The sequence below is a fragment of the Micromys minutus genome (assembly GCF_963924665.1).
Source record: "Micromys minutus genome assembly, chromosome: 4".
NCBI classification, from domain to species: Eukaryota; Metazoa; Chordata; class Mammalia; order Rodentia; family Muridae; genus Micromys; species Micromys minutus.
In genome coordinates this window covers 29679326-29806978 of record NC_137973.1, presented here as the reverse complement: position 1 = coordinate 29806978, position 127653 = coordinate 29679326, and the positions used below count along the sequence as shown (strand labels likewise).

General features: G+C 44.2%; 3 protein-coding genes across 9 annotated transcripts; 2 read left to right on the top strand and 1 right to left on the bottom strand.

The window, feature by feature from the left end:
- Positions 1-22532: 22532 nt before the first annotated feature.
- On the top strand, positions 22533-90478 carry SNX27 (sorting nexin 27; the record flags this gene model as incomplete). Its single annotated transcript, XM_080915115.1, has 12 exons — positions 22533-22837; positions 39436-39667; positions 59807-59999; positions 62228-62292; positions 65268-65372; positions 68416-68494; positions 69456-69619; positions 77390-77479; positions 84398-84547; positions 85206-85334; positions 85924-85983; positions 86088-90478. 12 exons carry the CDS (start codon positions 22533-22535, stop codon positions 86094-86096), a joined length of 1581 nt encoding a protein of 526 aa, XP_080771241.1. The 3' UTR covers positions 86097-90478.
- Positions 90479-99171: 8693 nt separating this feature from the next.
- On the bottom strand, positions 99172-109080 carry CELF3 (CUGBP Elav-like family member 3; the record flags this gene model as incomplete). 7 transcript variants are annotated; one of them, XM_080916273.1, is made up of 12 exons in its annotated part: positions 99172-99299; positions 100002-100145; positions 100338-100469; positions 100697-100846; positions 101226-101375; positions 101631-101772; positions 101859-102002; positions 102883-102962; positions 103060-103188; positions 103577-103625; positions 108115-108197; positions 108936-109080. In XM_080916273.1, 12 exons carry the CDS (start codon positions 109078-109080, stop codon positions 99172-99174), a joined length of 1476 nt encoding a protein of 491 aa, XP_080772399.1. The 7 variants fall into 7 exon arrangements, with proteins under 7 accessions (XP_080772399.1, XP_080772400.1, XP_080772401.1 ...); XM_080916274.1 differs by having other exon boundaries at positions 100697-100762; XM_080916275.1 differs by having other exon boundaries at positions 100338-100466; positions 100697-100762.
- Positions 109081-114618: 5538 nt separating this feature from the next.
- RIIAD1 (regulatory subunit of type II PKA R-subunit domain containing 1) lies at positions 114619-122345 on the top strand (the record flags this gene model as incomplete). The annotated part of the gene is made up of 5 exons (XM_080915993.1): positions 114619-114681; positions 115018-115101; positions 115640-115716; positions 121267-121313; positions 122275-122345. The coding sequence occupies 5 exons, from the start codon at positions 114619-114621 to the stop codon at positions 122343-122345; spliced, it is 342 nt and encodes a 113-aa protein (XP_080772119.1).
- Between the last annotated feature and the right edge of the window lie 5308 nt (positions 122346-127653).

Genomic DNA, 127653 nt, shown 5'->3' with positions numbered 1-127653 from the left:
ACTGAGTGATCTTTCAGATGTCCTAACTTCAATTCTCAATAACCACATGGTGGCTCACAACCATCTGAAATGAGATCTGATGCCCTCTTCTAATGTGTCTGAAGACAGCTACAGTGTCCTCCAGAATTCTGTTGGGTTAGTGGGGCCAATCTGTGAGCAGGTGGATGATAATGAAACACCAAGACAATAGAAAGGATTCAATGCTAGAACTGGGCCTGGAGAAGAGCCTAGGAAGAAAGCGTGCAGTGGAAATCCGTAAGCATATTTGGAGGACAGGAAGAACAGCTGAAGGCTTTTTGGGGGAAAGTGGTGGAAAAGACCAGTAAGGCTGGCCTTCTCAAGGACTCCTAATCTTTATTTCTTTGTTCGTATATTTATTTTTGAGACAGGGTATCAATACTCAGACCTGGCTGGCCTTGAACTCAAAGATCCACCTTCTTCTGTCTCCATAATGCTGGGATTAAAGGCATGGGCCACCACTGTGGCTTACATAATACTCTTTATCAACTAAAAGGTTTTGTTTGTTCATTTGCTTCTTTGTTTGTTTGTTGTTGTTGTTGTTGTTATTTTTGATGTTGATTTTGAGATAGTCTTACTACAGCCTGGAACTTACTCTGTAGACCAGGCTGACCTCCAACTCACAGAGATCTGCCTGCCTCTGCCTCCCTGGGGCAGAGATTAGAAATCACCACCCTGATTACAAAAAAGAATTTAATGAACTGGGGCTGGAGAAATGGCTCAGAGGTTAAGAGCACTGTCTGCTCTTCCAGAGGTCCTAAGTTCAAATCCCAGCAACCACATGGTGACTCACAACCATCTGTAATGAGATCTGATGCCCTCTTCTGGCCTGCAGGCATACATGAAAATGGAAGACTGTAAAAAAAAAGGATTTAATGAACTGATAAGTCAAAGGGGAGGGACAATTCAGCTGAAAGAGACAGTACCAGCAAATGTGCCAATGGGACTATGCAGAGGTCATGGGGACAGAAGTCTGGCTGAAAGAGAAAAGCAAGCAATCACCTAGAAAATGGGGAAACAAAGACAAGGTAATGAGGAACCAAGACACACCCACTTCACCAGCCTGGCAACATCTTGGAATGTTTAACTTCAGCCTCTTTAGAAACGGTCCTTTTCCTCGGCCGGGCTGTAATAAGTGTCCGTAAGATTCTGTGCCCTTCTTTACAGTTCCCCCATGCAGTACACTCTTCCCAAGAGTACTGTAAATATTGCAGTGCAGCACATCCTCCTGTACCCAGTTCCTTATTGAACATGTCATCTTCCATTGTATTCTACATGTACTGAAAGAAGTAGAAAGAAACTGAGTCTTCGGTGAGCCCCTCAGCTGCTGTTACAGAGTTTGTGACCCCTGGGGAAAGACCATAGGTTTGATCCTGTTGTAATTAAAAGATTTATTGATTAGCTGGACGAACAGTCTCTGAGCCAAATTTGAGATTGCCATCCAGGAGGGGTATAGGGAAGGACCTTTAAGTGGGAATCTGTTCTCTCAACTCAAAACAATCTTTGGGTACCTGTTCAAGCAAGTTACAGGCACAAAGTTAGCTAGCCGTATCAGATTGTAACAAGTAGTCGTGGCTGTACATTTTTAGCTGGGGGTCATTGAACCAGAGTTACAGGAAACTTATGTTCCAGAGACTGGAGTCGGAGACCAACAGCTGGTGTGTACTGAAGATGGATACCTAGCATAAAATAGAGGTTCTTTAGCTATAACACTCCCTGATGAAGGTTCACCTGAGCCTCAAGTATCTCTGTCCGAACCAGTAAGACATCTTTTATTTACCAGACCAATTGTAGTGACATTTTTCTCTGAATTGCCTCCTACCTTGTCCCACCTAACACAAGATCCCCAAGGGCAAGACCATATTTGTCTTGCAGCTCTTCCAAAGTCCTCAAAAGCATGGTGCTCCATATAGAGGGGAGGGGCTTAATATGTGCAGGAAAAAGAAGGCTATGACCTCTTTTGAACCATCCTAATCATTGACTTAGTAGGACCTTAGTATTTCTATCAGCTTGTTTGTGTTTACTGATTAAATGTTGTCACTGCCCTTTTAGCCTCACTACTTGAAAATAATTTAAAATTTCAGCTTATAGTTTTGGGTTAAAATGTTTTCCTTTGTGCTCTTGATAAAAATCTTAAAACATTTTATGTGTATGTATGTTTTGTCTGCATACATGTTTGTGCACCATGTATGTGCCTAGTAGTACCCACAGAGACCAGAAAAGGTGTTACAGGACTGGAGCTACAGACAGTTGTGAGCTGCCATGTAGGTGCTGGGGACTGGACTCTGGTCTTCTGGAGGACAAACCAGTGTTCTTAACTCTGAGCCATCTCTCCTGCTCCCCTTAGTGATCTTTAATATAAACATTCTAATTTAATGTTACCTTTAAGTTTTGACATGTGGTTGTATTTCCTTGCTTTTCTACAGTTAATTTATAATGCTTAATAAACTTACCTAGAGTTTGTTTAGGTGTATGGTTAAAGCTAAATCCGGTGTGTACATAATACATCTAAAACAGTAATTGTGGGTACTGTACACATAAGAATTGTATACAGTCATGGGACTTCATGCAATATTTCAACACATACATACAGTGAACACTGATCAAGCTAATTGGAATATTTCCCCCCTCAAACTTTAACCAACTGTTCAAATGCTGTTTCTCCCATTAAGCTGCAGTGTTTATATAAAGTTGGATCTATTTATGTCTAGCTAGTGTGTGTTAAACTGCTGTGCACGCTGCACAAAGTCGGCTTGTCAAGCTTATCTCTCTGCCTGATAAGCTGCCACAGGGTTTTGTGTGCCTTCTTTTGCACTCCGTTGGTGGTCAAACCCTGGGTTCCATACACTTGAGGCAAAGGCTCTACAAAATGAGGTGTGTGTGTCCCAGTGTCTTTAAGGTTTGCTGGGGTTTTTTTCCCCTTCCAGGTGAAATTTTCAATAATTATATCCAACTCTAAAATAATCATTGAATTCATTGTATATTATATATTAACTCATTATAATTACACAAACCAAATAAATAATAGATTAAACAAATAAATATTCAATAGCTCTGTAATTTTAATTTTCCCATCCAGAGAAACATTTTTTTGGTTTTGTTTTAAATTGTGTGTGTGTGTGTGTGTGTGTGTGGTTTGAGGATGCAATTTAAATTATCACTGTATGTCAGATTACAGGTATAAATTAAAAGTCACATAACGAATGAACAATTTCTTCATGCAAAGTATTAAAATTAATTTCGTACAGTTAAACTTATACTGATGCTAAGTCAAAAGCTGTTCAACAATGAGAAACTGGGGCAATATAAATGCAAATGAAGATATTTTAGAGTTCTCTCACCGCCAGAACCCACCAATCTTAGCTCACACTTACTCCCTACTGTCAATCAAAATTCAAAAGAATTTTTGTTGTTGAGATAGGATCTTACCATGTAGCCCCGACTAATCTGGAATTCTCTATGTAGACCAGGCTAGCCTCAAACTTACAGACCCACCTCTGTATACTGAATGCTGGAATTTAGGTGTGTGGTACCATGCCAGGTTTTGATCAATGTTCTTTTTCTTTTCTTCCTTCCATTCCTCCCTCCCTTCCTCCCTCTCCCTCTCTCTTTCTTTCTTGTTGTTTGATTGTTCTGAGGCAGGGTCTCTCTATGTAACCCTAGTTCTCCTGGAAGTCACTTTATAGACCAGGCTCATCTCTAATTCACAGAGCTCCACCTGCCTCTGCCTCCCCAGTGCTGGGATTAAAGGCACGTGCCAGCATGCCTGGCTCGAGTTTTTTTCTTTAAGGTCTTCCCAGAATCCTCAAACCTGTGCTGTGTCACTCTGGAACCTAGTTAATGTAAAATGCCTTAATCATCCTGTTGTCGAATACAGTAACACTATTTTGCATTATAATCCAGACTTTCCATGTTTCTTTGTCTCAGTAGACTGCAGGCTAAGGATACTCTGCACAGTGCCAAGCCACAAGGTGATTTGGAAGAGACCAGTATTTTTCTGTGCCAAAGGCATCATTTGTTGTTTTTGTTTTTTTCCTCAAAGATTTCTTTATTTTTTGATAGGCATGCGGTTTTCACCTTCTTGTCTGCACGTGCATCACAGCCATACTTGGTGACTGTAGCAGTCAGAAGAGGGTGTCAAATCCCCTAGACCTGGAGTGACAGATGGCTGTTAGTCTTAGTTAGGGCTTCATTGCTGTGAAGAGACACTATGAACTAAGCAACTCATAAAGGTACACATTATTGGAGCTTGCTTGCAGTTTCAGAAGTTCAGTCCCTTATCATCATGGCGGCCTGGGGCAAACATACATGGTACTGGAGAAGGAGCTGAGAGTTCTATGTCTTGATCCAAAGGCAGCCAGGAGATTGGCTTCTTCAGGCTGCCAGGAGGAGGCTCTCTTCCACACTGGATGCAGCTTGAACACTAGGTGACCTCAAAGCCCAACCCCGCAGTGACACACTTCCTTTAACAAGGCCACACCTCTTATGAGCCACTCCCTATGGGCCAAGCATTTAAACACATGCATCTATGGAGGGTCAAACTTATTTAAACCAACACAGTTGTCAACTGTCGTGTGTGCTAGAGACCAAAGCTGGGTCTTCTGCAAGAGCAGTGAGTGCTCCTAACAGCCGAGCCATCCCTCCATAGCTGTGCCACTTCTTCTGTCTTCAGTGCCCTTCCTCCAGCTCCTCTGTCTTTTGGTTCCCAGTACTGTAGATGTGCACTGCCACACGTTTTTTCCTTCTTCTTAAGACAGGAGCTCATACAGCAGCTGCCCAGTTCTTGAACTGGCTATGGAGAATATAGCTTCCATGACACCTTCTCATCTCTCAACTTTGAGATCCATGCGCTGCTACATCCAGCTTTGGTTTCTTTTTTAAAGAATTACTGGGGCTGGAGGGATGGATCAGTGGTTGGAGCACTGGCTGCTCTTCAAGAGGTCCTGAGTTCAATTCCCAGCACACACATGACAGTTTACAACTGTCTTCAGTTCTAGTCCCAGGTGATCTGATGCCCTTTTCTGGTTTCTAAGGGTACCAGGCATACAAATGATACACACGCACCTCAAAATGGCACATGCAAAGTGCCCACACATACAAAAAAATTTAAATTACAAAGAAGTTTGTCTACTATAGCTGGTCTTTGCTACTTTATGGGTTCTGCTTTTTCCCCACTCTTTATCCCCCCACCCCCATTCCGCACTAACTCCCAGTTTTACCCCTAACACTAGATTAGGAGAGAAACAAGGATAGGGAGGAGGGAGGAGTTAGGGGAATCTTTGAATCTAGTTTCTTTCCTTTTGTTTCTTCTTTGACCACAGCTACTAACAAACTGTAACCGACCTCCCTATGTAACCAATAACCAACAACCACCACCATCCCTACAGTGGGGCTCTAGGATTTAATATACTATGTGAAAAGTTCCCAGAATTCCAAACATCACACAATTGAAGAAATTATCTGTAACTGGCAAAACCATGCCTCTGCTAGAGCACTAGGCAGTCACAGTCAGCTGCTGCGAACTGTCTGAAGCAGTCCCGTATCCCCACACCTGGGATTAACAGGAAAGGACACTCTTAGAATATTTCTGTAGTTTTTAAGGAAACCAAAATCCCAGAATTCTCAAAGCTCATCACTTCACCTACTATCTTAGTTGGGGGAACAATCCGTGCTAGTTGGAAAAGTTATTTAAACCCTCTAAGCTTCACGTGGTGATCATGTCTACTTAGTAAAAACATTTAATGAGGGTCTATAGTAAGCCAGGCACCATCATTTCCCATTTGACAAATGAGGAAGTCATCTTGTGTCATAGGTAGACAGTATTGTTTTGTGGGTTGTCCTGGTGCTGTTTGTATTCTGACGTTAATTCTGCTTCCTCAAGAGGGGCTGCCTTGACTAGGAGTGGATCACGTGCTCAGGTGATTTCATGTGAACCTTCTCCACATTTTAACTGGTCAAATAAATGCTACAGCCTGTGATTGGGCAGTGGAAGGGAAAGGTGGGGCTGGAGGTTTTAGAGGGTTAGGGAAGAGAGGGAAGGAGGGAGGAAAGATATTGAGGAAGAGGAGATGGTAGGAAGATGGAGCAGAACCAGATAGACTGCAGAAATAGCAAGGGATCTATCTCATAGCTGGGGAATAGAGTATTGCAGTGGTAAACCTGCTCAGTCTATAAATATTGTACATGAGTTGTGTGGTTTTTGCACCAGCTTATTGGGGTTGGAGATTTTCTGTAACAAATTGGTGCCCATGGTGGGGCTTGAATCCATAACTCTGAGACAAGAGTCTCATGCTTTAAGGAGAATAGACTCTAGAGGAGATGATAGAAAAAAAAAAATTGCAGAAGTTCATAGATGAGTCGGAGCAACAGAGATAAACTTAAGACTTGGCAACATGGCCTAGAGGAAACACTACAACTAAAGATTCAGGATTCTGTAGGTCATGATAAGCAACAGAAATAATAAAGGTTGGAGACAGGAGCTGGTAAAATGCTAGAAAAAGGGATGTAGAATTTCATAGATCAGACTGAAGAGCAAAGAGGTATAATTTGGAATCAGAGTCTAGAGGGTTAATTTACCAAAAGCTAATAAATCAAAATAAGGTAAATGCTACAATATTAGAATCATGACATAAAGAAAGTTTTAAAATGTGGAGGCAGAACCTTGTGCAGAGAATACAGGACCTCAAGGAACAGGAGGAGCAACAAAAGGAGAGAGATGAAGTGTGGACACACAGCTTAAGGGAGAAATTTAAAACATCAGTTGAGGAAAATACTCTGGTAGAGACAGAAGATACAATTAGAGAAAGCCAACCAAAGGTTATTACAAAGCAAACTTTAGTTTCTCTAGCTAGTATATACATCAAAGACTTCCTGATGATCATCCACAGAGTTATCAGGAACTCGAATGGTAAGCCGTGGGTGTGAGAAAATTTAAGTAAAGTTAAGCAAAGTATCCTTAATTTTGGGATGCAGTCACCATTTGTAAAATAAATCCTGACTTCTGGGGCTATTAAAAAATAGAATAACTCCCCAGGACTGGAAGAATATGGCAAAGCAATAGATACTAGAACCTTTGCCACGTTTACAGTGGTTCTCATGGTGGAGAGAAGAGGCGAAGGAGATAGCACAGCATAACAGAGCCAGGGGTATATGCTGCAAATAATAAACTCCACAGAAGGGAGAAGCTGGGGAGACTGGATGGGAAAAGATGCTTTAGGGAAGATTTGAAAGTCTTGCCAGGACAGTTTCTCTGGGTCTTTGAACATGTTACACTCATGGGATTTCTGGAACTGCTTTGCCTGGTATGATAAATAGAGGGCTGGGATTGGCTCATACAGTAAGTAGACAGAGATATGAAATAATAATTTAGGCCTTGATGTCATGAAGGCCGGGGCAGGAGACAGAAGGAATACTGTCTCATTGGTTAATATTTGCTCGGATTGCTTTGTTTTGTTTTATTTATCAAAACGAGTGTGGTTTTGAGTCTGATAGTTATATTAACATTCCTCTAAGAGAGAGGACAAGCTAAATGTTTAATGGTTTCTGTTTTTAAATGAAGTTTGGACCGAGGACTTGGTTTTTGTTTGTTTGTTTGTTTTGGTTTGGTTTGGTTTGGTTTTGGAAGAAAGTCTCTGCATTTGTGAGGACAGGAAAGGAGAATAGGCTCTGGACCCCTTCCAGAGCGCTATGGATCAAATATGGCAAGGGGAACCCTCTGAAAAGCTAGAAAAATTTCAAGAGAATCAAACAGGACAGGTAAAGATTTCTCGTGCCATCCTTCAGGTGACATGAATAAAGACTTATTACAATTGGTTATTTGTAGGATGATGTCATTATGTAGCAAGGCAGGTCTAGCCTATCATTGGATGAGAGAGAAGTGTAGGCAGGGAAAAGTCTAGGAAGGAGAGAGGCGGAGGAGGAGCAAGAGAATCAAGATGGAGCCAGAGAGGGAGGATCTAGATTCAGGTGGTCTAAATGGCGATAGGTAGATATGAATGTTTTTAAGAGATTCTATAGGTCAATTTATCTTATCTAGGTGGGTGGTTTATATCTTTGTCAACTGGCTGTAAGTTTATTGTGTGGATGTACTGTGGATTGAGAATTTAACATATAAATCTGATTGATAAATTATTGATTATTGAGTCATGATTTTACTGGGCTGTGGGGAATGTGAGCAAAGTTCCCCGGCGGGCAGAAAGACAGCCGAGAGAGGGCGACTCTCGGACCTCATGGCAGAGAAGCAGCCAAGGCACACAAATCCCGATCAGTGGCCTGTGGCCCTGTGGAGTGAGAACTCGGGAACTGGTAGCCACATATTTTTTAAAAAATTTTACTGCAACAGTTATTAATAAAATTAACTCATAAAAAATTATAGCTGTCTTTCACCTGCTCAAACATGTAGAATTTTATCCTTAACTGATTTCTATATAATCCATACAAATATCTTAATGGTTCTAAAGTTTTGCTTGTGAGATTCATATGTTATAGAACGTACAGCTTTGGTGAGATTCATCCTCAGAGATGCTGAACTGACCTGCTTGGTCCCCTATCTTTGGTTGCTGCCCAAAACAGCTTTGGGGATTGCCACAATTCTAGGCCATCTTGCCTCAACCAGCCGTTCAGACAGATCCGGTCAGAACCTCAGTCAGGTTCTGAACCTTCCAAGCAGAGGATTGGGATGCTGAGAGTGAGTGGGGGGGGGGCACTGTTTCCCACCAGATCCCCTTGACCCTCTGGGCTCACCTTCCTCACCTCAGTTCACATAGTTCTTTGTGTGTTTGTGAGTGTACTGAGGACACACCCCAGACCTCACATGTTCTGGGCAGAGCTTTACTACCAAGCTCCATCCCCAGTGAGTCCACATCAAAATTGTCTTCTCTGAGGTTTCACTTACTTCCGTTTTACATGTGTTAGTGTTTTGTTTTCATGTATGTCTGTGCACCACATATGTGCAGTGCCCTCAGAGGCCAGAAGAACTGGAGTTGCAGATGTTGTGAGCCACCAGGTAGGTGCTGGGAATGGAGCCTGGGTCCCTTGGAAGAATAGCTAGTTCTCTTAACAGCTGAGCTGTTTATCTCTTCAGCCACTTGTATGTTTTCTTTTTAAAGATTATTTGTGTGTGTGTGTGTGTGCACGCGTGCGCGCTTGCGCACATGCACACTCACATAAGAATGCAGAAGCCTGCAGAGGCTAGAAGCAGGCACTGACTCTCCTTAGGGCTGGAGTTACAAATGGCTACAGAGCCCTGCATGGGTAGTGAGAACCTAACTCCAGTCATCTGCAAGAACAGGAAGCACTCTTAACTACAGAACCATCCTTCCATCCCCCCCAAGCTCCCCCAACACCCCCCCTCCTTAAATGCTGTAATGCCTTTCTGAGTTTAAAAAGGTGACTGTTTTCCCTCCCCTGTCCTCTAATGAGTGTGGTATCTTACTACTACCCTAACATCAGTGAGCCCTTACTTGAAAGTTTCAACCTCTCTGAGCTTCAGTTTCTCTCCTATTTAAAAAAAAAAAAAAAAAAAAAAAAAACAGTTAAAAATAAAAATGATGGTGGGGAGAGGGTTAAAGACCTTTTCAACTATAAGAGCAATTCCAGGTTGCAAGCACTAGAGGGCAGGCCATTATGAGCTTCACAGAACAAGTTGGAAACCTCACCTGGGTCTCAGAAGTTTTTATGATACAAATACCAAATTCCTTCCCTTCCTTCCCCTTCCTTTTCTTCCCCTTCCCCCTCCCTTTCTCCTTCTCTTTCCCTGTCTCCCTCTTTCTTTCTTTCTTTCTTTCTTTCTTTCTTTCTTTCTTTCTTTCTTTCTCTTCCTTCCTTCCTTCCTTCCTTCCTTCCTTCCTTCCTTCCTTCCTTCCTTCTCTTCCCTTCCCTTCCCTTCCCTTCCCTCCCTTCCTTTCTTCCTTTCTTAAGCAAAGGGCAACAGCTGAATTAGAGTGAGATGAGAGATTGTTTTGCAAATTAGGTCCAGCACCAGAAGAATAAAGGCCAGGCATAAAAAGAAATTGGATTTGGGGAAAGTAAATATTTATTTAGAAGCCTGAACAAGTCTCCCTGCTCTAGTTTTTGCTGCTTGCTCACCAGAGGCAGACCTCTGGGAGCATTTTAAAGGCTGGTAAACATTTTGGTGAAATGAAAGCTCATTTCGAGATCCGGTTTATAGCTAGACAGGATGGGGCATGTCTGTAATCTTAGCGCTTGGGAGGCAGTAGAAACAGAGACAGAGAATGTGGACATCCCCAACAATGTAGCATATTTGAAGCCAACCTGGGTTATAGGATACCCTGTCTCAAAACAACAACAAAAATCTCATCTATAAAGCTTGGTATTTAACCAAGAGACTCTTAGAGTCACCGGAGCAATACCAGTTCCTTTGCTCATGTTAAATAACTTCTTATCATGAAACAATTGGGCCTGGAGGTTTCCAGAAAGCTCTGTCGAGACACCCTTTTTAAAGAGGGTGATGTAACTGGAATTGTCATGTGTTCCTTGGATGACAATCACCAGCCTGAGCACAGCAAGGGGAAATGTCAGCGTGGGTGGTAAGGAGGGCTGGTTGCTGGTGGCTTACCCTCCAGGCATGTGGTACAGTGATCTGAACCCCAGCTCCCTCTTTTCTCTAACAGCTGGTCCTTTAAGTTCCAATCATCGACTGTTACCTTTCGTATAATTAAAAGCTGCTTGAAGACTGAAGCTGAGTGCAAGGGCACATACATATTTGTAAAGCCAGCACACGAAGGGGTTAGTAGGCCAGAGGGATTGCTCAGTGGCTTGAGATCGTATGCTGTTCTTACAGAACCTAAGTTCAAATCCCAGCATCTGCATGGGTGACTCACGGTTGCCCATGTGAGTACTTACTGTCGCTTTAGGTAATATAACGCCTTTCAGTGGCCTTAATGGACATCCACAAACACAGGCACACAGACATAAACACACACAGAATCACACACAAAACCCACCCATAAAAATACAACTTTAAAAAATTTAGTTCAAGGTTGGGCTCAGTGAGTAGATCACTTATGCCTGCCCTCCACATCTGCATGACCCCTCCACATCTGCATGACCCCTCCACATCTGCATGACCCCTCCACATCTGCATGACCCCTCCCAAACAAAGGAAGAGATAATAAACAGCTGCTCAGAAAGCATTCAAACCTGAGATCAGTGACCCAAACTCACCTAAGAGTAGAGAGAATCAACTCCACAAAGTTGTCTACACTGTAGAGACCCACAGAATGGACTTAAGGGTCTGACAGCTGCATAGAAAGATAATGTAGCTCACGCAGCGACAACAGGGCCGAGAGGTTTTTTGTTTTGTTTTGTTTTCCCCCTCCTACTCCCAGGCCATGGAGATGTGGTACCTGGATCGAGCCTTAGTCACTCAGCCTGATTTCTGGACTTCTGTTTTCTGAGGTGCAACAACACCTTTCTTTACTTTCCCCTGATTTTTGCTGTTCTCTTCTTTCAATTTCTACTCAGAGACTGGAGAGATGGTGGAATCTGTTGCCAAGGCTAGTGACCTGGATTTTGGTCCCGGAAAACCATGTGACAGGCAAAAACTGACTCTTAAAAGTTGTTCTTAGGCTGGAGAGATGGCTCAGTGGTTAAGAGCACTGATTGCTCTTCCATAGGTCCTGAGTTCAAATCCCAGCAACTATGTGGTAGCTCACAGCCATCTGTAATGAGATCTGATGCCCTCTTCTGGTGTGTCTGAAGACAGGTACAGTGTACTTATACATAATAAATAAATCTGTAAAAAAAAAAAAAAAAAAGTTGTTCCCTAACACTCCTACCATAATCAAGACAGACAGACAGAACAGACAGAACCCTGGGCCTGCAAAGCAGCTAGCAGGTAAAGGCAGCTGCTGCCAAGGCAGGAAACTTGAGTTCAATTCCTGGGACGCATATGATAGAGAGAAACCAACCCAAACATTTCCTTCTGACCTCCAAAGATGCACTGAGAACACCCACTCCCAAATAAATAAATAATATCAAAAAACAAACAGCCTTACTCATTGATGCTACATGCCTGTGATCCCAGCATTGAGAAGTTAACACATTTGGATCAGGATTTTATTGTTAACCTTGGCTACATTTGTTGGAGGGTAGCTCAGGCTAGTGAAATTGTAGGCTTAGATTCTTCAAAACCTACTTTAATTAGGGTTCTTAAATGCTTCAACTGCCCTTCTGGCCCTCTGACCAAAGGTGGGGAAGAAAAATGGTTACTAGGACAAGGGGGTTGTGGACCTGCTAGAGGTATTTCTTTGTTTTCATTATCAGGAGACAAGCAGTTCAGTCCAATAGCAAGCCACCCTGCTCCACCAGACCGGCATGAATCAGCGGAAGTGACAAGAGTCAGCCGGAATACCACGAGAAGTTCTTTTGTGCGTTTCTCTCTAGGTAGTGAAGACCAGTAAAGACCACCGAAGACTAGAAACATCCTTTCACAAACAGCTTCCAGAAAAACATCATGTGACACACTGAGTTTCCAAAGAAATCAGAAATTTCCACTTCATGAAACCCTGTCTAGCAAAACAAAACAAAACAAGGCCTGTGGCTACAGTTCAGTTGATAAGAGTCCATCTTGCCTAGAGCACAAAGCCTTGGGTTTAATTCCTAACACTACATAAAAACAAGCTATAGGACACATTTGAGGCTATGGTATATGTTTCAAAAACAAAGGAAACCCCCACAGCTGATACCTGTTGGTGAATCATTTTCCCCACCTCAGAGGGTGCCAGACACTGTTAGTCATCCCTACAGTGCTCCCCCAGAACCTGGTATGTGCTATTGGTACCTGTTTGTCCTCTTGTCTGCTTCTAACCCAAACTGAGACGTCCTGAAGGGGAGGGGTTATTTATCTCCCTGTTCCAGTATTGGCCCAGTGCCCAGCTGCTTGTGTACTGGACCCACACTGTGGGAGTGGATCGGACCCTGCTGTCACTAGCAGGATGTTCTATGAGGTGGCTGCCCAGGATCACCGAAGAAAAGATAATGGCTCCTGGAGGGAGCCCTGGGGTTGCCTGGCACCAGAAGCTGAACATTTAGAACTGATGGGGCTGGGCAGGGTGGCGGGCACCTGTAATCTCAGCCGTTTGGGAGGCACAGCACTCATGCCTTCCAAGCCAGCCTAGGCTACATAATGAGAACGTGTGTCACAAACCAAAGCCAAGTGTTGGATTAGTGGTGACATGGTGAGTTCCAGGCTAGCCAGGACTTATGTATGGTCTTAGACAACTGAGCCAAACAAAGACAAAGCTTGGCAGAAGCTGACTGGAACCTATTTTAATTTCAGAAGAAGACTGCATGCAGAGATGAGCTTTAGGGCTTGGGTTTGAGGGGCTGGGAAGACCCTAGTCAATGATACTTTCTAGAAAAATTGTCTGGGATTACTAGATTGAAATAAATGGACCATCTCTAACTGCAGGTACATACACTGGAGCCGGGCCTTTTGCTCAGCTCTGGGTATGGGCACAGGCTGGTTCTCAATAGTGTCCTCCTGCCTCCAGAGTGGGTATCGGGGTCAGATTTTCCCTGATATTCTTAGTATGGCTCCCACAGCTTTGCATCATGTGTGAACGTTGGAGGGACTGTAAACATTGCTACATATAAGTTGTCAGTAAATAGACTTTCCAAGAGCTGTCAACACCCACCCAGGCTGGGCCCGTGCTCCTTTGTGGCTCAGAGACTTCCTTTCTGCCTCCCTGTCCCAATGGCTCTTGGCATATATGAGGTAAGCCAGCTGTGTTGAAGGGGGCAGGAGACAAAGGAATAAATCAACAGGTAGCACCCACCTGTGATCCCAACAACTGAGAGACTTAGGTAGGAGGACAACTTAAGCCATGGAATTGGAAGCCATTAATAAAACAACCTGAGGGTTGGAGAGATGGGCCAATGGCTGTTTTTCCAGAGATCCTGGGTTCAATTCCTGGCAATCGTGTTAGGCAACTTAAATCACTTGTAACTATAGCTCCAGGGACATCTAATGCCTCTGGCCTCTGTTGGCATGTGTGGTCATCCACACATTCACATAGAGACCCCCACATGTACACATGAGTAAAAATAAAATAAATCCATAATGATAATAAACCATATGTCTCAGTTTGTTTTCTCCTGCTATGACAAAAACAGTATGACACAGGCAGCTCAGAAAAGAACTTGTTTATGTAAGATGATGTCTTTATACAGGAAGGCAGGTACCAGATAAGATGAGGCCCGTCATTGGACAGGAACTGGGATTCGTGGGCCTGGCGTTGTAACAACCTGCCAAGGGCCTGGCGTTGTAACAACCATGGCAGCAGGCACGGTGCTAGAGCAGTGTGTGAGAGCTACATCCTGACACGTGGGATGTGGGGCTGCTCCAGACTGTCCAGCTTACCAGCTTTGCCTCACACTCTAGCGGGGGCTGTGGTTTTTGCCAGCTGCAGACAGTTTCTGCGATTGTGTGACGTTTTGGAATTCTGGGGACTTTTCAGAGGGTAGATAAATGCCAAGGCCCCCCGAGAGGTGGTGGGCTGTTGGTGGAATGTTGGTTGTGTGTGTTGCTGGTTGTATTAGTTGCTGTTGGTCTCAGGTTTGTTCAGTAGTCATGTGCAAGAAGAAACAAGAAGATAATGAGATATGCTTACAGTGAAGATCAAAGCCCCTCTAAGGAACTCAATGCTCCTAGTCAGCAGGAAGTAGTCTAATGATATTCTCATCCCCTTTCTGACCCCTGACTTCAAAGATTCAAGGATCTCTTTCCTCTCCTCTCTATCCTTGTTTCTCTCTTATCTAGTGTTAGGGATATGAAGCGTGAAGAGGGTGAAAGAAAGAAGAACCCAGAAAAAAGCTAAGACGGGCTACACAATACCCCCTAATCTTTCCCAAGCAGTTCCACCAACTGAGGACCAAGTATTAAACATACTTTCTGGGGGAATTTTCTTATTTGAACCACTACATCCTATCTGTCATGATTTGAATATGCTTGGCCCAGGGAGTGGCACTATTTTGAGGTGTGGAGTAGGCATGTCACTTGTTGGGGTAGGTGTGTCACTGTGGGCACGGACTTTTAAGAATCTCATCCTAGCTGCCTGGAAGTCAGACCTCAACTAGAAGCCTTCAGATGAAGATGTAGAACTCTCGGCACCTCCTGCACCATGCCTGTCTGGATGCTGCCATGCTCTTGTCTTGATGATGCTGGACTGAACCTCTGAAGCTGGAAGTCAGCCCCAGTTAAATGTTGTCCTTTTAAGAGTTGCCTTGGTCCTGGTGTCTGCTCACAGCAGTAAGACCCTAAGACATTAGAACTCAAGAGCCAGAAGCAGGAGGTTCAACATGGGTTTGGAATCAACCTGGTTTGCACAGTGACTTCTAGATTAGCCAGTCTACACAGAGAAACTATGCCAGTAAATACATTAATAAATTGATTAATTAAAAATCCCAATGAAGCCTAACAGAGGATCCAAGGAAAGAGGGGAGGATGTGGTTGTAGCATTAGTCTCATAGAGTTGGGCAGCTGCCCCTCTCCCACCCATCTCTAGAGTTCTTTCACCTTTCCCAATCCAAAAGTACCACTTTAAATTTCTTCTTGTTCCTCTCTCCCTCAAGTGCTCATGACTGCCCTCCCACTTCCCACACTGCATACAAAAATAACCACATAATACTATAACTTGTATTGTCTTTCAGAATAACTGGCTAATTTCATTCAGCATCATCTTCAAGGTTTACCCTGCTATGGCATGCGTTTCATTTTTTTTTTCTTGTCTCATGTTTATTTGTAAAAACAGCATAGGACACTAGTCATCTGCAATAGTGTGTAGGTGGGTGTGTCACAGCCGTCTGTCTGTCTTCACACTGGCAGGAGCCTTCTCTATGGATCCTTCACAGGGGCCTGGGCACCTTTGGGAGCCTGAGCTGGAGCTGAAGCCTGGGTCTTAGCTGGACTGTGGCCTCTGCCTTGGTTTGAACCTTGGGCTTTGGTTGGCAGAGCCTACAACCTTTGACCATGTAGCTTTGAATCCTCTTCCCAAGCTTGGAGTGAGCAATGAAAGACTGACCGCTGAGATTGTGTCTGGAGCCCTTTGGCATCTTGGGCTTGATGGCCTCAGGCTTCACAAGGACCTTGATGGCCTCTGTGCATGTGCCTTTACAGTGTTGGCCTGCATCTTCTTCAGGCCTTTCTTGTTGTACTTCTTGGCAAAGCACATGTTCCTCAGGAACTTTTGGTCAACTCCCTTAAGAGATTCATATCTTTGTGACCTGGGTTCCTTGATGCCATTTGTGGGACTTGTGTGTGATGTGATTTTTGTACTTGGCCATGTCTGCACGGTAAAGACCAGAAGAGAAAGAGCTCTTTTTTTTTTTTTTTAATTGAACTATTTTTCATAAGAGTGCCCTGCATCTGGGCAGCAGTGGTGCATGTGCAGTCTTAGATTTTTCAAAACCTACTTTAGTAAGGGTTCTTAAATGTTTCAACCTTCTAGCTCACCACCAACCAGAGGTAGTAGAAAGGAAAGGTTAATAGGGCAAAGAAGGCTGTGGACCTGTGGAGACATTGTTCCTTGTGGGCGAGTCCAATCTTCATTGTCAGGATATCAGCAGTGAGGTTCACACGAATCTTCAGTTGCCACTCAATCCACTCGCCAACACCGTTCGTGAATAAACAATGACTGTGTGATCCAGAAGAAACCATGAGGTTCTGCCAATCGGCCTGAGTTCACAGAAGCAGCAAGAAGCCTCTAGAACACCACCAGAAGGTCTTTGGTACATTTCTCTCCATGAAGTCACAACAAATGATGATCAGTAGAGAAGGCAAAGTGAACCAATGCTACAGTGTCATCAGTGAAGGCCTGTGTCATCAGCGAAGGCCTGTGTCATCAGCAAAGGTCAGCAAACAGTGGCAAGGAGAACAATGTCATCATATCACTCACTTTCTGTTGGGTTAGACTTATAGCCTTTCCAAACATCACATGACCTTTTCCCAGGCAGCTTCCAGAAACACATGTGTCTGTTCCCTGCAAAACATCCTCCCACAAGGCAGTGTTCAGAAAAACATCACATGACACAACTGAGTCCCCAGAGAAACCAGAAGTCTCCACTTTGTGGATGACTTTAATCCCAGCACTCAGGAGGCAGAGGCAGGCAGATCTCTGGGTTTCAGGTCAGCCTGGTCTGCAGAGCAAGTTCTAGGACAGCGGACAGCCAGGGCTACACAGAAACCCTGTCTCAAAAAAAAAAAAAAAAAAAAAAAAAAAAAGGAAGAAAGAAAATTAAAGTGCCCTTCAAATTCCTTTTTTTTTTTTTTTTTTAAGTATCTACCTGGAGATGAAGTGGCATTGTGTGAAAGACTCTCAAAACCCACCCTTCTGGCTCATCTTGCTCCCACCTTTCGTATTTGCAGAACTCCAATTTGAGTGTGGCATTCAGTGGAAGCTATATATTCAGAGACAGCCCGACTCTTAGCTCCAGAAGACAGTCTTTGACTAGTTTAAACTAGCCATGGTGGTGGTGTTCGTTGTTGTCGATGGTTGGTTTAGCATATTGGCCTGTGAGGCAGGAGAGGACACTGGGAAGGTGCCTGCTTCCCTTTGTGTGTGAGTGCTTTGCCTACACGTATGTCGGTACACCACTTGCATGTCTGGTGTCATTGCAAGTCAGAAGAAGGTATGTGATGCGGTGGAACTGGAGTTATGGATGGCTGTGAGGTACTGTGTGGATGCTGGAACTCACACTCGAACCCGGGTCATCTGCAAGAACAAGTGCTCTTAACCACAGGTGGTCAGTTTGCCAGTTTCCAGAAGTTTGAATTCAGCTTGGAAAGGTAAAGCCCAGCTGAACTGTGCTGACTATAAATGCAGTAAGGAGTTATTTGCTTTTTAAGATTTATTTATTATATCTAATTACACTGTAGGTATCTTCAGACACATCAGAAGAGGGCATCAGATCACATTACAGATGGTTGTGAGCCACCATGTGGGTACTGGGATTTGAACTTGGTACTCTCTGGAAGAGCAGTCACTGCTCTTAACCTCTGAGCCATTCCTCCAGCCCCTGCAGTAAGGGGTTATATTGGTTTTTCTTTTGCTGCTACAGACCCAGCAGCTTAAAACAGCTGTTCCTCACATTGGAGGGCTTGGTGTCAAGAGTCTGTCTAGGCCCAGCTTGTTTGGATCCTCTACTTAGATATCACGCTACAATTGAAGTACTGCCGGACTGTTTCTTTGTGGAGTGTGGGTCCTCTTCCATGTGTCATATGGTTGTTGGCAGAATTCCATGAGGATATAAGATGGTGGGACCAATTTTCTTCCTGTCCCCACGAGCCACTCAGGTCCTTGTGGCTGGCCTCCTAGAGGCCTAGCAGGACCAGTCTTGCTAAGAAGCAGCATTACTTGACACAGCAGAATCATGGGTGTGACACAGCTGTCAACTTTGGCATATTTTATTGTCCAGAAGCAAGTCACAGGTTCTACTTACCTTCAGGGGAGGGGGTTACACAAGAGCATGACTCATTAAGGGGTCATCCAGAACTGTATTCGCCTCAGGGATTTAGAAAAGGGAAACGTCAGAGAGAGGGGGTGGGGGAAGAGACAAGTCTTCAGGGACTCTGGGGAGAGACTTCAGCTAGGGCTTGGACAAGGAGACTTCGGAGTAGCAGAAAGGTAAAACATCTACGACCAGAAGGCTGTGTGAGCAGACATGCACAGGTGGGTTTTCCACCTAAGTGCCCCTGCTGGAAAAGAGTGATAGAACCCACTGCCCCTGCCGTGGAAGAACTTATTCAGTCCAGAAGGTGGACAGAAAAGAGTAGCCTGGCTGTGGTCAGAACACTCGAGTTCAAGGTTCAGTTCTGGGGTTAATTAGCAGGTCTGCTGTTATCTGAGCCCTTGTGAGGGTAAACTGGGCTCCGCCCAAGTCTGATGCTGAATGGCTTCACTGACTTCTAAGACTCCGAGGTGTCCGACTCCCCAACTCTGAATCCTCTTAGTCTTCCACCAGTCTCTTTGTTCTTCCACATAGTGGCTAGAGGGAGCGTCTCTTGAGTCTGTTTGCAGCACTCAGCGTAGCTTAGAGTCAGGTATTGTCTACCTTACTCTGTCGTTTGTCACCGCCCAAAGGCTCCCAAACCTAGGCAGTGGCCCAGACTCCAGTGTCCAATCATGACTTGACAAATCATCTTGGGCCTCTCACAGGCTCCTCAAGTCCACTAGGCTCCAAGTGAACTGTCTTTCCTCTTCCTTCCGGTGCCTGGGGGACTGTGTACCATCCCTTCCTCCCAGGCTCCAGGTCTCTCCTCTTCCACACCGCCTCCTCTATCCCCTCTGCAACTGCCCTAGTTTGAGTCCTATCAATTCTCCCCAGTCACTGCAGCTGCTTCCTAATTATCTATCTCAACTCAATCTCCACACATCCGGCAGCAGGAACTTTTCTGAAGTGCAAGTTTGATAATGCGGTTAATCTGTTCAAGAAGCATCCAAAGACCCCTAACTTCTCACGGACGACAGACATTCTAATTCGAGGGCACAAACAATATCCAGTAACTGTTGTAACTCTCCTGTCCTCTGGCCCTGTCCCCTCTGCTGCAGTCCCACTAAGCAGCACTGTCCCACACTACACTAATACTCTTCCGGACCTCCCCATCCCTCACCATCATTCTTTGTTGTGAACTTGTCTCATGTAAAACCACTTCTCCCTATGAACTCACCTCCAGATGCTCGAAGGAGTCTGTCCTCTCTCTCATTGTGAGTTAACTGTTAGAAGAATTGTTTTGTCTTTTGCTATCTTGACTGCTAGATTATAAGCTTTTAAGACATTTCATGTAGCCCAGGCTGGCCCTGAACTCAGTATGTAGCTCAGTGAGGCTAGCCTTGAACTCCTGTATCTAGTTCTCCAGTGTTAGGATTATATGTATGTACCACTGACTGGGCTTGACTACTTTCTCTCTCTCTCTCCCTCTCTCTCTCTCTCTCTCTCTCTCTCTCTCTCTCTCTCACCCACACACTCACACATACTCGAATACACATAAAAACACAAGCATACCCATGCACACATATACACATGAACGTATTTGTTTTGTTTTGAGGCAAAGTTTCTCTACCTAGCCCTGGCTATCCTGGAACTCTCTCTGTAGACCAGGCTGGCCTCAAACTTACAGAGATCTGCTTGCCTCTGCCGCCCAAGTGCTGAGATTAAAAACATGTGCCACCACCTCCTGGCTAACCATATTTTTAGATTACATTTATTTCTGTGTATGTCTCAGTCAGGGGACATCTTGTGAAGCTAGTTTCCTTGGTGTCCCAGTGAGAGAACTCAGGTTGCTGGCCTGGTTGTAGGTGCCTTTACAATGTATTGTATTTAAATGAGTAAGTACATTATAATTTATGTATATGAGCGCTCAATCTGCATGTATGCCTGCATGATACAAGAGGGCATCGGATCTCATTACAGATGGTTGTGAGCCACCATGTGGTTGTTGGGACTTGAACTCAGGACACCTGGAAGTGTTCTTAACCTCTGAGCTATTTCTTCAGCTCTCCCCCCTTCGGTATATTTTTAATATATAAATAAAGACAAGTAGGGTTTTTGAGACAGAATGTTAGCATGTAGCTCCTGGCTGGCTTGCTTCAGCTCACAGAGATGGGCTGACCTCTGTCTCCTGAGTGCTGGGATTAAAGATGTGGGCTTGGCATAAACAACAAGTTCTCTTAGCAGCAAGTTCTTTCCATCCAGTACTCAATTCAAAATAAATGATTCATGTCCAAAACAGATTCCATCATTCTGTTGAAACAAAATGGATTCCACCTTTATTACTTCAGTATTTGAAAACAAAGCAAGAGTCTTCATCAGCTTTGTTATAAAACAAGGCCACTTTTATTCATTTTGTTTATAACTCAAACCTTTTTTTTTAACCTTCATATGTATGCTCTAACTGTAGTGACTTTGTCTCCATTTAGTATGTTTCAAAATCTCTAAATTCCCCTGTTGCTTCTTCTGTTCCCTGTCACCGTAAGAACTCTGTGTGGCCTGTAAATCCTTTCAGGGGCTTGTTTGTTCTTTTTATAAATCATTAGCTTTTCTCGGGTTTATGATTTTTTTTTTAATGTGTGTAACTTCTCCATGTCTCTTTATTCATCTACAAAAGAGGGACTGTGGTAGTGCTGTACAGAGTTAATGAGCTATAGATGTAAATATTTGATACACAGTAGTGTTGAGAAAGTTGGTTCTTGCTTCTGCTCAGACTCCTGGCTGCTTATCTCTGGGTTATTTCTCAGGGTTGTGGGGTTGTGTTAACGTGGCTTTGGGAGATGAAGTAATGTCTCCCTTCAGGACAAAGAACAAGTTTACTGTATTCCTTTCTGAGCATGGCAGCCTTTCCAAGTTGTGCATCTTAGGCTCTGATCCCGTAGGGGAACAACATTCGCCAGAGCGCCTTATCTGCACGAGGCTTGGTGAGAAAGAACGGATGGTACCAAGCTGATCCTGGTTCCTTCGCCTTTGCTTCGTGGAATCTTGTGCATTCAACAACATCTACTAAACAGGAATGGATTAACTAGTGACCTTATCAGTAGGGGGAAATCATACACCAGACTGGAGCAGTGTGCATTATTTCTGTCCTTACTTGCTGTCATCGGGAACCCAGCACCATCAAGGTTTATATCCTGGTAGGTAGCCAAAAACGTCAATTGCATGTTTTCAAAGAATTCTCTTGTGCTATTTGGAGACATGAAATAAATGAGATAAAAGCAACTCCAAAAACTCTTGCTAAATTGAAATTATTGACTACTTTAATATCCGGTTCTAAATCATGGAGGTTGTTGTTTTCCTCTATACATTTTTTTTTTTAACGTCTGTATATAGCTGTGAAGTTGCAATTCATGGAAAAAAAAGTTGTGCAAAAATAGCTGAGCTTTAAATCCTGTTACATAATTGCGGCTTGACTTTGGCCACGCCAAAGTTCCATTTCCTAATACTTGAAATAAGGAACCGAATTTAAGATCTGGTTGTATCACTTGGTTGCTGGGACAAAAACGAATGACCAATTAAAAACTGCAATGAAATCATCAACTAGTGGTTGGGCGTAATCCTAGCAGTCGGGAGGCAGAGACAGGTGGATCTCTGAGTTTTGAGGCCAGTCTGCTTTACAGAGCTAGTTCAGCACAGCAAGGGCTACAAAGGGAGACCCTGTCTCGAAAAACAAACAAACAAAACGAATAAAAAAAAGATGCTCACCATCCAACCAAAGAAACTCAATCAGAGACCAAAGTCAAATAAACCACAACTCCCAGAAGTCGTTGAACCCGGATGCGTCATGCAACCCTGGCAGAACTACATCTCCCAGGAGGCCCTGCAGCGCCCAACCGTCCGCTTCTCCCGCCTTAGCCCCCCTTTCCCCCCTGCCGCGCCGTAGCCGACTTGCTCCCGTGGTCGGCAGAGCGGGCGCGCGCCGGGGTCGCGCGGCTGCTGAAGGGGGCGGGCTCGCGCAGGAGGAGTGGAGGCGTAGGGGGGCGGGGGACCACTCGCTTTCTCGCAAGATGGCGGACGAGGACGGGGAAGGGATTCACCCCTCAGCCCCGCACCGGAATGGAGGCGGCGGCGGGGTGTCTGGGCTCCACTGCGCCGGGAACGGTGGCGGGGGAGGCGCCGGCCCGCGGGTCGTGCGCATTGTCAAGTCCGAATCCGGCTACGGCTTCAACGTGCGGGGCCAAGTGAGCGAGGGCGGGCAACTGCGGAGCATCAACGGGGAGCTGTACGCGCCGCTGCAGCATGTGAGCGCCGTGCTGCCCGGGGGGGCGGCCGACCGGGCCGGGGTGCGCAAGGGGGACCGCATCCTGGAGGTGTGAGTATCACGGCCGCCACGCCCCGTCCTCCTACCCTTCGCCTGTCCTGGCCCCACACCCTGTCACCCAGGCCGCACCTCTCCTAGCTCGCTAGTCTACCGCGACCCTCGCCCCCTGTGGGCCTTCGCGGCCCGGCTTGAAGCCTCCTGCTTTCCTGGCGTCTCCAGTTTTTGCTCTTGCCCCACCATCCCAGTGCTCTCCCCGCTGTGCCCATGCCTTTGGCTGCTCTCAACCCGTTTGCCTTCTATAGCATGCCGCTTTCTGTCCCTTACTGGGGGAGTTTCCTTTTCGACCTAGCCACTACCTCCCCAACTTTTCATCTTTAGCATCATAGTTTTCTGGTCTCTGCCCCCTCAGACCTTGTGGACTGTCCCTTCTGCCCTCTAGACCCAGGAGGACCTGTGGCCAGCTTATTTTCCTCTGGAGGCATCATTTCTTCCCACCTTAACCCTCCACCCCCCTTTCCTTACTCCCGTTATGATAAGGCACACCGACATTTTTGCATCCACCGCTTGGCCTTTTCTCCCTTCTTTGTAGTCAAACCATCTCGAGTATACATTATTATCGCATGCGTTTTTGGGGGGAGGGGTTGCAACCTGATTTTCAAACTGAATTCTCCATGACTACATTGCTCTGAGTACACCCTTTTCTGGCTTCCCGACGTCCACGTGCACTACTCCTCAGACCTTGAGTTCAGTTTAATAGTGCTCTCGTAGCTCCTACTTCCCCCAGACTGCAATCGCCTTAGGTCTTTGCCCTGTTCGTTTTCCTCACGCTCTGTGCTGTTGCAATCCTACACTTAATCTTATTTGTTCCCTACGTAGCTTTCCTTTCTCTCTTTAAGGCCCTTTCTGCTGTTGCAACCCACCTTTTGCTGCAGTCTTCCTTCGTTGAACTTGTTCAGGCTCACTTGTCACCACCATGTCCCTTAAAGCTCCAGGGATGTTATCTTGTCCTGTTTCAGCGCAGACCTCCACTGCTAAGCAGTGGTTGTGATTTTGTACTTTGTGGTTGTTGATTGACTTGTTGGTGCTATGTTCTCATTGTCTCCATTCTCCTTCAGCCCTGGATTTCTCTTCTTACTGCATCTGTACTGTATCCCCAACCCCCCACCCCCACTACACACAGGCTCTCTTCTTCCATGATGGGATTTACCCACGTATGTCTTCTTTTTAAACCTTTCATTTTAATTGTAAGTTGCACAGCTGCCTGGTTTTCATTTTAAAACAGATTCATGTAAGGCCTGCAATGTTAGTATCTTGAAAGTCTGTCCTTGTAGAGGAGCCATCCCCCTCCTTCTCTCTTTTTTCCCCCCATTTTTGTGCCCATTACTCTTACTCTGTGGAATCCTTCAATCTATTTCCTCATCTTTTCCACTTCAAGAAAGGGTAGCTCACTAATGCATGTGTTTGGAGAGCTTGTACACGTCTTCTGTCTGACCTTTCTGGGAAGAGATGCTTGTGGGGTTTTGTTTTGTTTAATTACTCTATTACAGACTACTTTCTAATATTTTTTGGTAGTATATCTATAGTCTTTGTGGGAGCATAAGACACTGAATACAATAATGATGTTGATACCTTCTAACTGGGGACCTAGGTATTTATTTTTTAGAAAACTGCAAAGTTGTGGCTGATGGTTTCTTCTGATAGAAACTTTTAGAATTGTCATTTTGCTTTCCCTTTGGAAATTAACTTAGAGTCAACTCTTTATTTTTAGTTTTTAAAACATATAAAAGTTGTAGGTGTATTAAAGTTCTAGTTCATTTGCTGTATAGGATCCAGAACAATGAATCTACAGCTAATGTTGTCTACCAGGAGTGTTTGAGCTTTACTCTTACAATAGTCTGTGCAGAAATCCCAGCTGTCAACTAGTAGTTGTATAGAAGAGCTGTGACCATGGGAATTGCTATGAGAGCCTAGGAGCCTAGGAAGTAGAAGCTAATGTTTTTGGTACTGTCCTTGGTGGTGAGATACATTTTTGTCATTTTTGGTGGCAGGGGAAAAGAAATACTACCTAGACAATTTTTTTTCTGGAAGGTTGGTGATGATAAAAAAATATTCATGGTATTGGTTTTATACCCTTTGAGCTTTTTGTATTCTGATTCAAACTTCTTTCTCGAGATTGAAAACTCTTTGAAATTATGGCACTATTGTAGAAGTAATAGAAGTAACTAACAATTCTAAGCTAGTTTATAACTTCTGAGACTTTTGTATGCCTCTGCCCCCAACTCCCTTATATCCTTAGACTTTTAAAGTAAGAGGAGAGAAGAAATCACCTATGAACTTTAGGGATTTATTTATATATTTGAGGCAGAGTCTCATGTAGCCCAGGCTGGCCTCAAGCTCTGTATGTAGTTTAGGAAGACTTTGAGCTTCTGTTTGTCCTGCTCTCACCTGCTGAGTGCTAGGATTACAGGTCTGTGCCACTTTGTTGGGTTTATGTTGTGCTGAGGACGAACCCAGGGGTTTTGGGCTTCATGCATGGTAGGCAAGCATTTTACCGACTCAACTAGAATTCCCAGCTTGAACTTTTCAATTTGTTTTACCCACGTTCTTAATTAATCTCTCAGTTGTACCAGGAAAGCTTTTCATGTTGCTGAAAGGTGATGGGGTCTGAGCTAGGGATAGGCTGATTATTACTGTGTAGTTTTAGGCAGGTGTCTGGGCCTTGATAATTGAGGGTTGAGATTTCTCCCATTTCTTCCAATTTTAAACTCTTTTCCCTATGTGCAGACAGCTTTTACTCCAGTTGTCATGTTGCTGTTGTTTGGACAATTGGTAGAGGTATGAAAGAACAGTAACAGATTTAAGTGGATTTAGACTTGAACCTTAGCAAGAGGAGCCATTTCTTAGTGCTGCTCCTCTGCTTACCAAGGCTCACTGAATCCTGGGATCATTGTTAAACTCAACTGGAGCCGGTATTGGCTCACTTTCTCCTTTTTCCTTTCAAGGCTGGCTAGAGTCACGTTGCAGGGCTTGGTACCACAGTATGAAGAAGCCCTCTGGGCTCTAAATTTACTACAGATGGAAAGTTTTCTTTACTAACACTGTTAGTCTCCACCTTGTAATTTTTCCCAGTGTAATGTGTACTGCACACCCTCCCTTTGATGTGCATATACCTTGAGGCCAGAGTGTGAAAGATGCTTTCAACAAATAGAACCAAAATAAATATATCTTTGCACTGATTATGTGGTATGTGAAATAACTGACTTCAGGTTAATCTCTGTAAGTTAACGTATACTTTAACTGAGGACATTTAATTTTGGGAGAGTTGCCTTTGGGAGAGTTGCTGTGTAGAACCATCTACATTTTTTGAGACTGTGTTTGTGGGCATTTTTGGACTTGATCCTGGGAGCACGCACAGGACACACTTTGAGGAGTTAGTTCACTAAGTTAGGGCAGATTATCCTGTCTCTACCTTCTCCTCTCTTCCCATAGGGGTGGCTGGGATTAAAGATGGTTTCCCCAGTGCATCCAGCTTTTAGGTGGGTTCCAGGAGTCAAACTCAGGTGGTCAGGCTTGCACAAGGAAGCACTTTTACCTGCCAAACGTGCTCTGGAGAGTGTGAATTTCAAGCACAAATCCTTAAGGCTTGGCTTGTAAGTATTCAAAATCATGATGTATTTATGCTAGTCAGACAGTATATACTTCCCTTCTTAGTAGCTATCTGATAATATAGCTATCAGCTTTTCCTTGTTAACGTTAAAGCATAAGACACATTCTGTTGTACAATTTGTAAGTCTTTTTACAGTTGAGTGAGCCATGAGACATTGAGTATCTTCTTAAGAACCTTTATAAGAGAATTGATTAATTCCCCTACCTCTTTGGCTCAGATTTTCTAGGTAGACTTGGATAATAATGCTAGAAATGATTGTTGAGCAAAGGGAATGCTTATGGCAAAATTCTCACACTTGGCATGCATGAGACTCACTTGGGGCCCTAGCCTGAAACACAGATTTGCAGGTACACTTTTTAATGGCTGTGATTTAGTGAGTCTTGCATAGGATTAGAAGTCTTTGTCACTCTTTTGCCAGGTATAGGGGATGTAAGTCACATGCTATAGGACATTTCCAGAACAACATTATAGTTATGAAATATTCTAGATTGTTCTCAGCTCATTGTGTTTTATCATTATGGTTACAATGGGACCCACTAGCTAGGACTTTGCTAACACACAGTGACTTATTAAGCTTCTGAATTCCAAACTAAGGGGAAAACAGTTCCTCACCAAGTAGTCCAGTTGTACCTACTTAAGTGGATATTGCTGTTGTTATGCCACAAAGGTGAACGTAAGAGACAAATGATAGTAATCACTGTGTTGTCTGTTTGCAGTGCAGTATGTATTCATTTTACAGCCTTCAGGACAGCCTTCTGGATGAAAGGTTTAAGGCTCGGGAAGGGACTGTTAACTATTGTGTTTATTGAGTCCCTAGCCAAATATGTGGTGGGACCGTGGTTTTCTTCAGTGAATACTTGAATACAGTGGATAGGAGTAAAATCATCCCTGTGTTCTAAGAAGAGTGCTGTCCTGAGTGACAGCCAGAATTCAATCGAGGTCTTAGGAGTCTTTCCCATTGAAAAAATTTATTTTGGTTATTGATTGTTAACAGTTAACTTCCTTAATATGTATTTATTCTTTGGAAGTTTCACACCTGTGCCTTGATCCATTTGGGCATGAATGTAGGACATTCACTGGGGCAGGGAGAACCTCCCAGTGGCCATACCTTTAAAGAAGAGTAACTTCTTTTTCCCCATCAGTAGCCATTAACTACCAATAGCTCCACAGCCTAGGGTGGGGTTTCTGGATTATTTAAAACCAAGTTGCATTCCTGTAAGTGGATAGCAGCTGTTCTATTTGTGACATGTGACTTGCATTTTCTAATTTATTCTTCATCTCATGTTGATGTGGATCATAGACTGGGGTCTAAAGCAAACTTTCTTTGCTCCTGTGTTAATGCTGGTTTTTCTCTATTGCCAGTAAAGGGAAAACATGACAGTCATTCTTGTTACTTAAAAATACTTTTAGTCTCAGGGTACAACAAATAATAGTAGACTTGAAAACCACGTTACCTTCCTTCAGAAATCATTTTTATGGGTTGCTGTGACTAAAGTAAAGGCATGATACTCCTGGCACTCAGGAGGCTGAGGCATGCTAATTTCTGTGAGTTCAAGGCCAGATTGGTCTCCATAGTAAATTACAGGCTAGCCAGGGCTACAAGTGAAACCCTGTCCCAAAGAAACCATCCATCCATCCAGCCAGCCAGCCATCCATTTTTCTATCCATCCATCCATCCATCCATCCATCCATCCATCCATCCATCCATCCATCCATCCACCCACCCACCCACCCACCCACCCATCCATCCATCCACCCACCCACCCACCCACCCATCCATCCATCCATCCATCCATCCATCCATCCACCCATCCATCCATCCATCCATCCAGCCTACCCACTCACCCTTTTCAAAAACCTTCAGAAAGTTTGTATTTCTAGCACTCAGAGGGCTGAGGTAAGTGGATCTTGAGTTTTAGACCAGCTTGTGCTACATGGAGAGATCCTATCTCAAAAACAAATAACCAAAAAATAACCTCACTTCCTAAAATAAAATAAAACAAAACAGAAAACCGAAGTTGTAATACTTTTTATATTACAGCTCAGTGTACACACAAACCAGCATCGAGTGCCACCCAGAAAACCACCAAAACCATTCACTGTTTGTCTCTGTTTTTTACTTTTAAAAATTTATTAGTAGTGTGTATGTATTAATGCACGCTTACATGCATGCATATACATGTACATGTATGCTGCAATGTGTGTGGAGGGCAGAATGTAACTTCGTGGAGTCCATACTCTTTCTTTGTGTGAGTTTTGGGTTCAGAGCTCAGGGCTGGCTTTCCAGACATGGGCATTTTGCAGTGAGCTATCATCTTGCCAGCCCACTGGTCACTGAATGCTTGTTGGGCCATGTCCACACTCTGGAAATACTGATTTTTTCATCCTGACGATGCTAGACCTTATGGGTGCTAGGCACGTAATCTGTCACCCATGAGCTTATCTGAAATCCTAAAAATTTAGCTATCACCCTATCTCCCTCACCCACTGTTATTTGTATGGACTAGTTTCATTCACTCTTTGGCACAAACTATGTCAAGTATCACTAGGCTTGTGAGTCAGTATGCCTGGCTGTAAGCCTTTGAGAAGCTTGCTCTGAGTTGGGAGGTACTAGTTTACTCTGTCAAAAAAGCAAAATGAAGTAATGGAGGTTGTCTTAGTTAGGGTTGCTGAGAAGAAACACCATTCTTTTTTTTTTTCCAAAGATTTATTTATTCATTATATATATATAAGTACACTGTAGCTGTCTTCAGACACACCAGAAGAGAGCATCAGATCTCATTACAGATGATTGTGAGCACCATGTGGTTGCTGGGATTTGAACTCAGGACCTCTGGAAGAGCAGTCAGCACTCTTAACTGCTGAGCCATCTCTCCAGCCCCTAGAGACACCATTCTTAAAAGGGAACATTTAATTGAGGCTGGCTTACAGGTTCTGGGGTTCAGTTCGTTATCATGGCGGGAGCATGGCAGCATCCAGGCAGGCATGATGCAGGAGGAGCTGAGAGCTCATCTAATTCCAAAGGCAAACAGGAGAAGACTGGATCTCTCAGGCAGCTAGGAGGAAGGTCTCAAAGCCCACCCCAACAGTGACTTCCTCCAATAAGGCCACTTGTACTCTAACAAGGTCATACTCCTAACGTTGCCACTCCCTGGGCCAAGCATATTCAAACCACCATAAAGGTGAATGAGAAACAGTTGGGAATTTAAAGAGTGGATTTGCTTAAGAAGATTAGCAGTTCACAGAAAGCTTATATAATTTTAAAAATGTATATTGTGAACATGTGACTGTGCATGCGTGTGCCCATGTGAGTGTAGGTCAGAGGACAGTTTTCAGGAGTAAGTTCTCTCCATCCTCCATGGTTTCCGGGGTTGAATTTGGGATTTTAGGCTTTTAGGGATTTAAGGCAACTATTTCCCAGAGTTCCCTCTGGCTCCTACATAAAGCACTCATGAGACTGAAGGACAGGTATTTTAACAGTAGAGAAAGAGGAGGGTTTCATAGGCTGAGGGCCTGACCAAAGGGAGGAAGATGCAGGAAGTTTAGGGTGACAAGGGCCTTTAACTTGCTGTTGGTGCCATAGAAACTGGAAAGGATGGGTAAAATGAGATACAAAAGGCATTGAAAGCAATGCCAACAAGTTTGGATTTCCCCTCCCCAAGACAGGGTTTTTCTGTGTAGCCCTAGTAGTCCTAGGACTCACTCTGTAGACTTAGGGATCTGCCTGCCTCTGCTGGGGTTAAAGGCAGGTGCCACCACCTGGCTAACAAGTCCAGGTTTTGTTCTTATGTGCTAGGGATATAGTTGTGTATAATTTTGTACCCATACAAATTTTGGTTTTATTTTGTTGAATATAATTCCAAGGTTGAAGTGGAAAAATTGTTATTAGAATGAAAGACCATATTTTCTCTTTTGACTGTCTTCTACTGTATAAAGAAAGGAGCTAAGAGCAAGGAAGCTCTGACACCCAGGATTAGGAGCAGCTGATGAGAAGCAGTCTTTTATTTGTTCCCGAACTTTGCCCATAGTTGTAGCCAGCTTCTGGAACATGTTTCCTGTCACTGTCTTGTAAATGATTGTGCTGTGCTTATAATGTTGTGCCGTGTTTATAGTGTTCTGGCCTTACTGCTCTAGGGCCGAACTGATGTCTTGTTCTAGATACTTTGTGACTTTGGTTGGAAAGTGCCAACTTGAATTTAAATCTTTTCTGTCCAGGGTGTGGGAAACATGGCTTAGGGGTTAAGAGCAGAAGCTTCTTTCCCACAGGACCAGAGTTCAGTTCTCAGTACCCATAAGACAGCTCACAGCCTACCTGTAACTCCAGCTCCAGTGATCTAATACCCACTTCTGGCCACCTGTGTTGCCTCTCACATGTGAGTACAGAGACACACACATTTACATTTACATAAAAACAATCTTAAATCTTTTGTTTTGGTGTTATAGCTTGTTGGGAGTTGATGACTAAAGTGTATACCTGAAGTCTGTCTTTAGCTTGAAAAAGTGAATTTTCGCAGTGTCAGGAGTGTGAGGAGTGCTACAGTTTTGTGAGATGCTGTTAGTTTAGATGTTAGATAGTATGTGTGTGTCATGTTGTACTTACTGCACCTGTTGGCTAAATAGGCTCTCATCATTGGAGATGTACCCATTCTTGAGTATTTGAGTTGCTGAATGAGGTACCATGTTTGTTTTTATGTTTTTCCTCCAATGAACTTCTATTGTGAAAATGTTCTGTTTGTTTGTGCCCAAGCTGGTCTCTTTACACACACACACACACACACACACACACACACACACACACACACACACATTTGCATCCATCTCTCTTGGAACTCTCTCTATAGACCAAGCTGGCCTTGAACTCAAAGGGATCCACCTGCCTCTGCCACTGGCTTGTTGGGATTAGAGGTGTGCACCAACACACTGGGCTGGTTTTGAACTCTTGATTCTTTTACTTGTATCCCAAATGCATTACTACATCTGGCTTGATTTTATTAGGTTGCTGATGCTGACATCAAAAGGTTGACCTTCCTCGATGTTCTCTCATTTCCACCTACTGAGTTGTGGGATTCAGACATGTGCCATCATGCCCAGTGGAGAAACATCTTTTAAAAAAAATGTTTTTGCTTAAGCTACCTGAAACTTTTGTTTTGTGTTGGGGTTAAACCCAGGGTCTAAGCATGCTAAAATACTCAAATTCTATTGAGCTATGCCTCTAACTTTATCCAAAATGTGATATATTTGTGTGTCAGACCTCACATTAAGACCAGACCAAACAAAACAAAACAAACCAACCAAACAAACAAATAAAAAAAAACTGTGTATGCTATGAATTCAATACCCAAGTGATTTGCTTACTAACCTTTGTAGGAGCTGCCTGCTTGTGTTGGTACTCTCAGCTGCTTTCAGGGTGGTTATTAAAGAACTGTCCAGTGAAAATAATAAAGAAGTTGGTCTTTAATACAGCAGAAGTTTTATTTTTTTAAATTGAATATTCTCTGTATTTACATTTCAGATGTTATCCCCTTCTTCCAATTACCGTCCTCCTCCCCCTCCTATTGCCTTGAAGGTGCTCCCTCTCCCAACCACCCTCTCCCCCCTCAGTGCCTTGGCATTCCCCTGCAATGGGACAATGAGCGTTCTCTGGATCAAAGGCCTCTTCTTCCATTGATGCCAGAGAATGCTATCCTCTGCTGCATACAGATGTTTTTTTAAAACTCTGTGTCTGTTTAGATTTAGTTATATACTGTTTTTTAGAATTGAGAGGCAGACTGAGTATTTGGAGACTGTGGAAGATGTGATAATCTCGAAAAGTTTGGAAACCCACTTTCAATTCTTTTGTTAACTTACTTATCTTTAAAATGTGCAAGGTGTTTGTCTACAGAATATACTCTGAGGGTTATGCTATATTTATATTAAAAGATGCTATTTAATTACAAGAGCAATAATCCCTTAGGAGCTGGAGAGATGGTTCAGTGGTTAAGAACATTTGGTGCTCTTGCAGAAGATGCAGGTTCCGTTCCTAGCACCCTCATTGCAGGGACTCACAACCATCTGTAACTCAAGCTCCAGGGGATTGAGCCATTCCTCATGGACACACACACACACACACACACACACACACACACACACACACACGTGCACATACATGCCCATAAAGAGATCTTCCTGGCACTCAGGAGGTAAAAGCAGGTGGATTTTTATGACTTTGAGGCCAGCCTGGTCTACAGAACAAGTTTTAGGACATCCAGGACTACAGAGAGAGACCCTGTCTTAAAACAGTAAAAGAGCCACAAGGCTTCATAACTGCTGAAAGACATGGACAGTCCCTGGAATTTTGTACTGTAACAGGAGTGAGACGAACAAGACGGTATTATTGTTGATGCCAAAGGTCATGCTGGCTTCATAAGCACTTTCCAAACTTTTTTCTAGCTTGATTATATTTTTATAGCCTGAACAATATCTTAAAGTATCATACTTACTTTCCTGAATGACAAATATGATTCATTTTCCAGATATATATCCTGTATCTGTAAACTGATTGCCTTGTAATTACAGACTTAGGAACTTTTCATTCCTTCCTAAGCAATAACCCCTTGTTTGTTCTGTCTGGAGGTGTTAGGTTGGAGAACAGGTGAGCTTTCTGTACTTCCCTTGCCTCAGGCAGTTGCTTTGGTAGAACATGCAGCCACAGGTAAAGTCTCAGTGCAGCAAGTTATTCTCACCCTCCTCCCCCCAACTTTAGAGCATCAGGTGCTAACCCACACACACAGCTTTGCCAGGACCAGTTTTTACTGTTACACAAACACTTTTAGTGTCAGTTTTCTGAAGGGAAATACTTTGTTTTATATCTAGAGAGAGGGCCTACTTCTAGTCTTGGAACTCACTGTATAGACCAAACTGGCCTTGAACTCATAGAAATATGGCGCATGCCCTCTGGAGTCCTGGAATTAAAGGCATGTGCCATCATGCTTGGCTGGAAATGCTTTAAAAGTATTGGTAAAGACGGAGAGATGGTTCAGTGGTTAAGAGCACTGGCTGCTCTTGCTGAGGACCCTGCACCCACCACATGGCGGCTTAAAAATGTCTAACTCCAGTTTTAGGGGATTGCACACTCTCTTCTGGCCTCTATGACACCAAGTGTGCAAATGGTGCATATACATGTAGGCAAAGTACTCATACAATTAACTTAAAATTAAAAAATACAAATATTGATAAGGGCTGAAGAGATCATCAGTGATTAAGAGCATTTGTTTTGCAATCAGAGAACTAGGGTTTAGATCTTAAGCAAAGTGTCCAATAAAAGTTGTAACTCTTAGCTTCTAGGACCTTGTGGGGAAACACACACACACACACACACACACACACACACACACACACACACACACACACACACACAGAGTTTCATTCTGCAGTGCTTGCTGATCTGGAACTCACTGTGCCGTTATGTTTTAATGTATAAAGTTGGAAAGCATCTTACTGCTCACAGTTGCATGAGTTTATTGGCTGTGTTTAAAAGACTGCTTCTGAGGATTAATTGCCATTAGTCACTCGTGCATGTCACAAGGGGTCACAGAGTATTGTGCTCGTGGTGTAGAAATGGCTCCTTTCCCTGGTTTATACAGAAGTTTGCTTTGTATGTTTTTTTGTCCAAACCTTGTTTCATTATGTTCAGCTTCCTTCAGAAGCCGGGTATAAATCCTGACCAGAACTTCTCTCCTGCTTCTGGAAGTGTTTATATTAGCTTTGTAATTTCCTCAGCTGGCTAACTTTAGTTGTACTATTTGAAGCCACTTCCATTAGCTAGCTAAAAGTGTCTCCATTGGAGCTAAACATTGAACTCAGAGTAAAAATGAGGCTTTCTTCAAAATTATCAAGTGCATCTTTACAATGCTGAAAACATCCAGGTAATTTGAATATCACTTAGATTCCAAAATAAACAAAATTCTGGTCTTCTTTATGGGTTTTATTATAAAGCATTTTCTTATGAAAAATTTCAAACACGAAGTTTAAAAGATTGTAAAGTACCTGTAGGCTTAGCATTTTTTAAAAAATGATTGTATTTATTTATAATTATATTAAAATGTGTATGTCTGTACATGTGTATGTAGATGATGTTTATTTACATGTACACCCATACATGAGGAGCTAGAGTTCCAGCAGTTGTGAGCCGATGGGCAGGGTGCTGGCAACTGAACCCGGGTCCTCTGCAAGAGCAGTGCGTGCTCTGAACCGCTGAGCTGTTACTTCTTTCCAGCCTCTGGACTCACCCTCCTGATTCCGTAATTAACATTCAGTTTTATTTTTTTAGTCACTTAAAAAAAAAGATTTATTTATTTCATATATATTTGTACACTGTCACTGTCTTCAGACACACCAGAAGAGGGCATCAGATCCCATTACAGATGGTTGTGAGCCACCATGTGGTTGCTGGGATTTGAACTCAGGACCTTTGGAAGAACAGTCAGTGCTCTTAACCACTGAGCCATCTCTCCAGGCCCCTAGTCATGTTTTTGTTGAATTTTTTTTTTTTTTTTTTTTGATAGTTCATTAAAGATACTGACTTCTTTGTAGAAAAGGATAGGTTGGTATTTCTTAGCCCACTGCACTTCTTTTGTGTTGTTGGTCAGACTTGTGTGGTTCTCTGATGCTTGCTTATTTTGTGATCATTTATTTTCAGATGAATTTCTGATAGATTGTATTACAAAGACAGAAGGAAGCAGAATTGTTGGAAGAAGAGGTTTTATTGTCATGGAGAACACAATTGGACCAGCCCATTTGCTGTGTGGATATCATTGTCTTAGTAGCTTTATCAGTGGCTCCCTGTTCTGGGGCTATGGCTCATTTTGGTTCTCATGGCTACTTCATTAGCTGTGTGTGTGGTGGCTTTCCATATGGGTTGGGGAACTGAGGTCTAGTGAGACTGAAGGAGTTACCTAATCTTATCTAAAGTGGCATCATTGGTATTCAGACCCCATACAGGTCTGACTCCCTAGAGCATCGTGCTCTGAGACGTGTCTGCACTGCTGAAACTTCCCTTTTTTTTTTTTTTTTTTAATGGAAGTTACAATTTGCATTTGTTTATATCTCAGGTTTGTACAAGTTTGGGACCATACTTAATCTGATTTAATAGTATTCTTCTGTAAAACAGTGTATTATACCAAACACTTTAATGATTGATACATTAAAAAAATCATTATTTCTGTGTGTGTGTGTGTGTGTGAGAGAGAGAGAGAGAGAGAGAGAGAGAGAGAGAGAGAGAGAGAGAGAGAGAGAGAGAGAGAGAGAGAGAAAGAGAGAGGGGGGGGGGGGTTGCCAGTGGTCCCAGAGACCAGACGTGTCATATGCCTCTGGAGCTGGAGTTACAGTTGTGAGCCACGTAGTGTAGGTGTTGGGAATTGAACTTGAGTCTTCTCCAAGAACAGTCAGTATATACATGCACATAACAGCTGAGCTGTCTCTAGCCTATGACTAACACTTTCATGACTGAGAAGTCCTTGAAATTCCTGAGGAGGGAGGATCCTATTTCAAATCAGATGGCCTGGAGTTTTTTAGTGACTTCATTCTTTAGAGCATGAAAGAAGTTCTTTCTTTGTATTAAGCTGAGGCATATATAGCATTCCTTCTGCAGTTATCTAGATCAATATTAGCAAATGTGTTTAGGATATGACACAGAACACTAGAAGTTCTTTCCTGTTTTTTGTGTCTCTTCTGTAATGGAGTTGAATCTAGGGCTCTTGCAAACTGAGTAAGTATTCTGCCACTGAGCCTAGTCCCCACCCCTTGTCTGTGTTTATTTTTTAATGAAGTTTTTGGGATATTAGCTAGTTGGAAATACATTCTTGATAACAAAGACAGGGAACTGAAGCTGCTCTTTTTTCTTTCTGGCTGTTTAAAACCCTCAAATTTCTGGGGAGTCTTTCTGGGATTTATTTTTGACACAGTCTCAATCTCTTGCTCTGGCTGGCCTGGAATTCCCTATATAAAGCAGGCTGGCCTTGAACTCTGCCTGCCCCTGCTTCTAGAGTGCTGGGATCAAAAGTCCAAGGCACTGTAGCTAGCTGGCTTCAGGGAGAATTTTATGAATGACTCAAGGAGCAGTTCATTTCTGCTCACAACTTGAAGTTGTGTTTTGAAATCATCAGTTTTTAATCTTTTTGGAGATCACATATTATTTTTTGAAACCAATGAAAGGTGTGTATTCCCTTCCCGGAAACCAGATATATGCACATAAATACACTTTCACCTGCACATTTTGTAGGGCTACTAATTTCCAAGACTATAATGTAAGCAAAGTACTCAAGACTGGGTGGCGTATGCTGTATGCCCACACTAGGGAACCACAGCAGCAGCAGAACTGAAGTCAGGGCGTGGCAGCAAAGTCAGATCCTGTCTGGGAAAGTGTTCATTCCTCCCTGGGGGCCCCCAGCCATCGAGTGTTATTTTTCCTGTAACAAATCTATGTTTGCTCTACTAAAAAACAAACAATGCTTTAAAGGGGGAAATGGTGCTCTGTAGAGAGACTGTCTCAAAAAAAAAAAAAAAAAAAAAAGGCAAAACAAAGGAAAATAGTAAGATTAGAGGATAAAGTCACAGAACAATCTTGTTAGTGTCTAAGGTATTGTGTTTTTGAGTCTTTGAGATGTCTTATGTCTCCTATTTTATTAAAAATTAAAATGAATATTTGTTAGTAAGCTAAGGTTCTTGGGAATGGATGAATTCTGTGATGATTTCTAACCTTTTCAATTGAGTTGTCTCAGAAGTATTAAGACGGAAGAGCTAGGTGAACTCCTTTGCCAACCCATAAGTTCAGGTGTCAGTTTTTGTTTACCCTAGTGTCTTGATGCACAGCATCGTGCCAGTCCCCAGATCTAAACTGAACCCCAGGCACCCCACTACTGAGCTCTGCACCCTTCTCAGTCTCCTCTCCTTTCTCCTCTCTTCTTTCTTGTTTGTCTTTTTAGAAGCGGAGTATCATAGCTTGAGTTGACTTGGAAGTACCTGGGCCTCCAGGGATTACATTTAAAAAGTTGGAATTTCAGATTCAGTTTTCTTTTCAGATTGCGTAAATTGGAATTTCTATCACAAAGAGACCCCCCCCCCCCTTTTTTTTGTATAGAACTGACTGTTTTGGTTAAATCACTACTTTTAAGAGTTTGCTTATAATTAGAATTTTAAGTTGAGAAATGTCAGGAGTTTTGAGGATCACAGATTTTTTCTTTTTCTAAGTTTTTTGAGACAGACAACATCTTGCCTTATAGTGCATACTGGTAACCCTCCTTTCTGCTTCAGCGTCCTGAGTGCTAAGCTTACAGACATGCCATACCCAGCTGAATTTGCTGGTTAGATTGCTAAACTAGAAATAAGGGAGGAAGCTAGCTGAGGTCTCTCCTTTCTGCTCTGTTTATACAAATGGATGTTTTAGATACCAGGCTCTGAGGAGGCCAGTCTATGGCTTCTTAGTAAACTTAGTATTAGCATTCTTTTCAGGAACAGAAAACCCTAATGGTGTGGAACAGAACTAAAAAAAAATTAATTTTAACAGGGAGATAAATTTTAAATATTAAAGTGAGTAGAGGCCAGGTGTATTTTTCCTGTGTCTCTTGTAGGAGCCATCGCTGGGGACCTTCAGGCAGCCGCTCAGTGGTTTTACTGAGGCAGCTTACTAGGTCAGCATTCTGGGAAAGCTGTTGAGTTTGTTGAGTGCCTGTGGAACTCAGCATCTTTCTAGACAGTTACTATTCTTCCATATATTGTACTGTTCCTTGTTTCAGGCTGTGTGCAAGGGCAATGAATAGGTTAATTTATGTATAGTTGTATTTCCTGTTTGGTCGGATTATATAGTTTTAAGTGAAATGTATGGAGCATAAATGTTTAGATTATCCAGATATCCAAATTATCCTAAGAGATTAATTATCTAGGCTGACTGGGAGAACAAAGGAAGTTGGGTCAGATAATAGAATTTTTTAAATAATTTAAAATTTTACTTTATATAACATAGGTGTTCTGCTCGCATATATGTCTGTGTGAGGGTTTCAGATCCCCCTGAAACTGGAGTTACAGACAATTGTGAGCTGCCATGTAGATGCTGGGAACTGAACCCAGGTCCTTTGGAAGAGTGGCTAGTGCTCTTAACTGCTGAGCCATCTCTTTAGCCCCTGAAAATAATGGAATTTTAGAGAGGTAATCTTGCCCCTTTGGAAGCCTAGAGATAGAGGAAACTAGTTTATATGTGGATTAATATCTTTTAACTATCAAGATAATAAATTGGTATAAAGGAAGGTTAATTTGAAGATGGGGGGAAATGTATATATAATTTAAGTAGCTTGGGGCCACACTCACTTACTTAAATCTCTACAAAGGAGAGTTTTTTAAAAGAAAATTTCTGGTGTTGGAGATATGACTCAGTGGTTCAAAATGTATCATACTGTTGCAGAGGACCCAAGTTTGGTTTTCTAGCACCCATATCGGATGGCTCACAGTGGCCTGTACCTCTGGGCCTTGGGCCTCTGCAAGCAACCTGCACGCACATACCCATACATATATATATATATAATTAGAATAGTAAAAATAATCTTAGAAAGGAAATTCCCTTGAAGTGTAGGTGAACAGACTAGTAAAAGTAGAGAATCATTTAAGCCACATTGATTGTATTGTACGTACGTCTGATTAAAATGAGGAGAGCAGACTGTTTAGATAGCTAAAGAAGCTTTTTTTTCTTCCCAGCATCACTGTCTTTCCCACATGCTTTCCTGAATCGAGCAGTGTGTAGCATTCTGGACTAGAGGAAGGGTAGGTCTCTCCCTGTTTGCATCTCCTCTCCCTGCTTAAGTTCACTGAAGACAAACAGCTTTTCTGGAACCAGATGAATCTTTTGATTTTATGGTTCATACTATGGCACTGGAGTGGGGACAGGAGGGTGGACTTACAAAGTGTTTGAACCCGTCTGGTTTATGGGATTGTTTTTTTCCCTTTTTCCCCATAGGAACGGCGTGAATGTTGAGGGGGCGACACACAAGCAGGTGGTGGACCTGATCCGAGCAGGCGAGAAGGAATTGATCTTGACAGTGTTGTCTGTACCTCCTCATGAGGCTGATAACCTAGATCCCAGTGACGACTCCTTGGGACAATCATTTTATGATTACACAGAAAAGCAAGCAGTGCCCATATCGGTCCCCACATACAAACATGTGGAGCAGAATGGTGAGAAGTTTGTGGTGAGTGTCAGCCTAACTTGATCCTCAAACATTTAGTTAGCTTGTATTTCCCTCAGTCTCGTTATGGTATATTTCAGGAGGTCAAATAAGACTATAGCTTAGGCCGTTTTGTCTGTCAGGAAGTTAGGTTCACTCAGAGATCTTGACACTGACTGATTTATTGTAGGGTGTATCCTAAGTAATGAAGAGTCCTGTTTCTGCTTAAGTACAATTTCACTTGATTTTCCGACAGTTTCAACTTTGTATTTGTGAATTTTTTTATTATATGTCTTTTCTAGCTGTAGTCTGATTTACTGTTGGCTCTGGAGCTATTGAGTGACGTAATTAATTTTAAACGGTATCTTTCAAAATATTTGGATAATGCAGAAGTTTGTCATTGAGGCCTGTGCATTCCTGTGCTCACTCCTCTTCTCACCTTGTTCCTTTCCAGTTGTCCCTGCACGATCAACCCTTGAGCTTCCCCAAGGCTCCACATGTCCGTTTTGTAGACAGTAGAACAAATCTTGAATTTTAGGTAACATGTGACGGCCTGTTTCCATGCTGCTTGTCTTCTAAACTTAGTTGCCGCTGTTTATTTTTTTTCTCTTGGCTGCACTCACTGTGTATTTATTTGCCTTTAATTGTTTCAGAAACATTGACATAATACGCATAAATTCTTTAATTCTTTTTAGAAATGTAGTGGGTTCTGATAGATATTAGCAAATAGACTATGGGGTGTTTAGAGCTGACCTGTAGGGTTGGGGGCCTAGCTCAGTGGGTAGAGTGTTTAACTAACATACACAAGGTTCTGGGTTTAACACTCTATAAAGTAAAAAAAACTGACCTGGTGTTTAGAGTTATCGTCTGTAAAAGTAGGATTTGTCTCATGGGTAGGAATGAGCTACCAAATGCTTGTGGAATTCTTCCTGGGGGCAGAGGAATGCTGCACAAAACAAGTTAGCTGGGGATAATTGCACATAGGCTTTGTGTCAGCATGGTCTCTGTTCTTAGAGCTATACACAAACTTTAGAGATGAGAGTTGTTTGCTTATGGAACTTTTTGAGAATTAGCCCTAGGACTTTGGAAACTTCTGTAGCCTTGAGACAAGGAATGAAACTACTAATTGTTCTTTTGTAAAGGGTCAGTTTTATTAGGCAAAATTTTTGTATGTTAACTTTCATCTGGCTAGATGTCCAGTTTTGTGGTGTTCATAGTATTTTACCACATAAGGGCAGAATACTTTCTTCACCCTCAAGTTCCCCTGTTCTGCTTTATAGTTATTTTCCTTTGTTAACTAACCACTGGTCTGCTTTCTGTCTTTATATTTTCTTTTCTTTTTTTGAATGCCAAACACATGGAGATAAATAATATGTACTTGTATTAGTTATTGCAACAAAATACCCGACAGAAATGAGCTGAGGAAGGGAAGGTTTATCTGGCTCCTGGTTCAAGAGCACAGTGCTGTTAGGGAAGGCATAGAGGCTGGGGTGTTTCTAGTTGCAGGGGTTGGGAGCCATAGGCAGGTGGTCACATCACACCCACACCCAGGAAGCAGAGAGATGAATGCTGGTACCTAACTTGCTTTCTGCTTTTAACTTTTCATTTGGCCTATAGATGGTGTTGCCCACATTCAGGGTAGTCCTGTCCCCCTCAGTTAATCTTGTTTGGAAATGAAAGGTTACCTTCTGTATCCAGTCAAGTTAACAATAAAGAACTACACCAATGTGTATGTGTGAGTACACATACGTGCTTGTGCATGCAGAGACCTGAGGTCATCGTCAAGTGTCTTTCCTCAGTTGCTTTCCAACTTTACTGTTATCAGCTCTTTACATTTATTTATTTGTATGTTGGGGTTGGGGTGTGGATGTTTGTGTGCATGGGCGTGTGTAGGTCAGGGAACAACATGTGGGAGTTGGTTGTCTCCTACCATGTAGGTTCCAGGGATTGAACCCAGGTCATCGGGCTTTGTGGCAAGCAGTCTTACCAGCTGATCCATCTTGCTGACCCTCTTCTGTATTTCAAGAAAGTGCAGCACCACCAAGATAGCTCATTGGATAAGCGTGCCTGCTGCACATCTATGAAAACCGGGTTTAGACACCCCTGGAACAGGTAGATGGGTGGAGACAGGATCATGCTGGAACTTGCTGGCTATCAAACTGTCTGAGAAATAAAGAGCCCTTGCCTCCAAGTAACCAGGCAGAAGTGATGGAGGAGGACACTCAGTGTCGTCTGTTGTCTGTACACCACACTACACAGGTGTGCGCGAGCACACTCATGCAAATCTGTGCCAGACGACACTTGGATATGTAACTCAGAGGGAGATACTATGCTTAGCATACATGAAGCTCTGGTTCAGGCCCTAACACCACATAAACCAGGTGTAGAGAACATGCCTGTAATCTTAGCACTCAGGAGCTAGAGACAGGAGGATCAGTAGTTCAAGGTCATTCTTAGCTACATAGTTAAGTTTGAGGCCAGTCTGGGCTATAAGAGACCCTGTTTGAAAAATTCAAAAGAAAAGAAAATAAACTGACAAACTGCTTTTTAAAGGTGTCTTTGTTATATTTTCTCATCTGCAATAAAGAATTCTAGCTTTTTATAACTTCAATAGTTGGTATTTTAATTGTACTCTACCCCACTCCCCATAGGGACTTGCCATGTATCCCTGGGTGGCATTTAACTCATGGTTTTTCTGCCTCAGACCAGAGATGTCAGATCTTCTTAGAGCAATTGGTTGTGAGCTTTTAGGTGGAACCAAACTTGGGTTCTCTTAACCACAGAGCCATCCCTACTAGGGACTATTCTGGTTTTTATTTTGTTAAGATTTATTTGTGTGTGTGTGTGTGTGTGTGTCATCTGTTTGTAGGTGCCTGCAGAGGTGAGAAGAGGTTGTTGGATCCCTGGGGCGGCAGTTAAGGGGAGGTCGTGAACTGCCAGGCATGGTCCTTTGCAAGAGCAGGAAGTGCCCTTAACCACGAAGCCATCCTCCAGTCTTCATGTGGGCATTCTTGTGGGTATAGTGGTATCCCACTAAACTTTTAATTTAATGAGTTGATTTTCTTAGTTTAATTGCCATTCATCTGTTCTCGTCGGTGTGGGGATCATTAATTTTCTGTCCATTTAAAATTTTGGTTGTTTTATTATTTTATTATAAGAATTTTTTTTTGTGTGTGTTTCTCTTAGAGAAATGTTTTGTAAGTATTTCTCATGGTCTGTGGCTTGCCCTTTTATTTTTTAAACTGTTTTAAAGAATGGAAGTTAGAAACTTTGGTGAAGTCCACTCTATCAAATTTTCATTATTGGGTATGCATTTTATGTTTTAGAAAAGCTGCCTAACTCCAGAATGTCAGCCTTTCTACCTTCAACTCTCTTCATCAGGGTCTTATCATATAGCTTAGTCTGGCCTTGAACTTATGATCCTTCTGCCTTAGACTTCTGAAAGCTGAGACTACAGTTATGTTCCACCATACCTGACTTTATTATTCCATTTTTTATAAATGTTTTATATTTACTTTAAATAACATTACTATTTTTTGTAATGGATTTACACAATAATGCATAAATCATTACTATAATCATTCATATAAATTGTATCATTTGCTGTTGTTTAGAGCATTTACAGATTGTACCACAGCAATCAGTTCTACAGGGTCTTCATTACTTTGATACAATATATAGCCTATGGCATCATCCCCCCAAACTTTTCATCTTCTTCCAGTTCTAGATTATATTAGTGTACTTTCTGTCCTATAAGTTGATATATACTGAATATGTCATATAAGTATGTCATACATGATTTTTTAGTGGTACTTGCTTCTTTCATTTAATATGTCTTCAAAGCTTACCTGTGTTATATTAATGAACCTGTATTTTATTTTAACTTCTATCAGTTTTCCATTGCATGGGGGATTTATTAGTCAAGGTTTTCTGAATGAATAGAACTGATAGAAATGTGTGTGTGTGTGTGTGTGTGTGTGTGTGTATAATTGTCTGTCTGTCTGCCTTTAAGGTTTTATTGCTGTGTTACAAAGGAGAACATTAACTGAGGCTGACTTAGAGTTTCAGAGGTTTAGTCTATTATCATCATGGTGGGACACATGGCAGAGTATAGGCAGACATGTTGCTGGAAGAGTCAGTTCTCTACCAAGTGAGTTACAAGCATTGACTGGGGTTGTTAGCCTTGTCAGTACCCACTGACTGGCATCTTCTTGCCTTAGAATTTTCTTTAATTTTGTGTATTTGTATAGTTACTAAAGTTTTTGTTGATTGGATTTAAAAATATTTATATTTTTTCAAGCTAATAAACAATGCAGTGTATCTTGATCATAATGCACTCCAAATCTACTTCCCCACTTACCAAAAGCACCCCAACATTTCTACTTCCCCTTCAGATCATTTATTTATTTATTTACTTGTTTGTTGGTTGGTTACCCTCTGAGTTGGTGCTTCTTGTTGGAATGTTGACTGACCTTGTGCAGGCAGCCATAAATGTGGAGAGTTGCTGAGTGCAGCAGCCATGTTATGTCCCCTCTCCTTCCTCTGGCTCTTACATTCTTTTCATCCCATTAACACAGTGTTTCTTGAGCCTTGAGTGGAGGAGAAATTGATACATGTTTCATTTAGGGATAGTTACTTATCCATAGCTCTTTAACCAGTCATCAGTCTGCATTAACTGTTGCTCATTTCCATAGTAGCTTCTCTGACCAGGACTAAAGGACTCATTGATCCTGTACATAAACAGAATTAGTTAGAAAACCATTTGACAATGTGTCCATTTAGCAAGAACACAATCATAGGTTTCCTTCTAGAATTTATGATCTTCTATAGTCCTGGGCTTTTGACCAGATTGATGTACCAGGCATGGATTTAACATATGGAGTGAGCCTCAAACCCACTTCAAAAGCAGTTGCTACTTATTCTGTTTGCTGCAAGCGCACAGTGGGCACATCTTGCTTGGTATGTCAGTATTGTAGAACGCACGGTTCCTTGTTGGTTAGTACCATTGATGAATTTTCTTCCCCAGCAGCCTGCAGAGGACCTCTGGCACTTTGAAAACTAGCCAGTAGGGAGGATGTTTTCAGTCAGTTCCAGCTTGATTTCTCTGTTTTCCACAACCAAAGTGTGTATATGTCTGCAGCAATAGAGTTTGATCACTTCCTTTTTTTTTTTTTTTAAGATTTATTTATTTTATGTATGAGTACACTGTCTTCAGACATATCAGAAGAGGGCATTGAATTCCATTACAGATGGTTGTGAGCCACCATGTGGTGGTTGGGATTTGAACTCAGGTCCTCTGGAAGAGCAGTAGTGTTCTTAACCACTGAACCATCTCTTCAGCCCTGATCATCTAGTTTGATAGGTAAGCGAGAGCAATGCAACAGCCGCTGTTTTAAGGACTTTTGGGGCTTCCCTGACCAGTAATTTAACATTTCATGCCTCATACTGATATTTAATAACTCATGTCTTTAAATTATACTTTTAGCTGGGCAGTGGTGGCATGTGCCTTTAATCCCAGCACTTGGGAAGCAGAGGCAGGTGGATCTTGGAGCTAAAGACCAGCCTGGTCTACAGCCTGAGTTCCAGGACAACCAAGGCTACACAAAGAAACCCTGTCTTAATAAAAAATAGCAAAAAGCCCAAAAGCCAAGAAACTAAAACTACCCCCCCCACCGTTATACTTACAATGTACTGTTTTTTTGTACTGGTTTCTGATTTCTTGTGTGTGTGTGTGTGTGTGTGTGTGTGTGTGTATGTGTGTGTATGTGTGTATGAGAGAGAGAGAGAGAGAGAGAGAGAGAGAGAGAGAGAGAGAGAGTGTGTGTGTATGAGAGAGAGAGGGAAGGAGAGAGACAGACAGACAGACAGACTAGAAGAGATGATACAGGTTATGATTATAACCTTTGATTTTGTTGAAACTTGGTTTATACCCTAACATACAGACAGTTCCGTAGGATTCTATTTGATGATGAAGTAAATGTGTATTCTGTAACTCTTAAAGTGTTGTATAAATTTTTGGGGGGTGCTTTTAGTCTTTGGAATAGATTAGCCTTGACTTTTTGTTGTTGGTATTTTGGAGGGATCTGGATGATTGATTACTCAGTGATGAAGGTGTCGTGTCAAGTTTCTAACTATTTATTGTTCTAGAGTCTCTCTCTTTAGTTATAATAGTATTGATCTATATAATTGTATGCTTTGGGGCGTACATATATTTGCAATTCTTGTTTCTTTTTGTTGAATTTGTCCCTTTTTCACTATGTATTGATAACTTTTATTTCATTATATTTTTTGTTGTTTTTTTTTTTTACTTAAAACCTATTTTAGCTACTATTGCTTGCTCTTAGTTTTTGTTTGTCTGATTTTACATTTTTCATTCATTACTTTTGGTCTTTTTCTTTACTTTGTAAAGTAAGTTTCTTACAGGTAGCTTAGTATTGGTCCTTAATCTAGTCAGTCTATATCTTTTAAGGGGGAATTTAATCTGGTCACTTTCAAGATTATCAATAAGTAAAAACATGTTCTTGTCATATGATATTTTTTCTAGTAATTTTGTATATTTTTCATTTATTTTTGTGGTTTGATTTTTTGTATTAATAAGGTTCAATTATTTTCTCTTCCTCTTTTGTATATGTATTCCACTAGAGCTTTGTATCTTCATGATAATCATTACCGTTTGATTTTTTTTTTTTTAAATCTGGTAGAGGACTCTAACGTAATGATGGATTGCTTCAGTTTTTTACTTCTCTCAAAAAGATTTCGTTTTTTCTTCTTTTTCTTTTTTCTTTTTGATAGACAGCTTTATTGAGTGTATTAATTAGTGTGGCAGTTTTTTCTTTCAGGACTTTAAATGTACTATTCCTTTCTCCTCTGGCTTATAAAGTTTCAATTGAGACTCTGATGTTAGTATAATGATTTTCTCATACATGATTTAACTTTTATTTTAAAGATGTATATGGGGTTGGAAATTTCCCATCATTGTCTTATAGTGTCTGTCATGGCAGGGAAGGCACGGTGGCAGGAGCACAAACCTGACATTACCTCAGCAGTTTAGAAGCAGAGCTGTGTTGTGTGCCTGCATATGTTTTGAAGACAGAGTTTCTCTGTGGCCCTGACTGTCCTGGAACTTGATCTGTAAACCACGTTGGCCTCAAACTCAGAGGATCCTCCTGCTTCTGCTCCCTGAGTGCTGGGATTAAAGGTGTGCGCCACCATTGCCCAGCCTGTGTCTTTCCTTTATTGAGGTAGGGCTTTATGTAGCTCAGGCTGGTCTCACACTATGTGGCTGAGAATAATGATGAATTCCCTGCCCTCCTCCATCTCCAAAGTGTTGGGGTTAATAGGCAAGCTTTAACACACCTGGCTCGTTTCTAGGATTTCCCTTTTTGTATTATTCTTTTGCTATTTGGTCATAAGATGCCTCGGAGAAAATCTTATATTGCTTAAATCTGATAACCTGAATTACCTTCTCCAAGATCTTAAAAAATTTCATCAGCTCTTCACTGAGTATGTTTCTCCTCCTGTCTTTCTCTTTCCTTTCTCCCTTCCTTCTTTCTTCCTATCTTTTTTTCTTTTTAAATTTTATGTGCATGAGTGTTTAGCTTATATGGATGTATGTATACAACATGAATGTCTGGTGCCCAAAGAGGCTAGAAGAAGGTGTCAGATCCCCTAAAGTCCAGTCTCTCTCACCACAGGATTAGGAATCATATTTACCAGGCTCATGTGGCCAGTGCTTTTTACCCACAGAACCATCTTGTCAGCTCAGTCTGTATCAGTTTTACAGGGTGGTTTTCATTAAGAAAATGGAAAGATTTCCTGCCGTGTATCCTGCACGGTTGCTTGAATAGGGTTCACTGGTATTGGTTAAGGGTGAGTTCTTTAATGTAGTGTCTGTGTAGCTTTTACTGGTATAATCAACTTTGGTGATGTCTGAATATTTTAGTGTTGCATAAATTGTATGGTTATAGTATCAGCCAGAATACAGCTCTTTTGGGCAGGTTGGTTCTGTGGGTTGTATGGAGGTGGCTTTACCATGGAGGGCCTGTAGAATATAGGTGAGGTGGAGCTGGTACAGAGCAGAGTGTATTATCATCACATTTTAAGGACAGTGTTGGTGTAGGGCCATGCTGATGAGTTTAGGTAGTATGCATATCCGCAGCGTGGCATGTAGCAAAGCAGAAAATACATCAGAATCTAGTGCTCATGGGAGCCAGATGGAACCAGTGGGCCTAGAGGGCTGCATGGGTAACTTCGCTTGGCTTCTATGACTAACGTGCATGTCTGCTTCCTGGTGTAGAGGGGAAATGGGTGGTCAGGGCTTAATGCAAGGTGAATGAAACAGTGTAGAGATTCACAGGTCTGGATCCATCAAGCCTAGGGGAAGGTACTTTGCTGCTTTATAAGGCTCAGGTGTAGAGGTCTTAGGATGACCGTAGGAGCTTGGGAGGGGTGGATGAGTACAATGTAGTTACAGTCTAATGAACAGTGAAAATAATAATTGGGCTGCTCCCCAAACAGCCCAGGGCCTGTGCTGGTTGCAATCTATTTAACAGCAAATCTTTCAGGTATCCATGGGCCTCTTGTTTATGTTTTTCTTGCCATATAGAGACCCTCTTGGTTCAGGGTTGATCTTGAGAGAGAAGATAAGGACTATAGATCCCTTCATTATTTTAGTTTATTTTTATTCATTTCATTTATGTATTATTTTTGGAGATATGGTCTCACTGTTTAGCCTCAGGTGACCTGGATATTGGTATGTAGACCAGGCTTATTGTTGGGATTAAAGGCATGTGCCACCCTATTCCTATTCCTTTAAACACACATACGCACACACATTTATATATAAGCATGCCCTGGCCTGTTTAAATATATAAACATATAGTTTTTATTTGTGTGTATATGAGTACCTACAGAGGCCAGGAGAGGGCGTTGAATCCTTTGAACCTGTAGTTACAGGCAGTTGTGAGCTACCTGGAATGAGTCCTGGGAACCAAACTGAGGTCCTACAAGAGCAGCAAGTGTTTTTAATCATCTCTCCATCCCCTAGCCACCTTCCTTATAAGAGCACTGTGTGTCTCTGTGCTGCCCATTGTCTCTGTCACATACCACTTCACTCAAGTCAGCTTAGCTTGTCCAGCTGCTTCCTGGGCAGGGCGGGAGGTAGTAGCTGTGCATCAGACTCTCTGCTGAAACGCCTGCTTTTTCTTTGATTTGCACTTTGTTGTGGAAAGAAATATCTTAGGCCCCACTTATCAACCGTCTTGCTCACAGCACCAAGGTTCTTTTATCTATTTTTAAAAGCAGATAGCCAGTTGTTTTAGCAACTTATTTGGAAGAGAATATGCTTTCCCCATTTAAGTATCTCAGTATTATTGTTGAGAACCTGCTGATAAACAAGTAATTCTTTTTTTCTGGACTTGTTTCTGTCTGTTGACTGTTTATATCTGGACATTTCAATTCTTAATTCATTTTGGGGTTGTCTTCAACTGAGTGGCTTTCCTTTGAGAATGACTGTTCCTAACTCTTTATATTAATTTTTACGTGTATCCTGGATATTGTGACTGTCTCACTGTGTAGACTGGGTTCTATAGTCTTCTAAAGAATAGTGATGGCTTTGTAATCATCGTCAATCTCAGTTCACTTCTTAGCATTGGTTTTGAGTGTGTGTGTATGTATGCCTTTATGCATGTATGTATGTGTGTTACATGTGTATCATGTATATATATATTTCATGTCTGGATGAGTTCATGGAAACATGTGGTATGTGTATGTATGTATAGTATGCATGTACATTTGCATGCCTGTGGGTTGGTGGGTGTGTTTGCATATGTTGAAGTTGAGAATTAATGTCTTCCTGGATCATGCTCTGTCTTATATACTGAGACTACTAGAACCCAGAACTCTCCAATTTAGCTTGTCTAGCTAGCTGACTTGCCTTAGGGCCTCTCCTTCCACCATTGAGGGGCTAGCATTACAGGTTGGGATCTGAACTCTGGTCCTCATGTTTGCACAGCAGGTACTTTATCTACCAAGCCCCTTCTGCTGTGTTTTGAGATGGTTTCATGTAGCCCAAACTGGCCTCAAGCTTATTTCAAAGCCAGTACAACTCCTGATTCTCTTGTCTATGTTTCTCAAGTGCTGGGATTACAAGTGTGTACCACCATGCCTGGTGGAATAAATCTTAGTTTGGTTAACCATATACATGTCACAAAATATCTTTCTCAACCTTGTGTCTGACAGAGCTTGACTTACCTACTTTGCCCCTGAGTCTTCCCCAGCACCAGCTGTACTTTCTGTGTCTGTACACAACATTCAAATAGAGATGAGTCTAAATTGTTTGTTCATAGAATAGATCCTCATCTCTGGCTCTTCCTCTAAGTATCTTTATTACTTATTCCTATGCCAGCCTCAGTTGCTTGTGATTCTTTTCCTGTTTAAGCCAAGGAGATGTTAGATTTTCTTTTGGAGGTTTTTTGTTGTTAAGAGATCAGGGGGAATCTCAATATATAGTTTTGTGCTAGCCCCAAACTCTTGGCTCAAGTGATCCTCCTGCCTCAGCCTCTCTAACAGTTGGGAGTGTAGGCTCATGCCATCTTTCTAGCTTCTTCACAGTTGTAATTGCTCAAGTTGTGCTTCTTGGTTACTGATATCCATTGCAGTGAAAAGTCCCCTAAAAGTAGTTAGTTAACCCTGTGTCTTAGGCTTTCTGTTGCTATAATAAAACACCATGACCAAACGTAACTTGATGAGGCAAGGGTTTATTTCAGTTTACAACTCTTAGGCCACAATCCATCACTGAAGAAGTCAGGGCAAGGACTTGAAAGCAGGTACATGGAGGAATGCTCCTGATGGCTTCTCAGCCTGCTTTCTTACTCAGCTCAGAGCTACCTGCTCAGGGATGACACCATCTTTGGTGAGCTAGGTTTTCCACAAAAATCATAATCACGGAAATGCCCTAAGGCCAATTTTACAGAGACATTTTCTTTTTAAGTTCCCTTTTCCCAGACATGTGTCTAAGTTTGAGTCAGTTTTACAATAAACTAGCCAGGATAGTTGACCCTATGCTAATTTGGTATGTAAACATATCATTTACTAAGGCTATAACCTTTCTCTACTCCTTCTACTCTTCTTCTTCCTCCTCTTCTTTGTTGTTTATTTGAGACAGGGTTTATAGCCATAACTGTCTTGGAATTTGATCTGTAGACCAGGCTGGCTTTGAACTCAACAGAGATCTGCCTGTCTCTGCCACCTGAGTGCTGGGATTCAAGGCATGTAGTTCTCTTCTAAATCACAGCTAATTGTTCAGTCCTAGCTGGCCAGTATTAATCATTCTAGCAAAGTAACATTTTGCTTTGTAGCTTGTCGCTACTGTCTCCAACCAGCAGAAAAAGCGTTCTTCTCAAAGTGGTTTATTCAAGAACCTTACAGCATGCAAGTGAAAATCTGTCTCCTTTCTGTTTCTCTTGCTGCTTCTTTTTCTCTCCTCCCTGCCCCCAAGCTCAGTCCCTTTTATCTTCTCTCAACTCCACCTCCTCAGTCCATGCTGCGTGGCTGCAGTTCATAGGTCTGGGTCATCTGGCCTGATCTAGAGTCATGGTGGGAGTGGCTAATATGGGGGGGGGCAGGAGGAAGTCAGGTGCTAGTCACAAGACTAGGCCGGAGTCCCATGCGCCATCTTTGGACTGCCGCCACACCTGCTCTCCACATCTCCCCCTTCTTTATAATTTTGGCAGAGAGAATGTCTGTCCTAGGTTGCCCCCTGTGGCAGTGCCCCTTACCCGTGCTGCCACACCTGCTCTCCACAGTAGTTCTGGTTTCTTGCCAATCACAGACAATTCTTCAGCTATAGCTGACGAGAACCACAGGTTCTTAAAGCTCTATAATGGACTTCTTCTAAAGAGTCACAAGCCTGTCCTTCAGTGTCTGCATCGAGAGCATTGCTCATTAAACTCTGAACACTCAGTGGCATTTCTGTCCCAAAGTTCCAAAGTCCTTCCACAACCTCCCCCCAATGGTCAAATTTGTCACAATAATACCCCATGACCTGGTACCAATTTCTGTCTTACTTAGTGTTTCTATTGCTGTGATAAACATCATAACCAAAAGTACCTTGTCCAGGAAGGGGTTTATTTTATCTTAAACCTTGTAGTCTATCACCCAGGGAAATCAGGTCAGGAACTTAAGGCAGGAATCTGGAGGCAGGAACTGAAGCACAGGTCCTGGACTACTTTGCCCAGGGCTGGCGGCACCCACATCAGTCATTAATCAAGAAAATGCCCAGGCTAGAGAGATGGCTCAGTGAATCCAGAGGACCTGGATTTTACTCACATAGCAGATCACAACTGTTTGTAACTCCAATTGCAGAGGATCTTACACCCTTAGACATGCAGACAAAACACCAATACACATAAAATAAAAATAAATAATTTTTAAAATGAAAAGAATCCCCACAGGGTTTTCTATAACCATTCTATCAGGGCCATTTTCTTGTAAGTAGAGCCCCTTATTCAAAGGTCTCTAGCTGTGTCATGTTGACAGTAAACAAGTGGGGTACCCTGTGCACTCTGCCTGATGCTTTGGCTCTCCTCTACATTTTAAGAGCTTTGTAGAACACTGTTTAAAATACTCAGGTTTGTTTGTGTGTGTTTTGTTCAGAGCTTTTATCAGTAGGAACATTGGTTTACAATGAGTTTATGTAATAATACCTGAAGAAGAATCTTGAGTTTTATACATTTTTCTTTATGTATAAAAAGCTATTATTGATGGACTGACTTCTTGAACATTATGAAATCTTTATCCCTGGTAGTCCCCTTTGTTCTAAAAATGCTTCTCTGTCTACTTCAACTTTATTTTGATTATTTTTACTATACTCTTTCTTTTGTGCTGTCTATATAATTAAAATAGTGTGTCAGGGGTTTCCTTCTTTTACTTTCTTTTCCTTCCTCTCCTCCCCTCCCTCCCTCCCTCCCTCCCTCTCTCCCTCCCTCCCCCCTCCCTTTTTTAGAAAAGTCTCACTATGTAACTCTGGCTGTCCTAGAACATACAATGTAGACCAAGCTGGACTCACAGAGATCTGTCTGCCTCCCTGTGTGCTGGGATTAAAGGTGTGTGCTAACATTCCAGGTTTTAAAGTATACAGATACTTTTTTTTACAATAGCTTCTAACCGGTTTCTTCATGTAGCCTGGTAGTGTTAGTCTTTATTTGAAGTATTAAATTACTGACAGTGTAATCACTGCTTTCAGTGGGTACCCCGCCTGCCATCATCTTACTTATTCTTTAGGTCTCATTTAACTTCATTCTTTTTTTTACACTTCTGCCTCCTTTTGGCTTAATAGAATAATTATCTCTACTATTGTTTTATTAGGTGTGATTTATTGTTTTATTTGTTCTGAATATACATCCTAATTTATAAACATCTACTTTCAAATATCTTATTTTTATGAGTGTCATACCTCCATTCTTTATATTAGTGTTATTATTAGTAACAATTAGTAATAATTAGTGTTATTATTCATTTAGTTTTATATTGTAATTCTGTGACATTGTTAACTTTGCTTTATATGATACCTTTTGGGGAGGTTGGCTGGGGTCAAACTCAGAGCCTGTGCAAGGGAGGTTATCACTAAGTTACCTCTAGCCCTGGCTACCCTGGTTCTAAGATTCGGTGTGTGCACTGAGCCAGCCTCCAATTTTTTAAAAAATATTTATTTATTATTAATATGTGTGTGTGTGTGTGTGTGTGTGTGTGTGTGTGTGTGTGTGTGCGCGCGCGCGCGCGCGTGTGTCTGCGTGTATGGGAGGGGGTGTGCTTACACTGCTGTGTGCTTGTGGAGGCCAGAAGACAACTTTTGGGAGCTGTTTCTCACCTTCTACTGTGGACTATGAGAATGAAACTCAGGCTGGCAGGCTGACTCAGCAAGTGCTTCTTCTGCTGAGTCGTTTCATGGGCCCAAAGCCAATTACTTTTTTGTTGTTGTTTATTTTTCTAGACAGGGTCTCTTTATTTAGCTCTGGTTGTCCTGGTACTCACTATGTAGAACAGGCTTGCCTCAAACTCACAGAGATCCGCTGGCTTCTGCCTCACAAGTGCACTCCTGGGTCTTCTCAGTAACTTTCTAAAAAGACTGAAAATAGTGAGCAAAAATAAAATAAAAGGTCAATTTAACCTCATACTATTTTTGGTGTAGTTCGTTACTTTGTGTAAATATAGTTTTCATCTGGAATTACATTCCCTCTGCCCAAAGAACTTTAGTTATCATTTATTTCTTGTATGCAAATCTATTATAGACAATATGTCCTTCAATTTTGTTGGTCTGAAAAGTTTATGCATCCCAGGCTGACCTCAAAGGATGACCCTGGACTCCAGATCCTCCTGTCTGAAGCTCTTGAGTGTTGGGATTACAGGAATGTACCACTGTTCTGAGTTTATGTGAAACTAGAGATCAACCAAAGACTCACAGGGCTAGAACTAAAGCTCAGTTCCTGTTGGAAAAAGTTTTGAGAGCCAGAGTGACTGCAAGCCTATAATCCTAGCTAGCACATGGGAGGTTGAGGCAGGAAAATTATTGTAAATTTAAGATCAGCATAGACTGCATAGGGAATTCCAGGCCAGCCTAGGATATAGCAGATATGAGTTTGGGACTAACTATATAGCAAGTTCCAAGCCAATGGCTGGCCTCAAGCTCATAGAGATCTGCCTGTCTCTGCCTCTAAGTGCTAGGATTAAAGGTGTGCACTGTGGATCCCAGCTGAAAGATACTTTTATAGGACTCCGAACTATGGTTTAATCTTTTTCTTAATTATAAGAATGTCATGTCATGGGCTGGTGAGATTGGCTCAAGGGGTAAAAGTGTGCCTGCAGCCAAGTCTAACAACTGGAGTGCCATACATAGTATCCACAGGGTAGAAGAAGAGCCCAATCCTCAACATTGCTTTCTGAATCTCCGGACATATGGCTGCACATGCGTGCATGTGCGTGTGCGTGCACACACACAAACCACACATACATTGTAGACTCCTGGTTTGTATAGTTTGTGATGAGAAGTTTGCTCATTTTTGTTTATTTTTTTGGTCTTTTTTATATAATATTTTAACCCCCTCTGGCGTCTTCAAAGTTTTTTTCTTTATCTTTGATTTATGTAAGTCTTAAGAGGGTTTTTCTCAGTATTTATCCTATTTAGGGAAGCTGATTTAGTATATTTTGTTAGTTTTAGAAAAATTTCAGCCAGTGTGTCTGTATTTCTTCAGTTTTTCATTCTTTTTCTTTTAGCTTTCTTTAAAAAGATTTTTTAAAGATTTATTTGATGTGTGTGGGTATTTTGCCTGCATGCGTGTGTATGCATCACATGCATGCTTCTTGTTCTTGGAGACCACAGGAGGGTGTAGAATCCCTGGAACCGGAGTCACAGAGGACTGTAACTCACCGTGATGAGAACTGAACCTGGGTTCTCTGGAGCATTGGTCAGTGCTCTCAGCTGTTGAGGTATTTCTTTTGCCTCCTTGTCTTCCTAAGATTCCAGTTGTGGGTTGGTGTTAAGGTGATACATGATTGGACAGTGGAGAGGTAGGTGGGGGAAGGCTAGGAAAATGTAAGAGGAGGAGAGGGGAGATTCAGGAGGAAAGAAGAGGGAGGCAGATGTATATGTTTCTCTCGGTGCATCTCTAGCTTGATGAGGTTATTATTATTTCTAAGGGTTTCTATAGGTCTTTTTTATCTCATATAGAAGGGCAGTTTGTATCTTTGTCCATTGGTTTTAAGCTTTTTGTGTAGAGGGTTTGTGGGTTGAGAATTTAACATATAAACCTGCTTGATAAGCTACCGGGCGGTGGAGGAAAGGAACACGCCGGGGCGGTCGTGTCCACCCAGGGCAGAACCAGCGGGGCGGTAGGGTGAACTGAGGCACAAGGAGCACCAGGTTGTGTGAGACTGCATGGTGTGCGCTCACTCCACATTCGCACGCGCGGAGTGAGACCTCAGGGGTTGATAAAAGGTTAAGCCATCTTTTTAATATTTACCACAACGTCTAGTTTCTTGTTTGTTAGACTGGTATTGCTGGAGCTTTTGGCTGTTTTGTCTTTCCTGTGTTCTCTTGTTTCTGTTAGTTGATGTTAGCTGCTCTGTTTTAAGCTCTTTGACATCACTGTTACTAACAAGACTGAAAGAGGAATTCTCTTCTCTCACACTGTGCTTTTTATTTTTGTGCCATTTTCATTTGATGTTTGCACTTGGTTTTCATATTTGCTAGCATTCTTCATCTGTTCACACCCGTTTCACACCTTTTCTTCTGACATCACATTTTCATGGGTTTAGTCCATTGTCATCTTGGTGGGAAGCATGGTGGCATGCAGGCAGATGCGTTGCTGGAGAGGGAACTGATGAAGTGTTCAAATATCTAAGCCTGTGGGGACCCTTCTCATTCACACCACCACAGCATCTGTGTCCTCATGTAACTGTTTCATTGTTCCTCATAGGTATTGGAGGGGAAAAGGATACTCCGCTTTGTTGTTGTTTATGGTATTTGACTCCAAAACACCATGTGTAGGAAAACTATGAGCACTGGAGTGCTCGGGCCTTTTCTGTTAGGGACCTGGGTAAGTTGTGAATTTGGTTTAGGTTTGCTGCAGTTCTCCTTATGTTACTGATGCTGGGCTTCATTCAGGTCCTCTTGGGTGGCAGCTGGGGAGGGAGATCAAGGGTTCTCAGTGTTCTTCCATTGCTACCTGAGTGTCTACACAACAGACAAGTTCTTTCTCTCTCTCTCTGCATTTATTTGTATTTACTTACTGTGCATTTGTTTGTTTATTGTGGGTGAATTTTCACCATGTGGGTTTTGAGATGTGTGTGTATCAGGCAGGGACTCATGGAATTCACTATGTCAGCCAGGGTGCTTTTGAATTCAGAGACCTGCCTGCCTTTGCCCCCAGAATGCTGAGATTAAATGCATGTACCAACATACCTGGCACTGTATAGCTTAAAAACAGATGAACAATAAATTACAAATTGTTGGGGATCAAGCCTTGAGGAAGCTGGGGGAGTGCTGTATGAGTGAGGTACATCCAGCTAGAAGAGCTCCCACTCAGGACTAATGTTGGTTTGTTTTTTCAAGACAGGATTTCTGTTTAGCAGCCTTGGCTGTTCTGGAACTCCATTTATAGACTAAGCTAGCCTCCAACTCACAGAGATCCAACTGCCTCAGCCTTCTGATTGCTGGGTGGGATTAAAGGCTGCTCCACCACCACCCTAGAACTAATTTAGTCTCCTTCCTAGAGCAGGCCCTTTGAGTTCTCTTCTAAAAGCCACAAAATTCAGGGAAGTCTTTTTTTTTTTCCCCTGGTTGGAGGAAAGTTGAATTGTTCTAAACACAGTGTGAACTCTGAGAGTTGTTCATTTACCTTACCCCCTGGTGAGAGTTCTTTCCTTGAATTGCTTGCAGTTCAGTCAGAATTGAAGGTGACCTGGAGCCTGCTTGTGTTTAGCACCCTCTAGTGTGCATAGCCCCACAAATCTAGCTACTTTGACCTACTGTTTATTTGTCTTAGGGATCACAGTTACTAGCTGTCTGTTGTCAAATTTCTGGGAAGAGTTGTTTTGTGTTTTGTGTCCAGTTTTTTATTTATAGTAAGAGGTTGACTATGCACCACTTGAGGACATCAGCTTAGGTACCCTATAAAGCATTATGCAGTATTTAGGGAAAATAATTAAAAAGAAACATAAGTTAAAAAAAGAAAATGAGAAAATAAGTCAGTGGAATTCCAACTTATAGAAAAAAGTACAGTTCTCAGTAATAAATATTGACAAGTAGGTTTTAGATCTTATTCTGGTTTTATTGAGCCAGAGTTTGTGTGTAGACTACACTGGCCTTACTTGTTTACAGTGATCCTCCTACCTCTACTTCTTGACTGCATGCTTTACCACACTGTACTTTTGCTTTGAATCCATGGGTAGAAAAAAAAATCTCCTTTGAACATAAAAGTGTTCTTTATGAAAAAGAGTGATAATTACACTCTTAAAATTCAGAGCATTTTGCAGTGTTTTGTGGAATTGTTAGCAAGGAAGAAAGGGTTGTAATCTGTCATGTGTGATGGCCCAGCCCTAGAGAGGTTGAAGGCCAGCTGCAGTTACACAGTGAGTTCTGTATGAGACCGATCTAAGACAGACACCTAAAACCATTAAGTATTCAAAAGACCCTTAAATAAAGCAGAAACAGTGAAAATGGGAGAAGATATTCACACTGTGAACATGTGAAAGAGATATGTCAACTACAACAACAAAAGGCATGGTGGCACACGCCTGTTGCACATTGCATCTGGGAAGCATGGGCTAGAGAATCTTAAGTTTGAGGCTAGCCTGTACTACACATTGAGACCTTGTCTCAAAAACAAGCAAACAAAAATTCCGGTAGAAAAACCACATAGAGCTGGAAGTGGTGGCTTGTTCCTTTGGCTCTAGCAGGAAATCACTTGAGCTCAGGAGTTTGGGGCCAACTGGGCAACACAGTGAAACATACAAACATCTCAAAACAAAAGAAACTACTGAACTCTACAAATCCGTGAAAAGTGCACACAAGTTTAATGTAACACTAGGTAAACCACAATTGGTATTTCACAAAGTGGTGGAGCACACCTTTAGTCCCAGTACTTGGGAGGTAGAGGCAAGCAGATCAAGGTCAGCCTGGTCTATAGAGTGTTTCAGGACATGTAGAGCTACACAGAGAGACCCTGTTTCAGAAAAACTAAAACAAAAAAACAGAACAGAAAGGGATACTTGGACAATAAATCATAGGGAGAAAATATTCATCTCAGAGAAACTTTGTATGTTAAGAGAGACTTTGGATGTTTAAAGAGGCTGAACCTTTAAAGATTGTAGAACTTTTTTATTTTTTATCCTGAGACACGGTTTCTCTGTGTAGCCCTGGCTGTCCTGAAACTCACTCACTCTGTAGACAAGGCTGGTGTCAGATTTAGAAATCTGTCTTCTTTCTGAGTACTGAGTACTGGGATTGAATGCACAAGCCACCAGGCCTAGCTGACTGTGGACTTTTAAAAGTTAGCATGTCTTAGATTGTGGTATTGAGATTAACATGGGGTGTTGGAGATGATCTAAAAAGGAAAGGTCACGGCCTTAGTAAGTTGTTTGTGTGACAGGTTGATAAGGAATCAACTGTCCTGACTAGTAACTTGGGAAAAATAAATTAGGACCATCCAGAAGTCTTTTCACACTCATTCTGTTGGCAGAAATACATTTCATATAGCCCAGGCTGGCCTTGAATTTGTTGTACATCTGAGGATGACTCCCTAGTGCTGGGATTATGGGTATGTCCACCATAACCTGTTATGTGGTGCTGGGGATCAGACGCAGGGCTCCTGCATGCTAAGCAAGCTCTCCACTGATCATACTTCCTCCCCAGCCCCTCAGAAGATGTTTTCCTCCATGCTCTAGAAAGGAGTACAAGTTGTTAAAAATCTTACAGCTTGGTTGGACATTGTCTTCTGAGGCTAAAATGGACTTATTTTTAATTCCTCAACCCAGTTCTTACCTCTGTGTATACAACGGGAGGCATATATACAGAGGTTTAGAGCAGCAGTTTCACTAGCTACCAGCTAAATTCAGAAACAAGCCAGATAGGTGCCAACAATGAGAGAGGAAATAAAACAAAATGACGATAGGGTCAGCGAGATGGTTAAGCAAGTAAAGGCCAACGTTAGCCTGAAAACCTGACTTTTCCTGGGACCCACACAATGACTTCCACAAGTTGTCCCCTGACTACCTTTGAAATGACTATAGAGCTAGCTAGTGTGAGTTGTGCGTGTTGGTCAAGTCATGCTGCTCTACAATAATCCTAGATTTTCCTTTCCTTCTTAATTAGCTTGCTTGTTCATTGCATTCATTGCAATGGTTTTGAGAAACTTCTACTTTTCTGAAAATAAATTCACCCTTACAACCTGGTAATTTTTAAAGCCTTTGAAGGTATTTAGCTGTTAGAGAAACTGGTAAAAAGTAAGATCATACCTTCTCAAAAGGGGTAGTTCATTCATACATAGAACCTTTGCCATTTTTATTAAATGGCTGTGAACATTCTTTGTGTAGTGCATAGAAATACACCTAGCCAATATGCACCTGATTTTAGATGACTATGAGTTTTTTGTTCCTCTGTCTTACCAGGTATACAATGTTTACATGGCCGGGAGGCAGCTGTGTTCCAAGCGGTACCGGGAGTTTGCCATACTGCACCAAAACCTGAAGAGAGAGTTTGCCAACTTTACATTTCCTCGACTTCCAGGAAAGTGGCCATTCTCATTATCAGAACAACAGCTAGATGCCCGGCGTCGAGGGTTGGAAGAATATCTAGAAAAGGGTAAGCCAAGCTTCGTTTCTTAGCAGGTAAAGGCACTTGTCACCAGAGCTAATGACCTGAGTTCAGACCTCGAGACCCACAGGCAGAAGAGAAGCCACTCACACAGGCTGTCCTCTCACTGCCATTCATTTGCAATGGTAGGTGTGTGCCCCACCCAAATGGGTGAATGGATAAATAAATGTCAGTTTTAAAAATGTTTAAAATGCGGAATGAGTACAGATTCTAATTCCTAAATTATTTAGTTATGTTTCCTAAACATTAGTAGTGTCAGGAAATCATGTTTCTGATAAAAAGTGTTAAATGAAGGCAAGGCTGAAATGTTCACTATGTTGATAGTACCCCAATTTGCTAGCTTGCAGAGAAGTTCAAAACAGAAAAATGAAGTTGTTGGTGGCCCTTCATGGTCTTCTATTTATAGGGTTATATTTACCTTTAAATACATTTCTATGGTGTATTGATGGTTCTTGGTTCATTGAGGTGTCCTGTATTCCTTATTCCTTTTACAGCTATTCCTGTATAGGTTTGCTTAGCTGTTGACAATCTAAAGTCTCCTGGTTCTCAATAGGGAAAATTAATAAAGCTTCCAAATGATAATTTAGGATTGCATAGATGTGGTACTGCAGTATTTGTTTCTCTAGAAAGGCAAAGGAATGACACAGGTCTGAATAAGATGACTTGTGGTTATGAGAAGACACTTGCCTGGTGTATTATCCCATAGGTATGTAGCTTGCTAATGCATATCTTAATTACATTTCTGTTGCTTTGAAGAGATACCATGACCAAGGCAGCTTATAAAAGAAAGAATTTAATTGGGGACTTATTACAATTTGAGGGTGAGTCTGACCATCATCATGATGGGGAGCACAGTAGCAGGCAGGCAGGTGGATGGGCAGGGCTCTGGAGCCCATAGTTGAGAGCTTATATCTCATGCACGAGAGAGACTGGGCCTGGTGTAAGCTGTAGAAATTTCAATACCTACCCCCAGTGTCACTCTTCCAACAAGGCCATACCTCCCAGTTCCCACCAGTCAGTTGACACATTCAAACACATGAGCCTATGGGAGTCATTCTTATTCAGATCACCACACTATGCAGTACTTTTTTAAAAGAATATTAGTTTAAAAGAATAACCATGTAAAGACTAATTGTCGTCATTCAATTAAAACAAACAGACAGACAAACAAAAAACCCAACTAACATTGGCAATTAAACTTCTTCCTGAAGAGCTGTTTCCTGGAAGTGGTGGAACCCCTATAGGGATATTAGGTAGGGTACTTCAAAAATGCAGGAGAATTGTCAATGTAATTGACCATCTTTGGGGTGGAGAGCTACCCTAGATTAGATAACCAGTTACTTAGTTACCTGCTTCCCTCCCCTCCTTCCTGTGTTCTCACTTTCCCTGTGTCTTGCTCTCTGTCTCTCTATCTTCTGTCTGTCTCCCATAGAATACTTTGAAGGGGAAGTTAGATGCTCTGTTGAGCTCACGTTCTTGGTTATCTGCCCCATTTCCAAAGTGATGTTAGATGTTCTCTGACTTGCTGTTTCTAGGCCAGGTAAATGGTTTCCTCTTGTTTCAATTTCATATTTGGTCTATTCTTACCTGACCTTTCTCTTCCTTCCACTACCTCTTTTTCCTATGCTCTGACATGACAAATGATCCCACAAGACTGGAACCTTGAATGTGCTATAATTCTCTATATTTAACATTTTTGGCAATCTGCATTTTTATATTTCCTTTTATTGTACTGTTCAATACCATATTTAGATGAATTTTTACCAGGCCTTAAGATTCATATACTAAGGATACATATATTAGGTTATAATTGCCTGCTGCTAATTTAAAATTTTCTATATATTCCCTCCCACCCCATATCCCGAGATATTTTTCTGTGTAGACCTGGCTGTCCTGGGACTCAATTCTATAGACCAGACTGGCCTAGACCTTACAGAGATGACCTCTTTCTGCCTCCTGAATGCGGTGATTAAAAGCATGAGCTACCACTGCAAGGCTTTGTATACTTTTTTATACAAGGTTTTGCTGTATAGCTCAGGTTAGTCTAGAAATCACTCTGTAAAGGTCAAGCTGACCTTGAACTTGCAGAAACTTCCTGCTTCAGTTTCTGAATAACTAGAATTGCGGATAGGTATGGCCATGCTTTGCCTGATGGTTACATGTAAACCTTTGAATCTGTTCTTTATACTCTGATTTATGGTCTTTGTTTCCTACAGTGTGTTCAATCCGAGTCATTGGTGAGAGCGACATCATGCAGGAATTCCTGTCTGAATCTGATGAGGTTGGTGAACACCCCCCTCCTTGATCTTGCTCGCTGAGCTTGTTGTGGGAAAAATATAGATAATATTTGTGGGATGAATTACAATCAGCTCTGTGAATAAGGGGATTCTCCCCTTTCCTTTCCATGTGTATCTACCCTTTAATACCTAGAGCCAGGTTCACCTTCTCTGGTTTTTGTTTTAATTAGTTTTTTAGTTATGCTATAAATAATAACGTTCATCCTGGTATTTTCAATCACACGTGTATGTGCAGATGCACATGTATGTGCAGATGTACACGTCATCGTATTTTGTCCACGTCCCCTCCTCATTATGTCCTTGTCACTTCCCTCTGGCCTCCTTCCTGGCTCCAAGGACCCCTCCTGCTTGGTCGTTCATTGATATTTGTGCATTCATGTCTAGAGTCTGCACAGGAGAGAAGAATGTGATGTAGTCTTTTTTTTTTTTTTCCTTCTGTATTATTCCCTTTTGTTCCCCTTTCTTTTTTCTGTTAGACTCTCTTTTCCCTTTCATGTCCTGTACATATGTTAAAATCAAAGTTCAGGTGTGAGGGAAAGCATGCTTGTCTTTCGTATGAGTCTGACTGATTTGGAATGTGATGATCTCCAACTTTACACGTTTTCCTTGTGAGTCTTCTGTTCTCTCAGCTGGAGCCAGACGTACTTGCTTCTCTTCCCTGTGCTGCTCCTCTGTGTGTCTGCCTGTCAGTCTTCCCTTTGTTTGCTATTTTTGAAGTTTTTTTAAAGGTAATTTTTTCACCTGATAACAAACAGCAGCCACAGTGATTATTCTAGACCTGCATGTTGGTAAATTGTATTTTTTGAAATTCAAGTCTCTCTGTGTATTTCTGAGGTAATATTATGAGTATTTCTACATTGTCTGGTGGACCCTGATAATCAACAAACATGGTGACTTATTCTATTTAGAATGCTATAAAGTTATGTACAAGTGACACAGTGGCTGGCTGATCTCAAAGCCCCGAGGCACTGGGTTTAGGAGTCTCTTTTCTACTGGGGGTCTTCTTAATGGATATATGGCAGGACTAATTGGAAATTCACTGCCATAATTCTGCTGCTCTGAGAAATGCAGGAATCCTCTCCTCTTCCTTCTCTTTTCCTTTCCTCCCTTCCCTTTTCTCTCTTCTCCTCCTTGCCTCTCCCCTCCCCTTCTCCACTTCTCTTTGCTTCTGTGTCTCTGAAAGCATGACTCATCTTTCATGCTAAAGAAAAAACAGCATTTCGTTTCTTGGTAACCATATTTCTCCATTCACAGCTAAGCTTCTTAAAGTGATGTTCTATTTTACTGCCATTTCCCTACTTAAAAGTTTGAAACTTTCCAGTTTTCAGGATTGAGTTTGAATTCTTAGGTGACACTCACAAGGCCTATCAGAACTTGGTCCCTCTTCATCTCTCTAGTCTCATTCCCTACCATTGTGTAATTGTTAGTCTAAACATTTTGTACTTTTATCTTTCCTTTATGTTCCTACATCTCAAACCTCAAAATTCATGCATGCCAAGCAAATGTTCCACCACTGTGCTACATCTCCAAACCTACAAATATGTTTCAACATTTATTATTTATTATATGTATATTCTGTACATGTAGTGTAGAGTATTTCAGCATGGTAGACAAATTGGGAAACAACTGGTTCCTCCCTTCCACCATGTGGGTTTTGGGGACCAAGCTCATCAAGAACATCAAGTTTAGTGTGAATGTCTTTATCAGCTGAGCCAACCTACTGACCTTCTCATTGGCCATGGAGTACTGTTGAGTTCCTTAATCCATTATGTCCTTCCTGAGTTTATGTCCTCTTCTAGGAAACCTTCCCTCACTTCCTTCCACACCCATCCTTTGTCACTGATTCTTTATAGCAGGTCAAAGGTCACTCCTCTCTGACCACCGTCTGGTTCTCTGTACTTTCCAGCTGTCTTTATCAACCCCCCTTGCAACCCCTCATGCTCTGCTCTGTCTGTCTTGGGAATGGAATCTATTCTTTGTTACTTTGACTTTTCTCATTTATGCAGAGGCAGCTACTAATCTGCCATTTTCCTGGCCCACCTCTTTGAAGTCTTCCCTAATGACTCAAGTCATCAATTTTTCATCCTATAAAGAACTGCAGTTAGTGTAACTCAGTCATCATTTTATTGCCATCTCATTTCTAATTTTATACATATAATCAGTTTGTCACTTTATATTTGTAGCTTACAAGAGTGTGTGAGCTTACCAGTAGGTAAGAGCTAAATCTTGCTTATCTTTGTATTCCCAGTGCCTTCCACAGTATCAGACATGGTGGAGGTGCTTGATAAGTGTTAGTTGGGTAGTAGGATGAATATGTAACGCTGTTACCCAACAGTTACACTTTTTGTGTAGATCTTGCTTTCCTGACTAGATGATAGGCTTCTTGTAGCTAAGGGTATAAAATATAATCATGCTCTCTCTTTACCCATGGTTTCACTTCCTACAGTTTGTTTATGTGCCAGCCATGGTCTAAACATATAAAATACAGTATTTTAGAAATAAACACTCTGTAAACTTCAAATTGTGTGGTATTCTGAGTACACAGTAAAGCTTTATGTCCATCCTATTCTGTCCAGTTTGGGACCTGAATGGTCTGTCCGTGCCACCTGTCTGGTAGTCAGTTAGTAGGTTGCTCAGTCATCAGATTGTCTCTCCTGTTTCTCACCTCCTTGTGAGTTCTGCATGGAGTAATAAGAATGAACCGAAATCTCAGCTGGGCTTCACCTAGACTGTTTCAACAGGATTCTGTTTTGAAGTGGCAACATATCTGTTCATCTTAAAGGATAATGTCTACAACCTAAAGTCAGTTTTATAAGTTGTAAATATATTAACTTTTAAGACTTTATTTTTTATTGTTTTAATAGAATTTACTTCCTGTCTTTTATGTTAGACATTTAGCTAGCATGTAGCAAGAATGAAGATTTACTGAGTTGCAAATTCTTCTTTTCTTTTCCTTTAGAATTACAATGGTGTGTCTGATGTAGAGCTGAGAGTAGCATTACCGGATGGAACAACTGTTACTGTCAGAGTTAAAAAGAACAGTACTACAGACCAAGTGTACCAGGTAAAGTCAACTTAACATTGGATGAAGTGAAGCTAAGAAAAAAATTAAATGAGTTAATTCATACAGAATGTGCAGGGTACACTTCCTAATTCATATCACTACCTTCTTGATTCCTTATAGGTCATTTATCATGTCTTTCCAGTTCCCTGCATTTTCTATGAATAGAAATTTGCTCTAAAGGTTTTATTGTATTCAAGTTCTGATTTTTTAATACAAAATACACTTATTTCATAATGAGGCTATAACAAAATATAGTATGTTGTTTCTTACTGGGCACTACACAGTCTAGTTATGATATGTGATATGTGATTCACTAGTAGTTTGGTCGTGATTACATAATCTCTTCACTACAGAGGGTCTGGGCATCAATAATTGTTGCCTTAATCAACAGTTTATAAAAGCTGCAAAGTGCTGGTTTTCAGTTCTCACTCCCTCTTTTTTTTCTTATACAGTTATAATTCTATAAGTAACTTTCCCTGGAAAAATAACAAATTAGGAAAATCTGTTTGTGGGGGAAAAAGGATAAATATTTATTTTCTTTATTGGCAATTTTCAGGGTAAACATTTGATGTCTTAGTTGATTCCAGTGTTGTCCAGTGCAACAATTGTTAGTATTTTATTTTTAGTTACAGGTACATTTCTAATTAAATGTGGCTTAATTAATGGCATATTATTATCTCTTTGATGCTCAAATAGTTTCACCTTTGGCCAAAAGAAGTTCCTTCTTGTCTGTCTCTGTATACTTTTGATGTGATCCATTAGCTTATATGGGCATTTTAGAATAACAGTGTATCTTGAGCTTTTCTTTAGACACTTCCTGCCCTAGACCTAGAATAACCCTTCACCAATTAGTCTTGGTTCCTCTGTGAGAAATGAGAGTCAAGATCAGATGTGTGTCATCCTGCTTGCAGGCCTTTGATTATTAGCTTGATCAAGATTTTCAGGGTGACAGATGGATTGCTGATTATCAGTGCTTATACAGAGTGCTCCTTTGTAGCAAATGAGAAAAATCTACTATTCATTTGATCAACTACAGTATACCATGGCACTTGACACATGTAGGATTCCAACCATCTTTGGAATTTTACAGTAGTGGAGTAATTACAAAAAGCATGTATTTACAGTTTTCAGATGTTTTATTCTCTACTTCTTTCAATGTTTCTTTAGAAACACTAGGTAGACCTAGGGTAATTTGTTGTCTAGTTTTTTATATGTTTGTGTGCCTATGAATATGTATATAATGCATGCAGTTATCTGGAAAGACCAGAGAGGGCATTGGTACCATGAGACTGGAGTTCCAGTGTAGGTGCTTGGACCTAGACTCATGTCCTCTGTGAGAAGAGTGAGCACTCTTATCTGCTGGGCCATCTTTCCAGCCTGGACCTAGGCTGGTTTAATAGTCTCCCATTTCCCATTGTATCACTGTGTCTTGTGGCTAGCAGCCATTTTGTAAATCCTGAGAGTGTTCCAGTTTGATTCAGTGCAGTAGAGAATAGTGATGTAAAATATGTGTAATTTCTAGTTTCTGTATAGTGTCAGATGAATTGAGGCTGGATATGTGAGCAGACACAGGAGGAAGCAATACAGTTGTATTGGTTCAGTCTTCCAATGATTTTTATCTATTTAGTGAATGCATTGCTTATATTGGGAATGCTCTTAAAAAACTGATTTTGTTACTACTGTTTTCTACTTTATGCTCTTTTTCTTGTTAGGTGTATAAAATTTCAGTTTTGATCTATTTGCACACGAAGTGCTTAGTTTCCAGAGAGGTTTGATTGATTCTTGTTTAATATGCTGCTTGTCAACATTTTGTTATTTTCATGAAGATATTAGTGATTGTAATTCTTAAGTAAGAGGTGTACTGTGTTCCCAGTTTAGAACACAGATCATCTGAAAAATAAAAATAGTTTGTGAATTCTGACTAGAATTAACAATGCTTTAAGCTCAAGAATCATGCACAGTAGTTCTAGGTGTTGGAGGATAAGGCAGGAGGACCATTTGAGTCTAGGAGTTCAAGGCCAATAGCCAACACAGTGAGATCCTCTCTCTAAAACAAACAAAGATCAAAGGTTAAGATGGCTTAGCAGCCACAGTGCTGGCTGCTCTTCCAGAGGACCTGGGTTTGATTCCCAACACTCACATGGCTATTTATAAATCTCCATAACTTCATTCTCTGAAGATCTGCATCTTCTGGGTTTTATGGGCACAAGTTCCACAGACATGCAAGCAAAACACTCATACACATAAAATAAAAATAATTAAATAATCAAAGGCTGAGATCTTGTGTATTAATAGTCTATAGTAAACGTAAGCTGAATATGTGAAAGTAGGTATCAGAGAATTGGTTCTCAGGTATAATGAGGTGACTCAATGGGTAAAGGCATTTTCCTCTAAGCCTACAACCTGAGCTTAATCCTTAGGACACACACGATTGAAGGAGCACTGTCTTTGTGAGTTGTTCTCTGACTTTCATATAAGCTCACCTCCCCCATACACATACACAGCCAGACACACACACACACACACACACTTTCTCTCTCTCTCTCTCTCTCTCTTAAATAAATATTTCAAATATTTTTTTAAATTGTCTTCATTTTATGATCTGTCTTATCAAGTATATTTCTTTAAGCGATATAAAAGATGTTTATGGGGGATGGAGAGATAACTCAGTTAATTTTCTGGTCTCTGTGAATATCCAAATATATATGGGATTATTCACACAGACACACACTTACATATTAGTAAAAGTAATTTTAAAAATACCTTTGTGGAATTAATTCATATTTGAGGAAGGAAATTTGACACTAAGGAGGAACTATTGCTAACTCGTATGGGAAGAGAGAGGTGCTCACAGAAGAGAGAGGACAGCCCTATTTGGGTTTGTGCATCTGTATGCACACATGCACCTTAAGGATACTGTGAGCCATGGTAGGTTTGAAGCCAGGAGGCAGTGTCTCCTTTCCCGGTCTCATGCATGTCCCTGCCCCCAGAGTACTGTGTGATGTTACTTTTCCTGAAACAGTTGTACCTGTTTAAACTTCAGGCTATTGCAGCAAAGGTCGGCATGGACAGTACAACAGTGAATTACTTCGCCTTATTTGAAGTGATCAATCATTCCTTCGGTAAGTGCCAGTAGCTGTTATGACATTTAGTTTGGGAATGTCTTAGCCTAATATTGTTGGACAAAAATTGCTGAGAGGAGAGCCCACTTATTAATACTGCGCTTGGCAGATCTTACAAAGGATTTCTGATCAGTATTCATCCATTTTCTTCTTTTGTCGGTATATAGTAACTTTGAATCCTTGGGAGCAGCAGTCTTCCTATTATCTTTCTTCCCAACTCTCAGTGGCCTAATAAACAGATATGAATTGTGTTGTAAAGAATTGGTAAGATGCTAGGATGCTTGGATTCTAATCTTATCCTTTCCAAGCTTTCTGTAAAGGGGAAATATTGAGTCTGTCTTTTGCAGTGTTGTAAAGCCAGGTAAGCCTCAAGAAAGATTAGGAGAGCTAGTATAGGAATTAGCAGGAGTAAGCTTGGCATGGTGGCACACTGTATTCCCAGCCACCAGTGGAGCCAGGCCGTCCAGAAGCTACTCAGTAGATACCTGGAGTGTGACAGATGCTGTAGGATTTGGGGAGTGGATGAGAAGTACCTTTTAGTTCTGTATGAATAAATGCAGTATGCTGAGAGTGGCCATAGGAGAATCCAAGTGGTCTATAGCTGGGTAAGAGAAGAGGCTGCTCTGAACGTGTCTGGTGGACTTAGCATGTCCCCTTAGCCATTTGTAATGTAACAGACATTTAACTGAATTTGGAGTTGGCACACTCTCTGCAGTCATGCAATCTAAGGATCTGTTATCTAACCAACAGATCTTACCCATTTGCTTTACTGTCTAGACTCATAGTTAGAGTGGATTTGACTGGGCATTGGGTTGTTTTCCGCTCCTGAGGTACAGTTGTTTGATGAATTTGAGCTTGTGCTCTAATGACAACCTACCATTACTGCTCTTTTTACAGTTTCTGCTAGGGAAACTTCTATACATCTTCTCCACTTCAGTTTTCTTTGTTTTGTCTTCTTCAGTACGTAAGCTGGCACCTAACGAATTTCCTCATAAACTCTACGTCCAGAATTATACATCAGCTGTGCCAGGCACCTGCCTGACCATTCGCAAGTGGCTCTTTACAACGGAAGAAGAAGTCCTCTTAAATGACAACGACCTTGCTGTTACGTACTTCTTCCATCAGGTGGGTGAATACATCTTTCTGCTTAAGGCTAGGTTCCTTTCTTGTATACAGTTACTAATTTGACAGTCCATTGTGGATTCTTGGGTCCAAGTAGTACCTAGAGCATGGTTCGTCCCATTTCGTCATCAATGCTAGAACTGTGCCAGAGTTTAAAAAACGTTTTCATCAACAAAATGAGCCTTATGGTTATGTATATGTTCAGAATTTCTAAAGCAATATTATATATGGTGTGGGTTTGGGAAAAGCAAATTGTCTTTTATGTCATTCTTATATCACAGTCAATGCAAAGACTTCTGTGACTTCAAAGGGTATAGGAATTTGTCCCCGCCAGCAAGTGTGTGATTCTTCAGTGAATAAACACTCCACATATCATTAAATGTAATTCTGATGCTGTCTATCTGGAAATATCAGATCCCACAGATCAAAGGCTAAATTCCTCAGACTGCCTCCACTTTAGATCTAGTTTCAAGTCCTCTGAAACTAGTAAGCTGTTAGCTCAGATCAAATGTCTGTGAACACACACACACACACACACACACACACACACATACACACACACACAGCTGGTTTAAATAATTTGCTTACACTGCTCAAAGAGCTCAGGAAATTTGATATTTTACCAGGTATTTTAAATGACACAGTAATGTATAGTGAGCCCAAAAAGGTCTAAAGTATAGGCGCTTTCATCTTGAAAGAGTTGGGAGTACACTCTACTCCTGGCAGGTGGGTGAATTTTCATGTTTGCTGTCCTGAAAACTGACCATATTAAGTAGTCCAGGAGCTTCATCTTTTGGGTTTTGGGCCGTGTGTGTGTGTGTGTGTGTGTGTGTGTGTGTTTCTGCCTGCCTGCCTATCTATGTTTGTCTGTCTGTATGTATGTTATATGCATATGATACTTGCATTTAAATGTGCCAGTGTGCATGCCTATATATGCATATGCTGAGGCCAGAGTAGAACATCGGGTGCCTCTGTACCCATCCTCTCTGTTCTTGTCTTGAGATAGGATCTTTCACTGATCCAGAAGCTCACCTTTTAGGCTACATTGATTAGCCAGTGATCTCTGTGGATCTGCCTGTCTCCTCCCCATGATGCTTGCATTACAGGCATGCCTAGCCCAGCTTCTCCTTCACCCCCATGGGTAGTGAGGATTCAAACTAGGATGCTTGTAGAACAAGCACTTTCACCACTGAGTCATCTCCCTTCATCTTGGTGTGTGTGTGAACAGGGACTTACTACATGGATGTGACTGTAGTATAAGCAACCATATTACAATGTAATTGGATGTGCAGCGTTTGGTTTTATGCTCTTAGATTTGATGGTGATACCCAGGCTGACCTTTCCTCTTTTATAGACCTGACCTAAGGTTCTCTTCATAAATGGGGATCTTGTTATAAGAGGGTTTTGTTTTATTTGAGTGTGTATCGTGTGAAGAGAATGGTAATGTGGGTGAACATAAATGCCTGTATGTGGAGGCCAGAAGTCAATGTTTGGTGTTCCTTAGGAATTATCCTCTTTGTTTTTGAGGTAGGATCTCTTGCTAGGCTTGGAAACATCATTTATGCTAGTCTGACTGGCTGCTGTCACTGTGTCCCCAGGACTGGGGTTACAAGTGTGTGCCCCATATACTTATACCACACTGAAACCCTCTGGACCCACTGTGTATTGTACTTTAGCCAAAACTTTACTAATTACCTGACCTCCATAAGCCCCTACTTTCCTGGAGGGCCATGATGCTTCTTGGGGTCTTTAAGAATCAGTGTCAGTTCAGAACCAGTGTCCAATTGACCCTGGAAAGTCTGATTGTTTTCCTTTCACCCAGAATGCAATGACCCTTGTTAAAGTCTGTAGGTCCCTCTGGGGAAGAACTAGAGAAAGACTAACAGTAACTCTTAGGTACTTTACCAAGGGCCTTTTGTTCAAGAGAGTCTTAAACTGGTTCAATTCTGGTAATTGGATCACAGGCAGAGATTTCCTTTTACCACCTTCCAGTATATCCTTTCTTACATTTTTTTAAGAGTTTTCTGGTTAGACAGATAAACAGAAATGCTGTAGGTTTATCTTTCACGCCTGTAAACACCATGGCTGTTTGGTCAATACCGGAAGGTCCATTAAGGTCATGCTACTATAAAATTACTTTGCCAGCGCTGACCGTCACAGGTTAGACCATTGTGGTAGCAATGCTTGTCTTGCCTTTTATGACCCAGTGCTGCTGTCTGGCCTCTGCTACCCAAGGGCCCAGTTAAACCATCGCATCTTATTCATCCTGCTGAGCAGTGGCATCTCCAGCCCTAAGGTTTGGCACATGGAAAGGGTGACAGCAAAGCCCTTTAAAGTGCCAGTGCCCTCTCACCATTTTGTGTTGTATAGGAATTCTGAAGTGTATGTCTTCTGGGCCTTCTCATTGTGTAGGATTAGATACACAGTACATTGCAATTTCCCTGAGCCTTAAAATCCTCCAACACTGAGCCAAGGAATATCAGGGATCTTCAGCTTTTTTTCTCTAGACCATCTTTTGTCAAATGCTTCAGCCAACCAGTCAAACTGTTGATATCTTTTAACTGTGTGAGCTTCCATATTAAATTTAGAGGGTCCATATTATAAACTCAGCCAGATCAATCCAGTTTTTTGTTTCTTCTACTTTACTCAGCACCCTTCAATTTCATCCCCATTCATATTTTTTAAGATTTCTGTTTGAACGAATAAGCAAACTCATTGAGCCCTTTAGTGATGTGCTGCACTCCTTCATGACCACACCTTTGACCTCCCCTGTCGGAGCCCACTTAGCCTTAAGTCTGATGGGTCTAGAGGCAACTGTTGATGGGCCCTGTAGGACCAGAGAAAAATCATTGCTGCTTCAGCATACAGTGAAGAATTAATTCCTCCAGGCAAAGGTGGAGAGGGCAGTACTTCAGGGATTGGGGATACATCCTCTGCTAAGGGTGGGGAGACTACTTCCTCATATGAGTTAAACCCTTGAGAATCTGGGTTCAAAGTTCTTAGCTTTGGGTCCTCCCACAGATCTGCATCCCAGATTAGAAAATCCCCTTCCTGCCAATCAGTGTCCTTAAACACTGATGCCCTCTGGCGCTGGAACTTGAATAAACTCCTATAGGTCAGCCAACCTAAAATGAGAACTTGGGTTTGGTTATCCGCAGCTTGAGCTCTGTGGCCACTGAAGAGAAGATTCTCTTCCAGGACATACTTAAAACCTTTAGAGCAGTGACTCTCAACGTTCCTCACGCTGTGACCCTTTAGGGCAGTTCCTCATGCTATGGTGACCCCTAGCCATAAAATTATTTCATTGCTATTTCATAACTGTTATTTTGGTACTGTTGTAATGTAATGTAGATATCTGTGTTTTCCAAAGGATTGCAACCCACAGGTTGAGAACCACTGCTTTAAACAGTTTATGTGAACCTAGAGCTGGCTAAATGTTTTCATTAAGCTCATGCTTTTTTTTCTTTTCTTTTTAAGATTTGCTTATTTTGTGTATAAGAGTACACTGTAGCTGTCTTCAGAAGAGGACATCAGATCTCATTACAGATGGTTGTGAGCCACCATGTGGTTGCTGGGAATTGAACTCAGGGCTTCTGGAAGAGCAGTCAGTGCTCTTAACCACTGAGCCATCTCTCCATCCCCCAAGAGCTCATGCTTTTCCATTGTCAGTTTATCAAGAGCTTCTAGGAGAAACTAACCACATGGTTATTGTCTTTATTTATCCACAAATTGTCAAAAGTTTTAAGTTGTTAGATTCCTTGTTGTCATCAAATGTTTCTAGCTTTCAGTGTCCTCCATCTACCAGGGATGATTTCAGAAACTGAGTGTCAGTGACTTGTAATGCCTACAACAGAAGCTTCAAAAATTTATCCTCAGCTTGGTGATGGTGGCATGCACTTTTAATTCTAGCACTCAGAGGCAGAGGCAGGCAGATCTCTGAATTTGAGGCTAGCCTGGTCCATAGAGTGAGTTACAGGACGGCCAGGGCTACACAGAGAAACCCTGATTCAAAAAACCAAACAAATGAAAGACAGAAAGAAAAATCATCCTTTTAATTCTGTCTTTCTAGAACCACTCCTAGTACCACAATCTGTACTAGTTAGGGTTCCTCAGAGACACAGAATCAGTGTGTGCATGCATGTACATGCTTGTGTGTTTATTAGGCTATCTTACAGACTGTCCCATGAGTCCCACTGTTTCAGCAATGGCAGCCATCTGATAGGGTTCATGAGTACATGCAGGTGTGCTCATCTCTTGCGCTTTAGTTGATCCCAGATGTCAGGTTGACAACCAGGATTAGCCATCACACTTGTTTAGAGCTCGGTATGTAGTCCTGGCATTGACTATCTACTTGCATTACAGGTTCAGTGTGGGGATTATAGGCATGTGCCATCGTGCCTGGCTCAGAATCATGTGCCATGCTCTGGATTTATTATGTTGAACTTGTGTGGAAATTTTGTCTTTTCTGATCTGGCAAATTGTTTGAATGATTAAATTGACAACTTCTAATCTATTGTTTTCTTTTTGAACTCTGGTTCTCATATGGAATTTCTTTGTTCTGTCCTTCATATCAGTTCCGTGTGGCTATTCTTATTATCCCCTCTCTCTCTTTTTCTCTATCCTCCCCCCCCCCCCCACACACAGAGTCTCATGTAGAACAAACAGGCTGGTCTTGAACTCTCCATGTAACTGAGGATGACCTTGAAGCTGTGACCCTTCTACTGTTGCCTCTTAAGTGCTAGGGTTACCAGCTTTTTAAGGAGTGTGTGCTTCAGGAGTGTTAAACTTGCTTACCTTGTTGTGCAGCAGAGCCCTTTTGATGCTGAGGCTCCATGCACATTAAACAACAGTGCCTTGTTTCCCTCTCCCTACCATCCCTGTGCAACCACCATGCCATAACTTACATCTTGTAGTGGAATTCTATAGCGGACCAACATTACAATGAATTTTGTTTTTCCATTCTTTTCCAACATGGACATTTGAGTTGCTCCTACCGCTTGGCTGAATAGTGCTGCTGTAAACATTTATGTGCAGATGTTCATTTGAAATCCCCCTTTTTTCAATATGCTTAGAATTGAGGTTGCTGAATCCTGCTGGCAATTCTGTCTCCAATTTGTGTGTGATGTGTGCTTTTGTTCATGTGTGTTTGCAGTGTGGGCACCCGTGCTTGTGTACATGGAAGGCCAGAGTTTGAAATCACAAGTGTCCCTCTGTCTCTGTTCCTTTGTTCTGAGACAGGGTGTCTCACTGAACCTGGAAGTTACCAATTTGGCTAGATTGGCTGTCCAGCAAGCTCCTGGGGATCCAGGTTCAGGTCCATATGTTTTCAGAGCAAACGTTTTAACTACTTTCTAGTTTTTTGAAGAACTATTATATTATTGTTGTTTTGTGGCCATGTTTTATATTTCTACTAACAATATTCAACTCTCAGATGATTTTTTTTGTTTGTGTGCTTTGTGAAATAGTATTAAATTTCTCCTTTATTAGTTTTAGTTACTTTGTACCCTATTTTAATAATGAGGAATCTAATACATTTCACTTCTTCTAAGATGTCATAAATTATAAGATGCACCATTTTTGTTTGTTTTAAGAAAAATTTGCCAGGTAAAGCTACGAGATATGTCCCAGTCTTAGAGCTTGTGAAGTAATGTGTCTCTTAGAATTGGTGAGATATTACCTAATGATGATAATGAGTCTTTTTATCAAAAGTTAATAAAGTAAAAATTCTTGGTAGTTTTTCTAGCTAAATCTGACAGATTATACATAAACTAACATTGCTCCATCCTCAAACTCATGAGACTGTAAGAGGAAACCTGCAAGAAAAAGAGGGCACAGTGACAGACAAGCGCTGTTAGCAGTTCTTTAAAACAGTTGAATGAATCTGGAGGACTTTGAGTGTTTGATCATTGTGAAAGATTTGATGACAAAATTAGTTATTGTAGTCGGTGGTGGTGGCAGCATTTGCCTTTGATCTCAGTGCTCAAGAGGCAGAGGCCAGTGGATCTCTGAGTTTAAAGCCAGCCTGGTATATGAATCAAGTTCTAGGACAGCCAGGGCTACACAGAGAAGCAAAAAACAAACACAAAAAGGTTATTGTTTGCAATTAATTGACAAGAATTGGATGTTTGCAAATGGCAAGTTACAAATGAGAACCTGAAGAATAAACCTCACAGACAACAGTTGTAAATTATTAAAGAAACCCAGTGAAGCAGGTGGCTTTGAACATTGTGTGTACACTTACAAAGCACTACTGATTAAATATTTTAAAATTATTTTTTATATGTATGTGTGTGTGCTTTTGTGAATTTATGTGTATCATATGCTTGCAGGTACCTCTGGAGGCCAGAGGATGTCAGATCCTCTGGAACTGAGTTACGGGTAGTTGTGAGTTGCTAAGAACTCAACCCAAATCCTCTAAAAGAATAATAAGTACTTCGACCTGCTGAGTCATCTCTCCAGGCCCTGATTAAACTTTATTTATCTATCTTTTTAATTACAAAGCTAGGAGAAGAGTTTTTATTTAAGCCTGCTGAGGTGTGGTACATGACTGTAACCCCAGCACTCTGGGGGTGAAGCAAGAGAAGTGTAAATTCTGGGCCAACTTGGACTACCGTAGCAAGACTTGAAAAAAAAGTGAAAATGTTGGTATAGGACTAGTCAGTTGGTACAGGCTCAGTGGTAGAGTGCTTGCCTACTGTGCATGAGGCCTCTGGGTTCAATCTCCAGTATAGGAGGAAGAAATTATTAGTATTCGTAACATGTAGAAAATGTTAAGGATGATCATAAAATATTTCCAATTTCCAAGTAGCTGTTTTTGTATGTTGAAGCTCAAATGAGAGACTATTTTTATTGCTGTTTTTTTTCTTTAGATGTTTCTTTAGCTTTTAATAAATATTTTTAATCAAGAGAAAAAAGAATCATTTGTGGTAATATTTGTGATTTCCATTCAGGATTGGTCAAGCATTTTAACCTTGATTAGAATGAAAGAAGGCAGGTGAGGTGGCACACACCTGTCATCCCAGCATTGGGGTGGCCGAGGAACAGGGATGGCTGCATATCTGACACCAGCTTGAGCTACAGTGTGAGCTGTGTGAGTGCACGTGTGTGCACATGTGTATGTATAAAGAAAATATTTTATTGACAAATTTGGAAAGACTTAATGTTGCTAGAGTAGACTGAATCGTCTCTGCCCTAGGAAGTATCCTTCAAATTCTTAGGTACAATTTATATTGTGACAAGTATCACTATAGGTATTGGGAATTAGAACCAAACAAAAATAAAGTACCTTTATTTGATCATCAGAAAAAAGGGTGAGCCCAAATTTGAACTTTTTCACTTCTGTTTATCGTCCGTCTGTCTGTAACCACACACGTAAGCTCATTGCCTTAAGTCAGAAAGGCTTTGTTTAAATCCAGCAGATCTATTTCCTGTTCCTGTCTCACTCGCCTTCCTAGGAGGTCTGTCTTAGGCTTCTCTTCTACCTATGGTTACAGCTGTTCCTGCTGTAATTGGACATTGCACACTTCTTGCCATATGAATGCTTTGTTTTATCATCGTTGATTTTAAAAGGTAACATGCACTCTCCTTGCTCTCTCCGTGTCAGGACAGCTGAGGGCTCACTTGCTGCTGTTCTTCAGTGCTCGTTAGTCTAGTAAGTCACCTGTGTGGTGACAGTCTCTGTGGCGATGATGACGGTGGTGGTCCAGGTGGATACAGGCTTTTCTGAAAATGGATCTGGATAAATTTTCTTTTTCCACCTTTGCTTTGTGATAGGCTGTTGATGATGTAAAGAAAGGTTACATTAAAGCAGAGGAGAAATCTTACCAGTTACAGAAGCTATATGAACAAAGGAAGATGGTCATGGTAAGTTTGTGTCTCCATTACTTCTTAAATGTCCTATTTTGTCTGATTTTGGAAGGTACCACAGCCTGGTCAGAGGCTTAGTAAATTAAGAGGTAGAACATACCGACTTTGATGTAAAATCTTTGTGTTTCTCCATTATTACATCAAAAAGTTTATTCATAGGCATATAGTTTTTAGTAATTTAATTTTTAATAATTTATAAATTTTGGTAATAGCTGAACAATATTTGTTTGAAAATGTGATAAAACAAAGCTGGAGATAGTGATTCACTTCTGCAATCCTAGACTCTGAAGGAAAGGTTGCCCTTAGCTATGAGTGAGTTTAAGGCCAGACTGTGTTGATGAGTCCTGTTTCAAACCAACAACAGTGACCGTAAAACACACTATGGGCTGGAGAGTTGCTCGGTGGTTGAGAGCACTGTTGATATTCCCAGCATCCACATGGGTGTCTCAACTGTTTGTAATTCTAGTCCTAGGGAATCTAATGCCTCTTTTGCCTGCCCTCTATGGCACCAGGCACACACATGGTATACATATATACATACAGATGAAACAGCCAATGCTCATAAATAATCTTTAAAAAAAACTTTTAAAAACATTGTAAGAACTAGTATTTAGATTTATTTTTAATTTTTAGTATTTATTTATCCTAGAACAGGTCTCAGCCAGGTTAGCCTAGAGCTTGGTGTATAGCCTAGGTTGGCCTCAAACTCTCTGTGTTGACTAGGCTGGCATTGAACCTGACTTGAATATCCTACACCAGCCTCCCAAGTGGTGAGGTGACAAGAATAAGCCACTACATTCAGTTAGGTCCTTAACATTAAATCGAGTTTAGTTGTGAGGTAGCGAAACCATTCCTTTTACATTGACCTTTTCCGTTTGTTTAGACAGTTATGCTCAGCAATGCTGCGCGTTGTATGTTTCCCTAGACTTGGGTTTGATTTAGCTGCTACTAGTTTCATGTGGCTTTTTAAATCCAGATTTAAAATTACTGAAAATCCATTCCTTTGGTTATACTGGCCGTGTTTTAAGTGCTAAATAGCCAAGTGAGGCCAGTGGCTGCCATGTGCTAGTGCAGGCGTAGGTTTTCAGCATTGCAGGAAGCTTGTCAGACAGTGCTGCCTAGCGTGTTCTTCAGATATTTTAAAGTGAGTTTTCACTTCGTATTAGCCATAAGTACAATGGCGGACATTATGTTTAAAAAAGTATAACTAGTAAAAATATAATAATAAAAATAAAACTGGTAAAGAATATTTAAAACATTTCAGTCATACGCATTTACAAATGTCTCTGGTGGCAGATGACATACAGCTAAAGCCTGTGCAGTGCTCCGTGTGCGTCACACAGGGTAGTGAGTGCACTGTGATCACTCTGATACACTGCTTGAATTATTTTTTAATTTCTTCGTACTTATTATCTATTTTAAATTAATTTAACTGGGCCAGTTATGGTGGAATACACCTTCTACCTTAATGTCCAAACACATTAAGTTGGAAGGTGAATAGGGTCAGCATTGACCTTAGCCCATGCACGACTTTACATCCAGAAAGGATACTTTACCACTTAAATGATTAAAAAAAAATCTCCTTCCCATTGAAAGTCTCCAGAAATCAGGGGATTGTTTTACCACTACATACAAGCAAACTGAAGTAGAAAATCAAAAAATTTTCCAGTATAATTATTGGCAGGATTTTGGCTATGGGACTTTTCCTATGAAATAATATTTTAAAACACAAGCTACACTGGAACCAAGGGGGATGGCATAAGCCAACAAGTCACAAACCAAACCAAACAAACAAACAAAAACCTGTTGGCTAGAGACTGGCGAGGTGGCTCAGTGGTTAAAAGTGCTGGATGCTCTGGGAGAGAGGACGAGGTTCAGGGCTCATCACTCACTTGTGCCCACAACTGTGTGTAACTGCAGGTTAACAATAAACAAACAAACAAACAAACAAATAAATAAATATGTAAAAAGCTGGAGATTTTGAAACCTGGAGTTTCAGAATCTTAATTAGAGTTTAGGGAAACTTGGCTCCCAAGGTTCCTCTTAGGCCCTTGTCTCTGTTAGACCTGGTTTGACCTTTGGCAGGTCAGCTGGGAGAGCACAGAATTCTTTAGAACAGAACCTTAACCTATTCACCTAAAGTGTTTTCTGTTACGTACCAAGCCTATCTCTTATTAACTGTTGACATTCATAAAGTGTCCTTTATTATACCTTTTCTCTCTGCTTATCTAAGTCATAATGTAATGATTCGAGATCATGTTTAGTTATTCAAAATAGACAAAGGACAGAAAAACTGTGCCACTTTGTTCTTTAGACAGGGTCTCATATGCCCAGGCTGGGGTCGTACTTGCTGTATAGCCAAAGCTGGTCTTGACCTCTTCCCACTTCCATCTCCCAGGTCCTAGTGTGACAGATGTGTACCACCATGCCTAGCTTTAAATCTTTGGCTTTTTACATACATGTTGCAAATACATTAAAAAATAAAAATTTACCTTTTCTAATTTTGAATTTATGTAAATTTTCAATATTTCTTCTTTTCAAGCTTGGTACAGATTCAGCAATGTAGCGATTGTTCACTTAAAACTGAGGAATATACCAACCTGGGAGTCTCCAAAGACCTAGGTCCGAGTTAAGACTACATCTGGCTTCTCGTCAAGGTCACGGGCGCCCTCAGCTTCCACTCAGGTTATTAGAACTTAGGCCAGTAACAACTCTCTTGAAGATTTTTTGCTTTCAGGGCAATATCTTGAATCCAGGGACAAGGAGAGGAGATTGACTGTGCTGGTACTGTTCTAGAATGCATATGAAGTGTTAGCCTCGTTGTAAAAAGAAGGGGAACAAATATCAGCCAAGAAACAACCTCAGGAAGGAAGAGTTTAGTCGTTTGGGGGGTACAGTTCGTTGTGGTGGCGAGAGTGGGAGATGGCTGACCCAGGCCTGCCCCACTGACCTACTTCTTCCAGTAGGGCTCCACCTTCTAATGGTTCCACAGCCTTCCAAAAATAGCTTCTGCCAGCTGGAAACCAAGTGTCCAAACATGTGAGCCTATTTGAGACATTCCCCATTCAGATCTCAGTATCTGGGGTCATGTGACTAGTCGGAGTAGAAGTAGGATTTGGAGTGGAGCTCCAGTGCATGTTCTCCCTGAATCAAGGGAGAGGAGGGTTTCTTTTCCTACCACATGACAGTGGGAAAGGCCTCAGAAATAATAACTTTCTTGACATCATCGAGCATTCAGGATGCACAGCAGTCCACATTTCTTCAGATCACCTTTTCTAATTTTTGCCTTTATCTGGATGGTGCTTTTAAAAAAATCTATAGAGGGCTGGGTATGGAATAAAACCATGTGATTCTGGTACTCGAGAGGCAAAGACAGAGAAGCACAAGGTTAAGGCTAGCCTGGTGTACTTAGCCTGTTCCAGGACAACTTACTGAGCTACATAATAAGATCCTACCTCAGGGACAACCCCTCCCCAACAAGCAAATCTATTCAGTCAGGACAGCAGAAGTGTGTCCCAAAGAAGATAATTCTCAGTGCATTTCTTTTATGCTAGTCATTCTTTGTTAAAGAACTTGAGCAGAAGTAATCTTCAGGTTTGTGACACCTACCTCCATGATAGTTGTTAAGCCCCACTGAGCAGAATTGCTGTGCATTGAGTGTGCCAGTATCTCCAGTGACTGAGTCAGGGGTATGGCTTGGATTGAGTATTGGAGGACTGGGTTCAGGGCATTCTTGTCCTTTTGAGAAGCTGAAAGGGTAACGCAGAGCGTGCAGATGGCCCGTGTCCCTCTGCAGTGCACCACTTCCACACAGTGCTGCTGTTCTCACCTGTCTAATCTGCACACTTTGTTTGGCTCTATCTTGAACTGGAGGGCTTTGGTTTTTTATTTACTTGCTTCTCTGTAATGCTGAAGGTTGAACCCAGGGCTTCACAAGTTTGGGAAGTACTCTTCCACAGAGCTAACTTCTCATCCTTATCCTGGAAGTTGTTTCTTTTTTAATGTGTATGTGTGTTTTCCTACTTGTCTGTATGTGTACCATGTGCATGTAATGCCCAAAGAATCCAGAAGAGGGCATCTGATCTCCTAGAGCTGGAGTTATTGACAGTTGAGAGCCCCCCAATATGGGTGCTGGGAACCAGACTCTGGTTATCTGTGAGTGTAGCAGGTGTTCTTAAATCTGAGCTCTCTCTCCAGCGTCTACTCTGGGATTCTTAAAAGTAATGTCCAGATCAGTCATTTCACAGCCATTCTTGTTTGTGTACCAAATGGGTGTACCACCACTCCCCAAGGGAGAGAGAAACTGGGTGAGCCCTTTGGCTAATGATAATAGAGCTTTTAGAAAGAGTTTAAATATCACCGGGTGGTGATGGTGGTAGAGGAGGAGATGCTGATGACGATGATGGTGGCACACTCCTTTAATCCCAGCACTTGGGAGGCAGAGCATGTGGATCTCTGAGTTTAAGGCCAGGTTGGTCTACAGATGAAGTTCCAGACAGCCAGAGCTACACAAAGAAACACTGTCTCAAAAAACCAAAACAAAACAAATTTAAAACTATCATTTATTAATCATGTAATTGTGCATCATTTCTGCGCTAAATATTTTATATTTGATGCTAATAAAGAGTATCATGACATAAATGCCATCATTCTTTCCCATTTATAGAGCAAGACGCTAAGGTTCCAGGGCTGAGTAACTCGTGTAGGGTTGTATAGCTAGGAGATAGTGTAGTTTGCACGCGTCACTGCTCTCGCCTAAGGTCTGTCCCCGGACTTGTTGAAGAGTTTTTGCACGTTCCATCACACCTGCCTCTTGTCACATTTACCTCTGTGTAGCAGGGTTTGTTTTTTTACTCACAACAATAGAGCAGGAGTAAAGAGTGGGTGTCTCCTGGTGCAGGAAGGGCATACAAAAGGGAGAGTTAGTGTAGCGTGGTGGTGAGAGTGAGAAAACAAGGACAAGGCTTGAACTCACCCAGCTCTGCTCTTGCTGCCCTCTGTGCTTTTCTAAATTGTTATTTTACTGAAGGGAAAACATATGAAGTGGTTAGGGTGTGATCCCCGTTCCTGTGCACCTGTAACCCCAACAGCAGGAGCAGGTTTGAAGTGCCATTCACCAGTAGCAGAGCCACAGAGTGCTGTGTGTCTTTTTCTTTTTTCTTTCTTTTTTGCAAGACGATGTGAGTATATTTAATTGCACTGATCTGCACAGTTTAAGTGCTTACAGTATAACAGCATCTCTAACTGCATGCCAGAACATAAGATCCATTTCAGAGGAAAGCAGCAGAGGAAGCCAGGCAAGCTCCATGAGTCCTTACTGGCGTTATCCTTATTGTCCCCAGTTAATTTTTTCTGTATAGATGCAATAACAATAAACAGAGCAGCGAAGGAGTGAGGGGGTGCTGCGACCAGAAACAACCAGTGCCTGTCAGTGAGGGTGTGTTTAACTGATACAATACCAATACATATATACACATACAATAATACGTAGTATTTTTTTTTTTTTTTTTTTTTTTTGCTGGTATCATTTCTTCTGTCTTGCTAAGAGAGATAGCAACTGTCTGGTTTTCAGTTTAGAAGCCCACCTAGCTCTGATGTCACTGAAGGTGCAATGCTTCTGCACACACCAGCAGTGACTTTGAGGCCTATGTGCTTATTTCTGAAGCAGTCTTTAAAACAACTCCAGCTCAGAGACCATGAACCTTTTTATTCTCTTCTTTATCTCTTTGCCTACTTTTAATGCTCTATCCAAGTGTCTTTTACTCTTTGCTCAACTTGGGCTTATGAGCTGAGTTAGAGAGTACCCATAACCGCCGAGGAGAGGGAGTGGAGCCGAGTGACCTTCACTGTTTGAAGCCGTCTCTGGATTGATCTTGTGAGGATCATGTGTTTCACTTGATATGAGTCCAGATAGTTTTTAAGGAGGCATATTGTCTTACTTTCATCCATGTTGCTCTGATACAATACTGACTAGCAGCTTCAGGGAAATGGTCCACCATTGCAGGGAAGTCAAGTTAGCAGGATCTTGAAGTAGCTGCTCACTGCACCCTCAAGAGCAAAGAGGAATGAGCTAATGCATACATGCATGCCCGTGCTCAGCTGGCCTTTCCTATACAGACCAAAACCCAGACCCAGGGAATTGTGCAACTCACATTTAGGTTGAGTTTCCCACATCAGTTTAATTATTTATCAGTCACAATCAGTAAGATAATCTCCAAAGACTATCCATAGGCAAACCCAGTCTAGACAGTTCCCCACTCATCCTCCTTCTCAGTTGATTCTAGATTGTGTCGAGTTGGAAATTAAAAGTAACTACCACACATACACTTAGACTCAGGGGACAACCAGGTCTCCTAGGGATTAGTTGATGGTGGAAAGAGGAAAGCCTGGGGTTCTAATTCTAACTGTGTCATTTCTGACAAGTGACCTACATAGGTTTATCCCACTCTGGGTTCTTTAAAATGACTAGGTTTTTCTGGTTTATATTAATTTTAACATGAGTGTGAGGTATGGTGTAGTTTTATCTTCATCATTAAAGTCAGAATAATTTTTGATTATAGAAGAGATGGGGAGAAACTATTATGAAGAAAGGCTAGATTTCCATCCCTTAAGTTCAGTGAAAGCCAAGGGCCACACCGACACCAGTGTGAAGTCCTCTGGTGTGAAGCTCTTAACCACGGTCTCTTCCGTCACCTCATTTTTGTATCATCTTAAAGAGAACTCGGTGTTAAACTTAGGAAGGAAAAGCTGAACCTGGGATGAAGGCGTGTCATAGAGCCTGCCACAGCTCCAGGACAAGCGTGAGCTCAGAAGCCGGGCTCAGATGACTGGGTCAAATGCTCTTGTCCACCTCAGTAACTGCACTGGGCGTCAGCATCGTTGTAACATGGTTCTCCCTTTTACTTGTCTGTTCAGTACCTCAACATGCTAAGGACCTGTGAGGGCTACAATGAAATCATCTTCCCTCACTGTGCCTGTGACTCCAGGAGGAAGGGGCATGTCATCACAGCCATCAGCATCACACACTTTAAACTTCATGCCTGCACTGAAGAAGGGCAGCTGGAGGTAAGAATTCAGCCTGGGGCTGGGCCAGGAGCTCTGTCAACGGACACTTGGAAACTCTGTTTTAGTTCCTCCTTGGGGAGCAAATGAAATGAAGACTGTTGATGATAAGACTCAGTGAGCCCACACTGATCCTTATTTTACTAGCTCAAAATTATGCATTTTAATTATTGTATGTGTATATGGTATATGTGCATGAGTGCACGTGTGTGTGTGTGTGTGTGTGTGTGTGTGTGTGTGTGTGTGTGTGTATCTTTGCCATGATACATATGTGGAGGTTATAGGACAACTCTGTGGAGTCATTTTCTCTTCTACCTTTGTGTGGGTTCTGAGGCTCAAACTCAGGTCAAATTGTCAGCAAGTACTTACCCACTGAGTCGCCCCAGCAGCCGAAGTTTCTGTAACTGCACTGGGCGGCAGCATCGTTGTAACATGGTTCTCCCTTTTACTTGTCTGTTCAGTACCTCAACATGCTAAGGACCTGTGAGGGCTACAATGAAATCATCTTCCCTCACTGTGCCTGTGACTCCGGGGGGAAGGGGCATGTCTTCACAGCCATCAGCATCACACACTTTAAACTTCATGCTGATCCCGTTGCCTCCGTTCCCAGTGCTTTCCTGCTTACACTGTAGACCTCACTCTGATGTTCTTGGCTGTCTAGAACCAGGTAATAGCGTTTGAATGGGATGAGATGCAGCGATGGGACACAGATGAAGAAGGAATGGCCTTCTGTTTCGAATATGCACGAGGAGAGAAGAAGCCTCGATGGGTTAAAATCTTCACACCATATGTGAGTGGGAGATGGGGAGGCATGGGAAGAGTAGATTGGGCTTTGAACTCGTGAAGTAAATTGTAGTGGGAATTAGAGAAGTCACATGAGCCTGGATCTCTTGGAGGCATCGCAGACAACTCAGTCTCTCTGTTGTCTCACCATAGCTAGTGTGTGTTGCTCTTTGATACAGGGTCTCCATATCTAGCCTTGGCTGGCCTGGAATTTGCTAATGTAGACCAGGCTGGCTTTGAACTCAAAAGAAATTCCCTGTTTCTGCTTTCCGAGTGCTGGGATTAAAGATGAGTGAGCGCCACTGTACCCTTGTGCCCTCCTCCATGGTGTGTCTGCAGCCTCTGACCACCTTTGTGCTTTGTTGATGACCATAAGAGCACAGATGGACCACAGCTGGGATTGTGGAGCTCACACCCTGTGCTGTGTGTCCTAGTGAGCACTAGGAGGAGCTAGAGAACAATAGATGATCAGGTGTGTCGTTTGTGGTTCCTGGCGGGATTTTCTGTCTTGGGTGGGTTGATAGACTTGAAGTTCAAATGCGTGGCCTTGTGCCTGGTCTTGGGGAGTCAGTGAGTATTGCTACCTTTTTTTCCAGTTCAATTACATGCATGAATGCTTTGAGAGGGTGTTCTGCGAGCTCAAGTGGAGAAAAGAGGTAATGCTAAAGAATTCTTGAATTAATTTATTCCTCTTCTTGTTTACAATTCATAGGACCATAACCAAATATTGGGACCCTCACCTCCATTTCTGTCTTTCTAGGAATATTAGTTAGAGACTGATTATCCCATATGAGCCAGGACATTCTCCCAGCGAGGCTGGCCTCTGGATGGTGAATGGGTTATGCAAAAAAAGCCCTGCTTCTCCCCTTGTGTAGACGGTGGACACTGGCTGCAGGCTCTCCCGTCTCTCATGACATCATGGACCCTCTTCTGCCTGTTTGTTTGATTTTTGTTGTTGTTTGTTTGTTTATTTTTAATTAAATAACCCTCCATGCTGTTCCTGACCCTGGAGAGCGCCTGTCCAGATTGTTAGCCATCTGACTAGATGAGTCACAGTAGAGCCTTTCTTCACTAACCAAGAACATACATGTGGGGGAAATTTTTTGCTACTGTTGTTCATAGGTGTCAGTGCTGGAGCAGAATTTAGAAGACTCTGTCTAAATACTTATTGTCCAAGAAAATCAGGAAATGAAGATGTAGTCAGTCACATGGAAGTTGGTGTTCTTACTGCAGTAGAAAGAACACTAGACTCTGGAAGTCATCTGAGATTCCTCCTGCTTTTCTTATCTGTGATTTTTGGGCATAACAACCTTCTTAGATCTGAATTGTCTTTTTTGTAAAAGAGGAAGACTGAGCTAGGTGGTAAATACCCAGAGTCCTCTGCTCTGAGAGACTGTGGTTTGGATGGGATTGCTGAGTCAGTTTGCCAGCCAAGTATGCTGCTCCGGTTGTGTTGGAGGGTTGCTCCAGATTGGAGAGCAGGCTGCTCCTCGTAACTCTTCTTCTTCTTCTTCTTTTTTTTTCTTCTCAGAATATTTTCCAGATGGCGAGGTCACAGCAGAGGGATGTGGCCACCTAGCCTTTCCTTATCCTTTTCCCTTCTCTTTGCCCTCAGCCTCTTAGCCTTTTCACCTCCTATGTCAGACAGTAACCATTAACACAAAAGAAGAAAAAAAGGAGAAAAGTCATTACATCCCAAAGTCCTAGGCTGACTATTATTAATAACCTCCTGTGAATTTTTCGTCTCTGGAACTGAGCTGGCAGAGAGCAGCAGTTGATAGTGCCAGGCGTCCACTGAGATCAGACAGAAACAAGCCTAACTCCTCGCCACAGGCCTCATACCAACACACTCTCCTTGTACTATATTTTTAAAACTGGAACTATGAACTCCATCCATTTGCACTGTTCAAGCATATATATGTATGTATGTATGTAAAAATTATATATACACAAATTAGCTGCACGTATATACATATATATTTCTTTTTAAATTTCATATATGGCAGTACCTTTTTTAGCTTGTGTTTTTACACACCTTTCACTGAATTCATGACCTCTCTCTTGCTCTCTTTATTTTGAAACAAACTTTAAAAAGGAAAAAAAAAAATACAGGGAAAAATACCTCTCCTCATGAAGGACTCGAAAAGTTTACAATCTGCTTGGGTTTTCTTCCCTTTTTTGTATTGAGTACAGTTTCTGGCTGTTGGTTTGCTATAGAGTCTGAGGAGCAAGGAATGTAGTGTCTTTATCTTCACAAGGGTGCTGAGGAGGAGAAAGGCTGTTTCTCAAGAGCAGTGAGGTTGCAGGGAGTCTAAAGACCGATAGTCTCAATTCCAAGTCATTTCCTGGTCCATCCGTCGACTGAGTCCATCCTGCATCTCTTTCCTGTTTCTTTAAGACCTTTTATATGCTTCCTTTCAACTGACCCAAGACGGAGTTGAGGGTAATGTGAGGAAGCTGTTGCCATAGGAAACGGCAACACTTTTCCTCTGCAACAGGGACCATAGCAGGAGTGAAGCTTGGCATCTGAGGCACAAAGGTTGGACAAAGAGGGAAGGAAGGAGTTGGTCGTGTTTATAAGGGCCTCACCTCCTCCATTCTTGTCCAGTCACCAATATTTTACATCCTCCGTGAGTTCTTTAAACAGTTGTATGTGGAGGGAGTGTCTTGGGTAAACTTAGAGTCTGGGTCTCTGCCAACCAAACCAGAGCCCCGTTCATGACAGCTGAGGGCCCAAGAAGTGGGAATGTGGTCGATTTTAGTTGACCACCACCATTTACTTCAAAGGAGACTGAAGAGAAAAGAGTTCTTCACCTGGAACTGGGGCTGGGGCTGGGGCCGGCTCTGTTGGTAGAGTGCCTGCCTAGCACGTAAAGCCATATGTTCCATCCCTAGCACCACATACAACTCGGGTGTTGTAGTGCATACCTGTAATCTCAGCACTTGGGAGGGGAATGCAGGAAATTCAGAATTTTCAAGTCCACCCCCTGCTATCTAATGAGTTGAAAGCTATTCGGATCACAATATCTCAAAGTAGAGTTCCTTACCTGTTCCCACACTTAGGCCTTGTAGGACCTAAAAGTGACATTTGGGACAGAGGCCAGGCTGACACTAGAGTAATATTCTCAACCTTGAGTTCTTGTGTAAGGAATACTATGGCTAGGTACAACTAATCTTTGAAACTCTTTATCTACTTTACCTTCAATATTGAAGCCTCCTCCATCGGCTGTGTCTTTGGCTTTATGTAGCTGAAAGGCAGCCAGAATTGGATGTTGTTGGCAGAGTTGGGTTTGGTTTAAAGTTTCTTTCCTGCCTTGGTTTTGCAGAGCGTTATGAGGCCACTTTTCTGTCTCCATTATTCTGGCAGCCCTTTGTCCCAGGAAGGTGTGAATCTTTTAGGACAGCCTAGCCTTCCCCTCTCCAAACCTGTGGGACCACAAAGTACAAAATATGGTGTTTAAAGGTGAAGAGGGCAATGCCTGATGCGAAGGCTTTAATCAGGATCAACTCTCCTTCTTGGCTTTAATAATCAGTCTGAGTACCTTAAGAGGGGGCAAGTTGATTTCCTCTCCAAGATGCTCTGGAGGTCAGCTATGTTCAAACTGTAAAAATAGCAACATTCAGCCCATTCCCTCAGTGGGAGAGCCTCTACTACAGCCTTCCAGAGTAGAGACAGGGCTTTGCAGGTCCTGAAGAGTGAGACCCAAATGTGTTTGGGTTAACAGAATCTGTGTAGGAACATCCTACTTTAGGTAGTCTTGCTACCAAAACACCCAGCTGCAGCAGGGAGATGGGAAAGAGGGAGGTCCCACCGGCCCACAGTGGGGCTGCAGGCATGGAGGAGGGGGTTACTATGGCCTAGAGGCCCACAGGATCAAGTTCTTTTGCATGCAGCAGTGTTAGATGTGACTACTCCCTCCCCCAAACCCCTGCACTTCCTTTCTCTAATCCCTTCTATGTTTCTTAGTCCTGGCTTCTGCCTAGGGAGGCATCTGCAGTTCTCTTGGGCAGTTTGTCTCTGGGAAAGGGTTTTCCCTTCTCAGCTCCACTCCATCAGGGTCTTCCTGGTCCCCAATTGTTTCCTCCACATTGAATTTCTCTTCTCTGAGACAAAAATTCAGAGATTTTTATGGAGCAGGAAAATACTTAGGCCCTGAGAAACCTGGCGCTCTAGGAAGCTTTGCTTGGGCAGTGCTTTGAACTTGCTGCTCTTTGTATTTTTATCATGGTCTCCATTTTTCTGCCTTCCCCTTGCCCTTGCTGAGGCCTAAGCTCAGCACAGCTACAGATGTGTCAATGTTTGGGGCAGCTCCCAGGCCTTGACAGAGCTCTCGGGGAGGAACAAGGGAAATGCTCTAGCATCCTCTTGCCTGGCCCATTTAACTTTAACCTTTAGTTACTTGGGCCAGTAGCTTTGAATTATCCTTTCATTGCTCCAAACCCAGTGCCTAAAGCAGAAAAGTAGGGGACTGATAAGAAGGAACACTTGTCTCATCTCAGAATTTCCAGCTTAAGGGCCAGCTCCTAGAAAGAAGTTTTCTTAAAGGGACCTACATGCATTGGAGTTGAGCTAAAGTCTCCAGGAATGGAGGCCCTTTCTGACCTCCTGTCCATCATGCTGTCTGGAGGGACGGCCTCAGCACACTGCTGCTCCTTCACCAGTTTCATGAGTTGCTTTAACTTCTTTTTGTAGGAACAGCAGTGTGGCTAAATACTTAGAGCTAGCGGGAGGGAGAATGCTTCCTTAGTCCTCCATTTTGGGTTCCTCTTAATCTAACCCTCAGCATATCTGCCAGGCTTCCTTTACCTGGATAACAGCAGCTTCTTTCTCAGCAGTAACTGAGGGTTCGAGGAAATCGGGCTCTGGGGAGGAAAGAGACTGAGGAGGGACTGATCCTGGTAGGAGCACTCGGCCTGCTGCTGACCATGGGTGCCAACTTGTTATCATGCCCCCTCTAAGCTGGTGAGCTGGGCTTCAGTTTTTCCCAGGCCATGCACACTTTTAATTTATTTGAGAGAAACTAATTGTATTTTCACTGCAGTATCTTGTACTTTATTTGTGATTTATGAAATGTGAAGAGAAAATGAGAGGCCCACTGGCTCCAGTGTTTCTCCAGCCCCGGCTCTAGAGCTAACCACTCTAAGATTGTTTGGTAATGTCACTTAGTGTAATTAATTGTAACATATTCTTTTAAATAAATTGATTTATTGATGAAACAATTCTTTGGTTTCCCAGACTACAAATCCTTTGGGTTATGTGGGAAGAACTAAAGAGGGGCTTTTGACAGTTGAGTTGGAATGGCTAGTCTGAAAATGAGAAGGAACATCTGCTTTTCCCAGCTAGCCAGTGAAGCAGAGTTGAGGCAGGAAGAACCTCTCTTTCCCCATCGGCTCCCTCAGAAATTCCATCTGCTTCCTCAGTTTTCAGTCTGTTGAGCTCTCCTTTACAGGGTCCTGTGACTATTCACAAGACTCCTTCACCAACCAATCACAGGAAAGCCTGGTAGGGCCTTTGGGACACAGCATTATGTCACCTGACCCCAGCATATGTATTTCTCATAACTAGGGAAACATTTTCTATCTCCCCTACTGAGTGCTTAGGCAGTACCAGGTACTCTGTGGTTGCAGTCCTCTGCTCATGTGCCTGACAGTAAAAGTGACCTTGCTGTCCTTGGTCTTACACAGAGCCCAGGCACCAGGCCACCTCCCTACCCAGAAGAGAGTCTGTTCTCCAAAAAGCTCATCATGTGTATGAATCATCATTTCTTGGTATTTTCATAGCCCTTTACCACATGCTTTGGCCCTTAGTTGACCCTAAGAGCAAGGACCACCAAGTTTGACATTTGTTTGGATTTGAGGTAAGACATTGTTCACAGCCTCATTCACATAGTATTTGGAATCTAATAAATACTATGCCACTGACCACTAGACATGTAAAAAAATTTTTCTCTTTAATAAGAACCATAGAAAGGTAGAATTATAGAATTATAGTTACAGAGGCTAAAGAAACAGCGTTCGTAAATATGTGTATGAGACTCTGTGATAAGAAATTGCAGATAGGGATGTAAGGCTGATCTGACTGGCTAGGCAGGTGTACCCTTCCTCCCTCACCGCTCCATGTGTGTCCCTCCTGAAGCTGCGCGCTTGGTGGAAGAGGAAGACCTTCCCTGAATAGAGGAGGACCAGTCTTCGGTCAAGGGTATACGAGTAGTTGCACTCCCCTGCTAGAACCTCCAAACAAGCTTTCAAGGTCCACTGTAGGAGAACGTAGGGTAGTCAAGCTTCCAAGACTCCAGACACATCCAAATGAGATGCTGCATATGGCAGCCTGCCTTACTTAGAAAGGAAAAGAAAAGAAATTGCGGATACAAGAATGCTCACAGCTCACAGAGGAGACAGGCCCATGATACAGAATGAACGGTTTCAGTGCTACAAGGACTATCATAAAAGACCCATACGTGCCTATAACCCCAGGACTCAGGACACAGGAGGTTCAGGAGTGCAAGGCCAGCTTCAGCTACATACCAAGTTCAGGGCCAGCCTGGATCACATAAGACCCTGTTCTCAAAAGCATGGAAAAGGGCAAGATGGTCCAGTAGGTAAAGATGCTTGCTGCCACAGCTGACAACCTGAGTTAGAATCCTGGGCCCCACATGGTGGAAGGAAAAAACTGATTTCACACAAGTTATCCTCTGCATACATGTGGATTATATTGCACGCACATATATATTAAATCTTAAGATTTACAGATGAAGACCTACAGGAAATCTTACAGTGCTGTTTAATGTAAATGACATAACATGAGCAGGATTTCATCAAGCAGGTATCAAGCAGTACTGGCTGTTATGTACAAGACCACTGCAGCCTGGAGAGTGATGCATCGTGGGTAAGAACAGACCAAACTTGTCCTGTGTCAGCAGAATACAGGGCCTGTCCAAGAATGCGGGAGGTAAGGATTCTCCCAGTCACTGTTTGCACAGTGTGTGTGTGTGTTCAAATGTGTGTCAGAGGAGAGTTTGTGGGAGTTGATTCTCCCTCCAGCATGTGGAAGATGGGATGAATTAGGAGACTGGTATAATTACTCCTTAAGAAGCAGACACAAGGGGGAAGGGGATAGAGGATTTGTGGAGGGGAAACTGGGAAGGGGAATAACATTTGAAATGTAAATAAATAAAATAACCAATAAAAATGAAAAAAAAAAACAGTAATAACTGGAAGAAAGGAAATAGATGCAAGGAAAAATTGTAGAAATGAAATCTTTTGTGATTTAATAACACTGAATTTACATGAGATGGGTAAAAGGCTCCCAAGCTCTGTGTGATAGAGGATCAAACTATTTTAAGAGTTGAGCCAGGCCAGTTGGGTGCACTGTAATGCCAGCACTTGGATGTAATTCATAGGATGATCAGGACCAAGATTGTCTGTGGCTATACAGCAAGTTCGAAGCCAGCAGGGACTACATGAGATTCTATTTCAAAAAATAAAGTAGGATGGGGCAGTATTTTCAAGGTAGAGAAGCAGGAAGATCTGTCTCTGTAAGTTTGAGGCCAGCCTGTTTTATAGAGTTACTTACAGGACAGTCAGGGCAACACAGAAAAACCCTGTCTCAAAATACCAAAAACCAACCAAAACAAAAAGAAAAAAAAAACAAACAAACAAACAAAAGAAAAAATAAAGTGGGCTAGAGAGATGGCTTATTGGTTAAGAGCATCCAGAAAACCCAGGTTCAGTTCCTAGCACACACAAAGTAGCTCACAACCATCTTCAGTTCCAGGGGACCCAACCTCCTTGTTGGTTTCTTTGGGCACCAGGCACATAAATATGTGGTCCACAGATATACATGTGGACACTCACACATAAAAACCTTAAAGCTGGCCAGGGTAGCACAGGTAGAGAAGCAGAGACAGGGATCCTTGAGTTTGAGGCCAGTGTGGTCTGCAGTGAGTTCCAGGACTGCCTAGGGCCACACAGAGAAACTCTGTCCTGAAAAACCAAAAATAAATAAATCTTAACTAAAAAAAGAAGTAAAAAGTCCCAAGGCTTTAGAGGAAACATGTTTTAGTATTTGACTATTTAGATTTACACAAAGGTGGGAAATCCAGGAGTCATTTGTTTTTTTAAAATGTGTGGGTATTTTGCCTTCCTGCACAGATATATGCACCACATACATGCTTAGTTCGGTGTATCCTTTGGAACTGGAGTTACCCAATTGTGAACTGCTGTGTGGTGTTGGTAATTGAACCCAGATCCCCTAGAGGAGTAGCCAGTGCTCTTAACTGCTTAGCCATCATCTCCTGCCCCAGGAGTCATTTCTTTAGAGATATCCTTTTATGTGTATGTATGTACACATGTGTGAGTTGTGATTTTCTGGTACTGGAGTTAAAGGCAGTTGTGAGTCACTGTGTGGGTGTTGGGACTCAAATCTGTGTCCTCTGTAAGAATGGTAAAGACTTTTAGCTGATACGCCATCTCTCCAGCCCCACTGGTCATTTCTTCAGTGTTTACTAAATATTTCCTAATGTTCAGGGTACCTATTCAGAGCAGTAGCAATGAACGAGACATATGCAAGACAGTTGTGACACAGATTTCGTCGTGAGTGGGTATATGTGGTAATGTTTACTAATAGGAAAACCGAGAGAAAGGTAGTTCTTACTGAGCAGGCGAGAGGACTCAGTCCATGGAGGGAAATCTTGCATTTGGCAAAGGGAAGTTGACTTGTGGAGAAATAGACAGGAAATCCTGTGTAAGTGCACACCTGCGATGCCAGAATGTGGGAAGTGGAGGCAGGAGCAGCCGGAGTTCAAGTTCATTCTTGACCACACAATGATTTGGAGACCATTCTAAATGACATGTGACTCAGTGGGCCACCAAGGTGATTGAGTGATTAAGGTGCTTGGTGCCAAGCCTGATGACCTAACTCGGTCCCCCAGGACCTATGTGGTAATGAGAGAATGAGCTCCTTCCAGAGAGTGTCCTCTACCACATGTGCTTTGGCACATGCTCACCCCCACACATGGATGTGTGTACACATTAAATGAGGTTGAGCCTAGTGGTGGTGGTACACACCTTTAATCCCAACACTCCAAAGACAGGTGGATCTGAATTTGAGGACAGCCTAGTCTGTAGAGCGAGTCCAGAACTGCTAGGACTATGCAGAGAAAAGATCCTGTGTAGAAAATCCTGAATAGATTAGTAAGTAATAAAAAATAGAGGCTCAGAAGTGAGAAGGCTTTTCTAAGAACCAAGATGCTAGGTCAAGACTGTTGTGATGTTCCTATTTAGAGAAGCTTAGCCATGCAGGGAATCCTTGGATCACAGATGCTCGGAACCAAAGAAGAGAATGGTGTGCTGGAAAAGCCGTGGACGAAAGTCGGCACGGCTCAGCACACCCTCACACAAGTGCGTATCTCCCAACTCTAAAAGTACAAAAAAGGAAGTTATTGAACTTGTTCAGGGTCTTCCCTGGCTTGTTTTTGTCAGCTGTAGTCCCTACCACAACATCTACCCTTGGGGTGGGTTTTTAGTCCTGTCCCTTTCCCCTCGCAAGTTATTAGGAACATACGATAGAGGCAGTCCCTGGTGTGTGTGTGTGTGTAAAATAGGCTGCCACATCTGCCTAAGAACCCAAAGATACCAGGAGTGAGGAGATACAGTCATTCTGAGAGACTGTTGATCTGAGACTCACCACCTTGTTCTGACCTACAAACCATTGTAAAGCTGAGATGGCTCTGGGGAAGTTCACAGACACTAACCACCAGCTCCTACTGGCCTTACACTTGCTGCTTCTCTGCTGTCACATGCACACACAACTTGTCACTAAGATTTTGGGCAGTTTGTTACTAGCTAATAAACATTCTACCTACAGCCTTATTGTCATCCTAAGGTTACAGCCTGACTGGATTTAAAACCAACCTAGGAAAACATGTCCAGAGAGGATGAACTGAGAAGGGGCTCCCTAAATGTGGCTGGCACCATCCCATGGGCCCAAACTGAATGAAAAAGAACGAAGAACAAGCAGACTGCTCTAGAGCTATAAGCAAGCAGCCTCTAGCTGCCACGGTGAGGGGCTTGTCCTCCTCAGCAACGTGCCTGTGTCCCCAGTCATAAGAAAGGCCAGGAGTATGGACTCCACTTCATTCTTGATCTTCTCCCTGAAGCCAATGCAAAGAGTATCTTCATAGTGCTTCAAGTATATGTCTGCCTGCCTGCCTGCCTATTTGTCCTAGGCTGGCCTCAAACTCCTGAACCCTTTGCCTCAGTTCCAAGTGCTGGAATTAAAGCCATGTGCTGTCGTGCTCTGGCTTCCTTTAAACAATTAGAGGCTGTCCTAAGAAGAGAAGAGAGGGGGGCGGTGGGGTGAGCTGTGAGGTTTGACCCCTGACTGCAATTTCTCCTTTGCCCTTGTATTTACCCCTTTCCTGGCCTTGCCACTTTCCTCTTCTTACTCCCTTGACTTCTCATTTTCTCTATGTTGGTGTAGAGGGGCCCTGTGCACTTGCCAAGTGTCTTGCCACTGAGCTACTTCCCTGCCTGCAGACTTTCACTGACCGACTCTGACCTGAGGCCAGATCATGACTGGAGTGGGGCAAGTTTCTGAGGCCTGGCAGAGAGGAGCTACCTACAAGCAGGGGGTGGTGCATAGTAAGGAGACCACACCACATGATACCTGTGAGCCAACAGCAGTTCTTAGAAAAGAAACTGACTTTCAGACATGCTGGATGGATCACTGCAGTGGCCTCTTTGATACTGCTGGGGTCTTCACCTCAGCTAACACAGGAGAAAAGCGTGGCCCTGGAGTTGGACACACATTCAACTTCCGTGGCTTTCTCTTTTCTGTCATTGTGAAAATGAGTTAGCTTTCAAAATATCCTCTTCCCTGCCTATAAAATTGTATCCTGTCCCATAGGGTTGTTGGAGAATAGGACATGAACATTAAGGGGCCCGCAAAGGACCATAAATCACAATAGTATTAAATTAAAGGTCAACACAGGACCACAAACAACAATGGTGGTGTTAAAGCCAGCTCCCAATGTCCCTGAAACTACCAGGCCCCAGCCTTAGAGGAGCATGGTTGGAGACAGGAGAGGCCTCCTGACCAGTGTGCTGGCCTCTGCACTCAACTGCAGATTGTTTCCCCTGGGCTTGGTTCTGAAGAACATTCTAGAATGAAGTCCCAAAGATGAGCAGAAGAGCAGGATCGTGACGTCATGAACAAGGTCTGAACACAGCAAGGACTTGGCCTTCCACCAAAGTTTTGTCAATCCGTAGTCTCCCTCCCTCCCCTTCCCCAGTGTGAGCACCCTACTCTCAGCCTTCCAGGACTCATAGTTTTAAATGTTTTTATTTAGACAGAAAAAGCTGACTCTTTAAAAGTAAAATTCAATAAATAAGCGTAGAGAACCGTCAGAGATCGTTTCCCCCTTCTCGCCCTTCACCCTCCCACTCCCACCCCACGTTCTTGTCCCTAAAACCTCTTTCTAAAGAAAATGATCAGGTAATAAACCCCTTTAGCCCTCCCCATACCCTTTCCCCCAAATACCCAATTACCCCCAAAGCAAAGGGAGAAATCAAGAAAGGAAGAAAAAAAAATCCAAGGACAACATTGTCTAAAGTCCCAGAAAGAAAGATGGCAGCATCTGGCTGGGTGGGCTGGTTGATGCCCTGGTGGTCATGGGATTTACATGGAGGGGCCAGCAGAGACTGTAAACATTTTTAGGGATTCAGGGAAAGGTCTTTTCCTCATGAAAGGAGGGTCTCTGGTGACTGACTGGCAGAGAGGCAGCCCTCAGGGCACCCCCACACTCCTTGGAGGACGCCCTTGGGGAAGGCAGTGAGTTTTAGGGCCGGGAGCCCAGGATTTGGAGATATCCTACCTCTAGCTGAGGGTGGAGGGAAATGTGGGAGCCAGCTTCTGAGAAGGCCCTGCCATGGGTAAGAGGCTAGGGTGAGGGCTCTTAGGAAAGAAGAGGATGCCCTGCTGCCCTCCGGGGCCTCCACAGCTACTCCAGGCCCACCGAGGGGAGGCAAGTGCCAGCAGTGGGCACAGAGGCCCATCTCAGGAGCCTTAGCAGAAGGCAGATGCCCCTGAACCTTTAAGCCTAGTCCTTGCTTCCTCACAAAGGCCAAAAGGGCACTGGGGAGGAAATAGGCTCTTGGAGCCAGGGAGGCAAAACCGTGGCCCTTCAGAGAGGCAAGATGGTGGGAGTGAGCCAGGTCCTGGGCCCTCAGGGCCACGAAGCAGCTTTTGCCCCAGAGTCCAATCAAGGCCCAGGGCAGATGTGCAGAGAAGGCCAGGGCCAGTCATAGGAAGAGGGTATGAAGTGCCCCTTCCTCTGGGATCTCCAGACCTGCGAAGGAAGGAAATAGAGGTGAAGCATGGGGAAGGTGGCCAGCACCGTTCACAGGCCCTGGGTAAGCGTGGGGTAGCAGGGAGTGATGGCACCTATGATGGGGCCACCTGAGAAAGGCAGGCCAACAGAAAGGCCTTGTCCCAGCAGACCCATCTGCTTGCCTCCCCATCCCTCCAGCTATGAGGCATAGAGCAAGAATAGAGAAATGGGGGAGGAGGCATGGGGAATACAGAAACTGAAGCTATTGGGAAGAAGCAAGTCAAAAATTACTGGAAGATAGAGCTAGATGAGAGAAGCAAAGAAATGAGACAAAAGGCAGGCAGAGGTAACTAGAAGGAAGGAGAAGGGGGTGCATGGATAAGACAGACACTTGGAGAGAGGGGAGCATCCACAGAGGCTGGGATGACTCAAGAAGGGCTTAGCGATGGAGTCTCATGGGGTGACACCACTCCCAGCTCTTAGTGTTCTCATTCCTTTTTGGAAAGGAACAAAGGAAGCAAGAGAACAATGCACAAACCACAGATCACAGTCACCAACCACTGTTGACCACGTATGCACATCCCGCGAGCTGCCCCGGCCCTGAGCCTGGGCTGGGGGCGTTTCCCTCCATAGCCCCTCCCCAGATAACAAACAATTGGCTCCAAAGACAACACGCTTGTTCCATGCAACTTACAGGGGCCCGGAGCAGGGGTCCGGGATGGGGGCTTCAGCCGACAATGACACGGACCCTGGGCTGGGGGCCCCCAGGGTGGGGGGGAGTTAAGCAGCCAGGATTGGGGGGAAAGGGGAGAAACAGAAATGTGGGTATTGTTCTTGGGTTGTGAGTTTTCAAGGTTTGGTCCAAGGGAAATTAAACAAATCAAAGGTAGGTAGGGCTACAGGTCTGTGCCCCAAGGTTGGATGGCAGCCTACACTGGGCTGGGGGCTACTCAATACAAATCCACTTCCTCCACTGAGCCAAGCCACGCCCACCCCCACCTGTACTGTGTTCTGTCCCAAGGTCCACAGCCCTGGGAAAATCAGCTCTAGTTCAGAGCAATGGGTACTGATCTATTTCCACTCCTCAGGAGATCAGCTTTCAAAACCAAGAGGCTCTACAAACCCCAGCTCTCCAAACCAGCCTCCTGGCCCCTAAAACCGACTCTACTAATTCCATCCACCCAAAAGAAAACCAGAAAGAGAAAGACATAGACACATGGACGCTGACCAGACAAACAGACCAGATACTGTGGAAAACTCTAGGGAGTAGACACAGGTGTAGACTCGGCTCTCTCTGGAGTAGTTCTGTGCGTGTGTGTGAATATGTGTGTACACACATACACACATGCATACGTGGGTGGGAGACACAACTGAATAATAGCTGGGGGAGTGGCCCAGATCCCAATTCTCAAGTCTAGCATCAGGGTAGGGTGGAGCATTTACTTAAGGGGTCTGGCTGCAGTGTGGAGCCTGGCACTGAGGTCATAGAACAGGAGCAGCACCCACCTGAAGCCCTTAGTAGGGCCTGTTTGCATCCTTAGGCCGCTTTAGCTGGACTTTGAGGCGCTTCATGCCAATCTGGAAACCGTTCATAGCCTGGATGGCAGCCTGGGCACTGGCCGGATTGTCGAAACTCACAAAGCCTGGGGTGAGAAGCGCATAAGGCCTGGCCCAGCCCTACATCGCTGTCCTGCCATAGGGCCAGAGCTTGTTTGGTTTCCCAGTACCACCCTACTTCTTCTGAGCATCTCTAGTACCATGAAACCTGCCTGGCACATAGTAGGCATTCAGATATAGTTTGTTGGTGATAGATTTAATGAATGAATCCAGTCCAGCCATGTACTTTCCAGTATCCTTTGAAGGGTGGGCCTTTCCTCAGTCTGAGAGCTCTCAGAAACATTGTTTGGAAATCCGTAAGTGGCTTTTGACACAAGGGACTGTAGCAAGCTTCCAAAGACAGGAAAGCAACAGAAAGAAACCTATGTCCCTTTGCAACTTAGTATCTCCACACTATCTGCAATGGAGCTGGGCTGTGTGTGTGTGTGATAGAACCTAGGACCCCATGCCACTAAATGTATTCAGATCTCTGAACTACATCTCGAGCCCCAGGGCTGGTTCCTAAGGAGGAAGATGAAGCTGTGACTTTTCTAGAGGATATAGGCTTGAGTGGCAACTGTATGGGATGGTGGGTGTGTCAGCGATGGTTCTTTTGTGGCCTTGGATACGAAGGCTCTTAAATATAGAGTTCATTAAGACCCTAAAATGCCTTCAGATATGACGAACTTAGTTCTAAGAGTTCAAACAAAAATGTCCGTACTCTGTCTTTTGGATCATCATAGTCTTACCAAAACATTTGCTCTGATTGGTGGCCCGGTCAACAAAGACTTTGGCTGAGATGACATGACCAAAAGGGACAAACATCTGGAGGATCTCAGAGTCTGTGAACTCCTGGGGCAGGTGGTAGATGAAGATGTTGCAGCCATCAGGGCCTGGGTGGCAGCAGAGACAGAAGCTCAGACTGGGGAATGCACAGCAGTGTGGGCCCGGGTTCCCCACTCCTTCCGTCCTCACACACAGGCCCAGAGCTTGGGAAAGAGCCATCGGGAGTACCCGAGCCCACAACATGGGCATTCTTATCCCTGCAGGTTTTCAGCTATCAGGACCCTGCCCCAGGCTGGCACCTTCCCGTTGTTGCTGCTGCTGCTGTTGCTGCTGCTGCTGTTGCTGAGGTGGTGGTGGGGGCTGCTGGGCGACCAGGGCTGGAGGCTGCGGGAACGCAGGTGCAACCAGGCTGTAGGCTGCAGGGTAGGCTGCTGGGGGGGTGAAGACAGAGAAAGCTAATGGGATTCCCCTGACTCCTCACAACCAGCCTTGTCTACCTCCTCAGCCCAAACCAGTGGAATCCACAGGCTGAGGCTTCCGCAGACCAAATCCTGGGTGTGTGCCACGCTCACAAGCACAGCTTCTCACTATAGTTTCTAGATTGATTTCCCCCTGGTAGCCTGCCCACCCGGGCAGGGTCTGGGCTGGAGAACCTCACCTGTATACTGCTGTATCCCTGCATAGGCCTGCTGGAGAGGGTCCACGGGGGCCGCAGGGTTCTGGGCTGCAGAGAGCATCACAAGCCATGAGTGGGTCTGGGACATAATGGGGACCCCACCAGTACTTCTCTCAGCAGACAGAGTCTCATCTGGGGGGAGGGGGAGGGGCCCAGTGTTGGGTAAAGTCTGTGACTGACAGGCCACGTTGCTCCACCTCTCTAAGCCTCAGCTACCCTAGCCATGAACCCAAAGAACGCCTGAGCTCAGGAGCCCCCGCCTTTAATTCCATACTCAGGAGGCAGACGTGGGCAGATCTTTGTGAGTTCAAGGCCAACCACACAGAGGGCCTGTCTCAAGGAAAAAAAAAAAAAAAAGGAAAGAACCCAAGGAGCATTTCCGCCCAGGAAGAGAGCAAGAAAAAGCACCTTAAGCCCTGAGGTTGGAGAGGGAAGGTGTACATGGCTGCCAGCAATGGGAGCAGTGGCCTGGATGGCTGGTGGAGCAAGGTGGGCAGGCAGAGAGCCCCACCTGGGTAAGGGTGAACCCCGTTGGGATACAGAGCGTCAGGGGCAGGCTGCCCCGTGGGCTGGGTGGGCACCGGGCTATAGCCGTTGACGCCCAAGGCAGCAGGGATGGCAGAGACGGGCGTGGCAGCAATGGCAGGAGGGGTGCTGGTTCCTGGGAACGAGAACATGACAGCAACTGAGCAGAGAGACAGACACACAGAGGCAGAGAGACAGACACACAGAGGCAGAGAGACAGACACACTGAGGCAGAGACAGACACACAGAGGCAGAGAACCAGTAGGCAAATCTAGGGAGGGGGCAGAGTGGAGCAAACAGACCATCTCTGACCCCTGAGCACCCCTGCAGCCCATGGTTCCCCACCCAGCTGCATCTGTCCCTAGCCCCACCTGCCTAGCATAGGCCTTACCTGAGGACGGAGTGATGGGGGTGGCGATGAGGCCGTTGGCATTGATGGCAGCCATGTGCTGGATCTGCACGGCAGCCATGGTGGCCATAGGGCTGAGGTAGGCACTGTGAGCTGCTACCAGGGCCGCCTGCTGCTGCATCAGCTGTGGGATGGGGAGAGGAGAGTAGGGCCCGGAAGGACGTGGAGATGAGCAAGGTCTAGTACTGAGGGTGGGGGCGGGGTGCTTACGGCCTGGGTGTAGGCGCTGTAGGCTCCGAATTGGAGGGCGATGGGGCTGAACATGCCCAGCTGGGTAGCCACCTGCTGCATCCGGCGGAGACCTCGCTCCTTCTCTGTGTCGGCAAACTTTACCACCAGGCTGGACGAGGCACCCTGGGCATGGGCCCCACATGTTACAGGAAGAGTCAGCATCTGCTCCCTGGGGGCCTCCTCTGGCCTCCTTGGGAGCACAACCATTACAGTGCTCAATCCAAATGGGGAGGACCTAATCCCGCCATCTCCCTGCACTGGGATATGTAAAAGGCTGGATAAAACTGAGGGATGTCAAATTAAGTGGAAAAAAAAATCTCCCCCAAAAAAGGACAGGCCTGTGGAAATGGAGTAGATTGCACTGAGAGAAGTCCACGCTGTCAAACCACAGCGGATTAGTTGTGGGGAATGTTAATCTGACAGCTGTTCCATCTCCCGGTCTGGACCACGCCCAGGTTCCATGGAGTGCCCAGTGGGTGCCACATCATATTTTAAAGTTAGCCTGAGCCAAATCAAATCTAAATTGGAACATTTGCAAGTATTGTTACAGAGTCGTAGACTCTCAGAGGTGACGGGCCCAGCCAGCTGATTCCTCTCTGTCGATGCCTGAAGTTTTGAGTTGTGAGAGGCCCACATCTGTTGGAAGCAGCTGGCTGGTTCCAGCTGGGATTCCAGCTATCCGGTGGAACAAACACTAGCATTTAGGGCCAGCAGTAGTGACATGTGCTGCACAGGTGGGGCCTCTAACTACAGAAGATGAGGTGAGGTGGGTTGGGAGGGTAGAAAATCAATAGGAGCTGAGAGGAGGAGGCAGAAGGGAATTGGGGATAGAGATGAAGAGTAGTTATGGAAGTGTGGTATTCGATTCGTTGATTCGTTTGGAAAAACTCAAAAAGAAATAAATTAGAAGTCCTATCCTGAATGGAATTGTGCCGGGGCCTGGCAAGCAGGGGGTGGGGGGCAGTAGGAGAGAGAGACGGGGAAGAAGGGGTTTGGGGCTCACCGGCAGGGTCCGGCTGCTGTGAAGGGTGTTGATGGCTGCCTGGGCCTCAGCGTGAGTCTGGAACTTCACAAAGGCACAGCCTAGAGTAAGCGGATGGGGTGGAGGAGAAGCGGGTGAGTGCCTACCATGAAGGCACCGTACTGGGCCCTGTGGAGAAGGGATAAGGCAAAGGGCTACCTTTGCTGGTGCCGTCCGGCCCCCGGAGCACAGTGCACTCGTCTATAGTCCCAAACGGTTCAAACATCTTCCGGACATCCTCATCTGTCTGCTGCTTTCCTAGCATCCCCACAAAGAGCTTCCGGTCTTCTAGGGGGTGGGGCATAGGAGGGGAGGAATGTACGGGGCCTCCTGACCACTTTCCCAGCCCTCCACCTTCAAGTCGTTGACCTGTTGCTCCTGACACTACCTCCCCCATCCCGGGGAACAGTGGCTCTAGGGCGTAACGAACTGATAGTTGGGAATTGGAGTTCAACAACATGCAGTACTCAGCTCTGAAGGACTTGAACTCTACTTGGCCTCGGTTTTGTAATCTCTACAAACGGGCTAGATCTCGCCTCCTACCGCCCACTCCTTAACCCCAACCTTAGCAGATAATTCAGAATTTCTTCCTCAAGAAAGGCTGTCCTTCAGCTCCATCAAGCCCTGGGCCTGGGGGTAGGAGAAAAGGGGCTAAATCCAAAGTTGTAGAACCTACCTCCTCGACTCTCGCTGTCGGCTGGCTTGACCTGGATCGGCCTGTTCATCTATAGGAGAGAAAAGAAGGAAGCTGCCAAGGCCTCCTTGGAGCATCCAGGAGCCCTCCCCAGACTGAAGGGAGCGAAGTTGCTTCAGCCCTCTAAGTTGATGGGAAGGAAAGGGTAGGGCCAATCTTGTCTAGAATTCAGACCTGAAGGGATTAGAGCTATTAGAGAGAGGGGATGTGTTGGAAGATGTTCATGGGGTGCAGCTCTGGGCTCTGGTCGGCCTCAGAATGCCTGGGTCACCTATAGGTGTTGCTCTCTTAGGTGAGAAAGGCCTGCTCTTAGGACCCAGGTCTTGAATCAGAGCTCAGCCAATAAACTGCTCAGCCAGAGCTGCCTCCATTCTGCAGAGTAAGAGCAAACAGAGGCTATCACATGGAGAACCCCCAAGGAAGGCTGAGGGAGTCCCCACTGAGGCCCAAAATTCCTTCTGACCACTGGAGGTGTATCTGCCTCTCTTTCTGCTCCCCTACACCCCTTGACCCCAGGGGGAAGGCTCTCGGGCAGCACAAAGGGAGCAGATGCCCAGTCTCCGTGGCAACGGGAGAATGCGCACCATGGCAACCGCCCACTCAGCCTGATTTATCCGTCCCCGTCGCCCTGGCGACCGTGGTGACGTCATCACTTCTGCTTCTCCACACACATCAGAGGACTGGAGGGGGTGGGAACAGGGTATGTTGGGGGTAGGGTATTGGGTGGGGGCTGGGAGGTGGGGGAGGGCCCAAGAAAGCTTCTTGGTCCTGGAGAGAGGTAAATGGAATGAGTCCTGCAGGGGCCATACTGTTCTGGTCTCCTGTGTCCCGCTTCCATAACCAATCCTTGTTATCTGAAGAGCTGAGAAAGCGCTAAAGGAGCGCTGAAGGAACGGAGGCTATCCGTGCTCCTTTGCAATCATCCTCTCTGACTCGGAAGTCCTCTAGAGCTCTAATCTTTCCCTGACACCCACAGTATCACCCTTTGTTCAGTCTTCAGTGTGGGCAGAAAAATTTCTAGTTCTATTCATTGTCTTGTTTGGTGAGTAAACTTGGGAAATACTCCCACAGGTTGATCTACTTAACCAAGATGGCGCACACAGTAGTAACTAGAAAGCGGAAGAAGCATTCACTGTTCTGCGTCTGAACAAGTTTGGCTGCTAGGATCACACCCAGTCCCCTCACTCATGTGATGGTGGGATAGTCTTAGTTCCAACGACCAAAAGCATAAACAATGCATTCATGAAGCTAAGAGTGAGGCTTTAGCTTAGAGTTTCTCTAAGGAGAGTCACTTAACTGAGAGGAGACCTAGGTCTGGAGCCCTGTCCCTCACTGGCTGTGCCCCTCCGGGCTCCAACTTCCTCAATCCGTTAAACAAGAGGATAGACCTTGAGTGACGTCAGTTAACACGGAGAAATGAAGAACTACAGCTCCCTGCTGAACTCTGCCCGCCAGGTGTTCACAGCCTTGGATCAAACCTGAGACTTATCTCCAATGACATTCCTGCCCCAGCTTTTCCTCCCCGCAAATCTCTGGATCTGAGAGCAGCTGGTGGGGGGTGGGAGGGTCACAGTCACATAAATCCTCCTGCCAATCTGCCTCCAGCTTTACCTTCCACCAATCTGGGATTATCCTATCTGAAATTCAATCTTCTAAAGTGTGTTTGTGTGTGCGTGCGTGTGCGGGCACTCCCGCACCAGGGAAGGCCTGTGGGCTAGAAAGTTATGGCCGTTCACCTCTTCTGTACTGTAGCCAAAACCGGAAATTCCCTCCTAGGCACCACAACAGCTAACCACATCCATTCCATCTTGAGATGTCAGAACTAGGGCCACAGAATGGGCAAGCATAGATTGGCACTTTGCCCTTCCTAACAAGTCTCTGAGAAGTTGCTGTTCTCAGAGATCGAAAGCCTGGGAGGGAAATGATGTGATGACCGCCCTGCACAGGATTCCAGCACAAAAATAGCATGTCAATAAGTACCCACTGCTGATGCGATTTCGCACGGAGACACAGCACAAACCACATTATGGATCTTGTGGGCAGAACTCCCCACCCCCAACACCCTCACAGAGGACTTCTCAGTACTCCCCGTGCCCATTTCAGTCCTCCCTCCCTGGCCTGGCACTTCCTGTGGGAAGCTCAGCTTTGTTAGCTCACCTGGGCACACCTGCCCCCTCCCCTGAGTCCAGCTGTGCCGTGTTTACCTGGCAACCGGGCAGCCTCTTCCCTAGCTTCCACCCACCAGGTGATAAGCCCTCCCAAGGGCTGCCCAAAGAAGAAGGGGCTATTAATACTCCCGCCAGGGATCTCTGGTCTGCTTTCCCTAACAGGACCACTGTTTAGGTCCATCTCTCTCATTAACAGTCAAGATCCCACCTCCAAAAAGAACTCATTTTCTGACAGAATCTAATTCTCTTGAGGGTGCGGTTCTGGAGCCCTGTCCCTCCTGGCTCCACAGCCACAGTTGAACATGGTGTCCCAGAGACCACTATCCCTGCCTCAAGATGAGGGGAAAACCCACATCTTCAGAGTGGTAGTTTGATCCAGAACAGATGGGGAAGATAAACCAGGCTGAGGCATCCTTCACAACCAACTTCCAAGAGGCCACACCCTACTCAGAATGCATCCAAGGACCTGAGACAGAGCCATCCTGGGGACTCTAACTGGAGAGGAGTGGCACTCAACAGCCACAGGCCAGCTTGGATCATCTCAATCTGGTAGCCCCTTCTAGATTCTGGGTGATAAAAAGGGGAGCAACGCAAGCAGGCTAAAACTGCACTTGCTAAAATAGACCTTGCAGGAGGGTTTGGAGATTAGACAGTAGCAGAAACGTACCAACAGCTGTACATCGGCTGACACCCTACACACACACACACACACACACACACACACACACACACACACGACCAACGGGGCCACTTGGTAGGACACAAAGGCAAAATTTGGCTATAGGTATCTCTTCCCTTAACTGAGCTGAGTCAGTTTCTCAGCCCCTTAGAGTGGGATTCCCCTTGGAAGAACGAAACCCCTTGCTTCCTAATGGATTCAGTCCATTGTGGCAAAGGCCATCGAGGGAACTTAATGTCACGTGGAAAGTCTGGAGCAGAGTGACAGCCATTCTTCCCAGGGAGCCTTTCCTGATTCCTATGCCTAGCCCCTATCTTCTCGGGACAGAGTTTACCTGAGCTTCACAGGCAGCTGGAGGAGACAGATGCAGGGGAGATGTTCCTAGCTGGTACTGTGTTTTTGGGCTCCTGGCTACCCTCACAAGTTCCTACCCTGGCCTCTTTTGGGCTCCTTCCCCTGACTCTCCAGTTCCTATAGGGGTTCTGAAATGAGGAATGGGGACCCCGAAGCAATGGAGGTAAACGCCTGATTTGTGAGGGCCTCTAGAAAGAAAAGGGAGTGAAAGCTGGAACTCAGCAGCTTGCATGGCTCCCTAACCTGGCCCGTCACGTGTCCACACGCATGCATGTGTATGTGAGCCAGCACATGCTTGCTGTAGACCCCTGTGCCTGTTCACACCCATGCTGCCTTCCACTCTGGGCAATGGCTGTTCCTGTTAGTTGGAAAGGGCTGGAGGGGACCTCAAGAGTGTCTGAAGCTGGGGCAGTAGCTCTATTTCCTATATCCACACCCCATCTGTTTTGTCTGTTTCCTCTCAGGAGGATGGATGGTCAGTACCATTCTCTGTCCCATGTGGGGAAGAAGCAGAGGCTAGACCAGATGTCTCCAGTCCCCAGACAGTGCTGGGCAAAGGCTCGCTGTGGGCACTGAGGCTTCAGGAAGGCCTTCCTGGGACTCAGTCTGAGAGAAAACAGAAGCAGATAGATGGCCAAAAGGACCAGAAGGAGGTATATGTGTGTGTGTGTGTGTGTGTGTGTGTGTATGCCAACTTTGCAGAAGGGAAGCTATCTCAGTGCCACCTTTGCTCTCCTGACTTCTCTGAGCACACTTGGTAGGGTCAAGCCTGATCTTTCATGGTGGCGTCAGCTCTGCCCTTATCTGCTGTTCCCAAACTCCTGTCCACTCCAGGCCTTGCTCTACTTTGATGCCCCGTGGCTCTGTTCTGGAGTGCTTCCTGAGAGACAGGCAGGGGAGCCTGTGTGACTTCAAGAAAGCAGCACAGAACAGTCCAGCAGGCCCAGCTGCCTGTTCTCAGGGCAGCAGGGCCCCTCCCCCATCTCATAGCCACCCAGCCAGCCTTAGCCAGCACCATAAGAGAGTGCCTAAGAGCCTCCTGCTCCCTCTGACCTTCCTCCCATACAGCTAAGTCCTCCTTCGTGCATGGGGGACAGACTGGGGACAGACTGGGGACAGACTGGGGACAGACTGGGGCATGGGGGAGGAGCTGCATGTGCTCCTCAAAGGTCCCAGTCCCTCCACTTGCCTCACACCTCAGTGGAGGGAAGGGGATGCCACAAGGACTTCCTGCTGATGAAGAGATGGAAAGGGAGGAAGCGGTTCGAAGCCACTCCTAAGGCTTCTCTCACCCTGACCCTGCAGAGCACAGAACTCACCCCTGGGAGAGTCTTCTGTTCGTGCAGGGCGCTCTGGGCCTTCAGGGCTGAATCGCGAGCACAGTACGTCAGGAAAGCACATCCTGAGGATACACAGGCAAAGAGACAGTGTCAGTTCCCAGACAGTCCTCAGGTTCCCCTTCCTTTATGACCACTATCACCCTCTCTTACATTTTCCCTACTTCTCGAATCTCCCACACTCCACCAGAGACAGGTGTGCAGAGTATGCGGAGAAGAAAGAGGGAAAGCGACAGCAGGAAGTGCTTTTTCCTGGGCCAAAGATTTCAGGGCGGTAGTGTGGCCCTGGTTCCCGGAGTCTGGAGCTCTCCAAGTGCTGATTCTGCCCTGCTTAGCAGCACAGCGCTTGGAGAGACCTCAGGAACCTCTTCCTAATAACTTTGTAAGTCCAATAAACCTTGTCCAGTCTCTCTTCTCTGTTCCTTTACTTTAGTCCTGGGATACCCGGGGTTGACTGACTGTAGTCACTCTTTCTAAGTTAAACACACCTGGCCAGCCATCCTAAGGTTGTCTGGGGCTTCTCACATTGTCCATTTTGATCCTCTCTCTCCTAAAACTTGTCCTTCTGTTTATCCCACACCACCAACACCCTCCTCCATCTCTCGTGCAGAGTTCCATTTAGTTTTTCACCCCATGACTCCTGTCACTCAACTGAGTTCTCACTTTATCTCCTTTTATCCAGTCCCCCGGAACTCTGCTCCCAAATCAGCCCCTTTGCAGCCACTCCATCCCTCCAGCTTCCTCATCCTTCTTGCCTCCCAGGCCCCTCAGTGCCTCTTCCCCAGCCTGGTCTGACCCCTCACCCTTGTGCAGCCCGGTGTACTTGTCCTTGATGACAGTCAGCTCGAAGATCCGACCAAACTGCTCGAAGATGGGCTTCAGGTCCTTTTCCTCCAGATGCCTCGGGATCTGCCCCACAAACAGCTTGATGGCATCCGGCTCCTTCATTGAGGCGGCCCAGGAGGAGGGGCCGGGGGGGGGGGGACAGGGAGAGGCCCAAAGACAAGGGAAGCTGTCCAACCAGGAGGCAGGTGGTAGGGCCCAGGGGCCCAGCAGGGCCAGCTTTCCCCTTGGCCCCCAACCACACTGCTGAGCAGAGGAGGGCTCTTCACACAAAGGAAGCCTGGGGAGTTGAGGGCTAGGGGTCAGGGGTCTAGGCAGATACTGTCAGCCCACCAGGGGGCATAGCCCAAGCAAAGGATCTTCCTCCCAGAGATCTGGCAAATATCCCAGGATGAGGGTCAGGATGGCCAAGCCCTGGGGTGTTTTGGGTGGTAGCTGGAGCCCAGAGGGCAGGAGCAAAGGAACAAATGCCAAAGGAGATGGGGTAAGAGTCAGAAGAGAGCGATAGGAAGGAGGCTGAGGGGCTAGGGGCCTGCTATGAATGCTAGCGGCGTCATGAGGGGGTCCCTGCTCCTGATGTGGGGCAGGTGACTCTCTCGTTGGCTTCCTAGGAAGGACACCTCCCTTGTGGCTGATCCTTCTGCTGGGTCCGAAGATCCCTGATGCCAAATGCTTGATCTCTGATGGCCGCAGGGCTCCGGGGGTCCCTTTTTCCCTGCCCCCTTCAGGTTCTCCCTTGACCCTCCCTCCCACCCCCACCCTGTATAGTTCCCCGGCCTGGGTTGCTGCCGGCTACTCCCGACACTAGGGCTGCCTGCTTTCCCGGTCACCTGGGTCCCGGAGCTCTGCTCTCCGGCCGCGCTCTCCTCAACAAAAACCTCCCCCCTCCACACCCCCCTCCCCACTCCCACCTCCTTTCCCCTGACATCAGTGATGTCAGTCTCAGGGGTGGAATACAAATTCTCTACCCTGGAGAGAGACGCACAACCCGGGCAAGAGCCACGCCCTCTTTCTATCTCTATCCTCTCTGACTCCCTTTCCGACCCAGAAGAGCAGCTGGTCTTGATAACAACCCTTCCCCCATCTTACTCCCCAATCAGGAGCTGGGCAAGACACTAAGATGGAGAATTTATAGAGGAGCCCTAGGGTGGGGTCCATTGTTCCGGGGGTTGGAGCTGTCCCCGGTGCTGGAAGAGGAAGAGCAGACCCGGGAGATGGAAGCTGGGGGTGGGGAGGAGAGGGCAGCCTGGCCTTTGGAGAGTCTGAAAGTAAGAACCCAAGGAAGGGAACAAGGAGGGGAAACAAGAAAGAGCAACCAGGCAGGTCGAGGGGCAGGGAGAGATGTGTAGATGAGGAAGAAAGTGGTCACAGGTCTAGGGGGAAAGAGCAAAAGTGAGGCAGAGAGGAAAAAATTCAAACGGGTGTGGGAAAGGAGAGAGCCAGTGGAAGTGAGTGCAGAGAGTCTGCACACTTTTCCTGAAAAACAAACAAGGCAAGCGATAGCAGTCTGGCATCTTCAGACACCCCCTTTCTTCTCTCACTATCCTTGAAGACCAAGACTCAGTGATCAACTGTCCGCAGTATCTAGTGTGGTGTCTTGCTCGTACATAGTAGGTGCTTAACAAACACTTCATGCAGAGAACTCGCGACAAGTGGAGAATCTTGATTCCTTCTGTGGGAACAGGCACAGCTGCCAGGCTCCCCTTGAGGGCAGAGTACTCTGTTTCTCCTTCCTTTGCTTCCTTTTGTTGGGTTCCTTGGGTGGAACTCAGAGTCAGATGAAAGGAGGCAAAACAAACAAACAAACAAATCCGGAAAACACATTAGAAAGTATTTTTCTCCCAAAAGCTGGTCATATGTTCCATGATCCAGAGGAAGGTTGGTCCTGTGTGCTCCACCACCACACCTGTTGGCATCAGCTTTCTGTGGTAGCAGTCCTGGCTCAACATCCCTCCGTGCTCTCCTGGCAGCTTCCCCTTCTGCCCAGGGTAGAGCTGCTGTCTCTAAAGTGTTGTAGATGACTCCCTCATATGTCCTGGAGGCCTCCATTCCTGAGTTATCACAGCAGGTTCCTCGTCTGGAGCTGAAATAACACTGCCATGTCCTAGGGACTGTTCCAAATGTGTTAGAGTTCCTCACTTGGTAAACACAGCAACCCCTACGATATGGATGAAGAAACTAAAACAGAGTGGTTAAATAACTTGCCAAGGTCACACAGCCAGGGCAGGGTAGGCCCTGAGGTCAGGTGCTGAATGCCCACACCCAGCATTCCTGGTGGGAATGAACTGATGTGAACCCTCTTTCTTTCCCTCTGAGCTCACTAGGACACTGGGTAAGACTCCGTGCTCCCTCTTACTGCCCTGTTCCCTAGTGACTGCTTCCACCTTTAATCTGGGTTTCTGTGGCCTGAAGTTACGATCTGTCAGGTGTGTATAAATATTTTGTGAGTGAAGTGAACGTATGTGCAGAGACCTGATTACACTTCACCATGCGGATGTCCAGGTCCTCCCAATAGTGTGCCCTAAAATGGGTTGAGAGGGTGAGGTAATAGGAGACTCCACGGTGCGCGGCCTGGAGATGCCATGGGAGTGCCAGGGGACCAGGAAGTAGAAAGCTGTAATTCTCCACAGTAACTTTCCATTCGCCTGCTCCACCCCCACCTCCCCTTTCTTGCCTTCTAATCTGATCTTGACATTTATGGAGACGCTAAACAGATCACGCCCTGTGACTGTGGGGGACCCCACGGATGGCCCACTGATCTCATTACCCTGTGTCTTCTCAGCAGATCTGCCGCCCCCGCTGCTCATTCAGGCTTGAGCCTAATCATATTAATCGAAATATTAAACATTCACAAAAGTGAATTTCAACGAACCCCTCTTGATCTTCCTGGGCAGCAACTGGGAGATCGCTGGAGTCAGCAAAGAATTGTCAACCCTTTGCTTAGTGTCCAGTCTAGATTGGTCCTGTCATTCTCAGAGAGGGGGAGAGGGTACTCGGGAGCTGAGTGGCTATGGGCATGTCTCTGAAGTTCTGTCAATCTGAGGGGATGAAAGCCCTGTGAGGTAAAGACTGAGGGCCCAGTGACTCGGGAGCCCATTCTCGGGAGCTTCTCTCAAAGGAAATGAGGCTTCGGGCCTTAATTCCCCCAGGAGATTTTCTCTGCACACCATCCACAAGCCCACTCTTCCCTATTCCTCCCTCTTCAGCCAAGGCTAAGTTGCCATGTATTAGAAAATTACTGACTTTAAGATGCTGAAGAGATGGCTCAGTAGTTAAGACTACTCTTTCAGAGGACCCAGGTTCAATTCCCAGCACCTGTATCAGGACTAACAGTCACATGTAACTCCAGTTCTAGGAGATCTTATGCCTTTTTCTGGCCTGTGCAGCAATGCATACACATGGCACCCAAACATACGTGCAGGTAAAACAGCTATACATATAAAAATAAATAAATCTCTTCTTTTAATCAAAGCTCTTCGGAGGCAGAGGCAGGCAGTTCTGTCACGGCTTGCATGTAGAGGCCAGAAGACAGCTTTGTAAGGTCATTCTTTTCCTTCTTTAAAATTACATTTACTGATTTATAGTATGCTTGCGTGTGAGTGTGCACACCACAGTGTGACAGCCAAAGAATAACTCTCAAGAGTGGATCCTCTAATTCCTTCCACCTTTACGTGGGTTCTGGGGATCAAATTTGGGTCTTCAGGCTTACATGGCATTTTACCCATTGAACATCTTGCTGGCTTGTTTACTGTTTGTTTTTTGAGACAGGATCTCACTGTGTAGCCCTGGCTGTCCTGGGACTCGATGCATAGACCATGCTGGCTTCACACCCACAGAGACCCTCTTTACTCTGCTTCAGGAGTGCTTGGATTAAATGTGTGTGCTTGTTTGCTGGTGTTTTAAGAATTCCATGTTTGTTTGTTTGGGATAGGATCTCTTGCATCCCAAGCTGGCCTGGAACTCACTTTGTAGCCCAAGATAAACTCTTGGTCTTCCAGCCTCCAATTTCTAAGTACTTGAGGTTACAGATATGATCCACTGTATTATGTCTAGCCTGTGAAATTACTTTAAAAATTAATTTTATGGAGCTAGGAGTGACAGCACACACTTTTAATTCCCAAATTGGGAAGCATATAGGCAAATCTCTGTGAGTTTGTGACCAGCCTGGTCTACACATTGAGTTCCAGGCCAGCCAGGGCTACAGTGAGATCTTTTTTGTTGTTCACAAATCCTTTTAAAGGGCCAGGGAGATGGCTCAGAGGTAAAGTGCTTGATTCACAAGCATGAAGACCTGAGTTCAGACCCTCAGTCCTGTCCTGAGTCCATGTTTCCCTTGCTGAGGTGGCAGAGAATGTGGACTCCCGCACCCCCAGACCCTCTTGGTCAGTTGCTAAGCTCTAGGTTCAGTGTAAGGTAAAATAGTTCATGACTAACACTGGACAAGGACCTCTTGTTTCTACACATGTGCACAATGCACACACATGCATATATGCATCACACACACACACACGTACAGCATACCCATGCACATGTGCACAATACACTCAGGCACACAAGGTTTTATTTAACCTACTATTTCCAAAACACCATTTGAACATGCGGTGCAAATAAAGCTGTTGAGATAGTTTTGCATTATTTCCCTCCATTAGGGCTTCAGGATCCAGAGTGCATCTTCGGCGTCTGGCATATCTAACACAGCCACATTTCAGGCATCCGGGAACTGAGGGACTGGGCCAGGCACACTAGCTATGAGTCTGTGGATTTTATCTTAACCTCTCCCTCCAATAGAAACTATCACCCTTGGGTAACCTCTGCTCTTGCTGGGAAAACAGTGCTTCTGGCAGATGGTAGCTTATCTCCCTCACTATTAACTCGATCTAAAAAAAAACCAGATAAACAACCCAAACGATTGCTAACCCAGATGGGCCCCTAGGAAGAGGTTTATAGCCACAGCCTAATTCACCTGCTTCTGGGTTTGGGATTGTTCACACTGTTTCTGCTGCTGCCTTCAGATCACAGATCCCTCCTTAGCCTAACATCTAGCTTTTTTCTCACGCTGTGTCTTGGCTTGGGCATGGGGCCAGGGGGTTGTGTGTGTGTGTATGTGGGGGGGTGCTGTTCATGAATCCCAAACTCTTTTGGGATTCTGTCTCCTGCTTCTCTGAAGGGCTCTGCTGGGCATCATCTCTCTGAACAGAGAAAGCTCTCTCTCTCTCTCTCTCTCTCTCTCTCTCTCTCTCTCTCTCTCTCTCTGTGTGTGTGTGTGTGTGTGTGTGTGTGTGTTGACAGACAGGCTTCTGCCCTTTCTAGGCAACTATTTTGAGAACTGTGGTTTTTGTGTCTCACTTACCCTTCTAAATTAGATGCTAGAAGAACAAAACTTGCAGCCAGTTAGTTCCCTTTCTCTTTTTATATTCAGTTGAGAGCGAGAGAAATAATTTACAATTTATGAGGAGCCCAAGGTGAATAGAAAATTAATCTACCTGAGGAAGTCATTCCAAGAAGGGAAATTCTGCCAGAGTGCTGGCCAGGTCCAGCATTCTGAGTTTGAGAATTACAGATCTTGGCCCCCCACCATGCTCTGGGTGCTTTCATATTTTAGGAATCCAGGACTTCAATATCTCGTGTCTGTCTACAGAACAGATGGAACGCTTGGCTTCTGGGCCAGAGGAAAGAGAAGCCTGGATTCCTTTCTGCAAGCACAGCGTCTGCCCAAGTTGGGAGCTGGATTCTGGAGGACCCTGTGCTAGGAACCTCTTCCGTGGTTTCTTTTAGCTAAGTAAATGTTCGATTTGAGGTTGAGTGGGATCAAGAGAAAGGCTCATTTCATATACAATTCAGCTTAGTCTTTAAGTCTAAGAAAAGTACTCCCCTGAAGACCCCAAATCTAAGTTGATTTAGCTACGGAGTGGCTTTGCTTCCTTCAGTGGGATTCTGCCTTCCCTGCCTGAAAAGGATTAGTTTTATGAGGGGCGGGGCGGGGTGGGGAGGGGCGGGTCTTCGTTACTCCGCGGCTTGTCGCCTAGACAACCGAGCAGCTAGATGGCGTCGGGACGCCTCGGGCTAGTGGGGCCGGATCCTGGTACGCTGAACCGGGAGCAGCTGGAGCAGTTGCGAGATTTCAAGGTGCGTGAGTCGGCGTCGCCTAAAACCCATCTCTATCAAAGTTAAGCTTCACAAATCTGAAGTCCCTCAGACAGGGAAGAGGGTCCCGGGAAAGAGCAGTGGGGCCTGGTTTCCCAGCTGAGTCTGCCAGAGGACTAGATGGAGTGACCAGATAGGGGTCTGGCCAGAGAAACAGCAGAGGGTGTAGCTTAGTGGGCAAAGAGCTGGCCCGCATGCACAGACCGCTAGGTTCAAATCCCCTTCTCCTCCTCATCCCCATCCCCACCCGCATAAACCAGCACTCCGGAGGTAGAGGCAAGGGGATTAGGAGTTCAAGGCCAGCTTCAGCAAGTTTCAACCCAGCCCAGGCAGTATGAATCTTTTCCTGAAGAGAAAAGAAATGAGGCTACCTCAAGAGAAAATTGGAAGATAGCTTTCAAGCACTCCAGGAAAAGACCTGGCTTGTGTCCAATCCCTCCAGCACCCCACAGAACGTCGCAAGTCCTTCAAGGGTTGAATCCTGGATCTGTCTCACTCTCGGTCGGTCGTTGCTCCTCAGATCCAGACTCGGATTGCGAATGAAAAGTACTTGAGAACCCACAAAGAGGTGTCACTTCTCCTCAGCAGCTTCTTCAGGTAGGTGGCGACAGGAAGAACCTTGGGTAGCTGGTAAGAACTACCACATCTGGCTGGGAACAGACAAGTGGATTAACATGTGTGCCTCTTTCTTTAGACACTCTCTAATAGCCACACTCAGGGAGAACCTTCAATTTGAGGCCAGTCTGAGCTACACAGTGAGACCCAGACTCAAAAAACAACAGTAAAATTGTTTTCCCTTCCTTTGATTTATTTATTGATTTTTTATAAAACAGAGTCTCATATAGCCAAGGCTAGCTTCGAACTCAAATTCATTATGTAGCTTAGGCTAGCCTTAAACTTGTGATTCTCTTGCTAGCACCATCCCAGGGGTTGAGACTACACAAATGCACCAGTGCATCTTGGTTTTGATGGCTTAAAAGGTAGAGAATTCTTTAGAGTCAACCTTTTGTGACTCTGACACGTGTGGATTTTCTTCAGTTATCGCTACACTCTTTAAAACACTAACGTTCATTTGCTTTAACTATAAACGTACATTGCGTGTTACTGAGATAGAGGATGTGGCATTGGGGAACAGCAGGCAGGCATCAGTGTATAAAACTGTTTCCACCCATAGGAGGAAAGGGTTCCTGTGGTCACCATTGCCTAACGCTGTAGAAAAATAACAAGGAGCCTGTAACCTCAGCACTTTGGGAACTAAGGCAAGAGGATCACAGGTTCAAGGCCAGCCTGGACTACATTAATGAGGCTCTATTTCTAAAAACCAAAGAGAAAGAAAACATATCAAGGCAAAGTAATACTATTTTCCAAATTTGATGGCAATCTCATGGTCCCACAATTTGAGAATCAGAGGCAGGAGGATTTTGAATTCAAGGCCAGTCTGCTGACAGAGTAAAAAACCCTGTATCAAAAAGCCAAAGATCAGTAAAAAAACAAATAAAATTTTCATTTCCCAGGGTGTCCTAGAACAGGTTTCTTCAGGGTATTAATGAGGTAAGAGGAAGAGAACTGAGGAATCCTGGAGCAACACGGATGGAGACAAGAGTACTCGCTCAAATTCTGTTTGACTCCAGCCAAGTCAGCTCGGCTAAAGTCACGCTGGTGTCCAGTTTGTTTTCCCATGTTGGCAGTCACCAAGCGTATTGTGATGGTGATGTCATTCATTGATTTATGTTACTGGTCTAATGGTACCATGTGTGTCTCCACACATGTGTGATGGCACCTTGGTAACATTTTGTGACACCCCTCCACCCCCCCAGTGATGCTATAAAAGAGAGATAATGATGATGATTCTGAGACTTGAGTTTAATTATATAGACCTGGCTGGCCTGGAACTCACTATGTAGAACAGGTTGGCCTCAAACTCAGAGATCTGCCCAAATCAGCCATCCAAGTGCTGGATTAAAGGTATGTGTCACATGTCCAGCCCATTATTATTTATTAAAAGCAATTTTATGGGGGCTGGAGAGATGGCTCAGCAGTTAGGCCTACCTGCTGCTCTTACACAGGACCTTGGCTCAATTTCCGGTACTCACAAGGTGGCTAATAGGCTGAAACTCCAGCTATAAGTATTCTGACAACTTCAGGCTTCCTCAGGCATAGACACACACAGTATATCTACATACATGCCAACAAAACACTCATACACATCAAGTAAAACTGAATCTTAGAAAGGCATAGAAGACAGCTTCTATTGTTTCTGTTTCTGCAAATGAGACAAGTTAGGCTCAGATGGGAAGCACATTCCTCAAGTTGCTGCCCCAGGCTCCCACCCGATGGTTGTTCCTACCACAAGGTGCTGCATGCACAAATGCCCACTGAACTTCTATGGCAGAGCACTGGCTTAGCCACATGTGAAGACCTGGGTTCAGGCCCAAGTCCTGTTGGTTTCTCAGGCCCCTTTGCTTTTCCCTGGATCTTACTTACTAGTCTTCATTGCTTTGCCATTTCTCCAAGGAGCTTCAGATTCCCACAGTAGGTATGAAAGGAATTAGTGAACACCAAGACTGGCCTCTGTGAAGAGCAGATTCACTCTGGCCAGTGCAGATGATATTGTATGCAAGCTGGGTGTGCTAGGGTACACTTCTAATCCCAGCACTCAGAAGGTAGAGAAAGCAGATCTCTGTGAGTTCAAGGTGCCATCTAGTCCATATAGTGAGTTCTAGACCAGCCAAGGCTATGTACAGGGAACCTGTCTTTAAAAAAAAAAAAAAAGGTATTTCAGAGTCATCTGCCAATGTCCGATGTGGGGATGATATTTGCATTTTTTTATTTTAAAGGGAAATAAAGAACTTTGTGGCTCCAGTCCTGGGAGCCTACAGTCTAAGCTGGGTATGGTTCTGGCAGAGAAATTAAAAATCACCAAGGACCCTGTGTTAGATCTACACTGACATCATTCACAATCAAGGAATTAGCACACTGGGTGGTGAATTAGAGGGTGGAATTCTGGGTGGCCCTATTTGTCCAGGGAGTCTCCAGGAAGAGATGGGGCATCTGGGACCAGCTCTACAATGTCGCTGCAGCCCCCAAAGCCTTCCTCCTCATTCCCTTTTACCTCCCAAGGCCAAGCATCCCAGTGCAAGTGGCTTTGCTGCCTTGCAGCTCAACTGGGCGAACTTCTCCTGGCCTCTCTGTGGAGAGGAAGGAGAGGGAAGGGCTGGCTAGGTGAAGGCAGCTTTTGCCTGTTCAGGCCTGTTCCTGGGTGTGCTCTTGATGTGCACGTAGGATGAAGTTGCAAACTGTTCCCGTTGGGAAGAGCGTCCTCGGGTTGGGTTTTCTGGATTCTGTGATTTGTGGCCATTTAGCCACCACCCCTCAGAAATGTAGTGCACGTAATACCTTCCATCTGGACCTGAGAAACTAGAAGTACTGGGACCACACCTTCTTTAGGTGCCCAGAAACCTCAGACTCTGGGCTGGACTGCAGCATCCTCGAAAGCTTAGACAAGTCTTCCTTCTGTTCTCTATTGGCCGTTGTCTGGAAGAATCTTGAGAGCAGCTCCTCAGCATTGCCTTTTCTGTTTGATTTCAAGCAACCTGTTGAAATACAGAGACAAGTGACAAGTCTTAAGCTGGACAGACTTTCCCATGCATGGTTACACTCCAGACAGAGAAACAGGCATCTCAGTTGACTCCACTACTAAGGATTTCAGGCAAAGTCTCACAACAGAGGCCAGGCTGGCCTCAGCCTCCCAGGTGGTGGGAGGGCAGGTGTGGGCCAGGTCTAACAGCACAAATGCGTCACACATTGTCTGTGGCATTCTCCAGTCCCTTCCACTTGGTGCCTGCTTTTTCCTCAGTACTACCTTCATCCTGTGACTGTGACTCCAACACACACTACCATCACCTTCTTCCTTTTCACAGTGCTAGGCACCCTGGTGCCTTGTGCTGAGCACACGTTCTAACCCCCATCCCATTACGTGTATTTCATTTCTCCTCCACTATGACTGTCTGTCTGTATGCCAACCAGCCAACCTTTCTAGTTATTCCCCAAGCCCAGGGAGCCCAGGCAGACACCCCTGAGTGCTCTCCTGGACCCTGGGGATATAACAGCAGACACAAACGCAGCTGCTAACCCCAAGGCAGTCACACCCATGACACAAAGCAGTCACACTTACAAGACACGGGACTGTTTCCATCTCTGGGCTTTGTTTGGTCTTGCTGTTTCCCTGGACCGGAATGTTCTTGTCTCTTAACCTTTATTTTTGCTAGTTAAATCCCATTTGTATTATAAGAGTCTCTTTCAGCCCAATACTCTGGGAAGGGTTTTGGGGTCTCACTTTCAGTAACCAGTCCCCCTCATAAGGTACTGTTGAATAATCTTCTTTTAGCACTTACTTGAGGTTCCTTAGCCTTTTGGGAAACTTAACTATTTTCTTTTGCCTATAAGTTGAGACAGGGCTGTATTTATTGTGTGCTTGAGCATGTGTGCATTCATGTGCATGTGTGTATATGTGTGTCTACATGTGTATGTGTGTATTCATATATGTGTGTGCACATGTGTGTATGTATGTATGTATGTGTATATGTGTGTATACATGTGTATGTGTGTATTCATATATGTGTGCGCACATGTGTGTATGTATGTATGTATGTGTATATGTGTGTATACATGTGTATGTGTGTATTCATATATGTGTGTGTACATGTGTGTATGTATGTATGTATGTGTATATGTGTGTTTGTGTGTGTCCATGCACAAGCACGTGGAGGCCAGAATACGCCATGCCTTATTCACAGAATCTAGATCGAGGCTGGACACTGGCAAGCTCCAGTGATCCTTGTACCTCTGGGTCTCTCAAAGCTGGGGTCACAGGCACCAGGTCATGGCCTAGATTTTGATGTGGATGCTGCAGAGTCAGGTTCTCATGCTTGGGCAGCAAGTGTCCCTTGCTACTGAGTCATCTCCCTAGCCCCTATCCCTTTCTCTTCTTCTTCTTTTAAAACGATTACTCATATATTGTAGTTACTTATATACGTATAATTTATACTCAATAATTGTCCAATTGAAGAATGAATGAAACAAAGTTATTAAACCTTGACTGAGAGCTTCCTCAGGAATTAGACTTGACCAAGTGAGTGCCTGAAACTGAAGGTGGCCAGCCAGGTCAGGCAGCCTGCAGCCAGGAAATCACTGCAGGGAGCTCTGGCCTTGGAAACACAAGGCCTGGGCCTCTCCTTTCTTTGGTGTCTGTATGAACTTGGGCACATGATTAATCTTTTTGAGGTTTGGTGTGGTGATGCTCACAGGAGCTGGTTTTTTTGAAGGCCTTTTTATTTTCCTGTCTTTTTCTCAGAATGAGACCAGAGCTGCACTGGAACAGGACTTCTCTTGGTGAGGATTAAGAGTTCTCTTTATAAGCAGAACAGGGACACAATTATCACTTACAGGGATGTCATAACTCGACGTGTATTAGAATGTATTAGAATGCATGCTTGATGAGCTGCGAAACCTGGGCTGTCAGACATCTCCAGTACCCTGGTTGCATTGAGACTTTGGCGCTACCTTCATGCCTGCCAGCTGTGTAGCAGAGCTAATGACCCATCGAAGTCCTTAACAACTGTTCTCAGCTTGTTCCTCGTCTCCCTGGCCTTGGGAAATCCATGGATAAACTTGCTCAGACCGTCACAGGGCTGTATCCTGTTCACTCGGCACGGGCCTCTTGAAGACTTGGAGTTGCTGCATGTGTGACAGAGTTAGATGACAGAGCCCCACCTGCCTGCTCCACAGCTTCCTCTGTGGAGTGAGCATGGCTTAGGATTATTGCTGTTTGAATGCTTGGTTTGCATTCTTTTGAGACAGGGTCTCACTGTGTAGACCAGGCTGGCCTGGACTGCACAGAGATCCACCTGCCAGTGTCTCTTGAGTGCCACATTAAAAGCATGGCCACCGTGCCCAGACACCCCATGTATTGTCCCTTGCCCTAGATCCTCATGCTTTTGTCTAAGCCCCCCCCCATTGACTTCTAGAAGGGGCGGCCCGTCATTAATCTGTTTCCCAAAGAGCAAGATGGGGCAGTGGCTACAGCCTGCAGGCCCCCATTAATCATCTCCTCCTTACTTACTTTCTTTCTTTAAAAATATTTTACAGAGAAATGTTTCTGAAAAGACCAGACAACATTCTTGAATTTGCTGCATGTGAGTACGCTGGCATCGGGGTGTCCCACGTGTCTGTGCAAGAAGCAGAATTGGGGTGTACAGTTGGACAAGCCTGGGACTTTCTGTGGAGTCTGGGTTCCATCTTCACCCAATGTCCCTCACAGGAGCTGTCTTCTGAAGGCCTTTTCACTCCCCTGTCTCTCTTCTGAGGCCAGAGGGGCACTGGAGCAGGACTTCTCTCCTGTTTGAAGAATTTTGAGATTCCCAAAGGAGAGCCAGGCAGCCCTAGTCTACGGGGATCTCAAAGTGGTTCCTGACCCAGGCTGTCCACTAACACCACCTGGGGAGCTTTTAAAAAATACTGATGCTCAGGCCTCACCTCTAGAGATTTGTATTTAATTAGTCTAGCGCTGGGCCCAACAGCCCTGGGTCTGAAGGCTCCCCGGGTGATTTGAATGGACTTGGCTGCTGAGATGGCTCCGGGTCAAACAGCGTAGAGTGGGGAGCTGTGACTGGTGTCTTGGGTGCAGTTAACCCTGGGAGCCCACAGTGTTCTGAGCAGGCCCTCGCTACCACAGCAGATGCACCGCGACTCACAGTCTTCCCGGTGTAAAAACCATCTTCTGTCATCATGCTGTGAGCCTGGCTCTCCTGGGAGAGGGTGTTCTCAGAAAAGGTTTGCATGGCAACCTGAGTGGAGGAGACCAGGTCCTAAGATGGCCCCAGGGGCAGAGAACTCAGAATCTCTGAGCTCCTGGTGGCTCCTGGAACATCAAGTGGGCCAAGAGCAGAGAGTCCGGGAAACCTGCACAAGCCTTGCCTAGGATGGTTACCTGGCGTTCATGGGGGTGGCGACCATGGCATGGGCCCTGAGGTTGTACTGTAAAGTGGGGACCGCCAGTGAGCCCTGCTAAGACAAAGCATCAGCTTTTTAGCAGAGTAAGCTGTCACTAGGCTTTTCCCTTCAGCACAGATGATTTCGTTCTGATTTTCATCCCAGACTATTTCACGGATCCAAGACTTCCCAGCAGAATTCGCATGCAGCTAATTAAAGAGAAGAAAAGAGCCTAATTAGCAAAGCCACAATGCTCAGCTGCTGGGAGAAGCCAGAAGGAGTCCAGCCTTGGGTGGGTGTTAGCCTCACTCTTGTGAAAAGCAACACAGGTTTTTGGGTCCAGGCTGTGAAAGGATGCAAGTGGAGAAACAACAGAGCTGTGTGGTGACGGCGGCCATTTTCCTCACCGTGGAGGCGTACAGAGGCTGTGACTAGAGGCCTGGAGTCTCTGTGTCCGTGACAGGAGTCTTTGGTCTAGTGAGGTGGACTGGGGGATGGATATGGGAGGTGTCCTTGTTCTGGGGATTAGGGAGAGGGAGAGGTCAGTACCAAGTGCTTTTCCTGACCCCTAGAGGCGAGGCAGGCGTCCTCAGACTCTCAGGAGAGTCTCTCCAGCAGTTTTCCAACCGCCTTGTGCATCAAGATAAGCCCTTAAGGCTGCAGCACGTTTTATAGCTCTTCCCCCACAGGCGGATGATTCCTGAAACCGGTTATTTAGAAGGCTGGAGAGGTTTTTGTTTTGTTTTTAATTTCTTTGTTTTTTTCTTAATGTGAGGTAGGAAAGGCCACACTCCTAATCTAGTGAAACCGATTCTGTTTTGCAGGGTCATCTGGAGGCCTGAGAGCAGGTTGCCATCAGCGGTTTCCGGGTTTCCGAGCTGTGTGGACCTTCTCCTATCATAGGGGCCTTAAAGATCCTCATTAAATCCAGCCCTGCCTCCCTTCTCTCTTGTCTTCATTTGAAGGGAGGAGAGCACTGTGCATGAAAGCCTGCTGTGCCTGACTCGGAGGTGGTCAGGGGTGCGGGGTGCTGGGGACTGTTCCCACCCCAGCCACGTATCAAACCACAGAGTTGGGGGATACTGAGCCGCCATGGTTAGCTGCGGCAGGATAGAAACAAGTGGGCCCATACTTCAGCATCCTACCTCCTGTGACCTCAAATGTAAGGTGGTGATTTACTTTGCTTTCCACAGAAAGCAATAGTGAAAGAAATTGGGCTGGAAGGACATCAAGAGAGATGGACAGACACTGAAAATTCAAGAGGTCCATGAATATTGTGAAATATACACCTGACAGAGGGCTGGGGAGGTAGAGGACTTTGTTCCTGGGGATGTTAGAAACAAGGCGGTCATCTGTGGCTAAGAGGCTGAGAGGTGGTCCAAATGATGGCATGAAGCCCTTTGCAAGCTTAGGAGCCTCACTCTCGAGTGTGTGCATGTGGGTGCATTCGTGTGTGTGTGTGTGTGTGTGTGTGTGTGTGCGTGTGTGTGCGTGCATGTGTGTTGGGCATTTTTCAGGTTTGTTGCCTCAGTCTTTGGCCTCTGCAGTCAGCTGACTCCACTGTATAAAGGAGCTCTCCTCTGTTTCAGTGTCAACATCACCATGGCAACAGAAGCAGAGGCTGATGGTATTTGTATCCCTTGCTCCTAGCTGCCCTCACTTGCAGTGGTAAAAAGGGCAAGAGAACAGGAAGACTCAGAACCATGTAAGTGATGAACTGGAATCCTCGGAGGTTGGTTTTGTTTTGTTTTTAAAAAGAGGCTCACTCTGTAGCCCAGGCTAACCTCAAATTTGCCATGATCTTCCTGCCTCAGCCATGGCTTTGAAGGTGCTGGGACTGTGGGCATTTGCTGCTACAACTGGCTCTAGAGGAGTTTTTCTGTGCTTTCAGAATTATACGTCAGCATCCCTGGCACGGGCAGAGCTGCCCTTGCTTAGGAAATGCACGAAAGGGGGCTGGGAGACAGGGAAATACTGGCTTTGTAGGCTGCGGGACCTGAGTTCAGAACTCACATTTTAAAAAACCCCAAGTGTGGTTGGTGGTGTGCACTTGTAATCTCAGAACTTGGGGGGGGAGGCTGGGGGTCCAAGGCAGGTGAATTTCAGGGGCTTCCTGGTAAGTCAGACTAACTTAGGTAAGTTCCAGGTCAATAAAACACCCTGTCTCAAAAATAAAAACAAAAGGAAATAAAGAAATTAAAGTGGATGGCACCAGAAGACCACACCTGAGGCTGCCCTCTGGCCTCCACGTGTACATGTGTGAGTGCGTGCATACTATAGTTTGTGGTCCTGTCACAAACAAACTAACACACAGGGCTGGAGACATGGCTCAGTGGCTGAGAGTACATATGGCTTTTCCTAAGGAGCTGAGTTTGATTCCCAGGACTCATATTAGGCAGCTTGTAACTGCCTGTCAGCCCAGCTCTGATCCTCTGACCGCTGTGTGGGTACCTGCATTCCCATACACATACTCCCCTCCCCCCACTGCACACAGAATTAAAACTAAAAAAAGAAAATCTAGGGCTAGAGAGATGGCTTAGTGGTTAAGAGTACTCCTTGTTTTTCCAGAGGTCCTGAGTTTAATTCCCAACTACATGGTGGCTCACAACCATCTGTCATGGGGTCTGATGCCCTCTTCTTATATGTTTAAAGACAGCTATAGTGAACTCACATACATACAAAAAAATCTTAAAAAAAAAACACTAAGAAAGCTTTGATAAGGTTGGAGAGATGGCTCAGTGGTTAAGAGCACTGACTGCTCTTCCAGAGGTCCTGAGTTCAAATCCCATCAACCACATGGTGGCTCACAACCATCTGTCATGGGGTCTGATGCCCTCTTCTGGTGTGTCTGAAGACAGCTACAGTGTACATATGTATAATAAATAATTTAAAAAAAAGAAAGCTTTGATCAGAAAACAGACACGCAGTGAGGCCTTTTTATGTGAGATGTATTAGACCTGGGCCCACCCCAGTGAGAAGAACCTGAGATTAGGGAGCAGGGGAATTGGAGGTGCTTGAATGCCTGCTATAAAGCTGGTGGAGTATCTCACAGTTCATTCTTGGGTGGGAGGTTCCCCCATAGCAATGTAGAAATGTTTGTCCCCCTCTGTTGTTCTTTTTTATAATACATTTTAAAAAGTTTTCTCTATTTCATGCATGACACGTCACTGATATTTGTGTTCATGTGTGTGTTAGTCAGGATTCTCTAAAGGACCAGAACTGATAGAATGAATTCATCTATATCCATCAAAAGGACAGAGGCTTACAGGTTGTGTGGCTCTCTCCTGACAGAAAGGCTAAGATTCAGTCCACAGGACTGGATGTCCCAGCGGTCCCGCTCCAGTGTTAGAGTCCTGGAGGGGTCCTAGGAGCTACTGGTCTTTAGTCTCCTTGGGAATCATGAAGAGGCTGGTTCTAACATCAGCAAAGGAATGCCTCAGGGACAAGATAAATGATCTCAGCAGTGAGTCTCGGCAGCAGGCAAAGAGCAAAGGCTTCCTTCTCCCTTGCCCTCTGATGTGGGCTGTCCCCAGAGGGTGTAGCCCAGTTATAGGGTGGGTCACCTCACCTCCAATCAAAAAAATTCCCTCCCAGGTGTGCCCAGCTGCTCAGGGTTTAGTTGATTGCAGACGTAGAGAAGTTGGCAGCCGAGACTCGCCACTCCACATAGCTGCCTGCTTTGTTCCTCTTCCCTTGTTCTCCGGCCCCCTTCCCTTGGTTGCCTCTTAGAATGCACACATCTGAAATACAGTTCAAAGCCTTTCCAAGAAAAGCATGAGTTTAACACTTGGCAGTAGGGCTTCTCTTATGTTTCAGGTTGTGTTCAAGGTCCTTGGGAGGAGAGTCTCTCCTGCTATAAGGTTGTTTATGGTCTGGGGAGATGACATTCTTTCCTCCCACAACCTTACCTGAACATGTCTTTTGTTTGTTTTGTTTTTGAGACAGGGTTTCTGTATGTATCCCTGACTGTCCTGGAACTTGCACTGTAGAACAGGCAGGCTCGCCTTGAACTAGGAAAGCCCCGGCCCTCATCCCCCACTTCTGCCTCATGAATGCTGGGATTAAATGCTATCACCACCATCACCACCACCACCGGCTGAACATGTTTTAGCTTGAAAACTCCAGAAAGGTGAGAATCAGGCCTGTCTCTTAGCGAGATTGGAAAAGAACAGAGGACATGTGCAGGTAGTTGAATAGGCCACCACGTTCCAGTAGACCAACAACCATAAAGGCAGGGACCAATGCATGACAGAAGTAAATGTGTATTACAGGAGGAAGGAGAAAGAGCTCCAAGCTTGGCAGGGAACTGAGGGAGGTCTCCTGTAAACTGACAAGGGGTTGACAAGAAACCCTTTCCAGACAGACTTGGCAGCAGGGGTAACAAAGTATCCTGACTGACAAGAAAGGCTGTCTAGGAGCAGGGGAAACAAAGTATCCACTCTGCGAACAGGAGGTGGGCACTGTTTATCACCTGCTTTCCTCCCGCCACCTTTATTGTGTGTGTGAGTCAGGGTTTCTCTGTGTAGCCCTGGCTGTTCTGGAACTCACCCTGTAGACCAGGCTGGCTTCAAACTAAAAAATCGGCCTTCCTCTGTCTCCTGAGTACTGGGATTAAATGTGTGACCACCACTAATGGCCTGTACCATTTTCTTCCTTTCCTTCCTTCCTTCCTTCCTTCCTTCCTTCCTTTCTTTCTTTCTTTCTTTCTTTCTCTCTCCTTTCTTCTTTCCTTTCTTCCTTCTTTCCCTTCCTTCCTTCCTTCCTTTCTTTCTTTCTTTCTTTCTTTCTTTCTTTCCTTCCTTCTTTCTTTTTTCCTTCTTTCTTTCCTTCTTTCATTCTTTCCTTCTTTATTTCTTTTTTTCTTCCTTTCTTTTTTCTTTCTTTCCTTCCTTCCTTCTTCCTTCCTTCCTTCCTTCCTTTCTTTCTTTCTTCCTTCCTTCCTTTCTTTCTTTCTTTCTTTCTTTCTACAGGGTCTCTCTCATGTAACCCAGGCTAGCCTTGAACTTGCTGTGCTGGCAAGGTTGACCTCAAACTTCTACTTTTCCCATCTCAGCCCCTTGAGTATTAGGATTACAGGTATATATCACCACATTCAGCTCAAATTATAAACCTCCTTGTTAGCAATTGCAGACTTGTTGAGGGCAGTAGTTAGCTAAGCCGCAGTATTTGATCATAGGGGATTTAGGGCAACCATAACAGTGACATTACATAATTTTCAAGCCTCCCTTGGGATCAGCTGTGTACCAGTGGGCTATTGTAACAGGATACTGGGAGGCTCTTGAGTGGGGCTGGCACAGGAGTTGTAGCTGGTGCAGCCCTTGTTTTCCTTTCTGACTTGGACCCACATGTCCAATCTTGGAGCCAAGCAGGCATCCTGAGAACACAGAAGACAACAGAAAGCCAGTCTTCTGAAGCAGCAGAAAAGGGTGGTGGTGACATCTTGATAGGGAAGGGAACAGAGGGAGGAGGTGGCAGACAGAAGACAAACCACAAAAGCCCTGCTTGGTAAGGGTTGGAGAACTAAGCAAACATTAGGGGATTGTT